Here is a 107,698-nt window from a genome sequence, read left to right as displayed (position 1 = left end):
AGTCCATCCATTTCTCTGTCCCAGTTAGAGGATTCCTGATGATCAGCCCTGATGTCCCAACATTCTTGGGGTAGGTATGCACATCAGACTCCTATCACTACATTCACTAAATTTGCATTTATGGTAATTCATACTGTTAGGGCTAGAAGAGACCTTAGAAATTACCCATACACTTTAATTCCTAGTTGAAAAACTGAGAGCCAGAGATAGCAAAGGACCCAGGCCTTGGAATTCTCTGGCCTTGGTACTGAATCTTTCAGAGCCTGAATTTATTGTATATCCTATTTAATTAATCTCTGCCCCATCCCCACCCCCAACTCCCAAAATGCTGAGAAGAATGAAAGGACATGAATGGAAGCTCAGCAGAAGGGAGGAAGAGAAGAGGTACTTCAAAAGACCCTGACTTTACTTCCTTTTGCTTCCCTCTGAGGAAGTTACCTGGACCTTCAGCTAGCCTCTGTATGAGAATAGCTCTATCCTGGCACCCTAGCCACCTGGCAATATCTACAATGGTCCCTCAGGTAAAGGCTTGAACCACAGCTAATCTGGGTCTTGGCAGAATGCCTGTGATCCTTCCAGAGCACAAGGGATGGGAGGCCTGAGAGGAGCTGCTTCAAGATCATTTCCCACCTGCCTCCTTATCTCCCTTGGAAAGCTCCATGAGATAGTTTTTCATCGCTTCCCACCTCCTGGGTTCTGATAAGGTACAAGACTTCCTGACCCACTTCCCTCGGAATAGAGCTACAGACTATGAAGCCACTTTGCTGTAGTCTATAATTGCCTTCTTAGCAATGAGGTATCACGCAACTCACTTGGCAGTCTTCTGGTCTTTTGTATTTCAGTGTCATCCTTTTGGTTGTTTGGGACAAGGACTATTCAAGGCTAGAATCCTTGACTCCTTTTTCTTTCACTGTGTGAATAACAAACTGTTTGAATGTAAAAGTGATTCATTTTATCTTTACCTACTAAGTCAGTCAGGACTTGGACTTGGACTTGCCATATGTGCTTGGCAGCTGCTTACTGTGAATTTCACATTTCTGGGCCATCTCATGACCCTCCCTTATCACTGAGGGAGTTATGTTGAACACAGAGGTGTTGATCATAGTAGCTTTTTCTTATCACCGAACATCAAAGGAAAAATAATAAGCCCCAATTCGATTTGGGACTTTTAATCTGGCTGGAAGAGTAGCAGATCCACTTTGTATTCTGTGTACAAGGCCAGCCCTTGTGCTCTAGAAGCCCATTGTGCTGTGAGACTCAGTTGACATCTATATCCCCTTTGAAAGAGTCCTCTTGGTCCAAATATTTCCCCTGGCAGGGGCTTAGCCTGACAGGACATTGTCAGCTGACCCTTCTAAACTGGGACGTCTGAAGCTTGCCCTCTCCAACTTGTCAGTCCAAAGTCAGACAACAAAAACATTTTCCCTAGAAGGTTCTTCTTAATATTTCTTGTTTTCTGAGAAAAAATGTCTTGTTTTCTATGTGAATTTTGCCCATATTCCTCCATTAGCACATTATTGGTAGCTAATTTATTAATTCTTCTAATTGTTGCCTTTAAAGGAGTCTGGCTTTAAGGAACGATGGCAAGAAGCAGTCATGGGAATCCTGGACAGGAATATGTGCCTCAGAGGGATTATACAGATGGTGCTGGTAACTTCACAATGTATGAGGTGGCCTACTTGTGATTCTGCTTATCAGATTCTAATTCTATTCAACTAGCATTTATGAAGCACCTCCTATGTACAAGTTTCCATGCTAGATCTTGGTAAGAGCTTCCACTTGCACTCTGGTGTCTCTACTAAATGCTCCCTTTGTCAACTACCACTAGTAACTCATTGAGTTCATAGATGTAAAAGTATCTGAGAAGCAGTATTGAATTGGGTACTCCATTATAAATGTTAGGAATATTTTTCATCTTAATATCCCCCCACCAAAATTAGAAGAGTATTAGGAACATAACTAGTGGTTAATAACTGCTTGAATGACCCGGCAAGATCAGTCATAATTGTAATTTGTGTATTGTGCCCAACAGTATAGGAAAACCACCTTGATCTTCTATTCCTGGAAATTCATTGTAGAGGAGAGTTATTCTCACTAGCTATCATGCTATATACTTTTCTAGTAACCTCGTAACAACCTATTTGATCTCTGTTACTCCTAACCATCATAACTGAGACCACCTCCCTCCCAACTACAGGCTCAGATTCACTGAAACTCTGAGACCAACTCTATTTTCTCAGGTAGGGAAACATCAAGAATCCTGTATCTGTTTTGTCCTGGCACATTAAATGAAGATGGCCTTTCCAAACATCATCACACACAAAAAATATATTAAAATCTTAGCTATGGGTAATAGTCCCATATTTGATATTTGCCTAGGTTGCTCTTCAATTAAACCACTAAACACACAATGTTCCAAATTCTTTTCTCCTTTATATTTTACTCCTCTTGCCTTTGGGCTGTAGTTCTTATAGGCCCCTGGTCTGATGACGTGTTTCAAATCACTTCTCTAGCCGCTGCCCTTGACTGCCCTGCTTTATTCACTTCACATCACATGATCCCTTTAGTCTTAGTGCCACTACAAATATGATTAAAATATGCCCAATTCCAGCCCTGAGGGACCTCCTAGCCCTCCCAGTCTCCTCCTGCAGGCCACATGTTTTAACAGTAAATCAGTTCACTTGCTTCCGGTCCTATCCTAATCTTAATCAATGGGTTCCAGCACTGGGATTTTATTTGGTCTTTAATTTTCACCTGCTCCAATCTCTAAAACTGAATGTGTCATGTTTCTTTGAATCTTATACCTTCATTTCTTTGGTCTTCTTGACTATATCATGCTTCTGAAATCAAAGTCTTTTTGACCGGATTTTGAGCTCCAGACTCCCTGGGTCCTTTCTCTCCAGATCACTACCTATTATATGATCTTTGGTTTCCCCTAGTCACTTACCCAGTTCCAGGAGAATCTATGGCCATCTTCCTTTTAGTGTTACCCCAATTAAACTCCAGCAAGAGACAACCAAGAATTCATGAATACATATATATTTATTTAATTCATAATATAGCATTTCGGATGGGCTGGGATATTGTAGAGAGGCATGAGGCTGTGTAATCCACAGATGCTCATATTTCTGTCACTAGGAGAGACACTATTGGTCCAGAGCTCCCAATACAAACAGGCGTGGGGTAAAGCATTTGATAAAAAATAGTCCAACAATAGTCTAATAAATAGTCTAGCCAATAACAACAACACAGCATATGTCTGAAGCTGGCAGACTACACCATAAAAGGCAGTTTTGCCTGACCTGATGGCAATCAGTCTGGCCAACGTGTAATATACAGTCAAATACAGCCAGTGGCTCCAAGGCTGCAGTTGGCTTCAGGAGCTAGAAGTAAATGTAGGAGTGGTTCTTACCTACCTGCCTGACATTCTTCATTCCTTGAAGGAAGCGGTATCAAATATTTGATTTTATTCAAAAGTCCATCCATGGATTGCTCCATCTTGGTAGTCATATATTAATATGTAAACCATGGAAGTTTAGAAAATTCACCTAGTGTGTTTTAGCTGAAAAGAATGTATAAGTGATTTTGCTGCAATCTGAATTTCACTGCATCCAAAGATTCACATAGAATTGTATAATAAAAACACATCCAGATGCAGTTACCCTTACTTACAAGTAGCCAGAACCTCAATGTGGCATTAAAATTTCTTTCATATTCTCAAAACAGGCTTAACATTAGTTTGATTTTTTTGTGCTTTCTTCAATAAGACAATATAAAAAGTGGAAACAAGCATAAATTGCAGACATAAAATAATCTTCTGGCAGAAAAGGTTGTGGAGAACAGATTAAGTAGAGCAACAACTCTACTTAAGGAAAGTTTATGGAGTCACTTTCTTTGAAAATGTTAAATACAGGTCCTATTCTCTTTGTCCAACTGGGTTTAGCTATAGGTAGCCAATTACTTCTCTTAAGGTCCATGGCATTGCCAGGATTCTGTAAAAGCCGAGTTATCTAAAATAAATTTCTGGGGTCCATCACACCCCCACTGAATACTTTGTATTCAGCCGTATTGTATCTTAGAAGCCATTTTTCACTGTTTGGCTCAGAAGTTGGGACTTCAGAGTCAAACTTCATGACTTACTCCAAACCCAGTTTAATTCTCCACTTTACTCAGTAGGCTTAGCTCTGAGTGGTTTTTGGCTATAATCAATTTAAATCCACCTTCAAAGAACAAAGTTTGACAAGATTGAAATGTTACTGAAAAGAATGGTGCCATGTGCTCCAAAGACAATTCCCCAAGATAACTGCCAAAGAGTTTTTGAGGAGGACAATGCTCATTTATTACATAGGAGCCTTGATAACTTTGCAAAATAGTATCAATACAACTCGAATGGAGTAGTAACCAAGCTTTTATGCCCAGGAAGTAACAAACATCACTATGGGGATCAGAGTACAAGAGGGAAACTTTCATAATTCATTTTTTCATTCATACATTCATTCAATAAACATTAGCCAAGCTAATGTTCCAGACACTGTGCCAGGTATTAAAAATATAACAATAATAAAAGACACAGTCCATCCCCTCAAAGTGTTCAGTCTAGTAGGAAAGATGACTAAAATTCTATACTATATGTATAAAATTTTATACATAAAACTTTATGTGCATCAGAATCATGAGGAGCTTGTCAAAAATGTAAATTCCTGCCTATGTTCTCAGGCATTAGGTCAGGAGTGGGGTTCAATAATCAATTGTTTTAATAAACACAAAAAGTAATTCTAACATCAGTGGTGTGAGGACCATGTTGGAAAACACACTGCTACATAACGTGATTATTGCTGAGAGAGGGGGATGTTTGGGGTGTCATGGGAGCTCCAACGAGGGATGCATCATCCAGTCTAGGGAATAAAGAGTTAGTTTGGTTGAGAGAGATAGAGGTGAGGAAAGGTAGTCCAGGATAGAGTTAAAAATAGGAAGGGGAAATTAGAGCCTTGTCCCCAGGCACTAAAATCTAAAAGACATCAAATTAAATGAACACTTTTGGAAAGCCATGGACAAGGTAAAGGAAATTGTACTACTGGGACGGAGGTTGCATTTTCTGTACTTACAGCATTTTCACACTATTCCTTTAATTTAAGAGAAATTTCTGTTGTTTACTCTGGGTATTAAAATTTTTAATCATGTTTCTGCTGCAGGACCAGAGAATAACTTGTGTAAATAGTTAAACTTGGCTAGCTTAATCAATGTGAGGGGAAAGTGGTAAAAGATGAAACTGTGTAAGCAAACAGGGACGTGAAAAGACAAACTAAGGGATTGGGACCTTCTACTTGGTGCTAAGGGAGCTAGTGAAAAGTTTTATGAAGAGGAAAAAATCATTTTTTTGTTAAGAATTTGAGGACAGGCCCTAGGGAAGAGACAAAGGTAACTGAGAAATGAAGGACACACATTTTACAGCCCTGCTATGCTGTATTGGAGCTGGAGGTAGCAAAAGAGATTAATATTTATGGCACACTTAGCAAATGCTGGGCGCTGAGCTACACAGTTAACACATCCTATCTTTTTTAACCTTTGAAACAGCCTTGTGAGGTAGACATTATTTTACAGAGGAGGAAACAGAGGCCCCAAGAAGTGAAGTGCTTGTCCTAGGTCACGCCACTAATAAATGGTAGAGAAACTAGGATCATTTGAATCCAAAGGTTATGAGCTTTCCCCGACAGCAAGATATTTGCCAGCACTGATGAATTTTACCGAGGTAGCTCATTTCCTGATTAACAGTAAGTACATATGGTCTTTAAAACCAAAAAAAGATGATGTTGCCTCTGGATATATGTTTTTGAGCCTTCCTTCTGTGTCTGCATCAGTCTTGCTTTCCACATTTAGTGAACAAACAATACATAATTGTTACTGGGGAGGATTATATACTTTGTTTCTTCCACAGAATAGTAAGCCATTTGGCAGCAGGTAGGGTATTTTATTAATATGTGCACTCCTGTGGCAGTAGTTTGGTACCTGGCATCCAGTATTTTATTGCATGAATTAATAAATGAGCATCTACCAAGCTAGGGGAAAGGAAGAGGGGAAAAGTTTTGACGTTTCAAGCCTCCAATCTGGGGGAGTTGTTACAGCTACCACTTTGTAATTTTACAACAGTAATATTTTCACAAGTCCCAGGAGAAGACTTCTTGAAGCCAACTTAACTCCTGTAAAGGAGAAAGCTCTGGTTCTCTGACATCCCCAATCCCTTCAATGGAAATAAAAAAAAATCATAGACCACAAGGCTCCATTCCCTTCAACTATACTGGTTAGGACTGGGATGAGGTTTATGTCTGCATTTGTGTGGAGGGATTGGCTGAGCAAATGAATACTCCAAACAAGACTGCAAAAGGAATGATTATCCTATTTAACAAAACAAACTGTTATCAGGAAGATCTTAAGTACTTCAGAAGTGTTTGATCTGAAAATGTATGTACATTTATGTGCGAATAGTTGGTGCATCAATAACACTCCGTTTTTACTGATTAAGTAAAGCAGGTTCCTAAAGAGCCTTCACTGTGCAACTTTTTAAAAGCTGAATTCTCATAACTGTATGTATTTGGGAATAGTAAAACTTTTCATTTAAAACAGTCTACGACAGAATTTTTAACGTAGGTAGCATCACTTCTACCTGGAGCAATTTTCTATCCAACAACAGCATCTTTTGTGAAGTTTTGTATCCAAATCTCTCCTTATCCAACAGAGCTCTTCCCATTATCTGTGTCATGATTGCATGTGTATGTGTGTGTGACAAGAGGGAGGAGAGCAATGATGGATAGAGGGAGGAAAGAAATGTTGATTGATTTTGATGTTTCCTTTAGATGACAAAAATGGATTGTGTAGCTTATTTTCCCTTCCATCATATTTCTCACTCAAATAAGCAAATTAAAAAGTTTTTTGTTCTAGTTCAAGTTAGTGTTTGGAAACAAAATTTTTTTTGTGTATATATAATATATAAAGTTAATATACATATACATACATACACAAGTAAATATATGTAAGATGTATATATATATATTCACTTTGTATATTACATATACATATTCAGGGTTTCCTAACAAACCCTTGAAGATAGGTTTTCATGAAAAGTAAAATACAATATGTGATAATTTGACACTGTTCAAAATTCTACATGGCCAAACTGTCCAGTACTAGAAAGGCTGACCACCCCCACTTCTGGCTGGCTAGCCCCTTATTCAGGGGCATCGTCCCACATTATTTAACTAGAATTACCCTAATTGCTTCCAATATAATTTATATCCCTAAGTCACTGGGAATTTTTAATTCTCCAATGACAACAGAGGCATTTTCTAAATTTTTCTCCAATGGCTTGAACCCAAACTACTCAGATAATCTGTTCTCAGAAACTCAATATATTAATTCAAATACAAGCTTTAATGCACAAAAATTAAATCTACAATATCTAGTTATTTTGGATGCTTCAAACAAACTTTATTTGTATCTCATATATTGAACGCTAACTTAGGTGTAGGAGGGGAAGGACTGCTGAACTAGAGAGCCAGTGAATTACATGCTCTCCAGAAACTTAATGACAGGTTTTCATCCCAGAAACATAAGGGGATTCTTGAGGCCTGCAGTTGCACTCCTGCCGCTCAGGGTAATCAATAAAATCTGGGGCAGGCAAGCCAGACAGGATCATTAGGGATTTGTTCCAGATTGTAAATGTTGGACAAACTGGAAGAATGAAGGTCACATCAAAAGTATGAAGATGGAGAGAGTTAGCTGGGTCATAGAAAGACAGCATGTTGTTGTCATAATCCAGGAGGACACCCAGACGCTTCAACTGTGGGGGCACATCCACCAGCATTTCCTTGTTGTTATGTCTCACCACGAAGTTACTATTGCAGCGAGAGAAGACCCATGAGGAGGCATTCTTGCCGATCCATTCATTCTTTGGAGCTGATTTGTAGGCAATGCCAATTGCATACCTATGAGACAGTGGAGAGGAGAGAGAAATAAACATTTACGAATGATCTGAGTTGTGTAAGACACCATATGTAATATATAATAAATAGAATATATGTTTATTCCTTAAATGGTTTACATTTAGATTCATAATGCTGATATCACCAGAGCTTTAAAAAGTTAGCAGTTAGAGTGATGTAACAATTTCCATCTCCTAGCCCAGTATATTTTCCATGATTTTATTTAAAAGCTGGCAAATTTTTCTAGGAGTGGTTTTCATCACATACCTTTTAACCTTGACTTACTGGTATTATGGTTGTGCTATAGATTTGAATATCCTAGGAACCTAATGACAGAGGACAGAAGACAAAAGGAAAACTGGATCCACTCACCATGTTGAGGAACCCATGACCACCTCCCAGTAATGGCAGCCACTGTCAATGAATATATTTCCTGCTGCCCCATAGCACCCTGTGCCACTAAACCTCTCCGGGGTATGGCTCTTTTTTAGAGAGCTTTCATCCTTCTCCATCTGCAGTCCATCATTGGAGATCTTCAACTTCTTATGAGTCATTTTGGGATCTAATTTAAAGGGTTGGCCTGAAAAAAAAGTAGAAAAAAGAAAAAGCACAATAAAGTATCTTAAAATTCTACCTTTTCCCCCAGCATCATCACTGCCAGGGTATCCTTGATATAACGATCATTCTTGGTTCAGTGCGAGTTGGCTGCTGTTTAAATTTTATTAAGAAAACAGGCCAGAAGCCAGAGTTTTCAATAAAATAAGAATAAAGGTCAATCTCCCATAAAACAACCTTCATAAAGGCATTTATTTTCCCACTGTGGGAAAACATGTAGACCTCTACTAAAAGCAGTTTGTTGGAAGTTATATTCTAAGCATACAGGAGCTAATAAGCTGCCCCCGCCGCATCATATCTTATCAAAGTAAAAGGGCATGCTCAGAGTTTCATGTTCTCAAATATGTTTTATATTTTGCTTAATTTCAGTGGGTTGTTTGGGATTTGGGTAGATTTTAAGGGAAGGAGTGTTATGATGCTGAGGTGAGGGGAATTGATGAGGTAACTGCTGCTTGATGGCAGAAGTAAAAAACCCTGATAACTCAACAACTGGAAAATTATTTTGTCCTCTTACAGTTGGGATGTAAGCTACATATAATTAGGCAATTTATTAGAGTGATTGTTCCATCATCAATGATCAGAGAAAACACTTATTGTGTAAGATCATTCACAACAGATAATTATTTATAACCATATGACAAAAGCATTGTTACTGAGGGACCAGTTGTTAGTTGCTAGGTATGGCAAGAGATTTCTTATACAGAATGCTTCTGTGACAGACACTGTTGGCTAACACATTACCCATTCCCAACTTTTTCTCTCTTACTCACTTACGCTATACAGGCTGGAAAAGCTAAATACTCATTTCCCAGCCTCCCTTGCTGCTAGGGGTGGGCTAATAACATGGAAGCAGATGGAAGTAGAAGTCAGACAGAGCAGGGGAAACTTCTAGGAAAGTTTCTGTTTTCCAGAAAACAATGGACAACCATTATGTTTACCAACTTTTTCCTCTTGAGAGGAAATATGACATCTGGAAGTTGCAGTGGGCATCTTGCAGCCATCTGTCAAGAAACCAATGCACAAAGGGAGAAGGAGCCTGCATCTTTTATGACATCTAAGAGCGGCTGCACTAGCCCTGAACTGCCTACCTTCAAATTTCTTCCTATGTGTGTGGCGGGGGTGGGGGGGAGAGAAAATACATATTACTCACTTAAACAACTAACAAATGCTATTTGTTAAGCTAAATTAGTTGCACTTTTTGTTATTTGCTGTCAAAAGCATTCCTAACAGATATGGCTTCTCTGCAGTAGCATTTTAGTAGATTATCACAAATAATGCTCTTTTATGAAATTATCCCCTAGACATAAGGAGTGGAGTTCAGAGAAAACTCTTCACTAACATCCTCCCAAGCTACCAGTCATTTTGTGCATATCTCTGTATCCACAGATCTTTCATGGGCACCAACAAACTCCTTGCCCAAAGTACAAACTACAGCAGTATAGCTCCTCTACCCAATGCCACTGCTTTTCATGCACTGCTGTGGGTGCCTTCTCAGCCTAAGTGTATTCCCATGGAGAAGAAAATTGATCTTTCCTTTTGAAATCACTACAACGTACTGTTTGTTTTTAGTCGGGTAGGTTCACTGTTCCGACTGCCTGCTTGGTTTATGGCTTTAACGATGAAGATGTAGCGAGTCCCGCTCTGGAGTCCATGCACTGTGTAATGGTTCTGTTTAATGTTGGGCACAATCATCCAGCTATCTACTGAATTATACAGGCCTGTAAAATGGGGAAAGACAAGGACATTAACCAGCAGGTAAGAGAGACAGAATGAAAAACACACTGAAAATTCATCATAAGCCAATCCCTCAAATGTGAATTTATTTTGTTTCCTTTCGAGTCTTAGAAGACAAAATGAGATGAAGCAGGGCTTATGATTCCATTATTTCATTACTCCCACAGAACTTGGCTTAGGCCAGACTCCTTGCTTCTGAAACTGAATGCAACTACTAGCAAAAGTTAGGTTATTTTAATTTTTTTTTTTGCCAGATAACACAGGAATGGCCACTATACAGATTCACAGAATCATCACTCTTATGGAGTCTCTGGATATTTACTCCAAACGTCCATTCCTCTGAGAGTTGAGTCTGGTCTTACATGGATGGAGCAATTCTGTGCAGAGCACGGAAACACGGAAACTCAGCCAAAGGGACACCTAGATATTATATTTCCCTTATTTTACAAATGTGAAACTAGGATTGAGAGAAGAAAAGTGACTTGTCCAAGGCCACAGATAGTCAGTGATGGTGCTGCGAGTAGAACCCTGGTATTTTTTTAAATGCTAGCCCAGTGTTCTCTCTACTATGTCACAGTTCATGGGACAAGCAACAATGTTCCTTTGTCTTGGCAAGGTAGTGAGGCTCTCAGGGCTTATGATTCCACTCTCCTACTCCATCCTCAACCTTACTGCCAAAACTAGCAGGGCTCCACAGTACCATAGGGAAGCCAAAGAGATGACATGATAACCAAAACATGCTATCGTCTCCCCACTTTTACACAACACACTCTGTTGCGTGATTCCCATTTTCATTTAAGGATGGGTGGTCCAGGAACACTTTGGGTTTTTTGTTTGTGTGTGTGTGTGTGTGTGTGTGTGTGTGTGTGTGTGTTTTGTTTTTGAGATGGCATCTTGCTCTGTTGCCCAGGCTGGAGTGCAGTGTTGCAATCTCAGCTCACTGCAATCTCCACCTCCCAGGTTCAAGCGATTCTTCCTGCCTCAGCATCCCGAGTTTCAGGAACTACAGGCATGCACCACAACACCCAACTAATTTTTGTATTGTTAGTAGAGACGGAGCTTCATCATGTTGGCCAGGATGGTCTTGATCTCTTGACCTCGTGACCTGCCCACCTTGGCCTCCCAAAGTGCTGGGATTACAGGCGTGGGCCACTGTGCCCGGCCAAAAACATATTGTTATATGGACTCTTCCTCCCTTCCAAGTAGAGGAAGGGATAAGAGAACTAGGCTTTTGCTTTTGATAGTTTTTAGACTGCAAACATGTTCTTAAACAGGAGAAATGTACGTAATTAAAACATGTATTTGGCAAGCTTTCAGTAAAAGGAAAACTGACATTCTAGTTTGTGGATTATCTAGACTTCTCTCTACTGTTATCTTCTTTTCAGTTAGTTTACCATTTTTTAGCCACAGTTCTACTAGAGGGTAGAAAGGGAAGGGCGAGGAAAATAAACAGTGAATTCAGTCATTTCTATGCAACTCTAGTACAAGATTTAGTGAGGTTGAAAACTGAAAGTAGTAAGTCATGAGTGTTTTGCAAGAGATCTGATCAAAAGGGTTTATAATTAATCTGAGGGGAAATTGAAGACCGTAAATTAAAACTAGAAAAAGAAAATAATGAAGGGCAAACAGATATGCTGGAGAAAGAAGAATTGGTGGAGGTGCCCAGTGATTATAATGAAAAGACAGCATGGATTAAAAGGCTAGGAACAATGTTTGAGGCGTTGCCTATGTTACCAATACACAGTATGAATCATAAGCTGCACACAAGATCTTAATACAAAGAGGAAAATATATGATCTTCCAGATACACACCCAACAATACAAAGATGAACTTCACAATGAAGTACTATGCAGTTGTGAAAAAAGATGAGGGAAATATCTCTATGAACTGACATAGAGTGGTTTCTAGGAAACATTGTCAGTTGAAAAGAAACAAATTCCAATTCCAAAAGTATACATGTACATGTAGGATATATGCAGTACACCACTTTTTTGAGAGAAAGAAAAAGAAGAAAACATGTATATATTTGCTTGGATTTACAAAGCAACAACAATAAAAACAGGAAAGATAAATCAAAAATTCATGAAGTTGGTTACCTACTTCATGAGGTAAGGGTGGAGGAACAGGATTAAAAGGATATGGGAGGAAATGACATTTCTCCGAATGTACCTTTTTGTATAGCATTCTCTTTGAGAAACACATTGTTTTACAAATTCAAAAAATTAAAATTAAATCAATACAGATGGGAAAGCTGGGGACTAAAACTGAAGGCAAACTGAAACAAACCCAACTACATTTCAGATGAACAGCACAACTACACCAACGTGGTGGGGGTGGGAGGAGAAACTCAAACAAATCCGGACGTATTGTTAACCAGTTTGTTTCTGCAGTGGCATGACAAAGCAATTCAGAAACTGTTTTTGATATATTATGAGATTGAGCAAATGAGCACAGGTGTTGATGTTGGGAGCCAGGGTTCATACTGTGGAAGAAGGAGCATACAAATACAGAATGGAGAAAGGCAGGAAAGAACCTGTGGGGATGGGCTGGAATTGAAGGTATTGATGCAAACTAATGATTCCTAAAATACACATATATTAAGTATATATGCATGTATATTATATGCGTGTGCATATGCTTACATATATGGATGATTGTGTGTATATCTAGCATATCTAGCACTCAGGTCTTGGTCTCTAATATTGTCCCACTAAAAGAAACCAGGGTACCTTGGCAAAAAATGGCTGATTTCAAGGCTGGGACAGAATAAGGTCAAAATGAGCCTAGAACATTTTGTTATGCCAAAAAGTAAGGAGGTGCTCAAGAAAATGATGTGGTAATATTATAAGGACCCAGGAATCACCTTGAAAGGCTCCCAGTGGCTAAATCTGCAAAATTTGAACACCAACTCAAGTAAGGGCAGTAAAGAATTATAAACAATTGAAAAACGAGAATTCATCAGTCCATACTGATAAGTGGGAGGAAATGGAGAGTGGGGCTCTTGCTTATAGTAGAACGCCAAGTGTTAACTTGAAAATGTGGGAGGGAGTACTTAACTAGAAAATCATCATTTTGCAATCATCATATTAATGATTGACTCAGGCAAGAATCATCATCTGATACTAAACAAGGGTGGGAGTGGATGAGATGGTTTGATGAAGAAGCAGGATATTTTTATGGTTTTAAAGTATACCACACAGATTGATTATTAGTGGCAAAAGAAAAAGTAGTTACTACAGTGAATAAATCAGACAACATCTTGACAAGGTGATCAAAATTAGCACCACCAATGAAGGCAAGTGGACATCATGTGCCTCCAGATATTATATGCTAAGAAAGAACTGTACTGCTGAATATAATCATGAGAAAACTTCAGAAAAATGATCAAAATAAGGAAGAGTATAATGAAGTATAATAAAGACTTAAAGGAACACTTTTTGTAAAATGTCAACGTTATTAAAGACAAAGAAAAGCTGAGGAAATGTTCCAGATTAAAAGAGGCTAAAGAGATATGACAATTAAATGTAATACCTGACCCTAAACTATAAAGGACAATATTGGGTTCTTTATGTGTCATAAAGAATATTATTTGGTGAAATGTCAAAAACTGGAATATAAATGGTAGTTTAGATGAAAGTATTGTATCAATGTTAAACTTCTTAAAGTTGGTAATTGTACTGTGGTTATGTAAGAGAATTTTCTTATTCTTAGGAAATATACCCTGAAGAATTCAGAGGTGAAAGATCATGATATATGCAATTTGCTCTAAAATGGTTCCAAAAATCAGGGAATGTCAGCAAATGCTAAAGGAAATGGGATAAATATTAACAGAGGTGAATTTGGGTAAAGAGTAAATGGGTGTTCTTTGTGCTAGACTTGCAAGGTTTCTGTAATTTTGAAATCATTTCTAAATTTAAAAAGATAAATATATGATCCTCTAGGTATTACTGAGATTTAGTAAGATGGGACTTAGGACTGAATTATGGCAGTAGAAGTATACTTCTTGTTCAAAACAGAAAAATTATAATATGGAAGTCCCTGAACCTGAGTGTAAATGTGTGGTGGAGAGTATTTGCATGACAGTGAAAAGGTGGGGAAACAGAAGTTATGCCTTTCTGGTAGTATGTTATAGTCTGCCTGGCTAGACAGAGTTTATGGCTAATGCTTTTGTAATGCAAAACACAAAATTCAAACAGAGGAGAGATAATACAGTAATCAGAAGGCAAACACACTCAAATATCTGTTGGAATTCTCATTCACCTAACAGCATAATCTGAAACATTATTGGTTGTGATCATTTCAAATCTTAGAAGAGGTGGAAAGAAAGTTAAAAATCAAGAAAGAAAGTTGAAAGAAAGGGTGAGGGGGCAATAATCCTCACCAACAAGAATGAAATTTCTGGATAAAGAAAATGTGAAAAAACGTCAAAGGAAAGTAGCTCCGAAAACGGAGGTTCAGTCAACTGTGGCAGGCCAGATTGGCAGGTAGGATTGGGATACTGAATCTTCAAAAATACTTATTCCTAGTAAAATAGTTTCTCATTGCCATCCGAAATTTTGCTTCAGGTCTCTGCCCTTGTCCTTGTTCTAACAAACTTTTCTATCAATAACTAGAGGAAGAAATAGAAGGCAGGCTGTGAGGGAAAGCAAGAATATTGGAAGGTAGAATCTGGATCCCAAAGGATGTTAGCATGCTGAAATGAAGTGTCAGAACTAAACAGATAAAATGTACTAGACAGAGATAAATTCAAGGCTTTGTGCTTCTGTTTTAGACATTCAATTGTATAATAGGATTTGGAATACATAGAAAATTCAGTTGACCATATGCTCAGTAAATAGTCAGTAGTCAAAGTGGCTGCTGAAAAAAAAGGTACAGGGCAAGGGAGCATCAGTTAATGCACAAGAAAAATAATCCAGCTATCCTCTGTGGTGGTCAGACCAGTTTGGGAGTACTGCATTCACTTCATTGACAGAACATTTTATAAAGCACAGTGATATACAAGAGTGTGTCTACAAAAATACTAGGATGACAAAAGATCTGAAACCATGCCATATGAGGAGCAATTGAAAGAAAGGAGGATGCCTAGCCTGGAAAAGATAAAATGTAGAAGGACATAGGAACTAACTAAAATTATCTGAAGAAATGTTATGTGAAAGATGGACTGGGTTTGTTAATGAGGCACAAAAGCAGAACTTGGACTAACTGGTTGCTGAGGTTTACTTCAAGGAGCATTAAACTTCGAAGTTTGACAGGCTCAAGCTGCAATCTTGACTCCATCATTTTGTAGTTCTGCGACCTTGGGCAACTCACTCAACTTGAGCACCAGTTTCTTTATCTATAAAATAGAGTTAATATCACCTACTTCATAAAGCTAAGTAAGCACCCATAAGGACTAAATGAGATAATGTATGGGAGCATTTGTAAATGGCAAAGTATAATACACATGCAAATCATTATTGTCGTTATTATTTACTAAAAGCAAGAGTTAAGCCTCTTATAAGGAAGCACTGGCCATTATTTATAACTGTACAACAATCAAATGGGCTGTTTTGTTATAAGTGAGCTACCCATCACTGGAAATGTTCAAGCAGAGACAGGATGATTATCTACTGGATGTCTGGAAGGAGGGAAGAAGACTAGATGACTTCTAAGGTCCATTCCAATTCTAAGATGCTATGATCCTATCACTGTTAAGAATTATCCTTTAAGCTTTTCTTTACAAAGGACTATATAACCTTGACAACAGAGGTGACAACCTTTATATCTTTGTCACTTCTCAGACTTCTTAATTCCTGGGAGATGACTGCTTTCCTCATATCAGAAAAAAGCAGCACAGTTGTTGGTGCTAAGACTTTCCAGAGTAGGAGAGACAAGTAAATCGGTGAAGCATTAGAATTTGTGCCTTCACAACCTGAAGAAATACCCAGGAACATAGCTACATGGGTCAAGTGGCTTAGGTTGGAGCTGCACGAGGCAAGTGTTTTTTAGAGTTTGATCCCCAAATGTCCTCTCACTTCCTCACCCCAACTTGTTACAAAACAGAATTCTGCCCCAGATTTGTCACAAAACAGGAAACAGAAGCCTATTAGAAGGGTTTACTTGGAAAAACTACTCTCATGTCGGCCTGTGAAGTCAGACACAAAAGCAGGAACAAAAAGATAAAAGAAAATACTAATTTGCAGGTATGGCAATGGTATTTTATGTTGGAAATCTGTTCCAGTCTTGAATCCAGCTTTAATTTTGCTTTTGTTTCCGTTTCCACCCACCCACAACCCAGGGCATTGAGGGGAACTTTCAGCTCATCCCCTCTGGACTGAATTGAGTGAAGTTCCTGCTCTGCTTTGTCTTGCTCCAGTTCATCAAAAGATGAAACCATAACATGTGAACTAAACAACAGCTTTGTTAACTTCTTTTATTTTGTGGCCCACTGACATGTTTTCATATTTAGCATAATTCTTGGTGGAAAAGAAGAAGTAAAGGGAAGAGTGACAGAGGCAGGAGGCTTGTCGCCATATTCACTGAGGTACGTTTGGTAAAGGAAAAGTCTTTGATGTATTTTACCATGATAATGAAGTGGCAGAAGAGTCAAGGAGAGAGATGTTCACACACACAGAACCAGCAATGATGGTGGCTTAGCTACCCTGGAACAAGTACCAAGTGGTACTCTCCTTGGGAAAGTGGAATGACATGGATTAATTGAGGAAAGGCTAAGGACTACATAAATGAATGAGAATGGCCCCAATAACTGCCCAGCAAGGAAATATACAACTTGCTTGTTACCCATTGTAAGGTCTTTGTAATGCCCTGGGAAGCTTACACTGTCTATGAAACACTATACTAAACAACCTAACATGTCTTACAAACACTTGCCTCGTGGCGCCCCGGCCAATCTTGAGCAGCTTACTGCTTCCTTACATTTCCTTATCTCTGGCCACAGGCCCCAACTACACCATGACTTACTGATGAAGTTAGCCTGGCCAGTGAATATGGTGTACTGAAGCTCATAGGAGCTGATGCTGAACTCATCATCCGAGATCCAGTGGACTGTAATGGTGTCATGGGAGGCAGTACAGAGTTCTTCTCGGATAGATGGTGGGTTTGGGGCTGTAAGGAAAGGTGGAAAAGAAAGTAAGGAAAGCACAGTCTCTTTTGGAATTTTACAATTGTTACTCTTCCTGCCTAACCCAACATCTCTTGAAGAGGTGGTTTTCTTAACAGAGAAGCTTTAGATTGCATGAACCATGCAACGTGAAGCAAAATGCTGAGACCTCAAGCTCCCTAAAACCACTTTTGCTACAACAACGAAAATATTTTAGGCAAAGCTATAAACCTAAACCTAAATTTTTGTCATGATTGCCCCAGCTGTCTAGTCACCCATATAAATACTTATGTAGACATTAAAGTGATTATATGGTTTTCTTAACATATGGTCTTCAACTTACTGTTATTTTTAATTTCAGAATGAGTTTTATTATATATATATTTTAGACATAAATCTCTCTATATATATATTTTAGATTTAGATTTTATTTATATATATATGTATATATCTTACATTTTTCATATATATATGTATATATATATATATATATGTATATATCTTACATTTTTCTTCCTGATCTGCTAATTCCTGACCTTCCCTAAAACCATTTGGGTTTACTCTCTTAACAAGAAACAATACATTCCTTTTAGATTCATAAGGACAAATCTATCAGCAATTTCTTGTGTTTTACTCTTAAGTATAGATGGTATACCCATTCCGACCCTAGAAATAGTTAACAAATCATAAATCATCTTTCTTTTCGGTTACATGAACTAAAATATGTTTTGTCTGAAATTTTACATGCATCATTTTAAAAATTATAAAACATTTTCATTATATTGTCCTTTTCAAATTATTTTTAAGTAAAAGCATACCAGAAGAAAAAACAATAAATGGGAAGGAAGGCACAGTATTTTCACACCTGTTAAATAATCTAGCCCCTCTAGCAGTTTCTTTTCTCTGGAAAAATCTAAAGCAAAGTTTTCAAAGGCATCATTAAAATTGATGTCTGGAATCAGAACTTGAGAAGATGCAGTTGCCATAGCGACCCTGAAAAAGAGAAAAGTACATCAATATACATCAAAATAGGTTGTAACCTTCACCCAGTGTTTGATTTCTGGTTTAACAAGGTGAAAATAAATGACTTGTAAGACTTGATTTATTAAGTGAAAATATCATATCTGCCTTTCCAATGGAAACCATTTAAATTTTAATCATCAGGAACCAATGAAGAGTTATACCATATTTATTCACATATGTTTACCCCTCAAACACACTCCCCCATCCGGTCTTAATTTTGAGAAGTAAATACAGGATTTTTTCCTCTCTGCATCATTTTCCATCTGGCAAGCAGCATCAAAACTTGACCTTTAAAGGCTTGGTAAGAACAGTTTGAAAGATATTTTTCTTTTTTGTTTATGCTAGTCAGCAAGCCAGCATGCTAGGTTAACACCTTCCCTAAATATATCCTTTATGTGATTTTTTTTTTTGAGAAGGAGTCTTGCTCTGTCACCCAGGCTGGAGTGCAGTGGTGCCATCTCAGCTCAGTACAATCTCCACCTCCCTGACCCCCTTCCAGGTTCAAGCGATTCTCATGTCTCAGCCTCCCTAGCTGGGATTACAGGCACCCGCCAGCAAGCCCAGTTAATTTTTGTATTTTTAGTAGAGGCGGGATTTCGCCATGCTGGTCAGGCTGGTCTCAAACTCCTGACCTCACGTGATCCATCCGCCTCAGCCTCCCAAAGTGCTGGGATTAAAGGCATGAGCCACTGTACCCAGCCTATGTGATCTTCTATAATATTTATATTTCACTTTATTATCCTCCAATTGTATAGTGCTATGATAGTTTTATCTTCCCAACTAATTCTAAGAGTCTCAAGAGCAGGGTTCACATTTTGTACCCCTTAATATCTTCCATAGCCCCAACACAGCGTTTAACACATAGTGAAAGAATAATTGATGAATGAACAATTGAATGACTAAAAACAAAATAACTGCTAACATTTGTTGAGTGCTTAGTATATACAATGCACTGTGCATTCACTTTACATAAATTATCTAATTTATTCTTTACCATAACCCTATGTAGTAGACGTTATTTTCATTTTGCAAATGAGAAAGTTGACACATTGAAATGCTAAGTAACTTGTGCAAGATCACACAACCAGTAAGAGTCAGAAATATAACTGAGCCCATGTCCATCTAATTCTAAATTTTATACCCTTAACCATTTAGACTGTTCATTTCTTCAGAAAATTGAGGTATATTTTCCATACTAAAGCTATTCTTAGCCATTGTTACACATCAGAATTATCTGGAGGAATTTTGCAAAACTCCACACGTTTTAGTTCTGTGCCAGATCTTCTAAATTAGAACCAGTGAAGATCCTTGAACCTGTAAATGATGGTGTGGAAAGAAAAAATTACTTGGCAACAATATGTAGGTTAGAGGAGAGAGAAAAGGTGTTATATGTAGGAAGACCAGAGAGGAAACTTTTATAGTGAACTAGTTGTAAAGGGAATGAGGAACTGAAAAATACATATCCTTATGTACATATACACTACTACACATCTACCAATACATCTCTTGTTTCTGAAATTACAGATGTTTCAGGGATAAACTACAGGCCAAATGAAAGACTAGCTCAATACAATCATTAGGTCTCACATTGAATAGCCAGTCTTCCAGGATTTGGTGAGTAAGGAGACAATAACCTGTAACAGTTAATCCAGAAAATTAGCTCATCAAATTTCTTTCTGGCCTTTCCAATCTTCTTTATTTCCTCTATCCATCTATCCAATATTTACTAAGCAAAACTAATGTGCCAGACACTGTACTGGGCACTGGAGATACACAAGATGAACAAGTTTGTTGTGGTTCTGGCCCTCAAGAGCTCAGACATCATGGAGGGGAAAGACATTACATGGGCAACAGAACTGCTGCTACAAAGGGAGCAGAGTGTACACAGGAGTTATCTGAAGAGACTTGGGATCTAAGGGAAATCTCCCCCAAGGAAGTCGATTTTAAGCAATGATCTACATAATGAGTAAGAATTAACTAAGCAAAGACTATGTGGATGTGTGTGTGTTCTCTCTTGCTTGAAGCCTGCGGAATGAGATAGTCAGGCAGGACCTTGTAGGCCATGTTATAAACGTTGGATTTTATCCTAAGAATGATGGGAGTCACTAAGCATTTTAGGTGGGGAAGTAACATGCTGAAATTCATGTTTCAAGATGAGTACTATGGTTTCAGTGGGGGGATTGGGAAGGGGCCAAATTGGAGGCAAAGAGACCAGATTTTAAAGTTTCTTGGAATGAGCATGAATATAGGCAAATAAAACAAAAAAGGTTAATTCACAAAGCATGAAAATAAATGGCCAAGACATATATTAAAAAGTCTAACTATATGAGAAATCAAAGATATGTAAATTAAAATGAGATAGCATTTAAATTACAAACAAATGACAGCATAGGAGCTTTTATACCTATATTCAATAATGCCTACATATTTGTACTAGGATTGAAATTGATACATATTTAGAAGGCCAATTTAGCATTAAATTTCAAAATAGTTTAAAATATAAATCTTTGACACCACAGTTCTATTTCATAATTTTTTTTATTATGGAAATAATTGAGATGTATACCAAGATACAACTACAAGGGCACTCAACACACCATATGTAGCCTAATTGTCTAACAATGGAAACTGAGTTAAGTAATGTACTACATATCAAAAGACAAAATAACATGAAGCCATTGGAAATCAGGTTTTATAGTAATATCCAATGCTATAGAGAAAAGTTTGTGACATATTGTTTCAAATGTAAAGTATGATACAGTTTATGTAGCATGATATCATGTTTGTGAAATACATCTAAATAGAAATGTTGGAATACTATATTCCTAAATGTTAACGGTGGCTGAAAGGTTAAGAATGGGTTACAAGTGACATGGTGGGGTGTGTGTGTGTGTGTGTGTGTGTGTGTGAGTGAATGTATCTGACTGTCTGTGTTTTTTTATTTAAGCAAAAGACAACATTAGCTATCTTGTGGCAGTCTCTCAAGGCCCTGGTCTTTATTACAAATATTATAAGGTGTCATTTGTAAGGAGAAAGGCATACCTTTCCCAGCTAAGATTTCATTTTAACTGAAGTCATGGTGCATTAACACAATACAATGCATAATAGTGGAGTAGAACTTCAGACCCTGTGGGAGACCAGTATTGAAGCTGGGTAGATGATTCTCAAGTCATACTACATAGATAGTCATCTATTCCACGTACACCTCAGGTTATACTTGAGCCTGTAAAAAGAAGATTCAGATAGAGAGTTGGGAATCATAACCATCTAGATAGTAATTCTAGGAACCAATGGGTTTGCAATAAGGAGAGTCTATAATGAGAGAAGAGAATAACCTAAGACAGAATCACAAAGAACAACAGCATTAAAAGAATGGGTCAAGGAAAAAATTGCTCACAAAGGCAAAACAAAACAAAAACAACCAGATAGAAAGAAAGCCAGGGGTGTTCATGGAAGCTAAAGGCAGAGAAATTTCAAGTAAAAATGACCAGGAGGACAATGCTATTAAGAGATCAAGTAAGATGAAACAAAGGGGTGTCTATCATATTTAGTGACCTTAAAAAGAACACTCTCAATGGTGTGATAGTGGAAGAAAACATTTCAGAGGGTTGAAGAGTAGAGATTATTAAATATAGTAGTTTGAATATATGTTTTATTTTTGCTTTCATGGAATCTCACTGAAATAACAGTCAAAGAATGAAATGTCATAAACCCACAAAGACAAAGAGAATGGAAAAGAGATGTCAACAAGTAAAAGATTGTCAACAAATGTTTAGAAGCTAGAAAGGGATGAATGTGTGGTAACCAACAACAGACCAGAGAAAGCGAGATCGGGAAGCCAACAACATCAAGTTGATTTAGTAACACAGAAAGTTGAAAGTTTGCATGAGGAACAATTAGACCTTCAGATCCATGCACATGAAACCAGAGACCACCCTCCCCTCATTCTGGCAGTATATGTGAGGTTTACTTTCTGCTGAGCCTTGATATTATACTAAAGCCAGTCTTAAAACTCTCAGCTCCTTTCCCTCCTTGGCTCCCAGAATGCTGGCAGCCAGGCTTATACCCTCCACACCACCACCCCACCAACCAAAAGCAGGAGATTGGAGGTTTCCATCCAAGGGAAACTGACCCGAGGGAAAAGACCTACAAAACTGACACTTGGGAGTCCCTCAATAAAAAGCTGGCATTCGCCTTATAATCCTACAGCAAAGTTCACTAAGCAATAAACTATTCCCATCCATTAAGAGTTTCCAGTCATCTTTTAGTGCTTAAATTCAAACACATAGCCAGAAGTTTATCAGATATTTAGGAAAAGACAGAATTTAAACTAACGTAGAAAAGGAACTGGGAAGAAACCCAGACAATGCAGGGTTTAGAAGCAAACTTTTTAAAATGATAATTCTCTCAGGAAGAAAACCAAATAGTTTGTATCCGCAAAGCAAAAACAGAATTCTAAAAAAGAAACAAGGATCAAGGATGAGCTCTTGTGAATAAAAATAGGAATGCTGAAATTAAAATATCAATAAAAGGATTTAATGAAAAATTAAGGAAATATCTTAGTAAAACCAGAATACAAAGTCATAGAAAATGGAAAAAATAAAATTAGACAAAAAAGTCTCGGATGCCCAACAGTTCACTAATTAGAGTCCCATAAATGCCGAAGAGAAAGAATAAAGGGGAGGAGATTATTAGCAAATAACACAAGAACACTTCTCAGAACTAGAGGTCACCAGTCTTTAGATTAGAAAGACTCACAGAGTGCCCAACAAAAATGAATGATAAAAAGTCCACAACCTGCCAGGCACGGTGGCTCACACCTGTAATCCCAGCACTTTGGGAGGCCAAGGTGAGCAGATCACTTGAATTTAGGAGTTTGAGACCAGCCTGGCCAACATGGTGAAACCTCATCTCTACTAAAAATACCAAAATTAGCTGGGCGTAGTGGCACCCACCTGTAGTCCCAGCTACTTGGGAGGCTGAGGCAGGAGAATCACTTGAATCTGGGAGGCAGAGGTTGCAGTGAGCTGACATCATGCATCTGCACTCTGGCCTGGGTGACAGAGCAAGACTCGATAAAAGAAAGAGAGGGGGAGGGGGAGAGAGAGGTCCACAACCAAGGCAAATCTCAGAGAAATTTCAGAAAAACTGGGTTAAAGATAAGATCTTTAAAGCTTCTAGATTGTAATGGCTATTATTAAGAAGAGGAAAGACAAGTGTTGGTGAGGATGTAGAGAAAAGGGAACCCTTATACACTGTTAGTGGGAATGTAAATTCGTCAGCCATTATGACAAACAGTATGGAGCTTCCTCAAAAAACTAAAAATACAATTACTGTAGGATCCAGCAATCCCATTATTGAGTAATATCTAAAGAAGTTGAAATCAATATGTCAAAGAAATACTCACATTCCCATGGTCACTGAAGCATTATTCAGAATAGACAAGATATGGAATCTACCTAAGTTTCTATCAATGGATGAATGGACAAAGAAAACATGGCATAGATACATAGTGAAATACTATTCAGTCACTAAAAAGAGAAGAAATCCTGTTATCTGCAACAGCATAAATGAACCTGGAGGACATATTCTAAGTAAAATAAGCCAGGCACAGAAAGACAGATACCAAACGATCTCACACATACGTGGAATCTGAAAAAGTCAAACTCACAGAAGTAGAGTAGAATGGTGTTGCCAGAGGCTGATAGGAGCAGGAGGGAATGGGGAGTTGTTGGTCAAATAGTATAAAGTTTCAGTTAGGAGGAATACGCTTCTGAGATCTATTGTACAGCAGTGTGACTATAATCAATAATAATATATTGTATGTTTCAAAATAGCAAAAAGAGTAAATCTCAATGGCTGACCACAAAAAAAATGGTGAGGTAATGGATATGTTAATTGGCTTCAATTAGTCATTCCACATTGTATGCATATATCAAAGCATCACATTCACCCCATTAATGCATACAACTATTATTTGTCAATTAACTTTTTTCAAGTTTCTGGATTTTAAAATTGATTTCCAACCTATCAAGTGTGAAAATGAACTTAAAATATTTTTAGGCAAAAAGTTCTTCAACATCTACTTCCCATGTACTCTTTCTTAAGAAACTATAAGAGAGTTTGTTTGAAAAACTTAAGGGAATAAAGTGGTACAGGAAGGGAAAATCCAAGCAGAGTCCCATGAATTCCCTAAAATTAAGGAGACAGAGCTGAGGATCCAAGTGGATGAATTTGGCTGGCGTTCACAGGACATAGTATCAGAGAGGAAAAAGCTGCAGAGAGAATTCTAGAGACCTTCAGAGAGTTTCCCTCTAGTATTCAACAGAATACTGGTCAACAAATGCATGTGAGGAAACTACACAATGCTAGGGAAAGAGCCACCCAAAAAGATAAGAGGGAAAAATCCCTGGTGCTCACATAGGGCTAGCAATGGTGTCTGTTCCTACCGGCTCAACTGGAAAATCTCATGACTCACAGGACGCTGGATAGAGTTCTCAGAAGGGTTTTGCCTCAGTAGTGGGGAAAAAATTGTTTCTAGACTAAACATTGCTCTGATCTCACCTATCAAATCTGAAAATCAAGACTTGAAAGGATCAAGCTGTTTTCAAGTAACTTAACTGTGTCTCAAAACAAAGTTTGAGACTATTTATAGTAATACAAAAATATCAGCATCCCAAAAGAGAAAATTAACAAAGTATGACATCCAGTAAAAAATTACTTGATAGGCAAAAAAATCAAGAAAATAGAATCTATAATAGGAAGAAAAGGCAACCAATCGAAACTGACCCAGATATGACACAGGTATTAGAATTAGAAAGTGAGGACATAAAATCAGTTATTATAGCTGTATTCCATATGTTCAGAAGGCTAGAGGAAAGGCTAAATATCTTTTTTTGTTTTTAGAGTCAAGGGCTTGTCCTGTTGTCCAGGCTGGAGTGCAGTGGCACTGTCATGGCTCACTGTACCCTTGAACTTCTGGGCTCAGAAGATCGTCTTGCCTCAGCCTCCCAAGTAGCTAGGACTACAGGCACATGTCATCACATGCAGCTATTTTTTCATTTTTAGTGGAGATGGAATCTCACTATGTTGTCCAGGCTGCTCTCAAGCAATCCTCCCACCTCAGCCTCCCAGAGTGCTGGGATTAAATGTGTGAGCCACCACACCCAGCCTGAATATCTTGAGATATGGAATACATTTTTTTAAAGACCTAAATCAAACTTCTAGAGATGAAAGCTATAATATCTAAGATGAAAAATACGCTGGAGGTGTTAACAGCCAATTAGGTATCACAGAAGAAAAGGCTAGTGAATTTGAAGGTATATCGATAAAAGCTATCCAAAATGAAACACACTTTCTTGTGTTTTCACAATGGCAAAAAAAAAAAGACTGAAAAACAAAAATAGAACATCAGTGAGCTATAGGACAATTTCAGGCAGCCAAATATACATGTTGTGGAATCCCCAATAGGGAGGAAGTAAGTGGCATAAAAAATATTTATAGAAGTAATGGCAGAAAAAAATGTCCAAATTTGCACAAGTTAATTGATAATGTCTAAAGTTGAAAAAAAAATGAATACTACTAATGTAAGGATGTTATTTAGAAATGTGAAGTCACACCGATAAAAACACCTGACAGAGCTGAAATTGCTTGGCTTTGCTGTAAAAATCTAGACTGTGGCACCAAACTCCCTAAATTTGAATCTTGCCTCCGCCCTTTACTACTTGGACAATTGTAAGCAAGTCATTTAACCTCTCTGAACATTATTCGCTTATTTATAAAATGGGGATAAAAGTAGTATCTACCTCATAAAGTTGTTGTGAGGATTAAGTGAGTTAATACTTATAAAGGCTTAAAATAATGCCCAGTAGAAAGTAAGCACTCTATTGATAACAGTGTTATCAGACAGCAGACATTGAGAATGAGGAGGAGACTGCTATTTCTTGCAATATGACTTATAGTAATATTTTACTTTCCTACTTTGTGCAAGGTATTACTTTATATAAATACATTTTAAATATTTCAGAAGAGTAAATTAGTGGCGAGGAAATGTAAAGTCTTTTAAGAAGTTTGCTGTGCAGGAAGGAGAGGGACAGGGTGATGACTGGAGGGGATATGAAGTAGAGGAAAGTCATGGGTTTTTTTGTTCGTTTGTTTGGTTGGTTGGTTGGTTGGTTTTAGGTAGGAGAGACATGAGTGGGTTTAAAATGGATGTGAATTTAACTATAGCGACGGATAAATTGAAGTTATGGAAAAAAGAGGGCATTTGGCTAAAGCACAAATGAAGAGATATCTCTTCCATTTTATCCAGAAGGAAGGCAGAAGTAATGGATGTGGACCCAAATGTGTTCAGCAGTTTGATGTGAGAAGTTGAATTCATTATTTTACACTTACTATTTTATGTAAAATAAGAAGGCACTTACTGAGCACAAGCAGAAAACTGGCAGAGTTGGAATTTTGAGATAAGTACAAAAGATTTGAAATAGCCATTATGATGACAAGTTAAAACGAAAGCTAACCAAAGCAATGCAGAAGGATTTCAGGTCAGCACTGAAGGCGCAGGTGAGGTTTAGAAGCCATAAATTTGTGATGCAGTAGTACCGACCTCTTTGGTTATGTGATTTTTCTCCAGTAGGATGCCGCAATTCAAATATAGGAATGGAAAAGGTAGGACTGATTCAGAGTTGGGATTTTATCAGGTTGGTATGTTAAAAGGACAATGGGGCAAGAGGATTGAGAATACTGAAAAGAGAGTACCTGAGGTGAGAAATCACAGATCCTAAATAGGCTAAAGAAAGAAGTGAAGGCAGGAAATAGCTGGTAGGTAGGAAGAAACTATAGGAGTCAGGGCTTAGCCAACTCAATGAAGTTGAAGTATATATGTATTTGAAGAAAAAAAGTTGTTGGCTGGGGGCATTGGCTCACACCTATAATCTCAACACTTCAGGAGGGCATATTACTTGAGGCCAGGAGTTTGAGACCAGCCTGGCCAACATGCTGAAACCCTATCCCTACTAAAAATACAAAAATTAGCCAGGCATGGTGGTGCTTGCCTATAATCCGAGCTACTTGGGAGGGTGAGTCAGGAGAATTGCTTGAATCTGGGAGAAGGAGGTTGCAGTGAGCCAAGATTGCAAGATTGCACCACTGCACTGTAGCCTGGGCAACAGAATGACACTCTGTCTCAAACAAAACAAAACAAAAAATAAGACACAAATAGTTGTTAAGTAGAGGTTATAGTTGGGAAATGGGGTGTTTTAAGTTATGATTTCAGTGCAATTCTGAGTGATGGTGAGGATCAGCAGGTGGACCATGAAAATGGGTAGATGAGATGGAACTCTGAGGTGAGAGTCACTGTTGGAGGGGGTGTTAAGGAGGCTAGATGGCTAAAGCATTAGATGAGTCAGCCATGTGGTTGTTGCTGAAGTCACCCAAAATGATGACAGAGGCAATGGGAGGAAGATTGTGAGCCTGGAGCCCAGGTCTTCAGTGAAAGAAAAGGAGATATACGGAGGTCAAATCTGGCCTAATAAGCCTCAGTAGTCCCTTGAAGCCTTGGTGACTACAATGAATAATGTTTCACTTTCGACCATGGATTTCTGCCAGTGGTCTATGGATCTGTGGGTCCTCTGAAATTGTATAGAAAATTCTGTGTATATATATTAAATGCATTGTTTTTCCTCTGGAAGAAGGTTCATGACTCATCTAATTTAGAAAGAGGTGAGTGATTAATTAAAAGCCTAAAAATTACTGCCGTAAAGGATTTATGTGCAGAATAATTAAATGAAAGCAATAGAAACTGCATGAAGACTAAGAAGATCACACACCTATCAATATAGCTAAAAGTTTCTCTGCCCTTATACCAACACCATCATAGAAAGCTCATGTGCTGAGTGAGCAGGAGGGAGCTATGGCAGTAGCTAGGGATAGTACTTGACTGCGCCTTAAAAGATCTGATAGGCTACAAAGACAGAGACAAGGGTCCAGATAATCCACAGGGTAACTTACCACTGAGGCGCAATAACTACTTAACTGGTAAAATCTTCAGGTGGCAGCTGTTATATACGCACCTGAACTGTAAGTGACTTTAAACTGGCCTTTTTTCACAAGAGCAAGCATTTCAAAAGAAGATAAGGAACTGACCTCTCAGCAATATTTTTTGCAGACTGTAGAAACCGTGCCTGGTCATTTTCTTTCAGGATATGCTCAGCTTGGTTGATGAGGACCGTTGACCGTTCAAGACACTGGCGGCAATTAGCAACCTGCTGTGCCAACTTTCTCAGTTTCATAACCTTTAAGGAATTAGTACAAGAAAAAAAGTATGATAAAACATTCAGTGCTTAATTAAAAACAATAAAAAAAATAAAGGAGATATGCTGCAGTGATTCTAAAAATAAGGCTTATTGATATTCCGTGGTCCCTGTACTAACCACTCACCTTCTCACCCTACCCACTGTGTCTCTTGTGCCAGCTCCTCCTTTTCTTGTCTACAGCTTGCATACTTAGGCTGCAACATAGTCATATATTCTCAGTTATCTACCTCCTCTTTGTATTAATAACATTAATTTTTCTGGTTATAAAAGCAATGCATGCCCATTATGGAAAATTCAGAAAATAAAAAGAATAAAATAAACACTACCACCTAGAGATTATCATTGTTTACATTTTTGTTTGTTTACATTTTGTTGTCAATATGTTTTCACATACATGTTTACTAAAAAGTACCATCTTTTTCTTTATGAGTATCTACATTTCTACGTATATATTTCTCTAAGCGTCTTTATGCATACCTGTGTGTTCACAAATCTGTATTCTTGAAAACTTTAGTTCCTGGATAAGCTGGAACCACCCAGCATGGCATAAAGTATTAGTGATCACTCTAGGCTCCCAAAACATCTCACATTATACACACAGCATGAACTTATAACCACTAACACCGACCAGCAGGCCAACAAGCCTAAAACCATATAACTGTATGGAGGCTCACACCTGACCCTTATGATCATGATTCTTCAATTCCCAGGCTAGAAAGCTGAATATCTTACAAGTCTTCGCTCTCTCTCCTTCATCTTTTATATTTAAAAGTTCAGTGATTCCTATCATTTCCTTTCTAGCAATGCCTATTGTCTTCTTCCCTCTCATTTGTGCTGCCACTACTCTGGTTTAGGTCTTTATCAACTCTTACAAAGCATCATTCCTTAAGTCTCACAACTTGCTACCCTAACTTTGATATCAACCCATTCTGATCTACCCTGCATACCTCTGCTATATCAATCAGTCTTTCTACCTTCGTGAGAAACTAGAATGGCTGCCCAACACTTTTCAGATTAAGCCCAAAGTCCTTATCCTGTCATTCGCGGTCCATAATCCTGGCCCACATTTCTACTATTACTTTTTTCTTTTGCATTGAGTTACAACATGCAACAGTAAAGCACCCAAATCCTAAGTGTACAACTCGATGAACTTTCGCATACACATACACCCACGTGAGCCAGGCCAAGATATAGAACATTTCTAACACCCCAGAACGGCCATCATTTTCACTGGATTCAGAGCAGTAGGCCAAACATCACTTCTTTGCCTCTCCCTTGATAATCTCATTTCTTCTTGCTTTCATGATCAAACTGGAATCATCTGGATCAAACTCTGATATCTGTAAAGTCAACTCTTCCTTGGCTTCACTGAAGTGCTGTGCTTTACCTTTGTCTCTTTGATTTTGACAGCAATCATTTGCTTCCTCTGCTGGATGATCTCTACCAACTCATCACATTCTTCCATAAGTTTTGCCTCATGCATAGCAGTATTCACCTGCCAAGAAAGTTCAGAGTATTACACAGTGATTGTTGCCTTTGTCTCCTGCTGGCTCTAAAAGGTTCGGACTGACAGCTAAGCATGCACAACTTCTTCCATACCTCCCTCATAAGATCCACTCCTAGAAGAAGGGTAGAGATGATGATATTAATGATGCAAGGGCATTGAAGCACCACAGATAGGAAGCTCTCCAGGCCTCTGGTAGATCATGATGGTTAATGGAAGGCTGGGCAGAAGGACAGATGAGATGGGGGCATGTTATTCCCACTGAACAATTCCCTTTACTCCAGTACCCTGTCCTCCTGCTGTTCTTTTGGAAAGAGGGTAAGGAGATTTATGTATGTCAAGAAAAGAGTATCCTCCTCACAGGCACAATATTAACATAACATTACAACAATATATTGTGCTAACAAAAATGTTTTCAGTTTTCCTTGGTCCCTTCTAACTTTCCACATTAAATATATTATTAAATATATTCGTGTGTATATATTTTTCACGTAGTTGTCATGTTTTAGTGGATGTTTCTCACCTTGGGCTGTCCAGTATCTAAATATCTTTCCTATTTTGGGATACTGGCTACATCAAAACATCTTTACTGCAAAGTCAGGGTTGGAAAACAGAACTACTATTCTTCATTGTCTTTTGATGGATTGGTTTCTCCTCCTCATCTTTATTATTATCGACACTAGATGGCTAAAATGAGAGCAGGGGATTTGGGGGCTGTCCAAGTATAATGGGAAAATCGGGAGAAAGGAACTAACATCTTTTTAGTACTTAACTTACCAAGCACTTCATAGGTAAATTATTTCATGTAATTACCATAACAATTTTACAATATAGGAACCATTTTTATTCCCATTTCACAGATGGGGAAACTAAGATTTAGAATTTTAGTGACTTGCTCAAAAATCACACAACTAGTAAGTGGTAAAACCAGAATTCAAACCGAGTTCTGTCAAGTGAAACCCCTGGGCTGGCTGGGTGGGCGGGCGAGGTTCAGTTCCATTTCAGCAGCACACAGAGCAGTCACACAGGGAAGCACAAGCATTCCAAGAGAATATTCAAGGATCACTCGAGCAGAGCTCTAGAAGGCTGAGGAATAGACAATGGGTTACTTGAGAGCATCAAAACTCAAGGGGCTAGATGTGCTTCATTAGCAAGGTAGGGCTACATTTCCCATTGCTATCCCTCTTCAGATGGTTCCTCCATATTCTACAGCCTGAGCAAAATACCTGTCACTGGACCAAACTGCCTTCTCTCTCATCCTTGAAGCTCTATGATGGCGAATTTTCTGTTTCCTACTTAGCTGAAATAAAATATGTTTGTTGGTGAGTGACAGTCTTATGTTGATTTTTTCCATTTTCTAAGGCGGTGCCACAATGGGGACTTCTACTTATTCTGAATGGCACTCTAGTTATTCTGCTTTTTTTTCTCAGACACTTCACCCTTTCCCTAAATTAGATCTATCTTTCTAAGGAAGATATCTTACCAGCTCACAGAACTCCTTTATCTGAGCCTAAGAGATTCATTTAATTTTCCCTGGGTCCTTTCTTACAGTATCTAGAAATTTAGACACTTGTCATTTATAATTTCTTTTTTAGGTGGCTACTGGTGAAGTACAGAATGATGTAGTACCTTGTTTCTTAAAATGTAATCCTTGGACTAGCCTTTACATAACACTTACTATATGCCGGGCATTGCTCTAATTATTTTAAATACATTGGCTCTCTCAATCTTCAAAATAGTCTTGAAGTAGGTACCTTTTTTTTTGCATTTGACAGATGAGGAAAACTAAGAACAGAGAGATTAAGTGACTTACTTAAGGTTACACAGTAAGTAGCAGAGATGAGATTTGGGCTCAGAGAGTTCAACACTAGAAATGACACCTTTAACCTTACACATATGCTGCTCTCCAGCTGAGTGTAACAACACCCTTTTCTTCAATTTCTGAGAATCATAATCTCTTTCAAATCATCCACCTTTATTCCATGATCCCTTTTCATTAGTCATTTAAGACTCCTTGTTGTTCCCCTAGAATGCCATGCACTTTCATGTCCTGTGCCTTTGCCTGAGACTATCATTTTACTTGGAAAGTCATTTCCCTGTCTGTTTATCGAACACATTTCTTCTTATCTTTTAAGACCCTTCTCAAAGATCATCACTTCTGTCATTTTTCTCACTTGCTTGGACACATGCAATTGATCCCCTATTCATATTCTCAAAGTACTCTACATATAGTTCAATTATACCATTTCCTATACTTTATCATATTAGTCTGCCTTCCCCACTCGATCATGAGTTCTGGAGGGCAAGAATTGTGTCTTATGTGATTATACCTATCTCCAGTATCATGACTGGCACATAGCGGATGTTTTGTAATTATTTGTTGGATTGAATTAAATGTGAAAAAAGGTATATTTTACTGTTTATTAGACATGTCCACTTTGCTACTCAAGTTACCCTAAACTCAGTACATCTAAAGACAAATTTAGTGCCTCCTCTCCAGATCTGGCGTCCACCTCTGATTTCCTATTTTTGGGTCAATGCTGCTATCACTATGGCAGTTACTCAGGTTAAGTAAACTCTGACTGCTACTTCTCCTTTGTCCATAAATTCATAGCAGTCCCAAAGTCCTTCTCTCCTTTCCTTTTTAATCTTGCTAAATTTCCTCACTGGCTGGTCCAAATGCAGTAGTGTTTACAGCTAACTGATCACAAACAGTTACAGGTTTCTTTGTTCCTTCTCCACTCACACTGCTTCACTTGATTACCCTTAAACAAAGTTCTTAGGTAATATAGTGAAAATCTGAACCAACGAACCAATAGGTTGAGCCCTTATCCCCTACTGTGATAGGACTCTGGCTGCAAAAACCTCCTTAACTAATCTCTCTACCTCCAAAATATTTTCTTTGCCACCCATCCTCATAATCCTTCCTCTACTCTGAACCCAGGAAAAATCATCTGTCTTCATTACCAAACATATAGCAAGCATCTTTTCTGTGCAAGGTATTATCCTAAGGCCCTGCCGTCAAAAAATTTGCAGTCTGGATAGGGAAGAAATATACATATGAAAGAAACCAGTCAAGGTAGCATAAGTTAAATACTGAATGGGTGATGTAAACTATAATCTACAGAAATTAAAAGGGAAGATTACTTTTGGTGGGTAATTGGAGGAAAGATGCATGGATGAAATGGAACTTGAATTAAACCTTAGACATAGAATAACACTCAGATTTAAAAGGTGTGAAGGAGAGAAATTTCCAGCCAAGCAAATGAGATTGAACCTTATTTTTAGGCAATATGGTATCTTTAAGAGTATTTTCGAGGGGAGGAAAGGTAAGGTGGGGTGAGAAGTGGCACAGTGAACTTATTTAAGAAGATGAACAGGGATTGATTTGATGGAGGGTAATAGCAAACCTGAGGATGATTTAGGAGGCTACTGTGATGTGGACAGGGCCTAGCCAAGGAGAATACCAAAAATAGAAAAGAAATATCAAATATGAGAAGCACTCCTTTGCTTACATATCTTCAATTAGGCAGCAAGTTCCTTGAGGAAAGATTTTAAATTACTTTGTCTCTCCCATTATAACTGGTACAAAGCCTTACAATAGACATTTACTGACTGATTTAGTACAGTAATAAAATCAAAATAAGAATGCCAAACATTAGAAAATATGTTCCGGTAAGTGTATTTTGTAGAGAAAATGTGAAGTGAAGTGAGGGAGCTAGGGTGGGAATGTTTCTTGGACATTCTCATTAGGGGAGGCAAAACCAGGCACAATTACTAGAGTGAAAAGTTGGCTGAAGAGGGAAGATCCCAAATTAAAAGAAAAGCAAATGACATTCAAATCTATTCATGTCAAGGAGCAGCCCAGAAGTGCAAAGTCGTTAAGTGTTTTCTGAAAGAAAATTACTTCAGGGAAAACTGGTCTTCCTGATGTGACTAAAACAACTCAAATTGCTTGGAAGGCATTTGAAAGCCCCTGGTATTTTCTTTGTTTGAAAACATAATACATTGAGGTATTTCACTTGCTTATTAACTCTCAGTTGAAAATAACTGAGTTAATTTGATAAGCATACTTGTCTGGTTGATTGGTTTGTGGAAGACCCTAGCTCTTTATTTGACATTTGCTCTTTGTATTAGGTTAGTGGGTTTGTCTAAATGGCTTTGTGTTTGTGAAAAATATCTATCCTCCTTGAAAATCCCATTAGGTCAATCTTGGCAACCTACTTGTATAAATCCACCCACCCCAAAAAGACTTTTGGGAGGCAGTTTGTGATGTTTACGACTAAGAATCTCAGCCTCAATCTTCCAAGTCAGTCACTCAGAGTGCGTTGGTGTAGGTCTCTTCAAGCACAGATCGCGGTAAATATTTGATTGGTGCCACAATTTTCACCATCAACGCTCCTCTTTACGGCACTCGGAGACAGGACGCCCTCTGAGTCTTCCTCACTCACAGCTGCCCTGATGGGGCCCAGCCCACCTCCCACAAGGGGTTGGTGATTCTCTAAGGATCCAAGACACTGGGTCACCACCCCACCCACCTCCAGGAGGTCACACCAAGTCCAAGGTGGGGGCTGTCACCAGGTGGCCAGGGCCAGGAGGGCCAAGATGCTGCATATACCCCAGATCTTCTCCCCAACACTCTGGCAGTCAGGCCTGCACGCCTGGCCATACCTGTCCCATGCTGTGGAGGTCATGCTCCTGGTTCCCCTGGGAACGGGTCCACAAAAGAAAAAAGAAAAAAAACTGCACTAGGCAACACAGGCTCCCTGGTAAGTTTCCAGGTCCTCTTCTCTGCTCTTTGCTCTTTTACTCTCTTCCCAAAGGCAGCAAAAATTTGACTTGCATATTTCTTTCCAACTGCCCATCCTGCCCTGTTACCTCCCAGCCCAAAGATTGACTGTAGAATAAGGCCTAGTCTTCCCCAATTTCCACCTATCCTTGACACAAACACACAAGGCCCCTTTTGGAAGGATTTGACCACTGTTCAATACTAGAAAATAAATAGGTGAGAGTTCGCAATAGCTGTAAGTTGCAAAGATTTAAGAAACTGCAAGAAGTTATTTTGGCAGTTGTTTCTCTTCTGCATTGAAATGTAAATGTGCTAGACTTTTTTACCCTTATCTTCTTTCAGAGAGCTTATTTGATAGCTAGAATTTTTTTTTTTGGTGGGGGAGGAGGTGGCAGGAGAGATCTCCCATTGCTCATTCTATAGGTATTTTATTCCTGAGTTTAGAGTTCATCAGCCTTCCCTCCAACCCACTTCCACAATAACTTTCCCCTCAGCTTAGTCACATCCATCAGCCCTGCAGAGCTTTGCACCAGAGTTCAGAAGGCACTGAGATTTCCTGTTCAGATGGAACAAGACATATTAAATAGTAGACAATCCCATATACTCAGACTCAAGTGAAAGGCAATAATAATAATAATTATTATATGGCAAGGAATTCATCACTAGCTTCTCTATCTCAGTGCTCTCCACTCTACAGAGTAAATGCCAACCTAGTTTATTCCCTGAAATCTTCTTCCCAAATAGATTTCCCTTCTGCCAGAATATTGTGAAATTCTGGCATTAAAGATCATTTGGGGAACTTTTTATTTCAACAAACATTTATTGAGTGTCTCCCACATACCACATTATATCCTACTTTTATCCAGCATAGTGCTGGGTTCCCAGAGTGGGATATAAAGATGAAAAAGACTCGGCTTCTGCCCTCAAGGCATTTACAGTATAGTAGAGAGTATGAGTGTGAATGCAACTAATTACAATTTAAGGACCAGCAAAACAAGTAATATAATAGAATGCAATTAAAGGTGATGAGATCATTGGAAAGAGAAAATTTGGAAAAGGACAATCAGAGGATTAGATGAAATTTCATGTAGCTAAGCTGGTCTTCAAGGATGAGCAAGACTTGGGGAGGTAGAAATGGAGACAAGTTAAGCAGAGACAAGTTTAGGCAGAGAGAATGATATGAATAGCATGAACAAAAGCATAGGCAGGAAAATAGAAAATGTGTTTGGTTAAAGCAGATCAGCCTGACAGATGCAATGGAGGGAAATAAGGCTAGAAATAGGGGTTGGAGATATATTATGGAGAGCTGTACTGGCATTTTGTCTCCGAATATACTTGGATAAAATGTCAGGATCTCGGCACTATAGTAACACCTTAAGAATTGTCAACTGACATCTTAGTTGAGAACAAGGTGAAGAGAGAATGCAGACACAGTACATGAAGAACTGGAAGCGGGGTACAACAAACTTCCCACTTCTCATTATTGCCCAGGACCACTCAGGTGATCACTATCCCACCTTCTCAAACTCAGTAACAGAAAAAAGAGGCTTACATGGGCTTTTTTAAATAAGCAGTCACTTTCTGTGCAAAGGAGATGAGAAGGAAAACTGAGAGGTAAATTGTACATCTGGTGAATTATCAAGAAATTGTTATGAACAGCCTTGTCACCTTACTGAGCTGCAAAGAATTCATTACTTTCTTAAAATAATACTTTCAAGAAAACACAGTGTTCATGAAGCAGACATAGCATTTGCTGTGGCAGCATCAAAGCTAAGATGTTAACCCAGATCACACTTTAAGGATGTCTCTCTCTCTCCATCCGCCCATACACACACACACATACACGCGCAAACACCACTACCACCAGCACTAGCATCATCATCACCACCAGCACTACAGCACTGTTGTATCAGGAAGTTTCAAATGTATATAAAGGGAAGAGGAGGAAGAAGAGACAATCTTCTTTTTTGTTTTCTAAAGGTAAACACTGCAACATTTCAAAGATGGTCCTTCCAGCTTTACGTAAATATGACTAAATGAAGCAGGGATTTTAAAAAATGGGCTATATCTGTTTCTTTACATTGGAGGGACAGTGGTCACTTAAAGGAGCAAGGAATATATGAAGCTATTAATAGACTTTTTAGTCCCCTTACTGGAGTAACTACAGTTTAGGAGGCAAAAAATTACTGAGACATAGTTAAGCAATCTACAGATTCAGTGTGTAATTTTTTTGGCCAGGGAGCGGGTGAGGGATTAGGAGGGTAGAGGTAGGTGGGAGATTGACTGTTAAAGTTAGAAAAGTAGTGTGAATGGGGAGGTGGCAGCCAAGCCATTTCTAGAAGTGTAAGTATCCTAGGGAATTGGGCTCAGAGACTCAGGCTGTGGGAGGCCTCCAGATAGGCAATGACTGAGAGAAAAGTTTTCTATCAGCTCGTGGGAAGAATACAAAAGAGTTAATACTTTCATAGTGCTTACGACATTAGGCGCTATTCTGATTGCCTCATATGTTTTCACTTGTTTATTTTTCCCATTAATCCCATGAGGTAGGCACTATTATTACCATTCCCATTCTACAGAAGAAACCGAGAAAACGGAGGTTATGTAACTTGCCCAAGGTCATACAACTAATAAATGTCAGAGCCAGAGCCAGGATTTGCACCCAGGCGGTTTGGTGTTTGGCTCCTATCTATGATTTTAACCACTGTGCGTGCACGTGCGTGTGTGTGTGTGTGTGTGTGTATGTGTGAGAGAGAGAGAGAGAGAGAGAGAGGCTGTACTTACAAACATATGCTTCTTTTTCTTTTAGAGTTGCCTCTCATGACAATCACAATCTCTAGAGTTAACCATTGCAAATATTTTGTGTATTTCCTTACTGACTTTCGAAAAAAAAATAGTTCCTGTATAGACATACATGATACAACATATTTTTTAAACGTAGAGCATTCATATACACACACACACACACATACTCACATATATTCTGTATTTACTTTATCCTGAGTCTAACTAATAAAAATAATAGATACAAAGGGTGAGGACAATCTGTTCCATATACATGTCTTAGGAATGGCATTATGTGGCAATTCTGTGTTGATTTTGGAGTCCTTTCTCCTCAGGGATCAGACAACCAAACCTTCATAACCTGAGGTTTAGTTACTGTCTTCCCCATATTCTCTTTTATGCAAGGTACCTGTTTATTTTTTATTTTTTTTTTTGTGATGGAGTCATCCAGGCTACAGTGCAGTGGCACGATCTTGGCTCACTGCAACCTCCACCTCCCAGGTTCAAGCAATTCTCCTGCCTCAGTACCCCCCACCCCAACCCAGTAGCTGAGACTGTAAACAGGCACCACCACTCCCAGCTAATTTTTGTATTTTTAGTAGAAACAAGTTTGGCCAGGCTGCTCTCAAACACCTGACCTCAGGTGGTCCTCCCGCCCACAGGCATGAGCCACCACACCCGGCCAATGTAACTGTTTAGAACACTGAAGAAAAAGGTGGGAGAACATAGAAGAAAAAGATGTTCTAACTGTTTAGAACAAGGAAGAAAACCGTAGGTTTTGCATGTGGTATTTTATGTACATAGCTATAAATTTTGTGTGAAATGAGGCAGAAACCGCTTTTCTATCTTATTGGAACCATGTAATTAGGTCTGAAAAAGACTGAAGAAATACATCCTACTCCATCACTTAAGAGACTTAACATGGGGCCTAGAGAGGGGAGAGACTCATCCAACATAATATTGCTACTAACTGACAGGGCAAGGCTTGAGCCAGATTTTCTGAGTCCTATCCAGTGTTCTTTGCAATCTACTGCTTGTTTTGTGAAGCATGGCACTTGCCTATAAATCCTTCTGAAGAAATAAAACTCACTAGCTCTCATCCTTGTATATGTACCCTAGAAATATGAACGTTTATGTCCACACAAAAACCTTACATGAATGGTCATAATAGTTTTGTTTCTATTAGCAAAAAACTGAAAAGAACTGAAATGCTCTTCACTGTGGGCACATATAAACAAACTGTAAAACATCCATATTCTTTGGGAGGCCGAGGTGGGTGGATCACGAGGTCAAGAGATCAAGACCATCCTGGTCAACATGGTGAAACCCCATCTCTACTAAAAAAATACAAAAAATTAGCTGGGCATGGTGGCGCATGCCTTGTAATCCCAGTTACTCAGGAGGCTGAGGCAGGAGAATTGCCTGAACCCAGGAGGCGGAGGTTGCGGTGAGCCGAGATCGCGCCATTGCACTCCAGCGTGGATAACTAGAGTGAAACTCCATCTCAAAAAAAAAAAGAAAAAGAAAAAGAAAAAACATCCACATAGTAGAATACTATTTAGCAATAAAAAATCAAAAACTATTGATACACACAACAAACTGAATGGCTCTCAGGGGCATTATGATGAGTGACATAAGCAAATCACAGTATTTTACATACTATATGATTCCATTTAGATGGCATTCTAGAAAAGAGAAAATTATAGTAATGATGAACATATCAGTGGTTGCTGGGGGACAGATGTGCCTATAAAGAAGTAGCACAAATGAGTTTGGGGGCATAAAACAATACTGTCCTAATTTCAGTGGTAATTACAACAATCTATTAATGTAATAAGATTAATAGAACTATCCACCCCCCAAAAAAACAAATTTGAGTGTATGCAAAACCTGGCGAAAATCAAATAAGTTTGCTTGATAGAATTATTGTACCAATGACAGTTTCCTAGTTCTGATAATGATGCGGTTATGTAAGATGTTAACATTGGGTAAGGTTAGTTAAATAATATGTGGGAACACTCTGTCTTACTTTAGCATCTTTTATGTAAGATTAAACTTATTTTACAAAAGAAAGAAAACTCTAGAAGTCCCATAATGTTTTAGGCAGGCCTGGTCAACCAACATTTCTGTCATTTTCTGAAGTTCTAATACATCTGCAGGCCTTTGCTAAAATGGCATCATCTCTCTCTCTTTCTCTCTCTCTCTCACTCACACACACACACTCTCACCCCACTGTGTAACCTAGTTTATTTTTATCCGTAACATTGAAGTCCCTAATAAAAGCGTTTGTTTATTGTGTGTCTCCTCCCCTTAGAATGTAAGCTCTTTACATTCAGGCACTTTGTTTGTTCACTACTTTATCCCTAACACCTAGAATGGTGCTTGTCACACAGTAGATGCTTAGTAAATATTTGTGAATGAATAAATGTGTGTAGGCTCTGAAATAAAGGTATTATAAACAATTGTACAGTATACTATGTTGCATTGCTTTATTCCATGAGACAAATTTCTCTTTCATTTTCTTTTTGTACACTGAAAATAGTTTTGTTGTGTCATTTAAATATTGTTTTCTGAATTATGAAAGATTTAGAGAGATGTTTGAATAACAACATCTCTAGGAGACCTAGGAGATCCTAGGGGACCACATATTCTGAAATATTTCCTTTCCCTGTGTTAAAAGAAAGAAAAAGTTGCCTTTCCTAGGTGCTTTACTCACATGGACTTTACTGATCCTTCTGATGCATAAAAGAGTGTACTTACAACATCTGGCCACCAGAGGGCACTGTTATCCAAATAGCCTTTCTCAGTGCCTATTAGTGTACCAAGCCATGTGCTGGGTATAAAAAGACGATAAGGCACTGTACTGGACCTGAGAGCTTAGTCTGGTGGGGAGACAAATAGGTATATAGAAGTGCTGTGATGAAAGTATGCACAGGTTACTCTGAGGACACAGAGGAGGAACACCTGAACCAGATGAGGGAGTCAGGGAGAAAGGCTTAAAGCATGGGTGATGGCTTCCTGAAGGAGGTGAAGCCTGACCTGAGCAGTACTCCTACAGATGGAAAATTGAAGGAGTGTAAGTTCTGTGAGGACAGGTGCCATCTATCATTATGTTCCCAGTTCCTGTTCCAAGGCAAAAATACACTTAAATATTTGTGGAATGAACAGCATATAAAGTACAGATAGCAAAAGGGCATCACTAGATGTGCTAGTATTTTAAATATATTATTTTCAACTTTCAGAACAACTCTTCAAAGTACATACTATCATCCTATTTTTTAGATGAATAAAATGAGGTTCAGTAATAAAACAGAGCCAGACAGACTCAAGTCTATCACTTCTCTTTCTACTTGCTGTCTCCCAGTGAGCATATTACTATCAATAAGTCAACTCATATTCTGCTTAAAGGGATTTGGAAGAGTGCTTCACAATATTGACATTTCTCCAAAAACAAGATAAAATATATCTACTCAATTGTTCTTTTTAAAAAGTTGTAAATTGATTTATTTTCACGTTAAAAATAGAATTGACCAAAAAGTTAAAATATTGATATATTCTCAAATTAAATACCCAATTTCTTTAAATAATAACGAGACATATATATGCCTTTTCAAGACAGGTTAAAGGATCAAATAGCAGATTGTTAACTTGAGACATTAAGGAAACAAAAACATTCTAGCAATATTTCAGCTAATATACAAAATTCATAGCTTAATATTCTAGCAGTAAAAGAGGCACTGACAAAGATCATGTTTTTTACATGACATGAGAAGATCTGTGTAATACTATATTACAAGATAAAAAGGATATTAACTGTTTTACTGTTCTATAATGTTTATGGGAGATGTTTCAATGATAGCACTACTTTTCAGAAATCCATAAGAACATCAAAGATTATAGACAGACCAAAGATTATAGATTACCATGAAAGATTCACCCAAATCTTGAAGCAGTCAACACTCATTTACATGGATACCATACAGGCTATTTCATTCTACCATTTAAAAAATTTTACTGTTATTATGTGCTAGGCATTCTAGTAAGCACTTAGCAATACACAAGATAGATAAGGCCTCTGTCATAATCTTATGAATCTTATAATAAGCAGGGAAGCAAATACTGAGCAGTTCCTTGTTTGAAGAGTGCTACAAAAGAGGTTTATCACATAATAAGAATACTCTTTGGGTGCTTATAAGATGGGGACTTAAACAACAGTTGTCAAATGGGGACTTTAGATGGTCAAGGAAAGCTTCCTAACGATGTGATATTTTTAAGAAATGAGTCAGCTAGAGAAAGGGAGATTCACAGCAGAGAAGACAAAGACAGCAAAAAGGGCTGGGAGACCATGCTAGAGAGATAGGTAGGGTCCAGATCATAATGGGTCTTAAAGGCAATGGGGAACCATTAAAGGGTTTGTGGTAGGGAATGACATGATGGGTTTTGCGTTTTACGAAGTTCATTCCTACAGCAAGGAAAATGGATAGGAGGGGAACAGGATGGGGCAGAGAGACCAGTTAGAACCTGCAGTTTCCAAAATGATTGTGGCATGGCCATGGCTGCTACCTTCCGGAAGCCTCTAATCCAACCAAGGAAACAATCTGTAACCAAGACATTCCTTCATGGAAGAGTAGGCAGTCTAATAGAAGTCTGCTCAGGCTGCTCTGCCCAAGTTCATGTGACTAGTGGGTGATGGAGCCAGCACCAGAAACCAGGTTTCCTGATTCCTAGTCCAGGGCTTTTTCCAAAGTTGTCCTTTTCACTGCCTTCACCACCATCGAATTATGGAAAGGGAGGAGAACAAGGCAAGCCAGTGAAAGTTTCTGCCTGCTTAGGCCTCAGATTAGATTGTGGGGAGCATTTAGCTATTCTCTGTACTCAAGTCTGACGTAAGCACTCCTCCCAAGACATTTGTTTCTGAGAGATGGAGTCACCATCCTGATACTCCCTGTACATATACAGAGCAAGGAATCTCTACTGGGAGGTCCAGGGAAATTTAAACTCTTATAGCTAAGGTCGAAAGGGCATTGTTCGAAAAAAGAAGTAATTCTTTTTAAGACAGGGAACTTAAAAAGATTTCCCTTTGGATGACCAAAGGGAAAAAGTCTGATTCCAGGCAGACAGAAAACAATCTGATTCCAGGCCACTAGAAGAGGCAAGGGCCCAAGTGGAAGAGTGAAAACAGCTGAAGAAGAGCCTATATTGCTTCCAAGTTAAGGGAGTAGGGAAATAAGAAAAGTACCAGGAAACAACCTCAAGGACAAGAACCAGAAGAATTCTGTATGCCAGCATCAGAGGGAAGGGAATCCTCAGAATAATACCCAACGCTGAAATCTGTGACTGGGCAACAAAGAGATTTTGAGAACATATTTCCAGGGGTCTTAACTACCTCATGAGTCAAGAAATAAATGAAGGGGTTTCTATGTGGAAAAACCCAAGGCGGTCAAAGGTCCTGAATAGGATTGGTTGGGAGCAGTGGCTCACGCCTGTAATCCCAGCACTTTAGGAGGCTAAGGTGAACAGATCACTTGAGGTCAGGAGTTTTAGACCAGCCTGGCCAATGTTGTGAAACCCCGTCTCTACTAAAAATACAAAAATTAGCCAGGCGTGGTGGTTCAGGCCCATAATCTCAGCTACTCAGGAGTCTGAGGCAGGAGAATCACTTGAACCTGAGAGGCGGAGGTTGCAGCGAGCCAAGATCGTGCCACTGCATTCCAGCCTGGGTGACAAAGTGAGACAAGAAAGAAAAAAGAAAGAAGAAAAAAGAAAGAAAGAAAGAAAGAAAGAAAGAAAGAAAGAAAGAAAGAAAGAAAGAAAGAAAGAAGAAAGAGAAGGAAGGAAGGAAAGAAAAAGAAAGAAGGAAGGAAAGAAAAAGAAGGAAGGAAGGAAAGAAGGAGAAAGAAAGAGAAAGAAAGAAAGAAAGAAAGAAAGAAAGAAAGAAAGAAAGAAAGAAAGAAAGAAAGAAAGAAAGAGAAATCATAAAACAAACAGGAAGGAATCTCAACCTGCTGGGAAATTCCAAAAATCTGACCATCTTAATACATTGTTAGTGCTAACAAAATAAATAATTAATTACATTGTATAGTTATTATACCTGTATAGTTGTTATGGCTTGGCCTGTAAAGTGCTTTCAGATATATTGGATCTCTATATTTGATCGTCACAACAATCTTATTAGATAAGATGGACACTACTGTCTGCATTTCATGGATGAGGAAACTGAGTTCTAGAGAGGTAAAGTAAATTATCAAAGTCATATAAGTCAACAAGTGACAGAGTTACAACCCAAACTTTGCATCCTAACTCCAGGGCCAAAGCGTGGCTTCTGCCATGTTCCATTCTAATCTACCCTGTTTTTCTGATCTCTTTGTAGCTAAAACTTTTTGATTTTAGAGGAAAACCGCCTTCTCCTTTTTTTCAGGATTTTCCTGTGCTAAGTTCCCATTTCTACTCAGGCAACAGAGTAGAGTGGAAAAAACTCTGGATTTTAAGCCAAGCTGGCCTGAATCTGAATTCCTGCTTTGACACTTACAAGTTAATGACTTCAGAGAAGTCACTTAACATCTCTGAGCTATCTTTCTGACTGGTAAAATAGAAACAGTGTTACCTACCTCAAAAGCTGTTGTGAGAATCAAATGAGATAACAGAGTAAAGGTCTTAGCTCGCTACCTGGAACATGGTAGGAATTAAAGAAATACTGATTTCCATTCCCATTCCCCTCCAACTTCAAGCTGCTACCCTGGTCTGGTACTTCTTTCCAAAAAAGCTGAAATTCAGGTTTTGATTTATGTCTCTACTTACTCATCTTACTATAAGATGGCTGGCACTTCAATTCTTGAGAGTTTATCATTTACAACTGATACTTGCACGATATGTTCTTGGTTATTTGTAGTAGATTTAGAACTTATAGCTTGTGTATATGTATGTACATAAAAATGTACATTATTTCTAAATAATTTAAAGACTTAGGCCGGGCGCAGTGGCTCACTCCTGTAATCCAAGCACTTTGGAGGCCAAGGCGGGTGGATCACCTGAGGTCGGAAGTTCAAGACTTAAGTTTTACTCAGAAGTGACTTCATTCTGCAAAATCTGGATAGATCATTCTTCTTAATATCATCTAGAACCTAAAAGGCTAGGTTGTCCTTATTTGGATAGTGAGCTAACTTATGAAGTTACTTTGTTCTGAACATATTGTAGCAATTCAAGTCTATGTTCTCTTACTGAGTTCACATCTCACATCCTCAGCACCAGATTCCAAATATATTTTCTAATATAGAATGCATCTCCTTAGCAGCCACTTTCCCATACACTGCCTTTAGACAATAATAGGGTTGAGCTCTTACACCTGGATCTTTCCCTGTGGTCACATTCTCCTCACTGAGGAGCTTCAAACAATGTAACGAAAAGGAAGATAAATTGGGCATGGAAGAAAACTAGGCTAGTCCTAAAAATGGGGATATAGGACTTTGATAAAAATGGATTTGGTATAAAAATAAGCTATGCCATAGATTGACTGAAAAGAGAACAGGGAAAACTTTAAAATTATTGCTTTATGCATTTTGGCTTTTTAAAAAACTGGATGCAGTGAAAATATGTTACTATTGCAATTTTAGGCATTTTGTTATGAAATTGAGCATATTTAAAACTAGAGAATATGATGAAACCCCATGTGTCCATCCCCCTTCAAAAGCCATCAACATTTTTCTATATTTATTTGATCTACTCCCTCCTTTTTCTGCTGAGGCATTTTAAAGCAAATCCAAGACATTATGTTATTTCACTCCTAATACTTCGGTTTGCATCTCAAAAACAAAAACAAAACAATATCTTATTGCAGAATCACAATAAATGAAATAATTCCTTAATATCATTCATCTAATGCTTGTTCTATATTTAAATTATCCTGATCATATAAAAAGGTATACTTTTACAGTTGATTTGTTTGAATCAGGTACTACATGAAGAGGAAGTTAATAGTGATTTTTCAAAGACCATGTATATTTCTTCTTTTTTTTACTCTTAGATTTATGTTTCACTTTTTTTTATTATACTTTGAGTTCTGGGGCACATGTGCAGACCTTTCAGGATTGTTGTGTAGGTACACACATGCCATGGTGGTTTGCTGCCTCCATCCCCCGTCACCTACATCAGGCATTTCTCCCAATATTATCCCTCCCCAACCTCCCCACCCCCTGCTGTCCCTCCTCTAGCCCCCTACCCCACAGGGTGTGATGTTCCACTCCCTGTGCCCATGTGTTCTCATTGTTCAATACCCGCCTATGAGTGAGAACATGTGGTGTTTGAAGACCATGTTTTCAAACCACATTTCTAATGAATAATTAATGAGTGCTGTTTCCTATCCAAGAAATAGAAGACGCCATTGGTACTATACACCCCATCCGTGCTTAAAATTCTCCTTTCAGGAATGTATGCCCTTTATGAAAAGAAATATACCTGTACAGTGGTTTCTGCTCATTCATACAGCATTGTGAATTTCAGTATCTCAGAAAACAAGTTTCAAAGGAGATACCAGAGAAAAGAAAAGGTCATCACTGGGCAGCACAAAGACAGTGAGAAATCTAGAGGATGGAGGGATAGCAGAAATTGTGGAGAAAATTACTTAAATCGAACATGGGGACATTTAACTGCTAAATCAAAACTGCTTATGATTTCTGTAACCTCTTTCTGTATTGAAGCAACCCAAATTCCAAAAGTTCAACAGTCTTATTTGTAACAGGGTACTATGCCCACTGGATGATATCCATCAATTTTGCCAGCCCTAACACTAACTCAGTGAGAGCTCCTGCTCTCAAGTACTGCCCAGCATTCAACAATCTTTCTCCGAGAGATGACCAAAAAGGCTAAGGGTAGGTGACTGAATTCAGTAGCACTCTAATAGCATGGTAAAGAAACTCTGACCCCTTGTACATTTCTGATTGGGAGTATAAATTGCCTTGGCAAATAGAGACTGTTGACAATATGTGTCAATACATTGAAAAATGTGGCTTTGAACAATTTCACTTCTAGGAAACAAATATCCTTGAAAATAGAAAGGGAAAAGACAGAAAAAAGACACAATTTTGAAATCGCTTTTGCAAAACTTGTAACAGTGAGAAAAAGATGGGGGCTACGGAGATCTGATCTGGCCAACCCCCATCTTGCCTCTGGCCTTCAAGCTGCCCTTAACCATTCCTGGGCTTAGGCCAGGCTAACTTTAGGAGACATTAAATTTATAGTTTAAATGATAATAGCCCTTCTCCAAAACTCTACCTCTGTAAAGCTAATGAGAGACCACCATGCTTGGAGGATAGAGGAGCCTGAATTCTTCTGCTAAGGTGTAGACATAAATGATTACCTGCCATTATTCCAGAGTTCACAAGATATGCAATTTCCCCAATTACTCCTCCAGATAACATCATTATTGCAGAACCTAAGATTGGCCTTTTGAGATATCTCTTCAGGTTTTTTGTAGATCTGACCATGGATGGTTCCACCTGTACCTGCCAACCACTCATATGCTCCCACCCAGAAGTGACTCAGCATGCAAGAAGACCACTTCCCAATGGCAATGACTAGCCACTCCCACCCCTTCCTTCAAACTACCTTTGGAAAACCCTAAGCTGACCACAGTGGCTCACTCTAGTAATCTCAGCACTTTGGGAGGCCGAGGTGAGTAGATCACTTGAGTCTAGAAATTTGAGACCAGCCTTGGCAATATGGTGAAATCCTATCTCTACAAAAAATTTAAAAATTAGCCAGACATGGCAACATGTGTTTGTAGTCCCAGCTACTCAGGAGTCTCAGGTGGGAGACCTGAGCCAGGGACGTCAAGGTTGCAGTGAGTTGAGATCACATTATTGTACTCCAACCTGGGCGAAAGAGCCAGAACCTGTCTCAAAAAAAGAAATAAATAAATAAAAATAAATAAAAACCCGAGCCTCCAAATTCTGAGAGGCATGGCCTACCTCATGTCAATTAAATTCTCTCTACTGCCAATTCCTCTGCCTTGATAAGTCATATCTATCTGGGTAGCAGACAAGAGGGAACCACTGGATGGTTACAGTTTTAGTGTGAAACTAACAAAACAAGTTTAAAACAAAAATAAGCAAGGCTATACAAAAAAACTATCAATATATCAATATAATAGTTACATGGAAATGTTGCATCCTACAGAATAATACATTCTTCCCTTGTATTCATGGAATATTTAAAATTGATCAGAAACAAAAAGTTTATAGTTTACCATCTCTGATCATTATCTTGTAAAATAAGAATAAAACAACATAAAGATGAACTCCCAAATCCTTAACCAGTTGAAAATTAAGAAACATATTGCTAGTGACAGGAGGCAGGGAAATTTTGGGCAGAAGAGAGTCGATCCCCGGCAAGCATCCCACCATGACGCCTGGAACTGGAACCCAAAGTGAGAACATCCATTCCTATTTTCCTGCTTGAATGCTGCCTTTTCCAAAACCACCCATGGCCCACCCCGCCCCCATCCTGTGCGCATAAAAAACCCAGGCTCCGCCAGCAGAGAGAAAAGAAAAGGAGAAGCAGCTGGACATCTGAGACTATAGTTGGATGTTGGAGAGAACCAGCTTGACTTCAGAAGGATGGATTGACAGCATTGCTTCAGAGAGGAGTCTGGCCGGTGATGGCTGGACTCTGGGGAAAGACGATCTTCCTGCTCTGTCTTCTTTTCAGCTCCCCTTCTTGCTGAGAGCCACTTTGATTGGCAATAAAATCCCCCACGTTTACCACCACCAATTTGTTCATGTGACTTCATTTCTCCTGGACTCTAGACAAGAACTCGGGTGCAGGTGCAAAAGGCTGTCACGCTGACCCTCCACTGACCTGTTAACACTTAAGTAATCCATGGATGGCAAAGCTGAAAGAGGGCTGACTGTCATACTCTTTCTGGAGCTTCAGGGATCATGGCACCTCCGTAGATGCTGCTGCAGAGCCTCAGAAAGTTTTGCTCCTGCCAGTGTCCAAAAGCAATCACCCTGCCTCCTGCACCTGCTCACCTGCACTCCTCTTCCTGTGATGGGTGGAAGGCAGTGGGACCAAGCAAGTGGACTCCATCCCTGCTAGCACTGAAGCAACTGGTTTGTTCTAGCAGCCTTGCACTCGAGTTCTTGCCTGCAAAGGGGTCAGAGAAATTTCCCGCTTCATTTTAGGGTCTTGCCTGGGATACGCCAGGATGAGTAGATGCAAAAATGCAGATCTATCTCTTGTCCTCAGACTTTCCTCCGAGCTATGCCACTTGCAGGGGACAGGATGCAACCCTGCCAGCTCTCTCTTTTGGATAAAAGGCTCTGTTTCCCTTCACGGAGGTCTAGCCATTGTGTAGGACCAGAATAAAGTGCTGGGGCACTGAAGGCATCTGGCCAATGCCACTCTGCAGTGTTGCCAGAAGACCCCTGAACTGGACCCTGTCCCTGGTCCGCAAAATGCCCAGGTTTTTCTGTGGTATCTTTCCTTTCTTCTTTCATGGTTTGAAATGGCTCCTATTGCTTCTTTTATAATGTTAAGAGTTTTGCTGCAAACTGCAGAAATGTTATTAAGTAGAATGAACATTTGGCCCATGCAATTCAGAACGATGTGATTTCCATTTGTTCTTAGAGGTGCCATCCCTACCCCCACCCCAACAGCTGCAGACACGCGTGGCACACAGCAGATTCCCTCCCCACCCACTCCCCTCCTGGCTGGGGCACTTGGGCATGTCCAAAGCACGTGCCACATCCAACAGCCATGGGAGGCAGGAGAAAACCACAGCTGCCGCCAGGGCCCCAGGGCAGTCTTGGGAATTAGGGACCCCACACAGCCAGCTGGCCAGCATTTCCCACTCACCATCCCCTCCCACAGAGCCTTTCCTCCTCTGGCTGAGGAATTCAGTTCAGTCCAAACTGGGGAAGGAATACAGTGATTAAAGGAACCCATCTGCATAGAGCAAGGGGTTCTTCTACCTCTCTTCAGCTGTTTTTCTCTTGCTTTTTCTATGTAAGAGGGTTCTTTTACTACCTCAGCTCTCTACTCATAATAGGGTAGCAACGGAGGAGTGACCCCACTGGCTGATAATTGCAAGTTTGACAGGGCCCATCATGGACTTAATCTAAATGAATCCATGCACCCCCAATACACCTTTTTGCCCCAAACTGAATTTTAAACTTTGGGTTAAAGCCCTAGAAAGGAAAACCAGATCTGAGGAATTCTAAGTGAGGCAACAGGCACAGTATACATGGGTAGGACCAATTCCTGCTGATTAAGCTTCTGTTTCATGGAGGGAGGCCATTCTCCATGGCATAGATAAGGCCCTGGAAACTCAAAGGTTGCCCACAGTGGGGGTGATGGAGGCACAGGTGAGTTTAGACAATTCCTATTCTCTAGGTCCTCCTTGTTTCTTGAGTGCAGGCTGCAATGGCACCTGTAGGTGGCGTCCATCTAAGGTTGCCAGGTCTTGGGGATAAAAAGACGGAAGAGAAAAGGAGGAGGGTTGGTTTCTCTCTCCCTCATACCTCAAGTTTTTACTGAAAGAAGGAAGGGAAATGAGGGACACCTATTTCCCTGTCTTTCAGAATGGGTAACCAGCTATCTTCACCACCCTAGTCTATACTCCTCTGGAGTGTATCCTGAATCACTGGGACTGCCTTGACCCTCACACTCTGGAGGTAAAACACCGCATAGCCCTCTGCACAAAGGTTTGGCCAAAATATGAACTGCAGGAAGGACTGGTTTGGCCTCAGGAAGGAAACATTCATTTCAAGACCATCGTGTAGTTGGACCTTTCCAGTTAACGTGAGGACAAATAGTCTGAGGCCATATGTGCAGACTTTCATTACCTTGCAGGTAATCCAGACCTTTGCTGACAGTATAGGATTGGTCCAGCCCTCCTGATTGCCATCCAGGATTGTAAGGGGCAATCCCAGGGAACTGAAGAAATGAACCCCAGAGGCACCTCCAGCAGGAGAGCCAGCTACCTTTGGCCCTGCACCCGGTCCTCCCTATCCAGCTTCTCTCTCTCACTTGCCCCCTCCTAGAAATCTTCACCCTGGACAAGCCCCAGTCTCATGCTTGCCCCTCCAACAGATGCCTGGTGAATTTGACCCCAGTAAGGTCCAAGTCCCCTTCTCTCTACAGGACTTAAGGCAGATTAAGGGGTATCTTGCCAACTTTTCAGATGACCCTGACAGTTATATAGAGGCTTTCCAGAATTTAACCCAGGTATTTGAACTCTCCTGGAATGACATTATGTTACTTTTGAATCAAACCCTAACACTGAGAAGCAGGCCACTCTGCAGCTGACAGAGGGATTTGCGGATAAGCTTAGTATCGCATATCATGTCAGGGAGGGGGTCAAACTTTATCAAACTGGAGGAGAAGTAGTACCATTGGATGTCCCTAAATGGGATCCCAATATTGAGATGGGAGAGTGGAAGAGGAGACACTTTCAGGTGCACATAATGGAGGGCTTACATAGGACCAGAACTAAGCCTCTCAGTTAAACCAAGCTACTCATGATAGACCAGGGATTTGATGAGAATCCTACTGCCTTCCTGGAGAGGCTAAGAGTGGCCTTGGTAAAGCACACTTCTCTATCTGCCAGTTCTGTCGAGGGACAACTAATCCTAAAGGATAAATTTGTTACTCAGGAAGTTCCCGATGTTAGGAGGAAACTGCAGAAACAGGCCCTGGGACCAGATATTACTTTAGTAAATCTCCCAAAAGTGGCCACCATGGTCTTTCGTAATAGAGATGGGAAGGCCCAGGAAAGAGAGAAAAATCCAGGAAAGGGGAAGAGGCTTTAATGGCCACCATGTGAGCCCACAAACCCCAGAATTCCTGAGGTGCACCTGTTAACTGCCAAAGATCTAGTATACCAGGGTATTTTAGAAAGGATTGCCAAGGGCTGGGCATGGTGGCTCATGCCTGTAATCCTAGTACTTTGGGAGACGAAGGCAGGTGGATCTCGAGGTCAAAAAATCGAGACCATCCTGGCCAACATGGTGAAACCCTGTCTCTACTAAAACAAAAGTACAAAAATTAGCTGGACGTGGTAGCATGTACCTGTAGTCCAAGCTACTTGGGAGCCTGAGACAGAAGAATTGCTTGAACCCATGAGGCGGAGGTTGCAGTGAGTCAAGATCGTACCACTGCTCTCTAGCCTGGTGACAGAGCGAGACTCTGTCTCAAAAAAAAAAAAAAAAAAAAAAAAAGGATTGCTAAGGCAGCATGAGAAAGCCACCTCAACCTTGTCCAACCTGCAGTGGCGACCACTGGAAGGCAGACTGTCCCCAGAGAAGCTGGTCACCAGGTCCAGAGCTAATCTTCCAAATGGTCCAGCAGAACTGATGGGTTCCTGGGCTCTTCTCCCCAGCTCCAGACCACCATTACCATCCAGGAGCCCCGGGTTATTCTGGAAATCAAAGGGAGGAAAGTGGACTTCCTTTTGGACACTGGGTTTGGTCTCTCAGTACTCCTCTCCAATCAAGGCCCCCTCTCCTCTCTTAGCATGAATGTGAGGGATGTCTCAGAAAGGCCCTTAATCCAGTATTTTTCCAACCCCTTAGTTGTGGTTGAGGAGACCTCTTGTTCACCTGTGCCTCTCTAATTTTGAAAGCCCAACTCCTCTGTTGGACAGGCATATTCTGGATGATATGAGGACCACCATCCTGATGGCCCCCAGACAAACTCTTTGTCTCCCCACTAGTGAATACTGATATTAACCCAGAAGTTTGGCCAATTCAAGGGAAAACTGGCCAAGCCACAACCATCATACTGGTCCAGGTCCACCTTAAGGATCCCACCTTCTTTCCTAACCAGAAACAAAATCCCCTGAAACCAGAAGTTAGGAAAGGACTAGAAGCCATCATTGATAACTTAACGCTGCAGGGACTCCTTAAACCCTACAACAGCCCTTGTAATACCCCAATATTGGGAGTACAAAAATCCAATGGGGAATGGAAAGTAGTTCAGGACCTCCACCTCGTTAATGAGGCTTTGGTTCCATTACATCCAGTGGTTTCCAATCTGTATACCCTGCTGCCTCAAATACCCGAGAGAACTAAATGGTTCACAGTCCTGGACCTAAAGGATGCCTTCTTCGCATACCGTTACACCTGATTCCCAGTATTTGTTTGCATTTGAGGATCCCTCTAACCAAACTGCCCAGTTAACCTGGACAGTGTTACCTCAGGGATTCTGGGACAGCCCCCACTTGTTTGGGCAGGCATTGTCAAGAGATCTCTCTGAGTTTCTTTATCCTCAGGTTACAGTTTTACAATATATAGATGACATTCTCCTCTGCCCTCCAACTGAGGAAACCTCTCGGGAGGGCAGTAAGGCTCGTCTTAATTTTCTGGCTAATAGAGGATATAAGGTTTCAAAATCTAAAGCTCAGCTCTGTCAGACTTCAGCGAAGTACCTTGGTCTGATCTTGTCAGAGGGGACCAGGGCATTGGGCAAAGAAAGGATTAAGTCCATCTCCTCCTTTCCCCTCCCCCAAACCCTCAAGCAACTTACGGAATTCTTAGCCATTACAGGATTCTGCAGACTATGGATAACTGGGTATGGTGAAATAGTTTGTCCCTTATATCATCCAATAAAGGAGACTCATGCAGCTAAAACTCTCTAATTTGGGAAATAGAGACTAGAAAATCCTCTGACCAACTAAAACAAACCTTGCCTTAGGCATCAGCCCTTAGTCTCCACATAGGAAAGATATTTAATCTTTGTGTGTCAGAAACAAACAGAATGGCCCTAGGAGTTCTAAGACAAGCTCAGACCAGACCAGCAGCCTGTAGGCTACCTAAGTAAGGAGTTTGATTTGGTAGCCGAAGGATGGCCAGCCTGCCTCCAGGCAAATGCAGCATAGCCTTGCTGGTATCAGAGGCTACTAAGTTAACCATGGGGAATAACTTCACTGTTTGTACTCTACATAATGTGGCAAGACTGCTGTCTTCTAAGCGGAATCTCTGACTAACAGACAACTGCCTCCTCGTGTATCAAGCTCTGCTATTAAAGGGATCTGAAGTCCAGTTAAGGACCCTAACCCTCCCTAAATCCAGCCACCTTCAGGAGCTTGAACATGATCATGAACAGATAGTAGTACACACCAATGTGACCAGAAAGGATCTCAAGGAAGCCCCCTTAGAGAACCCAACCTAGATCCCCTTTACAGACAGAAGTTCTTTTGTAGAACAAGGAATCCATAAAGCAGGGTATGCAATAGTTACTCTGAATGATATTGTTAGGAATCAGTCTCTCCTCAGGGACAAGTGCTCAATTAGCCAAACTAATTGCCCCCACAAGGGCATTCAAATTAAGCAAAGGAAAAACAGTTAACATTTGCACTGATATCTGGAAAGAGATAAACTTTCTTACAGGTAATGGGTGTCCCATTAAATACCATCAGGAAATTAATAGACTATTATCCTCGGTTTTTCTCCCATGTGAAGTGGCAGTAATACATTTTAAAGGCCACCAAAAAGGGATGGATAAAGTAGCCAAGCAAAGTCAAAATAGGTTGGCAGACCAAGCAGCTAAATCATCAGCAAGCGGGCCCCAGATTTCTGATCTACTGGAAGCCCCACTGATCTGAGAGGACCCTGTAAGAGAAATAAAATCTCAATATTCTCCTGTGGAAATAGAATGGGCAACCTCTCAGGGATACATCTTTCAGTCCTAAGGATGGCTACAACTGGAGGACAGCAAGCTTCATCTATAGGCTGCCGACGAATGGAAAGTTCTTAAAATCCTTCACCAAGACTTCCACCTAGGTAAGGGCAAAACCTATCAATTGGCCCAGAAATTGTTCTCAGGTAAAAACCTGATATAGTTGAACAGGTCGTTAATGCTTACAAGACCTGCCTTAAAAATAATCCGCTTAATCAACGGCTTCTTTCCCCTAGGAATCCAAAGGGCAGGAGGCTACCCAGGGGAAGACTAGCTAGTGGATTTCACCCATATGTCAAAGGCAAGAGGCATGCAGTATCTCCTAGTATGGATAGATACTTTCATTAAGTAGAAGCAATTCCATGTCAGACAGAAAAAGCCTGTGAGGTGATAAAAGTACTAATTAATGAGATAATTTCTTGCTTTGGACTCCCTAAGTACCTCCAGAGTAATAATGGCCCCTCGTTCAAGGAAGCTGTCACCCAGAGGGTCTCAAAGGCACTAGGCATATAGTACCATCTTCATTGTGCTTGGAGACCACAGTCCTCAGGAAAGGTAGGAAAGACTAATGATATTATCAAAAGGTATCTCAGGAAACTGTCTGAGGAGACTCGTTGCCCCTGAACTCTCCTTCTCAGCATAGCCCTACTGTGTGTTAGAAACACCCTTTCAAAGCTAGGTTTGAGTCTCTTTGAAATGATGTATGGACGGCCTTTTCTCACCAACGATTTCTTGCTAGACCAAAAAACCTCTGACTTAATTAAACATATAACTTCTTTGGCCCATTTTCAAAAGGAACTGAAACAATTTGAAGGCCAATCCCATGAATAAGGGCCACCTCTATTCAACCCAGGGGACCTAGTACTGGTAATGGTACTTCCTTCCCTTTCTCCCTCTACAAACACAGATTGATAGGAATTGCACTTCTTTCTATTCCTATCGCACTGAAAGTCACTGCAATGGGTCCTTGGATTCACTTTACCTGAGTAAAGGCCTGGAAAGCTGACAGAGTTACCTGCATCAACCCAGAAGAGCACCCAAAGTACCAATGTGAAGAAATTGGGAATCTCAAGCTAAAAATCACAGAAGATAAGTGTTAGTAATTAATCTTCTATGTATAGCCTCTTTACAGTCTTGCCTATGCTTGCTGTTTTACCTTCATTCTTTTCTATACCATGGGGTATAATGTTGTTTTCAGAATGATTAGTATATTTCACTTATTTCTGTAATCTTTGGCATTAGATTCTCTCCTTTAAACTCCTCTTTGTATAATACATATATTTGATCCATGCATACTTAACCTGTAAAACAAAACTTGTTTCTTCTCGCCTAGAGGCCATCAAACTCCAAACAATCAGGCAACCAGAGCCTCGGACAATGGCTCTCTGCCAGGAACCCTTAGATAGACCTTAGTGAGGAATCTGACTGTTGTTCTCCCTATACCCACACTCCCTGTCAGCAGGAATTAGCTAAAACCAGTCATCTCCTATATTCTAACAGCAGTTAGATGTGTCTCTTCAGAGGAGGGAAATGACAGGGACAGGAGGCAGGGAAATTTCGGCAGAAGAGGGCAGGTCGCTGGTGAGGGTCTCACCCTCAAGCCTAGAACCGCAGCCCAAAGTGAGAATATGTATTACTGTTTTCCCGCTTGAATGCTGCCCTTTCCAAAACCACCCATGGCCTGCCCTGTTCCTCACCCTGTGCCCATAAACCACCCATGGCCTGCCCTGTTCCTCATCCTGTGCCCACCCTTCACCAGCAGAGAGAAGAGGAGAAGCAGTTGGACATTGGAGACTATAGTTGAAAGTTGGAGAGAAGCAGCTTGACTTCAGAGGGATGGCTTGATGGTGTTGCTTCAAAGAGGAGTCTGGGCAGGGACAGCCAGACTCTGGGGGAAGACAGTGTTCCCACAGTATTCCCTTTTCAGCTCCCCTTCCCGCTGAGAGCCGCTTTCATTGGCAGTAAAATTCCCCAGATTTCCCATCTCCAATTTGTTCATGTGACCTCATTCCTCCTGGATGTCGAACAAGAACTCAAGTGTGAGTTCAAAAGGCTGTCACCCTGACCCTCCACTGAGCTGTTAACACTTAAGCCATCCATGGACAGCAAAGGTAAAAGAGCACGGACTGTAACACTCTTTCTGGGACTTCAAGGGACATGGGCACCCCCCTAGATTCTGCTGTGGGGATGCATGGGCTTTTGCTTCTGTTAGCACCCAAAAGCACTTGCCCCAGCTCCTTCACCTGCTCACCTGTGCTCCCCACCTCCTGCAAGGGGTGGAACACAGTGGGACCAAGCAAGTGGAGTCTGCCCCTGTTGGCACTGAAGTGGCTAATTCAATCACCCATGCACTCCATTTCCTGCCAGCAAAGGGGTCAGGAAAATTTTCTGCTTCAATACACCTAAATAACCTTGTAATCAAAGAGGAAAATGAAACTAAAGTTGTTAATTTTATAGAAAATAATGGAAAATCGCACACTAAATACCAAAATAGATGGGCTACAGTTAAAACTCTACTCAGGAAAATATATAAAAATGTAAAATACATGAATTCACACAATTTGAAAAACTAGAAAAGGACAATAAAATAAAAGTAAATAGAAGGAGGAAATTCACTTTTAAAAAGCTCAAATTAATAAAATCAAAATGAAATTGCCTTATAAGGGATAATTAATTAAAATCAAAAGCTGCTTCTTTGAAATTACATATTAAGGAAAAAGGGAGAAAATAAATCAAAAATACAGTACTAACATGGAAAAGTAGATACACTTATAGACAATAGTATGCTGGTAATCATTTAACAATTGGCTCTCAAAAAACAGCCACAATTTGTAGTGCTTGCTGATTTCCATGGTGTGAAAACTTACACTTTAGTGGATTTTAAGCTACCAATATATAGCCACTAAACCAAAATATGGGGGGAAAATGCACACAATTGGCAAGCCAGCACCAGCACACCATTGGGTAGATATTAATTATAAGGGAATATCATATGCAATATATAACACATGATTTTAAAATCTATTAAATGCTTTTACCCAAGAAAAAGTAACAAAACCTCAGGAGTCTAATAACTGTAGACCAGAGTGGAAGGGTGATTATCGAGCTGTAATTTTTTTTAAGGGTCCAAGTCCAGATGGTTTTTGAGCTGAGTTCCGTAAACTTAAACTACCGAAGACCACAGAGAAAAACAAAAAGATCTCAAATGCATTTATTAAATCTAGTATAATTCCACAATATCAGAAACCGAAAAATGATATCAGAAATAAGGCCATAGATTGATTTCGGTTCTGAATATATAGAGAAAAATTCTTAATAAAAGCAGCAGGGCAACAAATAATAAAATATCATAACCAAACACTGTTTATTCCAAAATAAAACAATGATTCAAGATTATAGATAATATCAATATATAGGGTTATATTAATATATTCTAAAAAGGTTTTTAAACAAAATCAGCAGCCAGTCCAAGTGAAAATTCTAAATAAAAGATGGCACTCAAATATAATAAAAACAAATAGCAAACTTCATACTAAATGGTGAAATGCCAAGGCCCTTTCCAGTAACATTATGAACAAGGCAAGCATGTCTGATATCATCACAGTGTTTTAAATGTTTTAGCTGAGGAAAGAGAAAGAACATGAAACAAATGGTATAAATATTGGTAAAGAAAATATAGGTGCCTTAGATAAACCTGATACTCTCGTTTTTTAAAAAATATAAGATTGCCAATATGGTAAGATTATTATATACAAGAAAATGCATAAAGTCAAAAGCTTTTCTCCATATGCTTTTAAAAATGGAGACGGAAAAGTAGCCCATTCACAACACGGACAAAACTACAAAGTACTTAGGAATCAACTTAACAACAACAGCAAAAAAGTACTGTATCTATTTGAAGAAAATGATTAAATATTAAAGGGATGGTCCCCAAAATAAAACCTGAAAAAATGAAGAGATATACCATCATTCTGGATGGGAAGACATACCATAGAAATGTCTTTCTTCCAAAAATTAGTACACAACTGTAATTTAGTGATACTCACAATCCAAATTGAGTATATTTTTTAAATACACAAAATTATTTTACAGCTCATATGGAAACACAAACATGTAAGCATATGGAGAAACAAATATCTAGGAATACTTAAGAAATATCAGATATTACCAAAAAGTCAGTATAATCAAAATAGTAAGGTATTGGCATAAGAATGGAAAATTAAATCAATGGAACAGAATAGTGTCTAATATAGATGCAAGAACATATGGAAATCCAATATATGGCAATGGTAGCATATCCACTCAACAGGAAAAGGACTGTTCTTTTAATAAATGGGCTTAGCATAATGTTACCTATCTGGAAGGAAACACAACTACATGCCCTAAAATACATTTCACAATCTCATATTCTAAAATAAATTCCAGGTACACTAAAGACTTATAATATAAAAATAAAACCACTGAAGATATGAAGTTTCTTATTAATTCTGTGCTTCTCTTAACAGCTCTCTCTACATCTCTACAGTAGACATCTCTACCGTCCTCAAAGCTTCAACCCTATCACCTCTTTTCTCACTCATAGTAAAATCGTAGCAAATGATTTTACTTCTTTCTTCACAGAGAAAATAAAACTTGTCCCAGGGAATTCTTTTAAATTCTCACAAAAACAATAAAAAAAAACCAGTCATCTTTCCTTTCTCCTATTACGAAGAGATGATATCTCTCTCTAGAAAGTTTATCAGTCCTCTGCTGGAGGCTTTGCATTCCATCCTTTAATGCTTTCTTGGGGCCCTCATTTGATCAATCTTCTTCCCTATCCTTCACTCAACCTCTCTTCTGGTTCCACTCCTTTCCATTGACATTTAAAGATATTTAAGTCTTTCATGTCATTATTTAAAAGATCATCTCTTCACTTCTGAAAATACTTTCTTCTTTCAACTTCCATGACACAGATTTTCCTAGTTTTCCTTCTGATTATTCCAACTCCTTTGGCTGTCCCTTACATGTCAGTATTCTGAGAGTTCTAGCACACTGACTTAGGTGACCTCATCCATTTCTAAGGCTTCAATTACTATCTATGTGCCAGTACCTTGCCTAACTTTTTTAATTTTAAGAGCTTTATTGATACATAACCTCCATGCCAAAGAATTCACCCATTCAAGTGGACAATTCAATAATTTTGATACATTTACAGAATTTCGTAACCATTACCACAATCCAATTTTAGAACAATCCCGTCAGCTCAAAAAGATCCACATTTGCCTTAGTTATATTTATCTCTATCCTGTCTCTCTCCTGAAATTTAGAACTGTATATATAACTGCTTACTGGACATTTAATGTGCATTAACTACAGGCACTACGAACTCAGTGTTAACAAAATTGATCTCATCTCTTTCCCACACCCTGTTCCATTAAATCTCATTCTTCTTGAATGTTCCCTAAATGAATGAAGTGTATCACTGGCTCCTCAGAAACCCAGGGCCTTATTCTTAACTTCTCTTTCTTATTCTCCACGTCCAATTAATCATCACATCCCATATATATATATATTTCAAATCTATCCCTTTCTATCATCTTCTATTATAATTCACTAGATCTGTCCACCAAAATATCATCCCTGAATTAATATATCCATCCAACAAACATACATTGGGTGCCTACTGTGTGCCAAGCATGGTGCTACTACGGTCCCTTAATTGGTCCCTCTGTCTCCAATCATTTATTTTCCCAATGTGTTCTTTTTTTTTTTTTTTTTTTTTTTTTTTTTTTGAGACAGAGTTTTGCTCTTGTTACCCAGGCTGGAGTGCAATGGCGTGATCTCGGCTCACCACAACCTCCGCCTCCTGGGTTCAGGCAATTCTCCTGCCTCAGCCTCCTGAGTAGCTGGGATTACAGGTAAGTGCCACTGTGCCCAGCTAATTTTTTTTTTTTTTTAGTAGAGACAGGGTTTCACCATGTTGACCATGATGGTCTCGATCTCTTGACCTCGTGATCCACCTGCCTCAGCCCCCAAAGTGCTGGGATTACAGGCGTGAGCCACTGCGCCCGGCCCTCCCAATGTCTTCTTAACCCAGCAGAGGGGCAGTATAATCTTTTAAAAAACACACTACACCCATACTTAAAATGGCTTCATACTAAATTTCAATTGGCTTCCTTTTGACCTTAGGATAAATTCCAAACTTCTTAGCATGGCTTTTAAGTTCTTTTGCAATCAGGTCCCTCTATGCCTCTCTAGTCTCATCTATACACTCCCCTTGGATACATTACTTAGCTATCTAAGTTTCGTCATCTGAAAAAGAGGCATGATAATACTGCCTGTCTCAGAGGCAGCTGAGAGGATTAAATGAGATAATACATGTAAAGCACCTGGCACAATACCTGGAGCATATAAAGTGTTAATAATCAGTAGATATTAATGATGATAATGATGTTAGCCTTCTTCAATCTCCCTCTCTCCTGAACTACTACAGCACTTACAGTTATTGTCACACAGTTTAGTGCTAAATTATTTTATATTGCTTGGCATTGCTTCGTACTGTTATTTCTGCTTTCCCAACTAGACTATAAAGTCCTTGAAGACAAGGATAGTGACTTCCACACCTGCTACTATATTCCTCTGTATCACATAACACTATATTAAACCCACAGTAGAGCTTAATATATTTTTATAAAGGTCCACAGAGGAAAAAGAGACAGAGGTTTTATAAGAGTGCTTTTTTAAAAGACAATAAATAAAAAACACCAAACCCTTAGGAGCACAATTTGCTTTCAACTTCTGAGCTAACGTTGTGTCACTGGGTTAGCATGGGGTTTGGCAGTACTCACTGTAGGTCAGTGCTGCTTTTTTTTTTCAGATGGTTTGCTGCCAATATCCTGTTTTTGACAGAAATAGAGTGTGAAAGCATGAAGGTGTTTAATTTTACTCTCTGGCATGCAGACTATATGCAGTTTGCCTATTCATCTGTGATATCAGATTTTTACTTCTTAAATATAAGTGTTCTCTCTGAGCTACCAATATAATATAAATTCCATTTCATTCTAAAGCCAATGGAATCCTCCTGAAATGGGTTGAAATTTCTTGGCTGTTGAGTGGGTGGCAATTGGAATCCCAGAATAGCCCCAGGGTGCTAGAAGATTCAAAGCTCTTCAGATGCTAGAACACACTACAAATTTGGCAGGAATTTCGTTGTATGTGCACTATAGAGTAAACTGGCATTTGTGATTGTTTCTCCTTCCTTTTCACATGTCATTGTTATCCTTCCCTGCCTAGGTTGCTCACCCTCTTCTCTAATCCTCCTCATGTACTGGGCTTGCCCCTGCACCTGAGATTTTTCTAATAAGACATCTTTGGATATTCGTAAACCTGCTGTTCTATGCCAGTGCAAAACTACCCACATATAGATTGAGGTGGGGGAGCTCAGGGTAGAACTGTGTAGTTCTGTGTGACTAGTGTTGGTACAATACATTTTTAGCTAGAGTTTTATTGGTTTAGAAATTATCCCAAAGCCAATAACTGTTTTTTGCCTTTGATGTTACTAAGCAGAAGCTGGAACAGGCTTGGGATATGGAGGAGAAGAGTAGGAAAACCTTCTCTTAACAGAAGAGTCAATGTTTCTAATCAGAGAAAACAAAAGGCAACATCCTCCAGTTGTGTCCCAGTTTCTCCCCTCATATGGGGAAAATATCAAAGGACTGAAAAGAACCTTTTGGGGGGTGGAAACAGAGGTCAAAGCAATCCTCATGACCCAGTTTAAACACTAATTCTGTCATTGGGCATATATCCTTTTTTCCACATATATCCCCTTTACACATACAGCTCCCTCCCCACACACAAATAAGAGATGAACAGCCAGGCACAGCCATCTATGAAATAGATAGACAGATGCATAGCACATGCAGAGGCATTATGATGCATGCTCTGGAGGGATTATCATCACAAGGAAAGGCTTGCCCAAATACTGCTCTCATATCACAGCACATCATTCCCACATGGACACATGCTCACATAATACTGGTTATCTGTCCTTACCCAGACCATAAGCACAATAATCAGTGACTTGCAAAACATACAGCATAGTCATTAAGAGCATAGAACTGAGAAAATTGGATGCAAACTCTTTTTTTTTTTTTTGAGGCAGAGTTTCGCTCTTGTTACCCAGGCTGGAGTGCAATGGTGCGTTCTTGGCTCACCGCAACCTCCACCTCCTGGGTTCAGGCAATTCTCCTGCCTCAGGCTCCTGAGTAGCTGGGATTACAGGCACGCGCCACCATGACCAGCAAATTTTTTGTATTTTTAGTAGAGATGGGGTTTCACCATGTTGACCAGGATGGTCTCAATCTCTTGACCTCGTGATCCACCCGCCTCGGCCTCCCAAAGTGCTGGGATTACAGGAATAAGCCACCGCGCCCGGCGGATGCAAACTCTTAACTTGCCACCTGTTACTTTATACAAATAAGTTACCCCTCTGTGCCTCAGTTTCCTTATCTGTAAAATGAGAATGAGAATCATACATACTTCATTGGATTCTTCTGTGACTTAAATGAGCTAATGTACTTAAAGCTCTTAGGAGTAATTAAGAGTTCTTAGAACTGGCTGAGATAGGGTAAACTTGGATTCAAGATTTGATTTAGGTGAGAGGAGAGGTAGTGGGAATAGACAGAGGTGCTGGATTCTCTTTCTGTCTTGAGGTAGTAAATAGCTGATTTCCTGGCTGTATATTTACTTCTGAGTAATAATTCCATCAAAAGACACCATTAATGGTAGCAATGCCTTCACTCTTTTTTGAGGAAATCTATATATTTGCAGTCATTGTGGTATTACGTTTGTTATTTATAGCCTGGTTTAAATGTGGGAACATTAAGTATACTTTTGAGAATGCATATTTACTGTCAAACTCTTTGTAACTGTTAAGAAAACCTGTGTCTCATGGAGACTACTTTTACCATGAAACATGGTCATTCACAGCCCTAGAATGAGGACCTATCCCAGAATTCTCAGCAAGGAAACATGAGTCCCAGCATAAATGCTCTGGCTGAGGACAATGTTGATACCTGAAGCTGCCCGCCTTATTTTCACCCCTCTGTGGCACAAAAATAATCTGAACAAGTAAATGCCTAATTGTGGGCACTACTGATTTCTTCTGCCAACTCTAGGCAACTCTCTCTCCTCTGTGCCCCATGAAGAGCTGTCAGAATATGGAGAGCTGCTCTGGGCTATCAAAGGTAGGCCAATGGCAGGAGTATATAAGAGGCTTACCACGGATTCAGGAACACCAGGTCCCAAAATAGACTGTATGTTTTTCCAGAGCCAGAGCTATTTAGTGGAAAAAACAAAGGGTTTTCTGGAGCTGTCGCCTACCTGTCGGAGCACAAAAGACTCAGTGGCAAGTAAAGCAACAACTTCTCCACTAGACTGCACAGTGCAATGAAAAGAACATGGACTTCGGAGTCAGAGAAATGTAGAACTGCATCCCAGCTTATTTGTGTGTGACCTTGAGTAAGGCATCTAGTATCTCTGGCCCTCAAGTTCCTCAGTTGCAAAATGGGAATATATTAACCAGCTGTATCACACGGTTGTCATAAACACAAAGTGAGATTAGAAATGATGTCTCTAGCACAGCTCCAAGAAAAAATTATTCAAATAAGATTCTTTTCCTCCCAATCCTTGCTTACCATACCACACAGCTAGACTCCTCTAGACAGGCAGAAACAGTAAGGACATCTCAATGGCTGTGTGCCTATCTGTTGTGGTGAAGGTTGTTTGGTTTCAAGTTCGGGTTTTTAAAAAATTTGTTTGGTTTTGGTTGGGTTGATGGAAGGAGGGATTAGAGGTAGGAGTGGAACTGGAAACATTTAAAGGTATAGGATAAGCTTGATAGAGCTGTAGCTGAATTATTAGGATTCCATTAACTTTCCAAGAGCACATTGGAAATGGGGAACTTGGGTGGATTGTGAAAATAGTGCAACAAACAAGAGGGACCAAAATTAATCAAGTGTTCTGGTCATTTAGTGAGTAACCAGGAATTTGAACCACAGAAATGAGGACTAGAGGAGGAAAACAGCAGGTGGGAAATGGGACTGTGAGTTTCACTGTGCTAAAGGCAAAGTGCAAAAGTGGGATGAAAGTGCATTCCTATGTGAAATGTTTTGGTTATGAAGACATGACCAAACCTGAAAGCTTACCTGCCCTATAGATGTGAGGGAGGAGGGAGAGGAAAACAATATTAATCCTAACTAATTTTATCATTAAACCCTGTCATGTGTTCATACCCTCCAAATAGTTCAACTGTAACATTTAATGACCTCAAAAATGTTACTTACTGACATATATGAAAAATTATCACAAAGTATTTTTGAGAAAGGATTGAATGAATTAGGTGTCTGAAAAATTATAAAGCACTTTCTTTTCTAGTATAAACATAGGCTATGTCCACACATATGACTGCACAATTAACTTAGGTTTCTTATCTGTATTAAATGTCAATTGTTATATACTTAATATTATAGAATGTATAAATGGCATAAATGAATAGACTGGATCACTGCACTAATTTTCCATTTTTCATGGAAACAATTTTCTCCACCTATAATACCACAGTGATTTCAAACTACGTATTTTATTCTCACAAGACACTAGTAATCCAAATCTTTCTCAGGAGCACTTAAGTCTGCTATCCTTACTCTTCCATCCGTCACAAAAGTAGTCACAGAACATTTTTGCTAATAAAAATCTTAAATCACAAATACAAAAATCTTATAGAACTCTCTCTCTTTTTAAAACTACTAGAATTGAAAGCATGTGACCCTCCTTAAAACTTGTCTTTTGCCTTTGCTTAAAGGCAGTAATCCAGAAGAATTTGGGTAGGAATATGGGCAAATTTACTTAAGGATCAACACAAAGAATCTTTTGGATATTCTTGCAGAAGGGCAATGAATGTTTCCTTACTAAATAAAATTTGTTTAAATTAGTAACTACAAACTAGCAGCTTAGTAAGCACAATAACCCTTTTTAGCCTATCACTTTTGCAGAGTTACTGGTGTGCTACGTAGAGTCACATGGCTGAGATACCCAACGTTTTTACTGCTGCAATTTCATTACCACTCTCTCTTTGCAAAAAAAGTTCTAGTTAATATATGTAAAATTTGAAATTGGTTATGAGTATTTGGGAATGATTGTTCTCCCTGTTCTCAGAAATAGTGATAAAAAGCTTTGGAAGTCCTGAGGTCAGAGGCAGGAATCTCTGGCAAAATGTGTAGGGTCCAAAATTACTACTACTAGTAGTAAATTACTATTAGTAATTACTAGCAGTAATTTACTACCAGCCACTGTTCTTGCTATTGCTCCTCATCTTCCTCTTTCTCGTTCTCTACCTCCTCCTCCTCGTCCTGCTACTATGACTAGTACTACCAACACCACCCTTTATTGAGCTTTGACTGTATATGCCAGGCACAGGAGCAGGTAATTTACAAGTATTGCCTTTCCCTTCAAGGTATTATTAGTTAAAGTTTTATAGATGGTGACACTGAGGCTCAGAAAAATTATGTGTTCAAGGCTGCACAGCTAACATGACTCCTGTCTGTCCAACTCCAAAGCTGTCATAACACACTGCTGCCCAGGACCTACATACCATTTTTGGGAGAGGCAAGTTGTAGAAACTGAGGCTACAGAGTCCTGGGTTGGAGATGAAGCTGGACACCAAGTCAGGAAGGGAAGTGAAGCATATGTGGATGAAGGCAGTGGATCTACTGATTCTTATTGTTAACTCACCAGTAGCAGAATAATACACAACCGGAGCATTTATGAGTGACTTTTCTGCCCTTTGAAAGGATAATAACTACCACCCTATTTCTTGCTTCACCTTCATGATCAAACTTCTTGCAATCTGCATTTCCTTCTCTCTCTCTCTCTCTCTCTCTCTCTCTCTCTCTCTCTCTCTCTCTCTGTGTGTGTGTGTGTGTGTGTGTGTGTGTGTGTGTGTGTGTGTGTGTGTGATGGAGTTTTACTCTTGTCACCCAAGCTGGAGTGCAATGGCACGATCTTGGCTCACTGCAACCTCCATCTCCTGACTTAGCTGCCCGAGTAACTGGGATTACAGGTGTCTACCACCACGCCTGGCTAATTTTTGTATTTTTGGTAGAAAAGGAGTTTCACCATGTTGACCAGGCTGGTCTAGAATTCCTGACCCAAGATGATCCACCCGCCTCAGCCTCCCAAAGTGATGGAATTACAGGCATGAGCCACCACACCCAGACTTGCATTTCCTTATAATTCACTTTCTCCTTGACCTCTTTCAGTTTATGTTCCATCTTCATACTTGCATAGAACCTTCTCCCTCAAAGATCACTAATGAAATCTTCTTCTATGTCTCTGCTCCAATGGACTCACCAAATCTTCCACATTTCTAAGGCCTTTCCTTCCTCTGATATTTTGATCCTCTGTTTTTGTTCGTTTTCCTCATTTCTTGAATTCTCTTTCTGTTTCTCCTTTGCTCTCCTTCAGAATTCACATCCCTGTCTCACACCCCCACTTGCTCACTACAAGTCATCCCCACAATGGGTCCAGGAACCACCAGTGATGAAGTGGTGTGTACCTTTATCTTTCAAAATGAAGTGTTATGGAGCAGTCAGGGGCACAGGCTCTGGAGCTAAAGTGCCTGTATTCAAATCCCCAATCTCTTATCTACCAGTGGCATGACCTTGGCAAAACGCTTAAATATTTCTTTGTTTATCTGTAAAGTAGGAGTATTAACAGTGTCTATCTCACAGAGCTGCTGTAAGGATCAAATGAGTTAACACATATTAGGCACTCAGCTGGAACAGAGGAAATCCTCAGTAAGGGTTACTTATTATTGTAGTCTTTAAGATAATAATGTCTAAACCTTAGATTTTTTTTCCACAAATGAATAATTTACTTTTGATATTTAATTTTCAAAATGCACAGCATTCTTCAGTAATCTCATCAAAAGCACCACAGTCTTTCTATTTATTTTTGGAAAGTCAGTTGGTTATTGCATTGCGAGTGACAAACAACTGGGCTGGAGATCTGTCCCAGGCCCTCCTTTCAATCTGTACATTCTCCATGGCTTTAAGTGCTACGAGGCTGCTAATGACTTCCAAGTATATCCCTTTCCCAGACCTCTCTCTGACCTCTAAATCCAGCTATCCAGCTTTCTACTGGACATTTCCTACCTGCCTTTCTGACCTAGAGCACAATAAACCTTGCAGGTCTAAAAACAACTCCTTTTATATTTCCTAACCTAGTTAAAGGCCATAGACCCATTTGGTCACCTAAACCAGAACCCTGTGGATCATCATAGTATTTCTTCTCCCTCACTCCTTCACCCATTAACTGATCACCAATTAATACTGATCTACCTCCTAGAAATGTTTTGAAATTATCCCGTTTTCCCTAATCCTACCACCACTGTCTCAAGCTGGGCTTTCATCTCTCCTTAGATCAGTAAAAGTCTAACCGGTCTCTTTGCCCTCACTTTTTACCCTGGACCCTTGACATTTGCTCCACATTCCAGCCATAGCAATCCTTCTTAAATGTAGATTTTATTCAGTTATTCACCTGCTTAAAATCCTTTCATGGCTCCCCAGACTTCTCAGGTTAAAGTGGAAACACCTATATATGGTCTACAAGGCTCTTCATTATCTGGGCCCAAGCTACTTACTTCTCCATACTTACCTCTCACAATCTCACGTCTTACATTCTGGCCAAACCAAACTTCTGATGGTTCCCTGAATGTCTCCATGCTGATCACCCTTCTGTGTTCTCGTATGTGGTCCCCTTCACTCCCTTATCTCATTTTTATTGGCAAAATTCTACTCTTATTTCAAGATAACTCAATTTTTATTTCCATTCTGCAGCCTTTCCTAAGTTTCTCAGGCAGGCCTAAGTGTTTCTTCCTCCATGCTAACTCGTCATCATGCATTCACATTCATTAAAGTAATTATCACTTCACATCCTATTTGCCATTTTACCTGTCAGGTTCACAGCCAGTCTATGTGTTCCTTGAAGACAGGTGCCATATCATATCCTACTTATCTCTATACAAGCAGTCCTTACGGCACCAGTTTCCCCATAAAATGTGCTGATTTACACCTCCACTAACACCTCTGCTTTCTGTCTCTCCAGAGGGAGTAGCTTTTTTTCTCCTTCAACATCTGGCTAAAATGAATTTTCTCCATTAAATTTTCCAACTATACTAATTTCACTGACTGCTCCTTAAAGAGGGCTCCACCAACAAATATATTTGTGTTTTAATGATTTAGATTCCATTCCTTCTATTAGCTCAACCACTTTAAAATACTTAAGGATCTACTGAAATTACCCATAGCAGTGTTTTTTAAATAAATTTATTTAAAAATATTTATATGTTATGCTTGGAGAAGCAGCCAAACATCTATTACATAGACTCCAAGATTCTTGCTCTTCCCAAACCAAATATCCTTCCAATAAGCAATAGGAGCAGAAAGAAGAGAATGCCAACCCATCTAAAGTTTGAACTCTAAAGAGAAAGACTTTAAGAAGTGAATGAAGCTAAGACCTAGTAGCAAGACAGAAAGCTGAAGTTCCCAAACCTAAGGGAAACCTCTCCCTCACTTCCAACTCATCTCCTTTCTTTCTTCTTTCTCCTAATGCTAAAGAGCAGTGCCATCCAGCTCTTTAAAAGGATTGAGCAGAGCCAGAAGGAAATCAACCTGCCCATGAAGCTTCTAGGATGGACTAACCCATTGTATCACAGCAGTTCTGGAAAGAAAAGAAAGATGGCACACAAAATATCCAGGAAAGTGCTTTAATTTGGTCAGTGGAATAAAAGCTAAGAATAAGACAAAATAAGTAAAATTGAAAGGGCTATACTACTTTAATTTGTACTTTCTGTACAGAATTCTGCTTTACAAATACTTTCTCACTACATACTGTGTTTTCCCCAACTACACCAAAAGCTCCTGGAGGTCATCAACCACGTATATTTCTTTTGTAGCCCCCAAATTGCCCAGCACACTGAGTACACAGTGTATGCTCAATAAATGCTTTTGACCAACTGATTACTAAGTATTTAACTATATTTGCCCCTCATTGTGTTTTAGAATGCCTATTATTCACAGAACCATGGAGTATTGGAAGCGAAAAGGAAGTATTCATCTGTTGGTATACATTTTCCCTTGGCTGTGCATTGCTCAGAGGTTTCCTTTAGAAGTATAAACAAAGGATGCCTGATGAGCTAGGACAAAGAACTATATATAGAGATCAAGCGGCTATAGTAGCAAGGTCAAAGCATACCCTTCCTTAATTAGATTAAAGGGAGTCTTAGAGCTGCCTCTACCTCCTTCCGATGCTCTCCAGCCCCAGCAGAAAACATTTTCCAACTACCCATCTACTGAATTCTGAAACCTTCAGCAGTAACTATAACAAGCTGCATTATGATAGAGGTCGGCTAACAAATCTATGGTGATCTTAATCTCTGTTTCTGTTATAATAGGAAGACTGCAGCTTTGTTTACTTTCTGAGGAGAATAGAGAACAGGGAGAAAGAACCACAATAGGGAAGCAGTATTTTTGGCTGCTTTATGAAAAGTCAATCTGTGACAAAAACATTTGCAGACAATAAAGAAGGGGAACAGGTTTGACAGAAAAATACCCTATTCCAATGTTCTCAAAAGTGCCTTAGCTGGTATTCTCCGCCCCCGCCCAATGTGAAATGCCTGGTATACACTGAGAATACAGTCATTCCCTATATATGAACCTGGATTATATAAAATGAAAAAATTCCAAATCACTCATCAGTATCTGGCTCTCATGACAGAGAGTATTCTACCATACATTTCGTTTTATACGGTATTTATAAGCATTTATGAAGTCTCAAGTCCCTTTATTAACTTGATTTCTAATCCTGAGGCTTGTCCTTGAAGGCTTCTGGAGACACGGGCTCTGTGCTGAATGAGGATAATCACTAACCTGGATTCACCCTATTATTAAGAGGAAGCTGGCCTGGCACCATGGCTCACACCTGTAATCCTAGCACTTTGGGAGGCCAAGGCAGGTGGACTGCCTGAGCTCGGGAGTTCGAGACCAGCCTGGGAAACATGGTGAAAACCTGTCTCTACCAAAATGCAAAAAATTATCCGGGCATGGTGGCATGCTCCCATAATCCCAGCTACTTGGGAGGCTGAGACAGGAGAATCTCTTGAACCTGGGAGGCGGAGGTTGCAGTGAGCCAAGATTGTGCCACTGCACTCCAGTCTAGGCAACAGAGCAAGACTCCATCTCAAAAAAAAGAGGAAGTTAAGGGCACATCCCTAACCTTTCAGAATGGATGACGTCACAGAAGACAGAAATGGTCTTCCATAAGTCATCCTGTAGGGTCCCTGTCGTCAAACACAGAATCCTAAACTCAATAGACTATGAAGTTAAATCCCAAAACACATTCTCACTCTCAACAGTATCTCACTATTCTTTCCCAGTTCTCAATTAATGTTTTTGTTCAATTGTCTGTATTTCTTGCACAGGTGTATCCATATTAGGGTAGAGTTTTGTAACACGTAAGCCCTTAGAGAGTAGATACTGTACCTATGCTGTTTTCTTTGTACCTGGTACAATGTCAGGCATAAAAAAAGATTAGTAAAAGTTGACCTTTTGTACAGCCAGAGCCAGCAGAGGTCTACATGATGGGGTTTAACAAGCATCCACAAAAGAACACTTCTTGAATACCTACTTTATGGGGTACTCTTTCCTCTTACTGCATTTACATGTGGCAGCACTAGTGTCACCTCATTAAGACTCAGGAAAGAATAACAACTTCAGGAAGGCACTGTTAAAACACAGCCTGTTACCTAAAAAGCCAAAGTGAGGCCTTCCCTATTAACACAATGATGGATTGTTTTATGAGACTTGCCACTTTAAAAACAGAGTAGGGCCCTGAACATAAAGGTTTGATTGGCAGGATGAGCTGGGAAAGGTTAGAATAGGCTATGTTTGGGTGAGGCTGGCCAGGGTGATAAGCTCTTCAGAGTGGGAAGATGAGTCCTTAGAGAGGTCCTAAAGTGAATGAGCAATGAAAATAAACTGCTTACTTCGCTATTTTCACTACAATTTGTTCTGTACTTAATAGTCTTTTTCATGAGAACAAGGAAAGTGATTATAATTTCTAACCACATTTTATTCACTATTAGCTGTTACTCTACCTTCAATCATGCAAATTCTAAATCAAGGGATCTCTTATCTTGTCTCCTGCTTACAATGCTCCCTTGTCCCTTTGCCAGTGTGGATTTCTTATACTGTAATCTAACAGCATAATGGGAAACTTTGACAGAGTAGAACATAGAGGATTCCAATGAGCTGAAAACCACTTTGAAATGCTTTATATTTTGTTCCTCCCTTCTTGGAAAGAATGAGCCAGGAGAGAAAAAGAACAGACTAAAAAGTAACCATTCACAGCATCATGACCTGTGGTATCTAGAAAGGAGTCAAAGGTCATGTCATCAGTTCAACTCCTCATTTTATAGATAAGAACACTGAAATTGAGAAGCTAAATGACTTACATTCATAACACCAGTTCATGGAAGAGCCAAGTCTAGAACACAATTTTCCAAATCACACTCTAGTGTTCTTTCTTTTCATTCCTTACGCTTCTTCCCTAATCCCCCACTTCATTTTATAGTCTCACATCTGAGTTTAACCAATACTCTGTGGACCTTACATACAGCACCACTCTCTTCTACAAATGGAGTGTCCAACAGGGATTAAATTTCTATGTTATGATCATCATACAAGTACACTCTACTTGAAGAAACTCAGTGTTTTATGAATCCAAATGATTGGGGGTCAGAAGGTTACTCATACAATAAGAGGATTCTTTGCCTTAAAAGAAGATTCTCCACAGTCTCTTAAATAGGAATCCATAGATTGGATTAAGAGATGAGATCTTAATAAAATTGAAATAAAATAAACTTGAACTGTTACATTTATCTGTCATGCAAGTAAGATTAGAACCAGACTATCAGGCTCTAAATAGAATTAGAAAGATTTTTATCCAACCACTGCCCATGAGGAATCCTGTAATATTTTACCCAACCCTGTTTACACTTGAAGCCCTACCATCAGCTCTTCAACAAAATTAACACAAAACAAAATGGTACAAGTTCCATGCTCTTGAGAAAGAGAAATAACGTCTTTATTATATTATGTCCACTTAAGAAGAGGTCAACTCCTCTTCTAAGCTCTGTTCTAAGATTTGATGTAGATGACAATTGATTTAAACCTCACAATTAGACAGCACTTTATAATTTACAACTTTAAGATAGATATGATTTGCTGATGGCAAGAATAAGTGGAAAGGTAATAAGTGAGGACCAGGTGGGGTGCATGGTATAGATAGGATCATGGAGAGGGGATGAAGATGGGAGGGGCTAGAAAGAGGAGAAGCAGTCCTGATAATATTGTTACAGAAACAATACCGTGCTGAATGAATCTCACCCTATCCCCAAGGACCCAGGATTCCCAACTTCCCTATGACACCCCAGTAATCTCTTTAAGGCGTGATAATGTCCAGTTTGATGATGGATGAAGCACACTTCATGTCTGATTCTCATACTGCCTGCTGTTTGGAAAGGAGAATAGGTTGACCCTTGAACTATTATCCCCCCAATCCATCACCACCATCTGTCTATTCTTTTTAAACCACAAGTTTCTGACACTTTTTTTGGAACAAGCATCCTAAAGGAATGAGACTTTCTAGAACTGCCATTCAATCCTTCATTCCAAATGACTGGGCTACACTCTGACAAAACTGAAGTCCCCCTCAAAGGGTCACCCAGTCCAGGTCCTCTGAAAAATCACAAATATTTCTGTTACATACCTCAACTTGCTGGCAGATCTGTATTAGTTTGGCCATTTGATTTTCTAGTTCACTGTTGCGCTTAACCAGGTTGGTGAGGTTCATCTCCAGAGTTTGCTGTCATCGCAGAGAGTATGAATCCAGAAAGAAACAGAGAAGAGGGGAAAGAAGAACAGTGAGCTTGAGAACCGGTGTCATGTGAAAATTGGTTAGTGAGTAGACAAATATTTCAGAGATTCATTTGGCATCTGCCATGGGCCAACCACTAATCTAAGTACAAATTAAAATGCTGCACATTTGCTAATTATTGGGGAAAATATGACATTCATGACTTTGTGGATGTAGGAATTTATTGACATTAAAGAAATCTAATGTCTTAGATAGTATCTTTAACTTTTCAAAGCATTTTATAGGCAATATCTCATTTTGCCCTCATACTAATCCCATGGCATATGAAGAACAGATATTATTATTTATTTTATAGATGAGTAGACTAAGAAAACTATTACACTTGTTCCTCAACTTATGATGCAGTTACGTCCCAGAGAGGGCATTTTTAATGGAAGAAATTTTCAACTTATGATGGGCTTATCCAGATGTAACCCCAACAAAAGTTGAGACGCATACTGAACACATATCACTTTCACACCACTGTAAAGCTGAAAAATCTAGGTTGAACTATGGTAAGTTAGGGACCATCTGTAATTATTGAATTATTGCCGACACTATGCCAGGAAATTTCATATATACTATATAAAAACCATAACAATCCCATAAAGTAGAAGATGTCGGTATTTTACAAATGGGAGTACCAAGCTTCAAAGTGGAGTTAAAGTATTTTGCACAGTCATATTACCAGCATATGCAAACCTAGGCCTGGTACCCAGGTATCCAGCCCTCAGTCACAGTTTTGCCCCAGTATTTCATGATTTTTTTTTGTTTTTGCTTATAGTATTTTATATTTATCAGTAGAATCCTTCAGGAAAAAATAGTATTTTGAGTGTGGAATTCATGAAAATCTAGCATTGTATCTCACAGCTTTCCTTCTTTGCTACCAAGGCTTTACTCACAAGAGGGGCAAGGTTTCAAAATGCAAAGCCTGACTCTATCAAGAGGACATCAGTCAGGCACAGTAGTTCATGCCTGTAATCCCAGCACTTTGGAAAACTTAGGCAGGCAGATTGCTTGAACCCCGGAGGCAGAGGTTGCAGTGAGCCAAGATCGTGCGATTGCACTCCAGCCTAGGCAAAAAGAGTGAAACTCCTTCTCAAAAAAAAAAAGTAGAAAGAAATAAAATATATGACATGTTCAGGGAACAGTAGTTTTGTTAGGCTAGAACAGAGGGTAGAAAGACAGTAGTAGGGGACACAGTTGGAAATGGAGACCAAAGTCCTGTTATAAAGGTCTTAAGTGCCTAAATGAGAGAAGTTTGTACTTTGGAGCACTGAGAGCTTACCAAAGGCTGTTAAACAAGGGATGGCATAATCAGGGCTGCATTTAGGAGATTAACCTAGCAGCAATACATGGGGCAGATTGAAATAGGAAAGCCCGGGGGCAGGGACACTGGCTAGAAGAAGGCTGCAATATTTAAGCCTGTAGGGCCAAACTGAGGATAATTGAAAGAAATATGTTTTAAAAAAGGATTTGCCACTGTCAAATATGCGGAGAATGCAAGAAATATGAGGATTGATAAAAGGCATGTGGATTTGGTAATTAGAGGTCACAGATGACCTTTTGAAAAGGTGTTTCCATAGGGTTTTGGAAGCGTATGTGAAATCATGAGGTTAGAGTATAGTGTAGCAACAAAGTGGAGGCTGTAAGTCTAGACTCCTCTTCAAAAGTTTGGCCATAAGGAGAATATAATAGCACTGTAGTGTGATGAAAGGGTCTAGCTTGAGTTAGACCGTGGGAATTGGTAGTGAACCCAGCCGATGATTTCCTGTAGCAGTGACTCAAATTCCTATCAATGAAAATTCCATGTATCATAAATGAATATGGTGATATATTAGGCAAATATAATGTAGATTGATGAACACTGAGCAAATACAATATCAGAAATTTGCATTTCCAACTGTAATGCGTTTCCATTCAAACATAGGATTCTATGTGGAGAACGTTTTTAACAAGTACCTGCAATGGCTGCCAACGCTGGTCATGAAACTGACATCTCATAAATAACTCACAGTACAGAGCAGGACTAAAATCCCTGCTATGTGTTTCTCTGCTGTGGTCCTCAACTGAGACTCGCGGCTTCTACAAAGCCACTGAAAACAAAAATTAGGACTGAACACATAATTTGGGGTCTGGTTAGACTATGGGCCTTGTGTTACTATCACAAAATTATGGCAAATGGTTAGTTTGCTCTGGCCCCCTAGCAATTTGCAGAATGCCAGCACATTTTAACAACACAGAGCTAGAACTGACAAGATGACTTTAATTTCAACCTTACTTCATTAATATGAAAATGCTTTGAAAAATAAATCTTTGGCTAATGAAAACACCATCTGTTGATGGCTTTTTGCCACTGTTTTCTTACATTATGAGGCATAATTTGAGGAAAACACTGAACATTTACTTACTCATTTCCTATTCATTTACAAGGAATTAAAGCCTCCTCTCAAATTGAAATTGATTGTCAATAATGAACATATGCAAAGGGAAGCAGAGAATCGAAGTGATTATGCAGTCTAAGGAAGTCACTCTTTCCGTATCATGCCTAGCACTGATGAATCATTTAGAACAAAAAATTCTGGGCCACTCTAGGTTTGAATTATTTGATTGATTTGGCCAAGTAATTATCTTGTCTGTACTCTGGCTGAGTAAACAAAGAGGATGTGTGTATCTGTGTGTGTGTGTGTGTGTGTGTGTGTAAAATCTCTTTATATTAAAGTAAACATGTCTCTTCGTTGTTCAGTTTTGAAAAATTAGTTTGTTTTGCTCTTCTCTTGTACAATGTAGTTAATGACTGGGCCAGGTTCCCTATGTTCAAGCCAGTTAGTGCAACTTTCTCAGGACAGTTGAACCGTGATAGCTAGAGAGCCAAAGTGGCAGGGGAGATTGGAATGGAGATATCTGCTGGTAGGAAACAGGACAGGAGATTGGCAGCCAGCGGGCAGGATGAAGCTCCCATTTCCTGCTGCAGGAGGTTACCTCTGGGTCCTTGTGTGCTTCCCTTTTGTGGATGTCACAGAAGCCATTTTAGTTTATGAAACTGTGAGAACTTCTTCACCTCCAGATGACTACGTCATGCTAGCTCACACAAAATTGTACATGTGTCTGAACAGCACAAAGTAAGGGAAAAATTTGGCTGATTTGCATAACAGATTTTAAAAGGCCTCAGTTAGCTAAGTTGGCAGTCTGCACTGATTCCATTTTTACCCAAGTTTTACTTCATTTGTGTTGTATAGATTAGGCCTCTTTGTGCTCTCGTATTCCCTTCCCAAAAAGGAAAATGTTTTGCCATCTGAGAAAGCTGGGCACAGGCTATTCTTCTTCCAGACAGCATCCCATTAACAAAAATGGTTTCTTCAACCCTCTCAAATAATTGATGGGTTTTTTTTTCACTTCTCTAGACACAGATTATTTCAGGTAACTTTCTCATTGGCTCCCTCAAGAAACCCAGCCATACATCAAAACACCAGCTCTTTATGAAAGAGAGGCAGATTACCCCGTTATGGCACAAACTGGACCATGATCTCCATTTGTCATACTCCATGAAGGCATATGTATTCACACATATATGAGCACACTTACACACACCAACCTGACACAGTACTGAAGTCTACAAGGGGGTGTAATCTATATTAGTTCTATTGAAGCATATAATTTCCATTGAAGAATGGTACTGTCATAGAATGTCTGTATTGTCTCTTGCTTTCAAAAAGGTACAAGGGAAACATTATCTAAACCCAGACAACATCCTGACTGCTTTTAGGTGGGAATTGAACCTTGTGGTGAGCATAGGAAGGGAAGAAGTGAAATAGGGCAAAAAGGCCAATTTACCTCAAACCTGAGTCTTCCTGATTGACAGAAGACAACTTCATCTTTAAAAATAATCTGAGCCAATGACCCCATTACTATTCTTTGACATGCTCTTTTTTGACATCCTGTCTATACATCAACATTTCCAGCTCTTCCAAAAGCCAGAAGCCAGAATCTTTGCATGCTTTTAGGGTCACAGCCTGCTTTCCTTTTTTAACTGCTTGTCTTAAAATACTTACTTTGCTTTTGCTCAGTCTGTCACTTTATGTATCAATTACATATGGCCTCTCAACAACAGAACACGCCATCTGGTTCACAAACTGAAGCCCACACCCTTATGCCAGAATTTATTCTCTCCCTAAACATTTATTTGCTGTTGTATAGACACAGGCTACGTCTCAGAATGAGATGAAGGTGATATACTGGATGTATATCACATAGGTGTACTCTACTTGAGGTTTGTTACAGAATAACCCAATCCTCAAGCCAGATGAAAGAGTTGCCATCTTTTCAAAAGGTTCTGTGATCTTCCAACCAAGACCCACCATATCTCCCCCACTCCCCTTATCAGAAATGCTAACCAAACCCCCACCCCCCAACCTGCTTCAGGTGCATAGCATGATTACATCTTTAGCTCAAATGCAAACATTATTATTTGGATATTCTAAAAGCAAACCTGTACTGACAACTTAAATCTAGCGTTTATTTTGATAATACTCAGACTAGTGAGCCAAAGCCAACTCTACTTTCCTGGAGGACTCAGGGTTGTATTCCACTTGCACTATTCCTCTTCACTTGCTGCCTCTCATACACATCCCCCTTTCTCTTTCAACTGCTATTCCTTCATGCCTAATTTCTAGACCACGAGTGTTCAGGAAGACTCAATCCTTGGCCCTTGCTCAGCTCACTACTGCATGGCTCTATCAGCATGCTGAGGACTCCCAAATCTATTTCTCCAGCCTCAATCATTCTGCCACTGAAAAAGCCTGAATTTTAACCCCTTCTAGGACACCTCCGCTTTCAGGTCTGCTCTCTGTCTTCCAGATGTTTCAACAAACTCTTTTCTCCTGACTAGAGCATTCTCCTTCCCTGCCCCAACTCCTGTCCCCTAACAGAGTTCGATAACCCACCCAAATTCTATCTTGCTATCCCTCCTATGCTCTGTAACAACCCCTGTTCTTCCACTGACACAGCACTTATCACACTATCTTGTAACTGTGTCCTTAATTATCTGCCTCCCCACACTAACCTGAGAACTCCATCAGGACTGAGACTGTGCTGTCTTAATCGCTGTACCCCTAACACCTATCTCCTGGTGCCTGTCACCTAATAGATGTTCAAGAAATGTTTGATGAATGATTGTTGAATGATCCACAATCACATCAAACCCAAATCTAAAGTCAAAGCGTCCCAAAAAACTGCCACCCCTTCCTATCAATTTTGTCCTCCTCAATACCACCATCCTTCAAGACATCTCCGCCTCAACAGTCCTTTTTAATTCATTCTCTTGTGTATAACCACGATAGTCATTCACCAAGTTCTGTCCATTCTTTCTGCATGTACTCTCTCCAGTTTGGTCCTTCTTCTCCAACAAATTCACTCGTGATTCCCTGTTTTTGAGTTCAGTTATATCCTTTTCCTGATCCCTCCTCTGTGCTTCAGAGCATCCTGTGCAGACCTCTGTCATAGCACTTACCATACTGAATTGGAATTTTCCATTTACTTGTGTATCTCCCCTGCTAAGCCCAAAGTCCCTTTAGGACTGGGACTGTGTCTTATTTCCTGTGTCCCAGCTCCTACCACAATGGTCAAAGTGTTCAGTAAACAAGGTGAATGTTCATTAATTGTCTGTTAAATAAATGAATGAATTCCCTAGCCTAAATCCCTGATGCTATAGATTAAGTCATTGTCAGTTCTAGCTTCATGTGAGGCAAAGAACAAGGCATTACCTCATTATATCAACCTTTCATGAACTTGAAGACCATTATCACATATTTCCCTTTAAACCTCACTTCTTTGAGTTCAGTAATTCTTGTTTCCTTAATCTTTCCTCAACTATATTATATTTCTGTAATATGTTTCTTTGCCCAACAATAACAGACAGGATTTCCATCCACCCAAGAACAATCTCTGAGTCAACATTTTGTAAATTGTTCTCAAACAAGTTACTGTTAGCTCCTTTCAAATGCTGGTGAAGAGAAAACTTGAGTCAAAAGAAATAACAGAAAAACAGAAAGACGAGAGTACGGATAATAGGAGGATCTACTTGCTAAACTTGCTCTCAAACCAAAGAAACAATGGAAAACATCTTCCAACAGAGGGGCCTGTTAATAATAAATGAGTTCAGAGACAGAAATCAATATAAATCTTGCAAAGAAAAGAATAGGGGTTCAAATGAGTCTTAAAGCACAGTTTGAGTAGAGATGAAATAAAATTTATTTTATCCACATACACACTTGAAACATATACAGATTTATACATATTGTATGTGATGGGAGCAAGTCTGGAACACTTAAGAGACCACAGAGAAGGCAGATCTACAAGCAAGAATAATTTTATGAGCATGAGTTGAAGGCTGGTTTAGCTGAGAAACCTGTCAGATACTGTCCCCAACCCCATACTCACATGTTCACTGCCATCAGCACCAGACCTTAGAGAGCATTAATCTGGTCTCAAACGTTTTGTTCTTATTATATTTAGCTACTGTGATTTAGTACCTGACTGAGAGTGAGAAACAACATTTTTCTTTTCCTTCACCTATAGTAACCCACCCTGGCCTCCATTGAAGATTTTTCTTATCATGAGATTTTCTTATCATGAAGATTTTTCTTATCTGGCTCATTTATTAGACTGATCCCTAGCCTCAAGATGGGTTCTGCTGAGGCTCTAACTCTACCTAGGGTGGCAACAGAAAGCTTGCGTTACACTCATGGTCCCCTCCTACCCAACTTATCAGAAGATTTACACACTCTCTCTTCACATACAATGACACACATTTTATAGATATACGTTCATACCCAGGCACAGAGTCATTCTCAGCCACATATTTATGCAGGATATACACACTCATGTATAGTGATGCATACATGTGTATGCAAATATACACTCAACCCAGTCTCTTATATTTCGGTTTCTTTCTCTCATATTTATACTTATGCTGGTTGAGAAACAGTCATATGCCCATTAGTACACTGGTTGAGAGGGTATCTGTCTTGGCAGACAGTAGTGGGTGTCAAGTGAGTAAGTAGATAAATGACTGAGAGAAGGTGGTGACTGAGTGAGAATGGGTGGGTGGATGACAGAGTGACTGAGTAGGAAGAAGGACAAGTAATCAACTGTGATAAGATTCTAGAATATTGTATTTTCCAACCGTTTAACTCTCATTGTGGCTTTCCTTTGAACATCCTCCAAGTCTCATATGTCCCTTCTCTTTGTCTGGCAACCTTTAGCTTTCTCTTTTCCAGTCTTGCTTCGCGCGTGTGTGTGTGTGTGTGTGTGTGTGTGTGTGTGTGTGTGTGTTTTAACTTTCCCATGATAAAAGGCTTACTCCAGTGCCCAGTGCCCAGTGCCGGGTAACATTTCATAACAAGATCCCTGGTATGTAAATGTAACTGCATTTAAGAATTATTTGTAGTAATGAATTTGTGGAAATATAATGAGAAGAAGAAAATGTGCTTATTTATTCCTTTCAGGAAATTCCTCTATTCCCCCTGGTTTTCATCAGCTATATTTTTGGCAGTCTGTGGGCATGGAAATGTGAAGACATCACTCTCAAAGAGAATTAATATAATCACATGTGATTTATACAGATGTCACCATAGGGTTAGGCAGTTGGAAAATCCAGTGATCAAAATGAATAGGCACTTAAAATTAACGGCATGCCTTACTTTTACTAGCAGTCTGGTGTTGAATATTGTCAGTAGTTCACGGGAGATCTTTTTTCAGACTTTCAGGGTATACATTATGGCAAGACAGATTTATATCTTCTAAGATGAGATTTAAAGCAAGCTATAGATATTGGTATATTTCCTGCAAATCCATTATGAAAACTGAATTCATTTAGATTTCTTGAGCAAATACTATGTGTACAAGACACTAAGGAGAATATCAAAGAAATAAAAGGCATTATTTCTGACTTGAAGGAGATGAAGATGTAGCTGCGATGTATTGGGGTGGTCTTATGGGGTTTGAATTATGCATTAAAGAATAGGTAGATTTGTGCCAGGTGCGGTTGCTCATGCCTGTAATCCCAGCACTTTGGGAGGCCGAGGCAGGTGGATCACCTGAGGTCAGGAGTTCAGACCAGCAGCCTGACAAACATGGAGAAACCCCGTCTCAACTAAAAACACAAAATTAGCTAAGCGTGGTGGTGCATGCCTGTAATCCCAGCTACAGAAGGCTGAGGCAGAAGAATCACTTGAACCCAGGAGGCTAAGGTTCAGGCTGAGCCAGGGCCACAACAGCGAAACTCCATCTCAAAAAAAAAAAAAAAAGAAAAGAAAAGAATAGGTAGGATTTGTAAACAGGCCAAGAGAAGAACACTAATAAGAGTTAAGAATCCAGAAAAGAAAATGGTATGTTTTGCAGACGATTAAGAGGCTCACCTGGGTAGATGAAGGTAACACATTTGAGAGGACTAGAGGGGAAAATACATGGACAGCACAAGAAAGAAGTTGTACAGAACTTAGAATACTGAAGTATATCAGCAATAGTCACCGAAATTTGACCTCTTTTTATGAAGCCAAAATTTATTAAAACAATAACAACAATCTTTTATAAGGATAGAAACTCATGTGATAATGAAAATTCTAAAATGTGAAGCTGTTTTATAGAAAGGTCCCATATATCATAAACTAAGATATATATTGGGACTCGTGTGTGAAAAGTGAGAGGTGATGGAGAAAATAATTACTCAGATAGGCCTTACTACTCCAATAACTGTAATGAATAAAAATATTCCTTGAAATTGAATTATTAATTGAACTACTGATAGCCTGCTGAAAGACAAGTGTCCTGCATCTCAATCCTATTGGTAGATTAGACAACTGAATGAGATCATGAAACTATACTAAGTACCCCAAGCCCTCTAATCCATTTTGAGTACATGTTAAAAAGACAGGCTAGTTTCTGTTTATTCTGACCTTTCATCTACAACATAATGGTTTGCTTATTCTTTATTGAACAAATAAATATTAGAAGCCACTAATCCTAATCAGGGAGGTTTGTATATAAAAAGTAGTTACAAATGTCAACAGTGAAGTTCGAGAACCAAAAAGTAAAAATAAACACTGTATCAGCTACTGGCTAGAAAGCCAACCTCCTAGATACAAGGAAATAGTGATAGTATGGGTGCTACCTCCTACAAGACTCCTGTGCTTCTCTCAGGGCCAGGACTAGGGGAATATACTCAGGCAGTCTCTCGCATAGCTCCTGCTGGCCAACTTTCTCCTTTGGGGAAGAATCAGGCAGATTAAAGGGGTAATCCTAAATGGTCTTCCAATTTAAAATTAACCTAAAGAAGTGAGTATATGTGACACTAAAAGCCAGAGTTCCTCTCTGCTTAACATGGAGAATTAATACCCTTTTATATTTGGCACCAAACCAAAGTGACCCCTCCACCCCCGCCAACACGCACACACAAGCAGTACCTCTCTCACCCTCCCAAAACTCCAAGATGTTCCAGACAACATAACGAACCACAAGGTTGGGAATGATTCATATGTTTCCACTCTCCATCCAAAAATGAACAAAAATAGTTTCCACTTAATTTATAATCAGAATTTTCTGCACATTTCCTAAAATATTAAAGGGGGACTATTCAAAATCTGGCTTTCTTTCTCCAAAAATTACTGATTAGTCACAGACTAAAGTATGTTTTGGTAAAATATGTCCATGTTCCATCCATCCCTGGAGATGAGGGCTGTAGCTTCATGATGCCAAATATCTAATCAATCATCCAATGTTTTCATGTTTTCGGATGTTTTCAAATAGCTAGTTTTCTGTAGATACAAGCTTACACTAGCCAGTCTTTTTGTTATCTCAACAGTGCATATGGACACAGATTTTTCTGTTTGGAACATTTTTCAAGGTCAATGACTTATTATACTCCCAACACCTACAAATATTTGGCAAAGACTGTTCTGTCCTCTTCACATCCCCACTCTTCCTACAGCACCGCTCCTATCTTTTGCCATTATATGGCTGTAAGTTTAAACAATCTGTCCCTTCTTTGATGTCATTAATCTTTTATCTATGATCATGAAATGTACAGTTGCAGAAGCATAAAGTTAAGTTTCAAATCACATTTCATGGGGAAAACTTAGATCCAAAACAAAGTGGCAGCCGGCTACAGTACAAAGGATAGTTAACTCAGACTAGAGGCTGAGTTCCAGTTCTAGCTTTCCCATTACTAATCATTTCTTTGATTTTGACCAAATCACTTAATCTATCAAGATTTGTTTATACAACTTTAAAGTATAGAGCTTTGACTAGACCAAGTCAAAGGCCTAACATTTTATGATTCTAAAAATTGAAGTCAACAAGATTGTTGTCCTCTGCAGCCTTGATAGAATAAGAATATCACCTTGAGTGAAATAAAAAATTGAATTTTGTACACATCTATACAGATCTGATATAAATAATAACCAAAAGAGGCACAGACCATTGTATTTTCTAGAATAGCTGCTAAGTAGCTGGCTTCTTAAAAGAAATTTTACCACAAATTATCCAATCTGGGCCTTTCTTCTAGCTTGGCTTATGTATTCAGCTTCTATTTGGAGTGGCAATTTTACTATCCATTTAAACATTTTATTTTTCTAGAATAGCTGCTAAATAGCTCACTTCTTAAAAGAAATTATACCACATAATAGGCAAGCAATGGGAATAAAACAATTTGCTGGATCATTAGTGTAAGGCAGGAGGACTTTTTTAAATGGGCACTTAGGCTTGTACATAAATATTATGTGACACAATGACTTCAGAAAACTCTGTCCACAGAACACATATAAAAACTAGGAACTTGTAAGGTAGGAACTATAAACAAATGCTTCAGTCTGTAGCCCATAACAGCAAGCACTGTCACAAAATTTGATAGTGGATGAAATATTTGCCTTCAGTTTAAATTTTTAGTTCAGATATTTAATTATCCCTTCTGATTTCATGGTTTACTGAAGTTTCTTCAGTTCTTTGTTTTGTTTTGTTTTTAAAGGCAGGCTTAGAATTAGCCCTGTGTTAAATGCTTAATGGCAATTTGTAATGGCCAATGCCAAACTTTTGTTTCTTTAGTGTATTGAGTACATGAACATAAACATACATTACTGTCCTCCACAAAAATCTCTCACCTACCTAGATACACTCAGACACCTCCACCCACACCTACACAGAGACACACCCTGCCTTCCCATTGCCATATACCTACATATGCAAATAGAGACATATGCTAATTGTAGAACACCTACACAAGTACTCACATACTTAAAAGAGGTGGAAAGATCATAGCAAAGATATATAATAAGCAATATGTCACTGACAGAGGAGAGAGAGTGCTGTTTCCCTGGATGAACTACTGGTGTCGCAGGCCATAAGCTGACTCCCCAAAAGTTAGCCAGAAGGGTATGAATGCAAGCATGTTTATGCAACAGATCAGATAGGTTCCAGAGAGAGCTTGCAGGTGAGCAGGTTAATCCTCATGAGAACAACTTAAAGTTAACTCACTTGTCATATTGGAAAAGTCACCCATTTTATTAGAGAACTTACTAACTGTATAACTCTATTATGAGACAAAGTTGTGTAAGGGCTGTTCCCCAGATCCCTTACCTTGAGTTTCTCAAATCGATCATTCAGGGATGCGACCTGATGGTCTCGGTGACGACCCACCAGTTTGCATAAGGCACAGATCAATTGGTCATCAGATACACAGTACATGTTCACTTTCTCATTCTCATGGTCCAGGCAGGTGATCCCTCGGAGATGTGTGTCTGGCACTGGTTCCACCAGGCGGTGGCTGGTGAAAGGTTTCTTGTTGGGGTGCGTGGCCCGCAGGCAACGGTCACAGTAGGAGACCTCACAGGTGATGCATGTTTTTACTGCATCCCTTGGTGGATCCTGCTCACAGAATTGGCAAGAAATTCGCTCACTAGACATGGCGGTGCTGGGCCTGTAAGTCCTTTCCCGGCGGCTCTCACTAGGGGAATTGGGCCCACTGACTGAAGCCTTCTGGAAGCGATCAATAATATTCTGCAGGGTCACATTCCTCTTGAGGCCATCCAGGCCCCGGTGGTTCAGCGAGATAACATACCTGCAGGTAGGACACTGAAAAGCAGTAATGGGATCAATGGATTCACCAGAGCTGCAGCTTGAGACCAAGATGCGATGGGCACAGCTGAAGCAGAGGCTATGAGCACAAGGGAGCAGAAGGGGGTCTTCAAACAACTCTAGGCAGATTGGACAGGTCAATTCAGACTCCAGTGTTTCCATCTTTAGTGAAAATAATCCTCCTGAGGCATTAAGAACCACAGAGGCTGGGCTTTCACCTGCAAGGAATACAAAGCAAGAGTCATTACGCATTTCCAAAGGAAAATGGATATAACATAATTATGCACTAACCAATGGGAGCGTTTACATGCTGGATTCCCCAGGGATGCTTAAGCAATAGGAAAGCAATTTGGGAATTAATCAGGAAGACTTTTTCCCCTTCAAACCTTGTTTTACACAAATGCCTGTGTTTATTTTCATGCACTAATAGGTAAAATTAAATGGTCACCTCTGAATCCTGTCAGACTGATTAGCATTACCATTCCAGCTCACAATATTGGCATGGATCATTCTCTCATATATTCTCCACTGACATCTCTTTCCCAGACTAAAATGACGCTGAGGCCCTGCAAAATTCCCAATCTCTATTCTCCAATATTGGTCTCTATTTCACTTCAAGGTAAACTGTAGGGGCTGCTTCTATGTCACATCCAGTGTAAGGAAAACAATGCCACATTTTAAAGTAACTCTCTACTTTCTGAATTGATTCCATTTTGAGAGCCTGCATTAAAAAGAGAGAGCTTTAGGAAAATGAAGATTTTGGTACTGGATAAGTTTTTCCTCAGAGTGTGAACTTCAATTACTTTTTATTATCACACATGGAAATTTCTGTTCCATTCCATTCCTAGTAAACTGAGTTACTCAAGACAAAAGATGATACTTTTCACTGTCGTCTTCTTCTCTCACCTTCAGAAACCCCTTCATTTCATCGAGCTGAACAAGGAATGATTTCAGACTTTTCAACTTACTCAGCAATAGTTGCTGATCAATGATAAAGTCATATTGCCTTGTGTCTTCAGTTTGGTTTTATTACTAAACACTTGCTGAACTAGCACAAGCCTGCTATGAAGCTGATCGCCCATGTGTATTTTCATACTTTCTAAAACATAGCAGGATGCAAATCAAGATCTAGATAGAAATAGCAAAGTGCCAGAAATTTTCAGATCTCATAATCCTCAATTTAGTGTGCATCAGTGAGTAAAAGAAGTCACCCAACTGACAAGAAACCAACCTGTTGGTAAATTTATCTATTCTCCTGCAGGCATTTCTGTGCTGAACACACAGGTACTTAATTCTTAATTGCCTTGGGTCTTCCATTAATTAAAATACACACAGATAAATATTCTAAATTGGCCTTAACTAAGGAAAAACATAAAACATATCTTATTGACTGAAAACGTTAATCCTATGTATAGGAAAGAAAAAGCGTATCTTTCCTGCTTTTTCTTTTTCTTTTTCTTTTCTTTTCTTTTTTTTTTTTTTGGACAAGGTATCCCTCTGTTGCTCATGGTGGAGTGCAGTGGTACAATCTTGGCTAACTGCAACATTCACCTCCTGGGCTCAAGCAATCCTCCTGCAACTCCAGGAGCATGCCACCAAGTCCAGCTAATTTTTATTTATTTATTTATTTTGTAGAGACATGGTTTTGCCATGTAGCCCAAGCTGGTCTTGAACTCCTGGGTTCAAGTGATCCACCCACCTCAGCCTCACAAAGTGCTGGGATTACAGGAGAAAGCCATGGCATAGAGCCCAAGAAAAGTAATTTTTGCTTTTGAGTATTTTTTGTTAATCATCTTGTCATCACTGGAGACTCTCATCAGGGCTTCAAAATTTCACTCTGCCATTGATATTTGTTCAGATATTGTAATTTTTAGTGATATCTGCAGACTTCCCAGGATACATAAATACTGAGTACAATTATATTTTATGCCCAAGTACTATATATATATATATACCTAAAAGCTGTTTCTAAATCAAACCTTTTAAATGCACTCAACTACCTATTTAATGAAAATTTATATAAAATGGGGCTATAAAAGTGAAGAATCTTTTTGTAAATCACTCTCTCAGTTGGTTTAGCAGGTTCAGATGTTTATACAATCACTTTTTTTAAAAAGTGATAACATAGTATTTTTCTTCTAGAATTAACAGGTGCTTGAAAGTTGTTGGTCAGTATTTTGTAGCTTATAACATCTATCAACATTCACCTATATAGGGGAAAAAGTCAACAACTAAAATGTACACACATCACTGAATCTTAGTATTGGAAGAGACTTGAGAAATGAAGATTCCAACTTCCACTGACAGCAGGAATATTGCCTTAGATAGCTCCATTTGATATATTCCTCAGATACTCAAATTCAACATGACTATAAATGAACTTGCTGTGCTCCCCCTCACCTCCAGAAGACAAAACAAACAAAAGACTCCTGCTCCTCTTCTGATTTTCCCTATCTGGTGAATATCATCATCCAAGCCTAGAAATCTAAGAGGTCTCTCATCTACACGTTTTTATCACCTCAACCACTGGTGGCTTCCGGAACATTCTGTTTTATTTCACTTTTATAGCTGTATCTCCGGCTAACTCTTCCTTCTCCTTAAGGGTATCAACTATTTTATATTTTCATTCACAGCACAAGTTTGTGCTTCACACAAACTATATTCATTAATAGTTAATGAAGTATCAAACTAGGAGTAAGAAGGGACCTAGCATTCATTGAGCACCTCCTGTATTCTGAGTACTATGTTAAACACTTTACACATTATTTCACTAATTCTTTCAGGAAACTTAGGAGGAAGTTACTCTTACTGTATCCACCTTACAGTTAGGAAACTGGGACTTAGGGTCATTAAATAAGTCAACCAAGAACATACAGACCCAGAGCACAGGTCAGTATAACGCCAATGCCTGTGCTCTTTTCCCTACACCTTTATTTCAATCAACTCACCTCCTTAACTGAGGTTTATCTTGACTATTTACAAGAGGATTTCTAAACAGCATGTTTCCACTTCTATTTTTATCTCCCCCAGTCTCTCTGACTTTCTCTGAATCCGCCTATTTCATTCTAAGTCCCTTCCAGAATTGTATCTCAGTCTTCTAGGCCCATCTCCACCTCACACTGCACTTTTATTACTATCTCTTCTAGAACTGTATGCCTACATTCCTCAATGTCTGTGTTGGAAGCTACCTGGCTTGGTCAGAAGTACTGCTGAAAGCCATTCCTGTGTGTGTTGAAACCCATATAGAACAATTAGAGTACCAAAGCTTTCCTAAGGTTTAAGAGGGTGCCATATAAATTGTCCTGTACAGAGTAAAAGCTCTTAAATTTTGCCTGGAACTCTAAAATTTGTTTCCAAATCAGTGTGACACTTGAACCTCACTCTGAAATTAAGCCTGGGAAAGCAGGCTATGGGTCAGGATTGCCTTAGGTAAGATCAAAATAGGATTTATTAACCAGGGACTTCTGAACTTCCTAGAACTGTTTGCAGAATGTGGTTTGTATGTCATATATGCATTTTTTTTTTCTGGGGAAAAAGTTGCCCATAGCTTTCAAAAGATTCTCAAGGATCTTTGACAGAAAAAAAGCCAATCATTAGTACTCTAAAATAACCTACCTTAATTGATTTCAGCTCTATAAAGAATATTACAAGATAGTTACTCTCTGTTGCTTATTAGAACTTTTCTATACTGTTTCCAATCTGTTTGATTTTTAATTGTCATATAGTAATTGTTTTGGACAATTTTCAGGAACTGAATACTTTTATGAATTTCTTCAAACGTGTTCAATCATCTCTAATTTATGAGGTGTTCTTTTTCTGGGTACTCCTAATATTTCAGAATCTTTTCAATTACCCCCCATTTTTCCTACCTTTCTTATTATCTAAGCATCTTTACAATACTCTTTATGTGCACTATCTCATTTACTTTTCACAACAACTCTCTAAAAGGTAGGTACTATCATTTTTTAAAAAAAAAAAAAAAGTAGGCCGGGCGTGATGGCTCACACCTGTAATCACACCACTTTGGGAGGCTGAGGTGGGTGGATCATGAAGTAAAGAGATCAAGACCATCCTGGCCAACATGGTGAAACCTCGTCTCTACTAAAATACAAAAAATTAGCTTGGTGTGGTGGCGCGCGCCTGTAGTCCCAGCTATTGGAAAGGTTGAGGCAGGGGAATCACTTGAACCCAGGAGGCGGAGGTTGCAGTGAGCCAAGATCACACCACCGCACTCCAGCCTGGCAACAGAGTGAGACTCGTCACAAAAAAAAGAAAAGAAAAGTAATTTGTCCAAGGTCACACTTGTTTCTAAGTAGCAAAACTAAGAGCCAAACTTAGGATAAAACTTCAGAAATAAATCCATATATATCTCTATGGTAAACCGATTTTCAACAAAGGTTCAAAGACCATTTGATGGAAAGAGAATACTCTTTTCAACAAATGTTGCTTGGACAACTGGATATCCACATGCAAAAGGATGAAGCTGGAGTCCTTCCTCATATCATATACAAAAATTAACTCATAAGAGATGAATGACCTAAATGTAAGAGCTGAAACTATAAAACTCTTGGAAGGAAAGATAGGCATAAATCTTTGTGAACTTAGGTTAGGCAGGAACAGTTTCTCAGATGACACCAACAGCATAAGCAACCAAGAAAATATGCATAAATGGTACTTTATTAAAATTTAAAACTTGAATGCTACAAATAGCACCATCAATGAAGTAAAAAGACAACCCACAGACTAGGAGAAAATATCTGCAAATAATATTAATATATCTGATATGGGTCTAGTCTCTAGAAATGTACTCCTACAACTCAACAATAAAAAAGGCAAGTAACTCAATTTAAAAGTGGGCAAAGGATTTCAGTAGATATTTTTCCTAAGATGTTATACAAATGGCCAATAATCACATGAAAAGGTGCTCAACATAATTAGCCAGTAGGAAAATGCAGATCAAAACTACATTGAGATACTACTTCACACTAAGGTGGCTATAATATAATAAAACAAAACAAACAAAAACTGGAAAACAGCACGTGTCAGCCAGGATTTGGAGAAGTTAGAATCCTCATACATTGCAGTTGGAAATAAAAAATGGTGCAGCTGCTTCTAGGAAACAGTTCAACAGTTCCTCAAAAGGCTAAATGTAGTCTTACCATACAATTCCACTCCTAGGTATATACCCAAAAGAGCTGAAAATGTGTTCACTCAAAAACTTGTATACAAATGTTCATAGCCGCTGTCTTCATAGTAGCCAAAAGGGAACAGCCCAAATGTCCATCAATTGATGAAAGGATAAACAAAATGTGATATATACCAAAACTACTGAAGATACCAAAAAACACTGAATTATATATTTTAAAATAGTGCATATTATGGTATGTGAATTAGATCTCAATTTTTTAAAGAAGAGATTCAATCCCAGGTCTGTCTGACTCAATGATGTAAACAGTTATTCATTATACTATACTACCAACTGTGTGATTATGTAATATTTATAAACTCTATTGGATTGTCTGTTCCTTTCAATTGTTTTTCTAGGTCAGTGATTCCCTGTTTAGGTTTTGCAATACCCTGGGATATGTCTAGTGATCAAAGAGTGTCACAAAGTTCTCAGCTCCCAGTTTTTATTCACTTTAAAGAGTATATAAGTGATTCCTGAAAAATGTTTGACTCCTATTGTCATGAAATACTTTTAGCAGGAGGAAGTGGCATGACAAAAATTAAACAATGGCAAACTGTTGCAATTTCAAAAAGTTTGTGAATCACTAATCTATGCAGAGTTAGACTATGCTAAAGATGAAGACACGATGTGAATCTGATAAGGTGTGACTCAATGACAGGTAATCGTGAAATTTTTTATGATTTGTCATAAAAATGCATTGATGAAATGCCTGGGAGGGGAGAACCAATTGCCATATTAAGAAACAAATGCGCACATCCACACACCGTGATTAGTTCCCTTCCAAATCATTTAGTTACTGCCATATATAGTCAAATATATATGTTTAATTGTTTCTGTGTGGCTTTTCTTGCACTCCGCTACAGGGTGAAACCTCTGAAAAAAGAAGTCGAGGAGCATAAACTAAAAGAAGTATCATTAGGATGTGTAACTGGGTAGAAACACAAAAGGAGTTTCAATGAAGGTGATCAAAATAAAAAGTAATGGGTCTGGCGTGATGGCTCACACCTGTAGTCCCAGCACTTTGGAAGGCAGAGGAGGCAGGCAGATTGCTTGAGCCTAGGAATTCAAGACCAGCCTGGGCAACATGGCAAGACCCCATCTCTACAAAATACACAAAAATTAGCAGGGTGTGGTGATGTGCACCTGTAGTCCCAGCTACTTGTGAGGCTGAGGTGGGAGGATTGCATGAGCCCAGCAGGTCGAGGCTGCAGTGAGTGTGATTGTGCCACTGTATTCCATCCTGGGTGACAGAGTGAGGCTTTGTCTCAAAATAAATAAATAAAAATTAAAATTAATTTTAAAAATTAAAATGTTTTTAAAAAATAATGCATCCTACACTTATGAAATAAAAGACTGATTTCAGCACTGTCCTCCAAATCTAGCCTTTAGCTAACTCTGATTAAGAGAGAAGTCGTAACCTGTACTTTGCATAACTCTATTATTTCGAACGTTACTTGGGCATAATTAACAACTACTATTCAATCTAGTTCTTTTTTCTTTCAGGTCTGCAGAGCATGGCTCTGGGCTCTAACTACCTTCCTGAGGAGTTACAGTATCCCCTTCACAGATGATCCATGGGTGTGAAACCAAGCCTGATCTCTGGGCCATAGATTAAGAATTGAGCTGAGCTGTAGGCTTAAAAAAAAACCCAACAAATTAATATAAAATAAACGTTCTTCAGGATATTAAAATTAATGTCCCATGAGCTCTTCCTTAAATACTATAAACTATCTCTCTGCCTTGGGGGAATGAGCAAATGAATACTGGCCTAGTCTGATGTTTCCTCAACTGTAAAATGTTCAAGCTAAACTAGAATCACCAGATGATCTCTTTAAGATGCTTTCCAGCTCTGACATCCTATTATTATAGAGCACTTGCTATCTGATACCACAAAAAAAGACACCTGGGATTATTATAAACTAGCGCGTAAAAACACAACTCTTATTTATTAGTGTGACTAAGAAGGCTAACAAGTGATGGACATCATAGCCACAGGAGCTGGAAATAAACAAAATGCATTTCTTTACCTTGGCTGAGCCAAGGTGCTCAAGTACAGTGGTTTGGCCTGTTGTAACTCAAAAAAGATATAACGGATGTTCCAGAGGACAGCTAAAGGGGAGGGGAGTCCCATGGGAATATAAACTAATGAAAACATATTTGGGGACTGAAAAAGAAACCAAAATCCAAATCCAAGAACACCATGATTAGAAAAGAACTCCTTGAAGCTCAAAACAGATCATTTTGGAACACAGAAGGCAGCCAATGCATCAAATTCACACTCTATAGGATAAGAACTGAAAATAGAAACGTAGACAACAGAGGCTAGGTGGTCAGTAATCATAATTAATAATAGTCACCTTACATTTGTATATCACTTTACACTTTTCAAATTATTTCAAAGCCATTATCTCATTTGACCCTCATAACAGAACCTGTTGTAGTCCTGGATCTAAACCAAATTAACTGAGCAATCCTAGGTACATTTAAACTCTTTGAACCACAGCTTTTTCATCTATCAAATGAAAAATACCTGTCCTGCCCATCTCACAGGGTCTTGTGAGGATCAGATAAGGATAAAATAAAAGTATCAATTTACTTTTAAATACAGGTATTCTCATCATATATTCACAGATTATATATAAAAAGCAAGTTATTAAGAAAAGCCAAAACTGTTTGGAAATTCATCCCAAACATATGGTTGACATAATGGCAGACAATCACACTCCTCCACAAGACTTCTGGCAGATCATGGGATTGATTGTGGTACTTCTTATGTTCATGTCTTCCCTTTTAGATTGGGATCCCCACCCTCTTCAAGTGAAGGGCTGTCTCTCTTCTTTTCCCTTAAGCTTTCTTCCCGCACAGGGAGAACTCAGTACTGGAGGCTGATTACAGACTGGCAGAGAGCACCAGAGCCAGCTCCTGTCTAATAGGTTATTAAAGCCTACTTAATACTTTATAGTACATGAAATTAATGTTTTTTCTTTTCAATAATTAGCTCTTAAATCCAAACATCGGGTATTTTATACAATATAGTCATCATATAAACATTAAAATGATTATCAAAACAGCAGAACTAAAAGTCCTAAATCTGCTACAAACACAAAAGATTAATCCAAGTGACCAACAAACGAATTTGCCAAAGTAACACATGATAATTGACAGGAATCTTAAATATAATTCATAACACCTTTATCTTGATTACTCTGGCAGTTGCAAGGTTGAGAAATAAATGGAGAACTAACTTAATTTACCTACAGCTACTGGTACAGCTTTCCATCTCCTCTAAGATTGCTTTTCCTAACCTCTGTTACCCAACGAAATATTGGTAAGTTTTTTTTTTTTAATGTTCAGTGGTTCACCTGGATAGGCAGTCATCTACACAATAAAATTGGCAATATATGTATATAGGACATGTTAAATGTTAGGCTGAGAGAGCCCCAAGTTAAAGTCAGAAACAAGGGACACAGAGAACAGAGGCCTATTTGAAATCAAGCTTCTACTTCCCTGGGAACCACATGGATCCTAGCAACACTAAACAAAGGGCTATACACAAAGTGATCGAGGATTCTGGACTGTAAACCATTTTTCTATCTCTGTGCTGTATATATTAAGACACTTCACTGTCATGAATTAGCATTGTCTGCCATGTCCATACATTATGCTCCTATCCAGGCAAATTGGAAATATTGGGATTTCATGTTTCAGGACAATTTCAAATTGTATAATGGGTTTGTTATCAGATTGTCTGGTCTCTGTAAGAGGATGATCCGGAGACTGGGGATGCTGTTCATCAACCAGAGGAGTCTGACCTATGGGAGAGAAGCTTAGACAAAGCCCAGCCAGAACTCTGCAAGGAGATCAGAACCCAAGTAAGATAACACTTAGATATGATACTTTGCCAACCCACTTAGGCATCCTAGGATGTAGCCAGCATCCTAGAGTGTATTTAGGTGAATCTTACATGGAAAAGAGGATGATGGGAGTTAACACATTACTCAAAATCCCTCCACCACCCATACTTTAAACATCTTATGCTGTCTAGTACTCTTAGTAATTTATAGCACTTCTAAAAAAAAACTCAGAAGCTGGAAGATTCATCATCAAAAGTATTATATCTGCCTATGGCCATAAAGAAGGGGAAGACAGAAAGAGAAACAAACAGAAATAGCTACAGACTACCTGAGCCCACAGAAAACTCTTAGCAGAGTTTTAATATATGAAAGTGGAGAAAGGAACATATTTATTATTTTGTTTAATTTTTCATATTTTTTCCAGTTATATCCCCTTCTAAGAAAGGAGCACATTTAATATATTGATCCTTGGATGAGAAGGGAAATAAAAAGTAGATTAGCCATCTTCACAAGAAGATAATTATCGCTGGAATTTCTTGTCTCAACGTCACTCATCTGATCTTCTCACTTGTTAGCATGACCCAACACATTGGTTGAGAAACACTTTTCTAGTCTCTTCAGTACACTGCTTAGTGATGAACACAGTATTTTTTTTTTTTGAGACCCGAAATACAGATGTTAGTGCAATATTCCACTTTGGTACCAAAATCTCATTCATTAAAATGTGAACAATTTTGAATTATCCTAAACTGTTGTATATCCAGTATCAACATGTTACATCTCATATTTTGATGATGCAATGTTCTAAGTTAAGACACCCTGCTTACTAAGTAAGGAGTGCTTCATGAACACAGATCCTCATTCTTACCTTTGTGCCTAAGAGAGAACAAAAACTTAATGCTAAATGGAAATGAAGCACCCCCTGGCCTCCACTAGGAGCCGAGCTCCATGGCCCAACAGCAAGGATATTATCAATATTCATAAAGATCTAATGACAGACACACAAGGCCAAGCAGGTACTTCCAACAGCAGCTATTCGAGGCATATTCTGTGCCCACAGCCCTGTCTTCACCCTTTTAAGAGCTCTATGTCCCTGTTGGAAAAGACAGAACTTGAGTTCTACGGAATATAATGAGAAGACAACATTCTCTCCTCTTCACCAAGCCAATGAGGTTTGCTGAGTGATGAAGACAGACATACTCCTTGTGTAGATCCCATGTCAATTATTGTGTTGTCAGCAGATTTAATGGGAGGAGGGATGAAAGAATGGACAGGCTCACTACCTAGAGCAATATTTGAATGCAATTTTGAGACCCCACTGGCACTACTTTAGCATCTACAAGTTGGAGCAAGTTGCCCTGCTCTTAGGGGAGGGATTAACTAAATCAGTTTTATCTAAATCAATTTACACTGCTCAGATGATATGTTCATAAAGCAACCAAGTCACTCTGATTTACAGGAGTACTTCCCAGAGGTGGTCTTGCAAGGTACAACACGCCAGATGAGAATTCTAGTAGTCATGAAAACAAATAAGAGGGACACAACCACCCTTTCATGTCCCTAGCCTCTACCTCTGTCCTGCGCAGCCCTTCCCTAACCTAATCCTGGAGCTGCAAGTATGGAGTTTGGCCTAGAAGAAGCAGGAGGCCAAAATACTGGGCTAAATCTGGGGTCTCAGCTCAATCAGCAGAGGTTCTCTGCAACATTATAGTCGCTTAATACATATTGTTGGCTCTGCTACTAGGTGCTAATCGTGCTTATATAGCCATGCCCCAAATTAGTTATGCCATTTTTCATTAGAAACTAACAAACTGCCCCCATATAGGCTAAATATGGGTGAGGTTATGTCTTCAAGTAAGTCTGGCTCAGATTGTTAGGTTAGAGTGCATTAGATATGATTCAGCCTCAACTTAAATGATCACCATTACTCTGTATGTTTTCATTCAGTTGTACATGTATTGGAGAAAAAACAGATTTAGGACCTAATTACAATGATAAGATTTGGCTCCAGGTGGTGGGGGGCTAATAATGCTAAAGTAAGGTTTTCAGGAAGCTAAGATTCCTACTTTAGAAAGTAAAAGGGTAAAGAAAGCATTTCCTTTACTTTCTGGTGGCTCACACCTGTAATCCCAACACTTGGCCTTGGCAGGTGAATCCCTTAAGCTCAGGAGTTTGAGACCAGACTGGGCAACATGGTGAATCCTGTCTCTACAAAAAAATTTTAAAATTAGCCAGGTGTGGTGGTGTGTGCCTATAGTCCCAGCCACTAGGGAAGCTGAGACGGGAGGATTGCTTGAGCCAAAAAGGTCAAGACTGCAGCAAGCCATGATCAAGCCACTGCATTCCAGCCTGGGCGACAAAGTGAGACTTTGTCTTAAAGGAAAAAAAAAGTATAATGCTGAGGGTTTACGGAACCCTTTCATCTTCAAAGGTCCAAGTCAAGACTAACAATACCCAGTACACAATATTACAGCTTTTACACAAGTGCACCAACTATGAAAGAAAAGTCATAGGAATGTCCTAAAGCCATAAGCCAATGTAACATCAGATTTGGGATGAACTACGATCTTCTTGACTCCTGACCTGTGTTTTAGCCACTGCATTAGCTATTCTTGCATTGCCTTCAAGAAATGCCTGAGGCCGGGCATTGTGGCTTTCACCTGTAATCCCAGTACTTGGCAAGGTTCTCAGATCGCTTGACCTCAGGAGTTCAAGATCAACCTGGGCAACATGGCAAAACCCCATCTCTACAAAAAAAATACAAAAATTATCAATGGGCATTTGGGTTGATTCCAGGTCTTTGCTATTGTAAACAGTCTATTGGGGGGAAAAGGGGAGGGCCAGTGGGAGGGGGAGGTGGGGAGGGATAGCCTGGGGAGAAATGCCAAATGTGGGTGAAGGGGAGAAGCAAAGCAAAGCACACTGCCATGTGCGTACCTACGCAACTGTCTTGCATGCTCTGCTCATGTACCCCAAAACCTAAAATCCAATAAAAAATTTTTTAAAAAAATACAAAAATTAGCTGGGTGTGGTGGCATGCACATGTGATCCCGACCACTGGAGATGCTAAGGTAAAAGAATCACTTAAGCCTGAGAGGTAGAGGATGCAGTGAGCTGTGAACGTGCCACTATAGTCCAGAGCCTGGGTAACAAAGCAAGACCCTGTCTCAAAAAAAAAAGAAAAGGAAAGAAAAGAAAAGAAAAGAAAAGAAAAGAAAAGAAAAGAAAAGAAAAGAAAAGAAAAGAAAAGAAAGAAAGAAAGAAAGAAAGAAAGAAAGAAAGAGGAGGTTTAATTGGTTCATGGTTCTTCAGGCTGCACAGGAAGTGTGATGCCAGCATCTGCTTCTGGGAAGGACTCAGGAAGCTTATAATCATGGAGGGAGGTGAATGGGGAGCAGGAGGTTCTCATATGGTGTGAGCAGAAGAAAGGGAGAAAGAGAGTTGGGGGGAAGTGCCACACGCTTTTAAACGACCAGATCTCTGGAGAGATTACTCACTATCACCAGGATTCACAGTCAACCAAGGTGATGATGTTAAACCATTCATGAGAAATCTGCTCCCATGATCCAATCACCTCCCACCAGGCCCCACCTCCAACACTGGGGATTACTTTTGGACATAAGATTTGGGCAGAGATAAATATCCAAACCATATCAACCACATAAATCAAGTTGTGAGGAACAATCAGGAGAAATCTAATTCACGTTATATATCCATGTTCCGTTCATTGATTGGGCAGGAATAAACAAAAATAGCAAAGACAGTTTCTCCATTAGTAGAGTCATGAGAGAAGGTAGACAGGGGGATGTGAGGGTTGAGGGTGGAGTAGGGGAAGCTAACTATCTGGGGTAGAATGAAACCACTCCCCAAGCAGAAGCACAGTAGGAGAGGAGAACTCCCTATTCAGCAATTCCCTTCTATTGGAATATTGCCAGAGAACTGATTATACTGGGAGGGAGCAGAATGGGGTTAAAGGCAGCCCTTCTGGCCCAACTTGAGAATCAGAGGGATCAACCCCCACACAGTACTTTTCTATTTAGTTTCCAATATATTCCTTTCTAAGGGCTCCTCTTCAGATATACACAACCATCACCATCTACCTGTCCCACACTCAGAAATCTCAAAAAGACAGAGTGGTTGAGAAGTGAGAGGCTGCATGGCTGGGAGGCTGGGAGTGCACAGGTTGAGGGTGAAAGGCTGGGGTCCAAGGGGCCCTGGTGGGGGATTTGCGTAGGCAAGTAAGTGCTGTGACATAGGAAGGTAAGTGATCATGAAAACGGGTAGGGGACTGTGGAAGAGAGAGAGAAAGTAAAGAGTACAACGACCCTAGGATTTCAATTTCCTGCTCTAAGAAGAAACACCTCTGAAAAATAATGTGCAACACACGAAGTGCTAAGTAACCTAAACCTTATCATCACCTGTAATGTTTCTGTAAATGTATTCCGCCGTTATTTACTTAATTCTTACAAGGCAGGAATGGAAAATCCCCACCTCTCCCTGGTTGCGTAGCAGTCTGTCCTGTGGACATATGTAAGTTTTCCCTCTCCCCCACAAAGCTGGTTTCACAGCTAGGCCAGAAATAAGGAACCATCCAGACGGAGACTCGAGGATCGCTACCCTGGCAGAAAAGGGATTAAGTTTCACCGGGCCTCCCCGCCGGCAGGGCGTCCGCAGCCACGCCGGCTGCAAGGACAGCACCGCCCGCAGACCGCCGGCCAAGGGGCGACGCCTGGGCCGAGGAGGCTGCTGGCTGCGGGAGCGTGGGAAGGCGGCAGTGCCCTTTCCCAGACTCGCGCCCAGGCGCCAGGCGAGTCGCTTGACTGCCCGCACCCGGCCCGGCCCGGCTGCGCAGGAGGCCTCGGCCGCCCCCGCCCCGCACCCCAGAGTGCAAACTCCGTCCCAGGAGGGCTGTGGCAGGAGACCGGGCCCCAAGAGCATGACTGTGAGCAGGAGCTGGGCTGGGGGCCCCGTCACGGTCTCAAGCCTCGCGGGCCCCATCACCCTGCCCCGCCGAGCCCGAGAGCTCTCGGCCAACGCCGGGCCCCGGCGGCACCTGAAGAACGGCCAGAGCCGGGGCCGAGCCCTGCGAGGGCGACGACGCTTGACCCCCAGGGCCGCGGCGAGAGGGCGCGTTTTACCCATAGCGTTCCCAGGTGCCAGCCATCTCCTCCGCGCGCCCGAGGGCGCTGGGCGCTCGTCTGCCTCCGCAGCGGGTTGGCTCGGGCTCTGGCGAGAGCTCCCGGGCCCCGGTCGCCGCCGCCGCCGCCGCCGCCGCCGCCACCACTCTAGGCCGCCGCCCGCCTTCGCCGCCGCTGCCGCAACCGTCGCCGACGACGCGTAGCAGTCGGGATCCGCCAGTCCGCGCGCCCCGCAGGGGACAGCACGGCGGCCGCAATATTATCGCGGCTGGGTCTCCCGAGCTAAACTTAAAGAGTTTTCGCCCCTCAGTCCAGGGGCAGCACCATGACACCACGGCAGCACCACAGTGTCATTTCCGCCGCCGCAGAGAGAAAAAAAAAAAGGCAAACCCTTCCAAAAGGGAGGTGGAGTGGGGGCAAACGAGGCTGGGGCTGTCACCCCAAGGGAGCACTGGGAAGGGCCCCAGCTGAAGCAGCGCTCCGCCACCTTCCCAGGCTCACCTTCCGCCGCCCCCGCCACTCCCAGCTCCCCCAGCCCCTCCTCTGGAGGCACGTTTACGTGTCTTCTCCCCTGGCAGGAGTGACCGGAGAAACCTGAGCAAGCAAAGGCAGCCGGTGGGTGGGGCTCGGGTTACTACTGTACCTACCAGCTGATTCCAGCAGCCTTTTTTCCAGCGCCCTGTCATCTTGAAGGAAGACACACTGAGAGGGACCCGGGCGGGTGTGTGTGTGTGTGTGTGTATGTGTGTGGTGTGTGTGTGTGTGTGTGTGCACGCGAGCGTGTCTGTGTGTGTGTGTGTGTGTGTGACAGAGCGACAGAGAGAGCAGAATGTGTGTGAAATGCAGAATGAAGACTATGGTTAAACTCTTCTCCCACCCGCCACTCCCCCAGTCCCCCAGCCCCACAAACCCCCAGGTTAGAACAAGGAAGAGGCCTTTGCAACCGGTAGTAAGAAGAGAGTGCCCGGGTCCACCGCAGAGATCCTCCCCGGTGAAGCTGCTCTGTGCAAAGTTAACTACAGAGTAAAACAGAAATAGTAGAGGAGACAGAAAAGAGCAGACAATTGAAGGAAACCCAGCCCCTCTTTCTTTTTACAAAGGGAGAATGGCTGTGTTTTATTGGCCTCGGGCAGAAGTTGTGGAGGTGCGTTAAAGCCATCAAAAAAAAAAAAGTAGGATTTCTCTTGTACCTTCAAATTGTTGACCAGTAAAACAAGAGGGTCATTACCACAAGGACAATGAGGCAGATGCTAGCTCTCTAGGTATTCCAGGTCCCTAATAAGCTAATTGGTCCATTTGGAATCCAGGATTCTCCCATTGGTCTGGAGTCAGCCTGTTTGCTGACCTGTCATTGGCTCAGAGACCACTGCCCCACTCAAAAGGTGGATGGGAGAGGGAAAGAGCAGGAAGCCCCGGAAGAGAGTCTGTTTCTAACTTGGAGCAAAAAGGGAGAAGAGGAAAAAAATGAGAAAATGGGAGGACCCACCCAAATACACACACACACACACACACACACACACACACACACAGACACCCCTACCTCCCATTATTGTGCATAGTAACAAGTCCAGAAAAATTGAGGTAGCTCTTGGTGTATCCCTTCAGGGAATCAATAGTAATTAGTCGACACTCCTGTTAATGTTCTAGAGAGCACTGAGGTGGAAACCAAGGCAAAAATCACAACCCAGCTACCCTGATGAAAGTCTGGCCCCTAAGAGAAGTAAAAGTTAATGAGTCACACCTAAAGCACAGGCAGCAAAAGCAAAAATAGGTAAATGGGACGACAAAACTTTCAAACATCTGCACGGGAAAAGATACAATCAACAGAGTGAAAAAGCAACCTACGAAATGGTAGAAAATGTTTGCAAACCATATATTGCATAACGTGCTAATATCCAGAATTTATAAAGAACTTCTATAGCTCAATTAAAAAAAAAACTCTTAAAAATAGACAAAAGACTTGAACAGATATTTCTCCAAAGAAAATATGCAAGTGGCCAACAGGCATATGCAAAGATGATCAACATCACTAATCGTCAGGGAAATGCAAATCAAACCACAATGAGGTATCACCTCACATCCACTAGGATGGTCACTATCAAAAAAAAAAAAAAGAAAAAGAGAGAGAGAGAGAGAGAGAGAGAGAGCAAGCAAGCAGAAAATATGGCAAAGTCTGGCTCACATTTATAATCCCAGCTACTCAGGAGGGGTTGCTGAGGCAAGAGAGTCACTTGAGGCCAGGAGTTAGAGATCAGCCAGGGTAATATGAAAAGAACATGTGTCTACGAAAAATAAAATTAGAACAGAAAATAGTAAGGTGTTAAAAGGTTGTGGAGAAATTGGAACCCTTGCACACCGTTGTAAAATGGTACAGCCACTACGCAGGTCAACGTAAACTGGTGTAGCTGCTATGGAAAATAGTATGGAGGTTCATCAAAAATTAAATAGAACTACTATATGATTAAACAGTCTCACTTCTAGATATATATCCAAGCAAATGGAAAACAGGATCTCAAAAAAATACTGGCAAACCCATGCTTATAACAGTATCATTCAAGAGGTAGAAGAAACTTTAATGTCCATCAAGGGATGAATGGATAAAGAAAATATGGTATATACACACAAGGGAATATTAGCTTCAAAAAAGAAGGAAATCCTGTCACATGTTACAAAGCTGATGAACCTTGAGGACATTATGCTAAGTGAAAAAAGCCAGTCACAAAAAGACAAATACTCCATGATTCTACTTATATGACTGTCTAAAATAGTCAACTCATAGAAACAGAAAGTAGAATGCTGGTTGTCAGGGACTGCGAGGAGGGAAAACGAAAGAGTTGTTCAGTGGGTGTGGAATTTCAGTCATGCAGGATGAGGGGGAAGTTCTGGGGATCTGTTGCACAACAATGTGCATGTGGTTGACAATATTGTACTGTACACTTGAAAATTGTTGGAAGGATGAAGTTTATGTTCTGTGGGTTTTGGCACAAAAAAATTTTTTTTTAAGTTAATGAGTCAGAAGTCTGTTGATCCCAGACTAATAGAAAAGGGAATAAATAAAATATGTAGTCATTAAAATAATTATATATATGCTTATATATGATATGCATATATATATAACAATCTCAGATATTGTGACATGGAAAAAGCAAAGTGCAGAACTGTGTATGATTTCCTACTAGTCTCGTAGAAAAGCAGGGAGGCACATGTCTATGAATGCTTGTATGACCATAGACTCTTCTGAAAGATACCTAAGAAACTGATTACATTGGTTGTTTGGGGGTCAAGCATAGGAGGAAGTATTTAACATTGCATATGCTCTTTTGTATTGCTTGAGTTTTTTGGTAATGCTCATGTATCACCTTTTCAAAAACAATTACCAGCAAGGAGCATAAACACAAAGTAAAATGGAGATTACCAGGAACTGAGGGGAGAGGAAATGAGGAATTATTACTTAAAGAATACAGAATTTCTGTTTGGGATGATGAAAACATTCTGAAAATAGTGTTATACAACATTGCGAATGTACTTAATGCCACTGAATTTTGCACTTAAAAATGGTTAAAATGGTAAATCTTGGCCAGGCATGGTGGCTCACTCCTGCAATCCCAGCACTTTGGGAGGCTGAGGCAGGCAGATCATGAGGTCAGGAGATCGAGACCATCCTGGGCAACATGGTGAAACCCCGTCTCTACTAAAAATACAAAAATTAGCTGGGTATGGTGGTGCATTCCTGTAATCTCAGCTACTCAGGAGGCTGAGGCAGGAAAATCGCTTGGAACAGGGAGTTGGAGGTTGCAGTGAGCTGAGATCGCGCCACTGCATTCCAGCCTAGTGGCAGAGCTAGACCCTGTCTCACACACACACACACACAAAAGGTAAATCTTATTTTATGTATATTTACCACTATAGAACAAATTTAAAAACAAAAATTAAAAGGAGGAGGTCTACAGAACAAAAATTAAAAGGAGGAGGTCTATAGATTATTCTATTTGTGTAAGAAACAGATATAGGATATAGGCTGGACACAGTGGTTTATGCCTGTAGTCCAAGCACTTTTACAGGCCAGGGTGGAAGATCACTTGAGCACAGAAGTTTGAGACTAGCTTGGGCAACATAGTGAGAACCCATCTTCTTTTATTTTTACAAAAAAAAAATTTTAAAAGACATATCTATATGCTGGCAAATGCAGAGAAAATAACCTGTAAGGGACCAGGCACAGTGGCTTATTCCTGTAATCCCAGCACTTTGGGAGCCTGAGACAGGTGGATCACTTGAGGCCAGGAGTTCCAGACCAGCCTGGTCAACACAGAGAAACCTTGTCCCCACTATAAACACAAAAACTAGCTGGGCATGGTGGTGGGTGCCTGTAATCCCAGCTATTTGGGGAGGCCGAGGCCCAAGAATCATTTAAACTTAGGAGACAGAGGCTGCAGTGAGCCAAGACTGCACCATTGCACCACTGCACTCCAGCTTGGGCAACAGAGCAGGATTTGGTCTCAAAAAAAGAAAAGAAAAGAATCTGTAAGGAGCATCCTGTAAATAGTGTGGGCCTGGAATTGGGGTGGGCTTTTGAAAGGATGTTTCCATTTTGATTCTATTTATTTAGTAACTTTGAATATTCTGCAATGGCACTTTCCTTTGTAGTTTGAAAAAAATTTTTCAAGGTATGGCTCCAAAAAGAAGTTGAACACAAAGTTGAGTCAGAAGTCAATTGATCTCTAAGAATACTTCCATCTTACTTTGTGTGATCCCCACAGAGAGCTGGAAATTTTTCTAAAAATGTGAAGAAGTGATCTCTTTCATCATGGACATACCTGAACAAAGCTAGCTGGCTCTTAGCAAAACAGGCAGTAAAGGCGATTTGCTTTTCATGACCTTTACCGTCCATTAGAGATCATCTGAGCCTTCACTTGTTATCAGTCTCCCTTTCACCTGAGCTGCCAATGCTTTCAAACTAGTTTCTGGCTTTCCAGCGCTCTATACTGAGCTCCCAAACCGCATCTTCCCTCTCAAGCCGCAGCCCATGTTCTGGACCTTCCCTTTCCCTTGTCAAAACTTAACTGCTTCTGGATCCTTTTCACAAAAGACCTTACTAAATGATTAAGGAATTTAATCAACCTATTTTAGCTAACTGTTAATAGCTTCATTTGTCTCCCTATTAGCAGATAATATTTTAATTTTAACACAGGCCTTCAATGTATTAATTCAAAGGAATGACTAATAGCATGAGTGGGTGGGGATGACGGAGTGAGGAGGGGAGATTTTGCTAATCATATCACATAAGCAGCTGCTTTGAAAATATCCCCCACTTTCACTGGTTTTATGCAAATTACTCACTGTAAATTTATGAAAAGTAGATGTTTTGTATCTGGCAAGAGATGCAAAATTGGCTGGGAGTATGTCATGAAACTATTTGTTTATAATTATTTAATTATTACCTTTGTATATAACATATGTTGATCATATTAACAAAGTAAATCTGGCCCATAGGAAAAAAAGACATTTGACAGATACAGCTTGAGGTGTTTTAATTGAATTAATCTGAAGTGGGCTCACCGCACCACAGACCTACAGTATGAAAGGGACAGCTCATGGGCTGCCTTTTCCTGCTAATAACGTTTGGGGGGTGTCAGAAGAATGGCTCCAGACACTTTCTACGGAGAGCAACACAGAGCCCAGTCTGTTGCAGAAGGAAAACTACAGAAGGATGATTTTGTTGTGCAAGAGGATCTGCAGAAGGGGACCTTCATACTGCTTTCAAAAGAAGAAGCTAGTTGTCTGAAATCCAGAGGTTGAGCAAAGGCTTTTCTAACCAGGGCTTTTAACAAGATGGTGAGAAGAAAAGCACTTTTGCCATGGACTCATCAATAGGACATTGTTCTAAAACTACTTGTGAACAAGCCCTACAGGCTGCTTAAGAGAGAGTGGTTTAAAATAAATATGTCCCCAGTATGAAGAAATGGCATGGCCCATGTATTAGGCTATTTTGGCACTGCTACAAAGAAATACCCAAGACTGGGTAATTTATAAAGAAAAGAGGTTTAATTGGCTACAGTTCCACAGTCTGTAAGGAAGCATGATGGTGGCATCTGCTTGGCCTCAGGAAACTTACGATCATGGCAAAAGGCAAAAAAGGGAAGTGAAGCTTCTCACATGGTTGGATGCAGGAGGAAGACAGAGAGAAGAGGGAGGTGCCACACACTTTTAAAGGACCAGATCTCATGAGAACTCATTATCTCGAGGGCAGTACAATTGGAGCGATGGCGATGAAGTATTCATGAAGGATCCACTCTCATAATCCAATCACCTTTCACCAGGCCCCACTACCAATATTGGGGATTACAATTTGATACAAGATTTGGGTGGGGCACAGACCCAAACCATATTATTCTGCCCTTGACCCCACCCAAATCTCATATCCTTCTCACATTACAAAATACAATCAATCATGCCTTCCCATCAGTCCCCCAAAGTTTTAACTCTTTCCAGCATTCACTCAAAAGTCCAAAGTCTCATCTGGGATAAGGCTAGTCCCTTCTGCCTATGAGCCTGTAAAATCAAAAACAAGTTAGTTACTTCCAAGATACAACTGGGAGAGGTCTCAGTATCAGATCCCCAGACTACAAATGAGCAGCTTTCAAAAGGGGAAAGGTGAATTCTACAAACGTAACACCAGTGCAGTGGGCTTAATGTTGATTCGAGACAAGATTCATACCACTTGCCCTCTTACCCATTTCAGGGCTTCTTTCTCTTCCTTGATCCCTCTGTGCTCATCCTTGCCTAGGGCTTTTGCATTTGCTGTTCTCTTTGCATAGAGCAGGAATCAGCAAACTTTTTCTGTAATAAGCCAATAGCAAACATTTTCGGTTTTGTGGGCCATATGATCTCTGTCCCAACTACTTAGCTCTGTTGTTAAGTGCAAAAGCAGCCATAGACAATACACAAACAATGAAACTTTATTTTCAACAACAGGCTGTGGACCAGTTTTGGCTCAAGGGCCATAGCTGTTCCATCTGGAGTGTGCTTTGCCAGGACCCTTACATGAATAATCTTTTTTGTTCAGAATTCAGCTCAAACATCATTTTCTCAGATTATATCATCCAATCTAAAGCAATTACACATTTTGTTCCTTTCAAATATTCCGATTATAATTATCTCCACTGCACATATCACTAACTGATATTTTCTTGTTTATTGACTTGTTTCTTTCCCACACACAAACCAGAATAATAACTAACATTTATTAATCTCTTAATATGTGCCTGGCATTGTTCTAAGCACTTTATATATTAACTCTTTTCATTTTAATAATAACCTCCTGACAATAATCCTTAATCTCCCCATTTTATAGCTAAGGAAACAAAGGCTGAGAGATTAACTAATTTATTCACAGCCACATAGGTTAGCCAGTGGTGATTGCAGGATTTCAGTCCAGGCTCATAAGCATTGTGCTATACTACATCTCAATTATAAGCTTCACAAGAGCAGAAATTATGTCTTGTTTACTGATGACCCTAGAACACAGCCTACAAGAATGTTTGGCATATAATAAGTGCTCAATAAATATTTGACAATTTAATAAAAATTCCAAGACCCTCAGATTACTAAAGGGAGACAATATTACTAAGAATGAGTCAGACTAACCTAATTTCCTTCTTTGATGGGGTTAATAGATAGGGGGAACAAGGAAATGGGAATAGAATTACATTTCTTTGGATTTTAGCAAAGTATTAAACGAAATCTTTCCTGCAAGCTTTTTTTTTCTTTTTCTTCAACTTTCATTTTAAATTCGGGGGTACATGTGCAGGATGTGCAGGTTATATAGGTAAATGTGCCATGGTGGTTTGCTGCAGAGATTAAACTATCACCTAAATA

General features: G+C 39.8%; 1 protein-coding gene across 4 annotated transcripts; it reads right to left on the bottom strand.

Annotated features, from left to right (window-relative positions):
- Positions 1–7,406: 7,406 nt before the first annotated feature.
- On the bottom strand, positions 7,407–100,527 carry MID2 (midline 2). Of its 4 annotated transcripts, none has more exons than XM_035289512.3 (10): positions 100,471–100,527; positions 85,146–85,861; positions 73,371–73,466; positions 30,149–30,256; positions 28,592–28,740; positions 18,291–18,418; positions 17,197–17,430; positions 10,148–10,309; positions 8,349–8,556; positions 7,407–7,979 (listed from the first exon to the last, which is right to left on the bottom strand). In XM_035289512.3, the coding sequence occupies exons 2-10, from the start codon at positions 85,803–85,805 to the stop codon at positions 7,577–7,579; spliced, it is 2,148 nt and encodes a 715-aa protein (XP_035145403.1). In that variant the 5' UTR covers positions 85,806–85,861; positions 100,471–100,527; the 3' UTR covers positions 7,407–7,576. The 4 variants fall into 4 exon arrangements, with proteins under 4 accessions (XP_035145403.1, XP_035145402.1, XP_017824037.1 ...); XM_035289511.3 differs by having other exon boundaries at positions 17,287–17,430; XM_017968548.4 differs by lacking the exon at positions 100,471–100,527 and adding an exon at positions 99,824–100,175.
- Between the last annotated feature and the right edge of the window lie 7,171 nt (positions 100,528–107,698).

Source organism: Callithrix jacchus, chromosome X (assembly GCF_049354715.1).
Source record: "Callithrix jacchus isolate 240 chromosome X, calJac240_pri, whole genome shotgun sequence".
NCBI classification, from domain to species: Eukaryota; Metazoa; Chordata; class Mammalia; order Primates; family Cebidae; genus Callithrix; species Callithrix jacchus.
The sequence above is the reverse complement of the archived record's forward strand: the minus strand, read 5'-3'. Positions and strand labels throughout refer to the sequence as shown.

Coding starts and splice junctions, on each gene's coding strand:
- MID2 (XM_017968548.4), bottom strand. Junction 73,467..85,145: donor ATCGATTTGAGAAACTCAAG/GTAAGGGATCTG, acceptor CTGCGATGACAG/CAAACTCTGGAGATGAACCT. Junction 10,310..17,196: donor ATTGGCCGGGGCGCCACGAG/GCAAGTGTTTGT, acceptor CCCATTTTACAG/GCCTGTATAATTCAGTAGAT.